General features: G+C 35.9%; 5 protein-coding genes across 5 annotated transcripts; 2 read left to right on the plus strand and 3 right to left on the minus strand.

Moving 5' to 3' along the window:
* The first annotated feature begins 15177 nt into the window (after window positions 1-15177).
* LOC137405976 (zinc finger protein 260-like) lies at window positions 15178-46831 on the plus strand. The gene is made up of 14 exons (XM_068092465.1): window positions 15178-15380; window positions 15985-16221; window positions 19453-19571; window positions 20575-20647; window positions 21187-21247; window positions 21449-21606; window positions 23484-23679; window positions 24833-25022; window positions 27625-27803; window positions 36008-36080; window positions 37477-37626; window positions 43305-43490; window positions 45305-45584; window positions 46301-46831. Exons 2-14 carry the CDS (start codon window positions 15996-15998, stop codon window positions 46441-46443), a joined length of 2034 nt encoding a protein of 677 aa, XP_067948566.1. The 5' UTR covers window positions 15178-15380; window positions 15985-15995; the 3' UTR covers window positions 46444-46831.
* An 8531-nt stretch (window positions 46832-55362) lies between these two features.
* LOC137406800 (clumping factor A-like) lies at window positions 55363-55998 on the minus strand. Its single transcript, XM_068093412.1, has one exon. The coding sequence runs from the start codon at window positions 55996-55998 to the stop codon at window positions 55363-55365; it is 636 nt and encodes a 211-aa protein (XP_067949513.1).
* A 180-nt stretch (window positions 55999-56178) lies between these two features.
* LOC137406801 (cyclic nucleotide-gated channel alpha-3-like) lies at window positions 56179-76874 on the plus strand. The gene is made up of 11 exons (XM_068093413.1): window positions 56179-56511; window positions 59898-60013; window positions 60542-60753; window positions 62565-62787; window positions 63884-64095; window positions 64760-64925; window positions 66231-66359; window positions 67831-68032; window positions 68640-68831; window positions 69511-69622; window positions 76378-76874. The coding sequence occupies exons 1-11, from the start codon at window positions 56179-56181 to the stop codon at window positions 76872-76874; spliced, it is 2394 nt and encodes a 797-aa protein (XP_067949514.1).
* A 33762-nt stretch (window positions 76875-110636) lies between these two features.
* On the minus strand, window positions 110637-121497 carry LOC137406596 (uncharacterized). Its single transcript, XM_068093190.1, has 4 exons — window positions 121428-121497; window positions 118078-118173; window positions 113596-113748; window positions 110637-111022 (listed from the first exon to the last, which is right to left on the minus strand). The coding sequence occupies exons 1-4, from the start codon at window positions 121492-121494 to the stop codon at window positions 110775-110777; spliced, it is 564 nt and encodes a 187-aa protein (XP_067949291.1). The 5' UTR covers window positions 121495-121497; the 3' UTR covers window positions 110637-110774.
* Window positions 121498-122266: 769 nt separating this feature from the next.
* LOC137406300 (probable RNA-binding protein EIF1AD) lies at window positions 122267-127927 on the minus strand. The gene is made up of 4 exons (XM_068092853.1): window positions 127798-127927; window positions 127363-127438; window positions 124132-124240; window positions 122267-122778 (listed from the first exon to the last, which is right to left on the minus strand). Exons 1-4 carry the CDS (start codon window positions 127918-127920, stop codon window positions 122595-122597), a joined length of 492 nt encoding a protein of 163 aa, XP_067948954.1. The 5' UTR covers window positions 127921-127927; the 3' UTR covers window positions 122267-122594.
* Window positions 127928-144179: the final 16252 nt, after the last annotated feature.

The raw sequence follows: 144179 nt of genomic DNA on the forward strand, positions 1-144179 counted from the left end.
TGAAAGGATAGTGTCATATACTAGTTCCAAGCAGTTGTGTAGTGTCGAAGTCGCAAAGACAGCCTAGGTTGACTTCACCAACGCATTTATACATACCGCTTATCCACTAAACTCCATGATATCGTGACTGCCCTGACTTGTGATAGATCTTTGTGAAAGCTATGACTTCATTGTTGATGTACATGTACTTCGAGCTCCAACAACTTTGAGCCCACATCAACTATTTTTTCTTATTGTGTACATGTGAAGCAACTCATATTGCATCTGATTATCAACTCGCAGCTCACAAAATGGACTGTTGTACATGTATTTCAAAGTCATGGTTACTATTAAAATTCAAGCTTATGATTGGAGTTTATAAAAATTGTTGTATAGAAGTATTAGCAAAATCAGATAGCATAATGGAGGAACGCCCAAACAATATTACAATGAACATGACACCTAATACATCAGAGGACCAGCAATAAAGACAGTCATCATATAGTCATCTACAAGCAGCTTAAAAACCTTCTGTGGAAGTAGCCCATGATGAAAGGGACACCAATTGACATGCTAGAAAACCATTAAAAGTTATCAGACCTGTACCAGACATGACCAAGACAATTGGATTTAGTCATCATTTCCAATCATTATACTCTCATGACGTACTTAAGACAAGTTCGCTCAATTCCTAACCCTCTACAACATAAAGAACAGAACCTGAGCACCTAAACACCTTCTCACAGGCTAACAGAGACATCTGTAAAAGAGAACGGCTCCATTGACTCAACGGATCGATTTATCTATGCCTCTTTTTCTCAAAGACCTGCTGAGGCTCGCTCTGCCTGCTGAGGCACGTTCCTCTGCCTCTGGAGCCTCCCTCTGTCTCTGTAGCCTCTATCCTTTCCCTACCTATGGAGCCTCTTACTCCATCATCAGATGATCCTCTTCTACTTCCCTATCTCAACTATCAAGCCTCTATATGCAAGGACTACCATTACTCTCGTTTGACTGTTGAAACCAGGCCTGCCAGCCCAAGAGTGGGACAATGCCTGAGATTTTGTTTTGGGGCAATTGATGTATCAATGATAGTATATATAAAATTGTGGAAATTGGGGCAAGAATCTCACGTATTTTCATTTTTTCTTTGAGGTGATTGCGTGAGTATCACGCCCAATGCGTGAGAGTTGGCAGGTATGGTTGAAACTCGCAGCTGCACGGACCGAGAAAGCAAACATGGATGAACATTCGAGTAAGGGTGTAACTTTATCGGCTATTTTAACCCTTTGTCATTAATATTATTGTTTAGAATTTCGTTGATTGTGTATTTTGATTGTTGGACTTATAGAATAAAGAAGTACCTTTTACTGGTAAATATCAGTATTGCTTACAATAGCTTAACACCTTCATTTGTACTTGAACCAGTAATAATCAAATTAGTTCCAACATGACAAAGCAAAAACACAAACTGAACATATTCAAAAAAATATAAAATGACAAAGCAACTTCAACACTTATGTTTTGTGTGGATTCGGATTAGTTATACATAACATAATTTCTCTATATCTACCCATAACCAAATTAAAACTCTTGTTTACGTATTAAAATATACAAGTTCGGCGAATTGTCTATTTTTTTTAAAGAGTTTGCGGACCGAGCTAGATGCGACAATCGGTGTGTTATTGGCGAAAAATGGTGGATTCTGGAAAATTTGTCAACTTTTCTGCAGACTTTCGGTGTACTATCCAAATCCGTTTCAATGTTCCATTACAGTACATGTGATTGGTCTAGTCGACGTTACCGAAACTAAACGCATGTAGGTTGTAAATTACCTCGCTACGGAATATTTTATACAGTACAGGTATCATTTTCTAGCGCTTTTGACTAAGTTGCAACAAACTTTTTACGCATATTGGTATGTACACGTCAGTTTTTGTTTAAGGCATGTTAACTGACAACGCTAATGCTCGTTAATATCAATAATTTCTAAAGGAATGACTCTTGCAGTTTTCCTGTTTCACTTTTGTGTTTGTCACATTTTTCTCAAACCACTGCTCAGCCATACCTGCCAACTCTCACGCATTGGGCGTGAGACTCACGCAATCACCCCAAAGAAAAAATGAAAATGCGTGAGATTTTTGCCCCAATTTCCACAACTTTATATATACTATCATTGATACATCAACTGCCCCAAAACCAAATCTCACGCATTGCTGTTGTATAAATCAATGTACTCACACTTACTGATGTGAAGATCAAGAAGAGCCTCGGTCTTGTGTTACACTTCCTTATATCCTCCCCTATACTGCCTTACACTAGCTTATCTACTAGCTTTACCCACTAGCTTTATCCAGCTTTATGCACTCACCGTAATTACCAAGACCACCTTTCCTGCTTTGAGCTCAGACACCAATATAGCTTGAGCCTAACAAATCCCATAATACAACATGCCCTTTCTTTTTTTCTTTTTGTTTTGGGCCACTCCATCACTACCAACAAGCAGACGTAGTAACTTACCTTACTTGTGTTGCTCGTTACCTGAATCCATTAGGGCAGTCTCCATAGGCTATGCCTCTGGCTTGTCTGACCCTGTGCCACCGTCTAAAGTACTCTTCTCGCTACTGCCAGCTCCATTGCCAGTCTGCACTGGCTTTTCCATCACCCTGACCTCCGCCGCTACCAATACTTTTACCGTGACCACTGTCACTACCAATACTCCTTCCACCAACATCTCCAACACTACCTCCACCAACCCTGACTAGCCCGGGGTCTTTCGGTTGGGTCAGTAATGACTCCTCAACCTCATCTCCGTCTCTTCCATCTTTACCTCGCTCTCCCCAGTAAGAGGCAGGCTCGACAGGCTTCCTGTGGGAGGTCTCCACCTGGGCCGTAACCGGCTGCACAGGGGATGGCACCACAGAGCTGGGAGTTGGCATAGGCCCAGACCTATCTAGCTCGACCTCACCTGCAACCAGTGCAGGTCTGCTACCAGCAATTCTCCTCTGAACCTCAGCTAACTCCTGCACCACTACCCTGAAAGCCTTGACATTTTCCAACTCCATGACTGCTGCCTCCCGTTTGGCTTTCAGCTTAGCCAATTTCTCCTTCGACTTCCTCCGCACCTCCCTTTCCTCTCTTTCAATCTCTGCTACCTTTTTCTCATGACCTTCTCTGTCTAACATTCCATTGCTGGATACCTCGGCCAAAAAAGAGCAAACCTTTTCCATTACAGACACTGGTTCAGCTACTTTCTCAGCACCTTCCCTTACCTCATCGTGACTCTGTTCTCTATCACACCCCATAGACATTTGCACATCTCTGGTGCCTTGGGCTGTCCCCTGTTGACTACCAATTTCCACGTATTCGCTACTCTTCACTCCCTTGGTTTTACAAGTCCGCCAATCTTGACCTGTGTGACCTTTCTTAACTTCGCTCTCTCTGTCAGTCTTATTTGTCAGGTTTTGCAACTTGACATCATCTGAAACATAACTTGACCCAGCAATAATGGTTCTCGACAAAAATGGCTTAACTGGCTTAATACTTCTACACTCCTTAACAGCCTCAAACTTACTTTCGCATAACGCATTTACAACAGCAAATAATTTAAGCTGCCTCAACTCAGTTATGCCCAAGAAGTTCGTTCTCAATCCTTTCACCACATGAACTTCAGCATCCATATGCCTGTCTTTACTTTCCAAATGAACTATTACACTTCCAACCACTTTTAACTCACTACCATCATCAGTTTCTAAAACTGTCGACGGTTTCTTTAACCATAGGTCCAACTTATTGGCTGTTGCCTCGGTTACCATAGACACCTCAGCCCCAGTATCAAACGTAAACTCTACATTTACTCCATTAACTTCTAAATACTGCACAATTCCCTGGCCTAGTCATTGATCTTCACCATATTTATCTCTATAACCATCGAATCTAACACTTCTGCCCTTACTATTATCCTGGTACCCTTCATCATACCGGCTCGTCTCGCGCCTCTCCTTATACTTCTCCCCCTCAAACCTATCCATACTTTTGTCCATGTACCTACTAGGCTTGTCTCTCATCTCGCGGGGGCTTTCTCGGCCCCTGTACCTCTCCCTACTAATATCCCTGCTGCCATATCGCTCATAGCTACTATCACGGCTACCTCCTGACCTCCTGCTGCTACCTCGTCTATCGTAACCTACATCTCCTCCCTTATCCCTGCAATAACGGGATACATGTCCTCGCCGTTCACAAGAAAAACATTTAATGTGGGGACAACTCCGCATCTCATGACCACTACCTCTGCAATTATAGCAAACTCTATCTCTACTTTCCCTACTGTTTTCTCCATGTCTAGAGATATACCTTTCCCTGCTATTGTCTCTATACTTCCTACTGCCACTGTCCTTGTTATACTCCCTGCCTCTTGTCCCATATCTACTAGTATCATGCGCCTCACTACCATAATACTCTCTACTACTCCTAGGGCTACCCCTAAGGGAAGATCTACCTGCTGAATCATAACTTCTATCTCTATCATTACTCCTGTACTGCGCTCGACTATCAAACTCTGATACCTTTGCTACTTCTCTCTTAACCTCACTTTTTAAATCACTACCTCTACTATCTGCTCTCACGAACCTGTCTGAATGATTCGCCATCTCACGAGCCCTCAATGCCTCATGTAACAACTCCCAAGTCAGATTGGCGTTCTTCATTAAATCTCTGCTTACTTCTCTATCTCTCAACCCGTTAACCGCCACTATAAGGGCAAACCTTACCCTATCATTATTGTTAATCACCTCCGCATATCTGCTCAAACTTTCTACCCGTTGTAAATATTCTCTATCACCTTCTCCAAGTGCCTGCCTAGCCGTCAGAAACTTATGCCCCTTTATGAACATACTCTCTTGTCTACCATAATAATCCTGCAAAATCTCCACTGCTTCTTCATAAGTAGAATTTACGCCATCTACGTTAAACCCTGCACTCCTCAATACCTCTCTACCACTGTGCCCAATAGCTCTTAATAGTGGCACTAACCTACCTCTACCTCTCACAATAGGGTGTCTATTGTCACCTTCACCTTCGTAACCTCTTCTCTCAACAGCACTCTCAATACATAAATTCATCTCCTCTATGAATCTCTCCCACGACCCATCACCGTGCTCTCCAAACACCAGCTTCGGAAACCCACTCTCCATCTCTACCCAACACAATATCTCCCTCTCCACGAATTCATTCTACCCCACTCGTATAAAATTAGTGTAATTGCCACCTCCAAGCACGTAATAAATATTTACACCTCAACAAAACCGCTACTTCACCGCTACAACACCTCACAACACCACCCTACCTCACGTCACCTCGCCTGCACGCCCGTGAAAGGGTCTAATCAACCGTTTAAACTTACCCCGTAACCAGAAAAATTATCGCTAACGTTAACACACAAAGAAAAAAAATCAGAATTTTGTCAACTGCGCCATGTTGTATAAATCAATGTACTCACATGTACTGATGTGAAGATCAAGAAGAGCCTCGGTCTTTCGTTACACTTCCTTATATCCTCCCCTATACTGCCTTACACTAGCTTATCTACTAGCTTTACCCACTAGCTTTATCCAGCTTTATGCACTCACCGTAATTACCAAGACCACCTTTACTGCTTTGAGCTCAGACACCAATATAGCTTGAGCCTAACAAATCCCATAATACAACAATTGCCCCACCCTTGGGTTGGCAGGTCTGTGCTCAGCTGATTTTAGCAAACACGCCTTTAAGCTAGTAATAGTGATAAGTGAAGGGTCAAAGATAAATATAGGCATATGGTGCATTCCAATATTAGTTGAAGAAAAAGGAAATTTTGACAATCAATGCCGATGCTAACAAAAGCTATTATTCAAAAACTTATAAAATATATAACAACATAATAGGCCTATAAATTCATTCAAATAGCTAATTCAGTGCTGTGCCATGAACAAAGATGAACATCAACGTCGCCTAACTATTGGTAAACATCCAATTTTAGAGAGCAAGATAAAAAAATGGTTCTATGCATAATTATTTAATTACTATTATAATATTCATATAGAACAATGCTATCTATAAATAGCAGCGATTGAGTTACAGGCTGTGTAATTATTGCTGAACGGTTGCATATCATTATTGAGAACAATAGCTAGTTCGATTAAGTGACACTTTGCTAAAACTTGACAAGACAGTTATATTAAACACATTGGAGAAGCTGTATTCATTTGTGTATTTTGAATTATGAAAAGACTCTGTTGTATTATTGTTAACAGATAAGGTATTGTCAAACCTATGGATTTTACCATTGTTTTATTATTCATTAGTCGCAATAGTATGGGACTCAGCAATCACTTTTGTAATCCATCATTGTTATATTTGCGTTATAATGTATAAACTACATAGCTAACTGTGTAGTAGGTTAATCATGTGGACTGGCACAAACAATAAACGAGACATACCCTCACACCTCTGTTTCAACCTTTCCTCTATTATTTGTAGCAATCAAATAGAGGCTGGCATTGTATTTTTCAACTATTTCATCATAATTTTAGGAAGATAAAGTTAACCTTTTTATGGGTGAAGCGAATGCTGCCTATATTTTGCACTTTCCTTTGAATGGAGCGACATTAACCCTTTTGGATGCAATAAATCTGCTAACTTACTTCTATTCTATCAAAGATCTCTAAATAAATATGTATTGGGAAGCTAAAATATATATCTACCAGCTGACATTTATTGCTTGCAATTAACTTGCGATGATATTATAGCCTGTGCCCTGCTTTGTAATTTGTTCGAGTTTTTAATTTTTTTATTTCTTTCTAAATTTGAAGTCTTGTTTTTATTTTATAACTGTATTTAACAATGTTGCATAAAACCTTTTGCACTCCCTGATATGTTTGCTACAGCTTGCAGTCAAAACTGGCTTTTTGTGTGCAATAGATGAAAAGTTACGACCGTCAATTCATTGTAAGGTCAGACTACCGCATTGATGCTATCAAATAATATGCTATAAACCTGCAAATTTATAAGTTACATAATAAAAATATGTCAATTGCTATATATATTTAGCATTATATTCAAGAACAAATGACATGAACGAACTATACTTATAATACATGCAGAAACAGAAATTAACATCTTTGAAACAAAAATATTTGCATCGTTTGCTTGGCCAGTTGCGTTCTAATTGTCGCTTTCGATAGAACGAATGTTTTCTGGTTGTTCAGTACTGTTTAATTAGAAGGTGACGTTCTATTTTTCAACCCTTTTCCTATAGTGGCGGTCAAATGGAGGTGGCATTTAAATAAAGGTGGCGTTCAATTAGAGGTTATAATGTTATATAGTATTAAACATTAATGTCAAAAACGTTCTGCATGTATTATAAGTGTAGTTAGTTTTTGTGACTTATATATGAATATATATTATTAGCACTCGATGGATTATTGTTATTTAACTTATAAATTTTCAGATTCATAGCATATTATTTGATAGCGCCGTTGTGGTAATTTGATCTTACAATTGGTTGACAGCGTAACTCCTCTTCTGTTAAAAATAAAAAGCTAGTTTTGGATGCAAACTGTAGCAAATATATCAATGAGTGCAATGAGCTTTTATGCAACATATATTGTTGAATATAGATATTAAATAAAAATATGTCTTCAAATTTAGATTGATGTAAAAATTGGAAGCTTCAACAAATTGCAAAGCAGAACACAGGCTATAACATCATCGCAGGTTAATTGCAAGCAATAGATATCAACTGGTAGATACATGTATGCGTTTCAGCTTCTCAATGCATATTTATTAAAGGCTGACTTGCAACAAAATTTAAATTACAGTTATTCGGTATCAAAAGATTCACCATGTCTTACTCTGTTGTGTTGTAGGTGCCAAATATGTGGAAATGTGATTACAAGCTCTTAAAAGCTCAAAAACGAAAAGCCGCCGTAGATTGGAATCTCTTTATTTTTCTGACGTAGTCATGACAGCTTGGTTATTGTCTTGTCACGTGATGTTCTCACGTGAATTGAAAGGCCAATAAAAAGCTCAATATAAAACTTATCGTAGCACTAGATTATGACAAACACTTCGGGTTGTATCGAAGACCCCGTATCAAATATTATAGATGCTCGCTACTTTACAGTTTTGATCGGCTTGGTCTAATCGTCAAGTCGTAATCTGATCATGTGACCCAATACTTCGCAAATAATTTCTGCAACACTTTTCGATTATCACAGGTGACCAACAGGCTTGTCTTGATTATCAGACAATGATATGTACTCCTTCGAGGTAAGGTTAAAAAATTAAATGAATTTTTATGGTAAGTTATAAGATATCACTGCTAAAAATGACAGCATTACAATGGCGATAAAACAGATGCGTAAGAACAATAGACATGGTTTTATTGAATGCGTGAACTATATTTGTGAAAATATTTCGACGAATAAGGTTGCATGAGAGTGTACACAGAAACCATCTCCCACAACTATGTCACATTTGAGCCGTTTTGGAAAAAGAATCCAAACTACGGCGGTCTTGTGTGGCTGCGATTAACTGTTCGTTTTTTTAGCTTTTAAGAGCTTGTTCACATTCCCACATATTTTGCACCTACAACACAGCAGAGTAAAACATGGTGAATCTTTTCATATCAAATAACTGTAATGTGAATTTTGTTGCAAGTCAACCTGTAAGAAATTTTTGACAAGTTGGAGGGGAGGAAAAAGAGTGCAAAATATAGGCAACATTCGGTTTACCAGTAAATGGGTTAAATTTATCATCCGAAAATTCTGACGAGCCATTTGAAAAATACAAAGCCAGCCTCTATTGGAACGCTGCCTCTATTTGGCCGCCATCATAAAGTAAGGGTTGAAAAAGAGACCCCCCTCTCCCTTTAGCATTCAATTAGAGGTTTTATTGTACACATGTTTCTATCAGTCGTACAGCCAGCAAGTGTGTTTCTGCCTAATCTGCCTATCTGGCGATCGTGTACTTCTGTTCATAATATACTTCACCGTTGCATTTACCAAATTAGATTTTATGTGCTCCCCTTTTTGTTACTATTTCACTTCTACATAGATTATTTATCATAAATTTCGGTGTAAAAGTCAAACCGGCGTATAAGTCAAGGTCTAAAGTTTGATTTAAAAATCCTGGTTTTGACATGTACCCGCTGTATAACTCAACTCCCCTATCTGGCTCAAATCCTTTTATCGCTAGTAGTTCAGTCGGCATCAGAGGCGGGTGATGCGTAGCTGAAGAAATGGCATTCATAAAAACAGCCATCAACAAAACGTCAATGTGTTTTTACGTCGAACAATTAATAAAAGAACGAGAGAAGACAGTTTTAATTAAAGACCACAACACACGAAAAACAATACTTCATCGCATTGGCCCGCCTCGCCAATATAATGAAACTGCCACCTTTGATAATAAGAACTTTTTAACAGAAAACTGTGCCACTAGTCAGATTTCTGTCAAAAATCGTGATTCAAGTACAAGAATAACAATGTGTAAACGGTAACGGATGCGTTAAATGGATTACCGGAGTAAGGGCTTGTAGGCAGATACTACGAAAAGAGCATTAAAGGTTGACTTGCAACAAAATTCACATTACAGTTATTTGGTATCAAAAGATTCGCCATGTTTTACTCTATTGTGTTGTAGGTGCCAAATATGTGGGAATGTGATTTAAAGCTCGTAAAAGCTAAAAAACGAACAAAAAATCGCAGCCACACGAGACCGCCCTAGTTTGGATTCGTTTTCCAAAACGGCTAAAATGTGACGTATGTGTGCTAAAACGGCTAAAATGTGTGCGAGATAGTTTATGTTTACACTTTCATGCATCCTTATTCGTCGAACTATTTTCACAAATATACTTCACGCTTGCGATAAAAACCATGTCTATTGTTCTTACGCGTCTATTTTATCGTCATCGTAATGCTGCAACTTTGAGCACTGATATCTCAAAACATAGCATAAAAATATGTTTAATTTTTTAAGCTTAGTTTGAACGATTGCATATCATCCTCTGATAAAAATGATGAGCTTTTTGGTCCGCTATGATGGTTGAAAAGTGCTGTAGAAATTTTTCGCGCCATATAGCGGGTATTGTAAGTCACGTGACCAGATAATGTTAGTTTCAGTTCAAGTTTGATCTATCGCAAATAGCAAACACGCTTTCTCGTATTCAACTTGTTTATTTCAATTCGTCATAATGTCTAACGCGCCACATAGTGTTTGTGCAGCTGCCAAGCTGAGAAGCACCTTTTTTTTTGGCCAAGAGCTGAGAAAAGACCAGACCTCCACCGGGCGTGGAGCAACTGGGTGAAGCTGGATGTGACAAACTTTATTTATTCGCCTGCTTACTCTTACCTTTGTTTTCGCCAGTTCAAAGACGACATGTTTTCTAACCTGTTTGCATACTCCACATGTCACCAAAGCACGTGAGTAATTTAATTTATGAACTACTTGTATTAGTAGTTGTAACTCGGGTTATTTTCTAGTATTCTCCTAATAGTACTGTATTAATCTATATTTAATATAACAATATTAATGTCATTTAATTGTAATATTATATTATTAGTATTTTATCTTTTTAATTACGTGTATTATTCTTATTAATATAACAAAACTAATTCATACTGCATATCTATCTGTAAAACGTAATATATTAATATATAATTGATAAAATAATGTTGTTTCACGATTAATTTCGCCAAATTTCTTAACCCCACTCACTTATAGATATGTTATATAAAATAGTTATTGTCATTTTCTGGTATCATCGTTAATAGCATATTAATATTATTAGTTGATTATTATTAGTATTAGATGAAGAATTTGTGCCAACCACTGAAGACTGGGAAGAGTTTGAGCGCTATGTTGGCCAGCGTCAAACGCTCTCCAATTACATGTAAGATAGAGCTGAACTAAACCAAACTTGACAAAATATAAAAAATATCCATAGAGTTATTACTCACATTTTATGTTTACAATATCATGGATTCTGATAGGGTTTTGTAAAATCTGTGTCATGATTGCATGGCTATATATTTATTCTTTTTCTGATCAAGCAAATATGATATAATAACAGGAAATGATGTTGTACAAATCTTATTGCAAGTCAACTATTGTGTTGTGATTTCAGACCCGAATCCTCCTTCAAAGAGGAGAAAATAATAGTAAGTGTGACAGCACTCCAGCGACTATTTCACTGTCACACCTGCGCCCTCCCCTGCTCATTCACGATGGTACGAGAAGGCGGATGGGTAGAGTTCAAGGTTACATGTGCCTCCTGTCACCGATCGTACACTTGGGAAACAACTGCCAGGGTGAACAGAGCTCACGTCATCAACCCCCTGCTGGCAGCTACATCACTCTTTTCTGGCGGATGCCTTACGCAGAACCTCCGTTTTCTGTCGCTCCTGAACATCGCAATACCAAGCCACAGCGTTTGCCTCTACCAACAAATAGAATACTTACATGGTGTGAGTGTTAATATTTACTCATAAACTTGGAAAATGTGAGTAAAAGCTTGGCACACTAATTGAATAACGACATTTAGAAACAATTTTTTTCTTGAAAGGAAAATATGTCATCCTTCAAGCAAAATATATTATAATTCAAAATTCTGATTCTTCATCATAATATAGCACAAAAAGGGGGAAGAGGATTCTACATTCTTAGACTAATGATAATGATACAAATTAATCTTGTATAATGAAGTTTTACAATATTTTACAGTGTATTGCTGAGCAGTACACCCTGCATAACGAGGGATTGATGGCAGCAATCGATTGGGAGCTTGATTTGGCAGGTGACGGTAGATGCGATAGTCCGGGGCATTGCGCACTATACAGAGCCTACACTATGATGGATCAGAGCTGCGGTTTAATAGTCAGCAGCCATCTTGTCAAGGTAAAACTTTGACAGTTTTTACTTCACAGCCTGACAAAAACCCAAATTTTTTAGTAGTTATCAATACATAAACATGAAGTTGCTCATCTAGCTAAATAGTTCATTCAAATAATGTGAAAGTAATTGTTGGTCGTAACTTTCTTTACTTTGCAGTCAACAGAGACCACCAGCTCTAACACCATGGAGCTGGAAGGCTTCAAGCGATGCCAGTCCGATCTAATTTCCCACGGCCTGAGAGTGAGGTCCATTACAACGGATGTTGTTACAAAGGTTGTGTGCATACTGCAAGCTTGTGTTTTGGCTTATGCCGCAAATTTGTCGCCGTGAGCGACGGCCTCTACCTGCCTGCTTGGTGTCTAAGATTCAGGCTCTTTTCCCACCAACGGATGATGAAGAAGAGTTTGCAGACTTGCAAACAAGATTTGCGGCATAAACCAAAACACAAGATTGCGGTATGCACACAACCTTTTCCGAGCGTTTGGCGATGGCTCTCCAAATGGGAATAGATTATCTACCAAAACAATTATTGAAAAACAATAATTGCTGATCATCAAAATAATCTCGATCTTTATATAATAAAATCATAAAACTAATACACTCTCTACTGTAGTAAGTGTACAAGCCAAATATACCAGTTCTCCTTGTGTTCCACGAGTTCAGAATATGTGTGTTCAACTGATGCATTAAATGTGTAACACAAGAATTTTAGATAATGCTTGACACATTAGCATAGCCTTGGTGTTGTTGGCATTAAATGAATACCCAACTCACTATGATATCGTAGGTAATTATTCCACCTCAACTCAAGGGGTGCAGACGCCACAAATTCGTTTACACCAGGATGTATACACAGGCATTCATGCTCCCCTTGGTCAAGGAGACAATGCGCAAACTCAGCATAATGGCAGCACAAACATTCAGGAAGAGATGGCATGTCTTGACAACGCTTGCAGGCACACCACTCTGTAGCCGTTGGTATTAGCTCCTAAAGAAATGAACAGATATGTCTATGCAACCATAGCTAATACATCAGGTCGATGTTATCCAACAGTATATCAGTGCAGCGCTAGATTTAAATATTAAAATTGTTAATGTTGTCATTCGAGAAAAATCTGTAATTATTTTTTTGCAATATTGAAGCGATAATTATCATCATTAAAATCATATATAATAATATTCGTTCTATCACTCTCAAGCTAAAACTATTACTACTAGCTAGCTTGGCACATAAGAGCTGGCTAGTGGCGATGCTTACTTGCTGGGAGGTTTGATTCTGTTGAGGATCTTCTTCAGATAGAGCGTCAGGCTCGAAACGCCAGGGTCTTAACTTTTCAGAATTTGACATTTTTTATGATCGCAACTCGGACATGAATAGTCGAACAGAATGGCCAAGCCGAAACTGTAAAGTAGCGAGCATCTATATTTGATACGGGGTCTTAGGTAAAACCCGAAGTGTTTATCATAAACTATTGCTACGATAAGTTTGATATTGAGTTTTTTATTGGCCTTTCAATTCACGCGAGAACATCTCGTGACAAGACAATAACCATACAGCGCGGATACGTCATCGAAATCAAGAGATTTCAATCTACGGCGGCTTTTTGTTTTTGAGCTTTTAAGAGCTTTTAATCACATTTCCACATATTTGCCACCTACCACACAACAGAGTAAGACATGGCGAATCTTTTGATACCAAATAACTGTAATGTGAATTTTGTTGCAAGTCAACCTTTAAGTTAGAAGAAAACACGTTATTCCTCAAGAGAATCTTAGCAATGACAATTTTAATGGCGAAGAATTGGAATTTGTGTTTTATTCATCTCACATTGATTTGGATTACTAGTATTTTACTATTTTATAAATAAATCCCTATATGTAATTTCATGTAATTTTGGTTTGCAATGGATTTTTGAAGTTGAATTTCACTACAATTTGTGTCATGAAATTTCCTTGAATCATGGTAACCCTACAGCAACAGCGAACGAATTAATTGTTGTTGTTGTAACCCAGTCATTATTAGTACCATTTTGTGTACCTTTTTCTACTGACCACTTTCAATTATGGGTTCATAAAGATGATTGTCAAAAGTCCATGTCAAAAGTGATGAGTCAACATCAAATGTACCAAATTTCAAAGTGGTGCTGTAATAGAGGTACATGAAATGTTGAATGAAATGGAGTGGAATGGAAAGTTCAATGAAATCGTGGCGCTGTATTTTTCAACTATTCTCTTCCAGTGTCGTTCTATTAGAGGTCGCATTCAAATAAAGGTGGCATTCAAATAAAATTGGAGTTCAAATAAAGGTTTTATGGTATAATCTATCTGTTGATACTACGGTTAGTAGAAGGTATATGTATCTATATTATGTTTAAATTATGGAAATTTGTGCATATCATCATGATTAGAAAGTGGCTTAGGAATGTCTTGCTCGCCATGCTATAGCGAGTGGCTTCAGCAGCATTTTAATTATTCTACAGTTTGATTCTACAAATAATTACAGTGGTGTGCATAAACTTGGAATCACATTGTTTTGTTCACTCTATATCGAATGGATCTTCCATTCGCTTTTTATTTTCCCGCCAATTATGATGCCATGCCAGATATTATATATCAATCTGATCAGCAGAAGATGTGCTTTCAAACAATGCATTGATTGATTTAACACAATCATTTCTTTTTCATTTTTTGGCATCACATCATCACTCCTGAAGAGCTCAGAAAGTTGGTAAACAGCATGCCTTGACGGTGTCAGATGGTGATCAAGAACAAGGGCTGGCCAATAAAATACTAATGCTCAGCTCAAGACACCTTACCAGTCCTTCTGAAGACCAACAATAACCCAACGGCCTTTTTCAGGGCCACCAATTTGTATAAAAGAGTTTGTTTGTATCCTATTTTATCAATTTTCACTAACAACATTCATAGCCTGCAATAAGTCTGCCTTTCGGTAGATCCACCCCCAGCGATAAAAATCTGAGAATATTTTCAAATATTTGGCATCATCTTGTTCTTCAGAATTTTCCCTTTCAACTGATATATATATATATTGATGGGGTTGAGGCACTTAACTCCAAAGAATTTCTTAGACAACAGCATATAAACATACATATTTGAAGATTTAACTGGTGATTCCAAGTTTATGCACACCACTGTATCTATCAATTTATTTAAACGTTATGCCATGTTTGTTGAATCCAATCTTAGAAACAGATGGTGCATCGTAAGTATGGACCTGTTTTCCTGCTCATCTCCTATGGAACAGTCTACGGACGTTGAGATATCAATATCAACTCCGCCACATACACAGTCATTAGAAGATAGGCTAGCAGATGCCCCAGCAGCTGAGCTCGAGCAACTTCTTGAAAATGTTTTGGAACGGCGTCCTGAACTAAGAGCAAAACTTGCAAAGCCGAAAATAAAGAAAGCATTTCACATTCCACAAACTGTCACCTGGGACCGCAAATTAGTAGGTGAGTTGTTTACCTATTTTTACTACTGGTATTGCAATTGTGCTTTTTCTTTCACCTGTTCATAACATGTTATGATTCAATGATCACTCAGCGACTGTATTTGTGTTGGTTACAAGGAATTTGGTTATCTTTTGCATTGATAGTGGTAAAAAGAAATTCTTCCAGGCTTTGATAATGAACTTTGAGCAGTGTGTTATTATTATTTGAAACAGCACATCTTGGTATTTAATGAATGGCTTATAGTTGTTTATAAAATTCTTCACATGATGGAAGTTTTTTAAAAAGAAGGCTTATGTACAAAGAGGACTAATATGTGAGTTTAGTTGGCATTTTTATTGTAATGTCAGTATTGAAGGGTGAAGTGTAGGAATAGCAATTCTCCAAAAGTTTTGTTTTGTCGTTCACCGTTTGTTCCATAATACATGACTAGGTTTGTTGTAACACAGATAGCGATCAGAATTTATAGCAGCAAGTTTAGATTGGTTTGTGTTCTCTAATTGCAATTTGGCTAAAGCAATGTTTTCAACTAGCCAATGTATCATGTATATCAATGATGTAAAAAATTTCCTTGACCATAGATACTGAAATTATTTATGGTTAATAGATAATCATGAGATGTGCCGAGATGACAGAGGTGGTTGGCTGCCATCTTCCTCAATCGACAAACATAAGATTGTCGGTAAAGATTTTAGAGGCCTTCCCATTGTACATATTGGCAAGGGTCGACCAAACATGAAAGTAGTCAAGCAGCTTGAGCAGAGTCCAGATGTTCACAATCTTGTTTCTTGTTGTCCTCCAGCTCTAGATACAGGAAATGATAATTCAACTTTTGCTACAGGAGGTACGGATGCTAACCTTCACATTATAGTTTTATGCATATCTCAAATAGGTAAAACTAGAAATTCCACTGTCATACAGCCCACGACCAAAGTGGTATTGGAAAAAAAGAAAGGGTACTGATGGTTGAGAAATGCAATATTAGCAGTCAAATGGCATTGCAGTGCAATAGGATAACTGCAATGGTGGCTGTAATGTACTGGGTGTGGGTGTTATTATATACAACAAATAGCAATAATGAAAGGAAAAGATTATATGTTTATATCTCTCCCCTGCAATAGGAGAAATGCAATATTGGCCAATATTAGAAGTAAAATGCACTGATATTATTAGAATAACCAATATTATTAATATAGTAATAATATAAAACCAATGCACAATTTTGTTTACATTTCAAAACGTCATAGCTAGCAATATCACGAAGTTGTGATATTTATATAGATTTTTAGAAATTCTGTACTACGTAGTCATTGTTCTGTAGTCATCCAAACTTATAATTAATTATTGTAATAATCTCATAAGAACCGTTAGAAAAAATATCATCGTCATTTTCTTTACTTACACTGCGTTGGACATCAGTTAGAATACCAAAGTACTCAAAATTGTCTAAAATGTCAGTTACTTTGAAATCGGCAAAAATGAAACGATTGCAGTACTCCTAACTTAATTACAGAAACCTTTGGCAATTCGACAATGCTATAGACTGGTGAAACGTGCATGTTATTTTTTTGTAAAATGCGCACGACTCAATCGTTCTATTCTCTGTCGCTCGGCGTTTTACTTTCCGGTCTTAACTTTGATAAAAGTGAGGCTTAGCAAGTTTTAATAACGATTTTCGGCCAAATAAATCTGTCTATTTATGTATAATCTGATCAGATAGGTTAGTTTTAGGAATTTGCGGTAACCTTTCAAAAGGTTTGGTAACATATTTAAATAGGTTTATATGCGTTTTGTATCATTATTATACTTAAACGACTTTACTGAAAAATAGTTAAATTTGTTGATAGGATTTCGTTACAAGGGTTTGGTGACAGCCGTTAACGAATAATTTTTCGGGAGTTGTGTGCACGTGTGCATTTTTCATAAATCTCCCAAACCAATCGCTTCGCTCGTGTTTGGTCGTGGGATAATATCTTTTGTATCTGTGTCTTCCGGTCTTGATGGGGCTTAAATGCATTGATGTACCAAAATCTATATCTACTAGTCACCTAGTTAGAGCTTACACATACATGTATATTATCAGGATTTTGGCCTATTAAAGATGTGGTTGCGTCAAGTTTGAGTTGATTTTAAAAGAAAGCTTTTTTTTGTCTATCAGTTAATATGTTGTTTGTTGTGTTAGGCGATCTCATTGTCAAGATATTTGAAGATTAAAATCGAAAAAAGTTGATCGCGGTAAAAATGCTCAGGCCAAAAAAACATGCCCAGACTTGCCCAAAATGATGTAACGAGTGATACAACTTGTCTCTATCTCTCGTATTCACATCGGCTATTGCGATAAAAGTCTAGTCCTACGCGGCTCTGTTGGCATAAATTTTATTTTGCATTTGCTCACATTGGCTAGAATAAAATTTTAAATCTAGCTACTGAAACATTATTATGAATTTCTCAAACGCCTCAAATAAGGGAAATTAGAAACTTGTCATATTAGCTTCTTTTGAATGCTGTGTAAACATCTGAGTACCGACTACCAATTCTATCGGTCTACGGTAATTACGTCGTCAAGTTAACTTATTTCATCGCGGCCTTTGTATCAGCTAAGTTCTCAGTTACTACTCACATCGGAAACTAGTTACTTAACAAAATAAGCATGCTGCCATCTTTGAAAATAATATGTTCGAATATATGGCGAAACCAACTGCATCCCAAAAAGTCATGTATAGTCAACGTTATCTAGTCATTATCATCGAGTATCATTATCAATTTGTGGAAAAAATTTGCTGGTCACATTCGATTAGTTAATTCAAAGACAAAACGAATGTCTCCTGCAGCAAACTCAAACAAAACATGGTTTGTGCAGCACACATTCGAGTCTCTCTCTCCCATTTATGGCAGTTTCCAGACCGACACGACAGCTCCCCTAGTGAACCACATGAACATCCTGTAACAACAAAACAAATGTTATTCATATATACGTCGTTCTAACGCGTATCTACTGAAAGCTTTCAATTTGAGAGTTAGATAGATTGCGAGTGTAATTTTCAAAATGAATAAATGTTTAACAAAAGCATAAATACGCAAAGCCAACAATTCGAAGCTTTGTTTCTGAGAGTTGAAGATGAGCGATGATCAATCGATGTTTCTCACTTTCTACACACTAAATGTAAATTCTAATCATAAATCTAATTTACTAGCTAAAGAAAATTTTAAGCAAATGTTATAGCTAGATGAAACGATAAAAAGTTGTGAAACGATGAATCGTAATAGCAAAAAGTTATAATTTTACTTATTAGTAGATGTATTCATGAGTTATAAAATTATTACCGTTAGTTTAGAATATATGCAAAGGATACTCATAGTTAAAGGTAAATTTACCTCCATTCTCCTATCTTTCTTTGCAGCAAAATGCTGTTGACGCCTGTCAGCTCTAACCATAACCGGTCTGCCCCAATCTTTAATCACCTGACGCTCAGAAAACTGAGTCACCTTCGCATTGTTACAATTTTGTTGTTCGTCGATAAAACGTGTCGGTGCAGTAATTTAGTAAATTAACAATGTCTTATATGTCCTATAGTCATGGTCACCTAAAAATTATGTCACCTAAAAATATCGATGTCGATGCACGTGGCTAGTAGAATCTACTACTAGTCAATGCGCGTGACTAACTAGTAATAGAGTAAGTTCCCTAATAACCAGAATCTTCAAAATCACAGACAACCCGTTTTACGAGCGATAATATTTAATATGACCTATATAAAAATTTCATGCTGATTATTGGCTAATGAAGAGATCTTATATTTATCACTCGTGGACTCTTTTCGGATGTATCACTCGTTACGTCACAAATGAAGCACCCGCTCGGATCTGAGCTTTTCAAAAGATGGCCTCATTCAAGCGCATATATCTCTGAACAGGAATAGTCTACAAAAACAAAAAAGACATCATATTTAGCTGATGTTTTAGCCTTTTATTGGTATTAATTTCATTAAATCGACCTTTTTGACGCAACCACATCTTTAACCAGGATGCTAGTTGATGTTGTCAAGTTGTTTACCAACACTAACTTTACTTAAAGTCGCGTGCGTGGAAGAGAGAGATGTTGATAGAGAGGAAGACAAAGATCCTGCTGATGAGCCTCTTCCCACTCATCCTCGAACCAGCATTCGACTACACCAGAAGAGGTCAAGGTTGAAAGTGAGGGGCATATGAAACAAAATTAAAGTATTAAGGTCCAAAGTTATGCGTGTCAGAATTACTAAAAAACGATAATTTTATTTTGACAGTATATTAGGTTCGATACCAATTATGTGGGTTGGCTACCGATTATATTAGGTTGGGTACCGATTATGTTAGGTTGGGTACCGATTATGTTAGGTTGGGTACACATTATGTTATGTTGGGCACACATTATGTTAGGTTGGGTACACATTATGTTAGGTTGGGCACTCATTATGTTAGGTTGGGCACACATTATGTTAGGTTGGGTACACATTATATTAGGTTGGGCACACTGGTAGGTTGGGCACACATGTTAGGTTTGGCATACATTATGTTACCTTGGGCAGACATTATGTTAGGCTGGGCACACATTATTTTAGGTTGAGGGCTGATTATATTAAAGAGATATATGGTAATATGCGCTCACCACTTATAAGTATTCAACAGCGATTTACATACCCTAGGACACTTATATTTCACTAGTATTTAGTTTTGTGAGTAGCATACAGAGTAAAATTTCGCTGCAACTTAATTTCGCAGCTCTGATGAGTGCGAAAATGTAGTGATGTGAAAATAAATGCAGTGGAACAAACATAATTAGATTCCTCAGGTTCGGTTCACCAGTAAGACAAAATGTTTTCAATTTGGAACTAGTTTGTAATTGTGAACCGCAGGTAGAATTGTGTTGCCGAGATCGATAATGCAATTTGATCCCTCGCTGCCATTTGTTTCTTGGACTATCAATGAACAAAGCCATTTAATTCCGCATTTTCGCTCGTTTGTTATGATAGTTTAGTTTCGCTCATGAAATTTTCGCGAGAGGTTGACTCCGCAAAAACGCGAAAGTTAGATGAGGCGTGTGCTAGGGTAAGTGTCCTAGGGTAACTAAGCTATGAGAATGTTGAGCGGGCTTGTCATAAGAACAGGCAAAGTTGATATTTACTCTGATTTATCCTTCGCAAATCGTTCTTTGTTGTAGAAAGGAACTGTTGCATCTCTAGACTCGGAAGTCTGTGATAATGGAGATGTTCAAGTAAATAAGGATGATTCACGTAAGAGCAATTACAAAAAATAGCAAAATTCTCTTCTCAGACTCTTTGCTCTTGCTTTAAGACAACGTCTCATACATCTGGCTGCTTAACTCACGCGGAACACTGACAGCCAGACTATTAATCTAACATCAGCTGTTGCTTCTCAATTTTATACGCAAATTTTCAAGTTAATTTTTGCTGTTACAAACTCAGTGTTGGCTCTTTTCTATCACTGTCATTTCTCCTTGAGCTCACCCGCTGTAAAGTTCTAATCCAGTTTTAGTTATATTTTTTACCCGCAAAGGCAACGACTCACAGCAATCACTTGCTTGTGTTTATTGATTATTTTAGTTGAATATTTACCACAAAACTTGATAATAGTTGATATCTAGGCTGGATCAGTTCCCCCCCCCCCCCCGCATTGCACTATGAAGCCCTGGTATTATATTGTTGTAACTAATTTCACAGGATGCTTATAAAAATTGAGTCATGTTACCGCTCTACGAAGCTTGATTTAAGCAGTACTCACTTGCAGTCTAATTGTCAGTATCATTTGCTAGTGGCTGCCTCTTCCAAGAGGGAATCAAAACCTTACTGCACAGATTGCTGCCTTCAGTTTGGGTGAGTTTATTTTGGAGCATGATTGATTCTATGTCCGCTGTAGAGTTTAACAATTCATGTATGTTACAACTTACTGACATCTTCACAGGTAGTGCTTGTAAACCTCAGAAACTGTTTCAGCGTGTCTCACTAATACGCTTATACCAACTCCTGTCAACTATGCATGGAGTTGTCCTACATTGTCTGATATTGATTTCCTAGGTCTTCAGCACCTTATAGAAGACATTTGGTTTCACCGGACTGCAAGGGGTTTGCCCTGAGATGTAATTTTTGTCAGCGAGTTTTTTCTCAGTCAACTGAACTAGAAGCCCATGAGATGCATGGCTGCTATCAACAAATATGTGTTACTGGTGCTGGCTGTAAGTGCTTTGTATGGTTTGTAACTATCATCTATGATCTTGATATGGAAATAGTGCAATCAGGCCAGTTGGATTATGGTTATTGTCTGCTCACGATAGCTTAACGCAATGGCATGTGCTGTGCTGACAGTCATTACAACTAATATCATGTTCCTGAAATATAGCATCCTGTCATACTGCAAGCATATGTCCTATAGTCATACTGCAATCATATGTCCGATAGTCATACTACAAGCATATATCCTATAGTCATACTGCAAGCATATGTCCTCTAGTCATACTGCAAGCATATGTCCTCTAGTCATACTGCAAGCATATGTCCTCTAGTCATGCTGCAAGCATATGTCCTCTAATACTGCAAGCATATATCCTCTATTCATACTGCAAGCATATGTCCTCTAGTCATACTGCAAGCATATGTCCTAGAGTCATACTGCAAGCATATGTCCTCTGGTCATACTGCAAGCATAAATCCTCTAGTCATACTGCAAGCGTATGTCATATGGTCATACTGCAAGCATATGTTAAAAATTTGCAGTGTTCTATTTTAAAAAAGAAAAAAATTATGTTGTGGTATGCTTCAAAAGCTAAGCCAACATACAGCATATAATCAAGTTGGTTAGTGTTTTGGAATGCAGTAGACGCTCCTACCATGTAAATAATCTGTTCCGAAAGTGTTTATGTTATTTGGATTTTGTATTAAGTACGATTCATAAAATACATGTAAATTGTTTATTCCATTCTAAGATCTTCCTAAGTCCACCCTTTTTGATCGTCAAAAAGGAAAAACTGTTTTACTATTTAACGTTACAACTTTACAGTAACTGTGGTATTATTGGTAGTTGTGTCAACAAATTTCATCTTTTTCTTTCTCACTTTCACTCTATTTAGGGTCCATGATTATGTTAATTTTGCATCAAGTCAAGGAGTGCCCATCTTCAATGTCAATTTAAATCGCTTTTCTAACTTTTTTCTAGGTCTATGCTGCAAAGAAAAAATAATAAATAATATTGTATGTCTGAAATAAAGTGAAACTTTAAACTTATTTTTTGTCATAAAATCGGTGTCTGTTCATTTGTTTGTTTCCAAAGCCACACTTAGAGAATTGAATAAAAGATTGATTTTAACGGGATTCCTATTTATGACATCTAGATTGGTAGACCAACACTTTGACACCTGCACCAACCGACCACCTTTAGGTATTTCTGAATAATTGTGCACCTACTTATTCTCTGTGCTTTATCGGCACACATGATGATCTCTCATGGCACGCTTGACTGCCTTATTTATAGACTGCCTAGCATATCTATTACAGCGCATTGAGTTGTTTTAAGTCATGACAAATATTGCAGCATGCGCATTGTCAAAAAAGGGAGCAGCCATGATTCAGTTGTTAGAGCGTTGGCATGCAATCAGTAGGTCAGTGGTTCAAATCACAGGACTATCGGGTGTTAGGAAGGGCTTTCAGCCACAATTGCTTTTGCGCCAAGTCTCATGCACAAATGTTCACAATAGATTCTGCACCAGGATATACCATTAACGGTGGTGACTCCTAATGGGAAAAGTCAAAGAAAGAATTTTATATCGTCAAGAGAAATGACATACTGTAAAATGTTTATGAACATGTAACAAACAGTGTAACAAATCAATGATTAATAAAAGAGGCATGCGAGTAGTCAGCAGTGTGTCCACTCCGTTAACCGTGGTGCACACAGTGAATAGGGCAGTTCAGTGAATTTTATCTGTGGATATTTTAGTATCTTGAAGATCTTTTTGTTAAAACTTTCATCCAGTTTGGCAATAAACATTTGTCAACCTCATAGCCGACCTGTTCCTATTGTGTTTCTCTGTCTATTAGATTCTTCATACTGCTCTAGATGGTCAGGATTGGTCTAGCCTGAGGTTTCGGTGCAGTATATGTGGGAAGGGCTTTAGAAGGGAGGAAGAAATAACTCCACATGCACGAGAGAGTCATTCATCTGCACCAGCACTTCAGTGTCGGCTATGTCAGCGATCCTTCCATGAACTCAGGGCTCTCCGTAATCACTGCAATAGACATCACATCAAACTTAAGTGAGCCTTTTCCTCTTTTCTAGCTGAGCAAGCTGTCAAAATTGGGCAATGTAGTTTATCAATGAATGTGCGGCTTTTATGTCCATGTAAAAGTGGACACCGTCAAAACTGTCCAGTGGTATAACATCGACATGTTTAGCGATGTGAAACTACTCGTAGATAGAAAATAGAATTGCTCTCACATGTACGTAGGCAGGTAGTAAAAAGACAAACTCTTAAAGTGGATATCGTGCATCAAGTTTAAAAATAGCAGTTAATTGTTCTTTCAAGTTTATTTGCTTCATTATAATATGGGTACATTCTAATGTAAGTTTTAAGTCTTTGCTTAGGGATAAAAGGCAAGGCAGTTTCATGTAGTTCTTTTTTCAGTATGTAGCTTAAATGCCACAATTTACACTTCAAGAGCTTACTTTTTCATGCCTAATATTGGTCACGGTGTAAACAAAAGAGTTTAGTTGCCTGTTTACGGTAAATATGCATGTTTTCATAGAATCATAGAGCAGAAAATGTTTGGTTTGAGTTTAATTTATTTGATGTTTTGGTACACTGGTCGCCATAGATTCAATTATAAAGTAAATGGAGTCTAGTTTTACAATATTCAGTATTTTCACTGCCAAGTTCACAATGTATGCCTCTGGGCTCCTCTTTTTTGTGTCAGAGTTTCAAAGATCAGCCGCTAGTCAATCAATCTCCAACAGTCTCAACTTATGATTATAAATAACCTGTGAAATTTCAGTTTTCATATCAAAAACAAAACTCTGAAAATCAGACCTCTATTAGCATTTTATCTTATGTTGTATTTTTGTTTACTTCCAATTGTCAAAAAGTTTACTAATTTAGATCCAGAAAAACCACGAGCCGCAGTTGTTTGAATCATAGAGACCAGACAACCAGAAAAACCACAAGCCGTAGTTGTTTGAATCATAGAGACCAGGCAACCAGAAAAACCACAAGCCGTAGTTGTTTGAATCATAGAGACCAGGCAACCAGAAAAACCACAAGCCGTAGTTGTTTGAATCATAGAGACCAGGCAATCAGAAAGCTGTCTGCACAATTTGAGCCACCATATTTGATTAATGGTTGCAGCAGCAACATCGACCCTAATAAAACACCTACACAATATAAATTTGAGTCTTTCTATTATATGTTATAGATTTACCTGTCAAGTCTGCATGCGACAGTTGTCCTCTTCACAAACCCTTCTCAGCCATTCTAAGCTCTGTCACTCTCACGACAGACCCGTCCACAAATGTCCTTTGTGTGCTAAGTCACTCGTGACCAAGGGATCTCTCAAGCATCACATGAGCTCTATGCATGAAAACAACCGGCCACACAAGTGCGAGGTGAGGCAGACGGATCATCAGCTTTAATCGTAATCGGATGTAATCGCTGTCAATATTGCAATTGCGGTGGGTAGCAAATGTCATTGCTTTAGTCTCGTTGCTTTTCACAGTTTTTAAAGTTCAGCGTTTTTATGTATTCTTTTCGCTAATAAGTAAATTCTACCTCTGTTTGACACAATGTTACCAGACCTGAATTTTAAACTGTCTGATTAGAAAAATTAAAAGGTAATAAAACATCATTGCGCTCATCACATGCTACAACATGTATTGTATGTAACAAAACAATAGTTTTATTAAAATTACTCATATTTTTACCATTTTTATTGTGAAATTCTAACGTTGTTTTAGCAAGTAAAGGTTTTTGAAAATCATAATATTTGTAATACTACCTTTTCTGAGACACATGTCTACGTGTAAGTAATATAAAGTCTTTATCTGAATTTTATACCATTTGAAAGAGGAGACCTGGCTGATTATTTTGAAAGTTGAATGGGTAACTTATCTCAATTCAGTTTCTTGTAGTAGTAAGTTAAATTATAGAATTTTCTGAGAAATGACCGGTATTTATGGTCGATCGCATAAAAGTTAGTCGGTTGCGAATGAGAATGAAGTAGATCAGTCCGCTGATCTTTCACCTTAGTTCCCAACCAGAGAGGAGTTCCCCCCTAGGAGGTGTTTTGAATATACAAGGGGGGAGAAGAGAGGTGTGTGATTTGGTAATTTTTTAATTTATGTCCTGCAGTGCCGCGTGAGTTTGGGCTTCATCATTTAACATTTTGGTTTTATCTATAACACTAGTTGCTAATAATGAGCTACTAGTCAGAACCCAGATATGTGTGAACACATCTATCCAGATTTTGATTGGATAGTAAGTTAAGCTAGTCATAAACAATTTATTGCCATGCCGAAGATCGTGTATTGTTGTGTGATGTATGCATGCTGTATGAAAATTTATATTATGTTGTTATATGTTTAGATATGTACAATAAAATTGGATTCTAATTTGTATCGGTTGTTTCTAGTCATGTGAGTTAAAAGTGCAGAGAATCAAATTTATGAAAAGGCAAAAGAGGGGAATTGAATGGAAAAGGTTGGGAACCCCTGCCTTAGTTTATTCAGTTGGAGGTTCCTTGCAGTCGAAAAGTTCTTACATATTTTGACTCTTTAGTAAATGTCACTCAGCATTCAGTATAGTCTTTCCATGTGACAAGCAGTTCGAGTTGTTAAGGTGGTTTTAGCTATTTTCCAATAGACCTTATCAGGCTCTTAGTAGATACTGCTCAATCACTATGTTTCCATGATGCGCAGTGCTTCGATGCAGCCCCCTCCGAAGTCGAGGGGATTATACGTTTACATGCTGCGCAGTGGTTTTCAGCAAATTAGCCAGAGAAGAGAAATTGTATAAATCGAATCGCTGGATGGATACATGGAATCGATCATGGATGCCGAACGTCAGAAACGGTCTTTTTATGCTTTTGTCATCATTATACTTTTATTTACAATACACATTCACAATGTTTTACAAACCTTAACGCAATTTTTACAAACAATATATTTTTAATAAATATTTATTTAAGTAATATATTATTTAAATGCTACTTTAGGACTTGCCACCTACGGTATCTTTTGAAAAGTGGTAGTACCGATAACAAATTCCAGGAAAGTAATCACCTCATCATCCTCGTAGGAGCAGACCATAATTAAATTTAAGTGAAAAAAGATCGGAAGAATAGCAAAAACAAGATAAGCAGGATAACTTTTGTACTAGTTTATGGCGCTCGACGAATCTGTCTCCGCGGCATGAGAGCTATGCGCAGCCACTGCGCAATCGCTGTTTCCTTGCTGCGAATTTGCACAGGCTTCGCACTGATCAGTGCGCAGTGATTTCAGTGCGAAGACGCCATTTCCATGATTCGGAGAGAGCGCAACTCTGAAGTACTGCGCATCATGGAAACATAGTGAATAGCTCACAGAAAAAACGTTCGATTAGCGGCTTTTTTCATTAGCAAAGCTTATCAGATTGCTACGATGTGATACCATTCTATGGTAATTGATAATATTGTAATGGATTATGTAGTCCATGATAGGTAGCTGTAAAAATCCATTTAAGTAGAGACATTGAAGTTTTGCTGCTAATGCCAAGTTTAACTGCAGTTTCTAAGCGGAAACAGACTAAGTACATAATTGCCATCCATCGCCAGGCCCAAATAGCCGCCGTATTAAAACAAGTCTAAATTTTTGTCTGTAACACCGATCGGTTGATTTAGCTAATTCCACATGCCGTAAAAAGTTGTTGATGTGTTTTTACTCATCTTTTAAAAGGAAAAGTATCACTGCTTAACAGTGGTAGCCCCAGTAAGTGTGATTATAAAGGTTAGGGATACTCCGGTCTACATGTTAAACATAAGACCCGTTATATCCCATTGTCCTGCCTGTCCTGCCTCCTGTGGCAACCAGACTAAGTCAGCTCTTCTTGCAAAATGTCTTAGCCTTTGGACGTACATGATGCAACTAGCAACGGAACTGCTTGATGTTAGTATTATGTATCGTGTCTCCGTGTTCCTATCCATATGTTCTCACGTTTTTGTCATTGTATTTGCAGTACTGTGATAAAAGCTTTGTAACAAAGTATGCCTTAACGGTACATGAAAAAACCCACCAAGGCACTCGAGACTTCACCTGTGGCATATGTGGCGCCTCCTTCATCCAAAAGGTCCGTTTACAGGAGCATATTCGAGCACACAGTGGAACACGAAACTTTCACTGTTCTGTCTGCAACAAGTAAGCCTATCTAAGCTACATGTATATATATATATATAGACGATGTGTGTGTATATGTATGTAATATATATATACGTATATATATATATACAGTGCACCCTCGAGATACGATGTTGATCCGTTCCAAGGCTGGCATCGTATGGCAAAAAAATCGTATCTCCGGGTTTAGAAACCATTTTAATTATACAATGAAAAAATGGTAAAAATCGTCCAAAATTTTATAAAAATGCTGTACATATTGAAAATTAGTAACCAAATAGTATGTTAACTATAGTTGCCTACAGTAGCTGCATTGTATTAAGTGCACCTAGTGATTATAATCTGCAATACTTGTACTTTGTACTGTAAAATTGTAATCTGTGTACCAAATGCAGATCGTACGGTAAGAAGTTCTTACCTTCATAAGGTATGCATAACATAAACTTTGAATTCGCTTCAAATAAGTTTAGCTTGCCAAAATCACCCTTAAAACTAAGCTTTAGTATGTATTTTGAACTATTTTAATGAATTTCAACTTTTTATCACGAAATCTTATTCTTCATAAGTTTTTGTCTTCACTTTCATTATAAAATTTAGCGTGTCTGGTTGAAACCTTTTTCAACCAGAATTCAATAAGAAAGGTCGAGTGATGCAGTTATCGAAAGCGGCCTCTCACACACCTGGCCATTTAATAGCTACCGAAAGAAAATGAAATTTTATTTACTATTTTACAGGACGTACATACCTTTGGAGTAACGTGGCTTTAGCTGGTACATGTAGCGAATAAAGCAGCGAGGAGGCAAAAACGTATCAATGCTACTTATGTTGCTGTACACTTGAAGATTAATTTAATACGTAATGAAATGGAATCTTTAGCAGGCTAAAGCAAGTTGTCTAGTCCTGTCCAATTTTTCTTCTAGTTCAAAAGAAAAAAATTGCTAGTGCAATGCAGAAAACTGCTAGCTAGCTAACGCTTGTAGAAGGATCCAGAGAAGGTGCTACAGTAGTTTTTCTTGTATGAAATGTGCACAAGAATCAATGTAACCATACATACAAAGTTTGTATGTATTTATACCCTAGAGGACAAGGCTTTAACGAGTTTCAGAAAGTAATGTGAATGCGTCGACTATCTTGAGTAGCTAGTTATATGAGTTACATACATACGATGAATTGTATTCAGGTAGGAGATAACAAGACCACCTGCAAAGACATAGTTACACAAGAAAATAAAACAAAATCAAAAGGAAACAAATAAAATGAATAAAATATGAAAAACATGCCACACAAGAGATAAATAATATATATTATACATGCATTGTTTTAATGTACCAGTCCACATCAGTAAATTAAACACTTGAAATATTTCTGCCAATGTGGGGGTTTTCTGTATCTTCTACTTCCTCACCCTTATGCATTATGCCTTATGCATGCTGATCGCGTGCATGGCCTTCTAACTCCTTCAAATCTTCAGTCGTAAGCTCCTTCTTGTGCTTGCTTTAATGGAGTTTTAATAATACTTGCAAATGCTGATTGGTTGCGATCATATTCCCTGACAATGTTAATAATACGGGTGCCTTCTTCTTATTTACGGCATCCAACTTTGTTGAAGTAAAAATCATTTTTCCTTCGTTTTGTAACGATTGTATCGGTCTCAGATTCCATAGCTAACGAATTAAATGTATATACTTGTAGTTATATACGTATGCTGACTTGAAAGTTTATAGTAAAATATATTATAACGCTACAAATGAATATTTGCTCTCGCTTGTGTATTTTACACGAATTTTTCCATGTGGAATGCTGACATGAGAGAAGTCGATCATCGTGTCTCTTCTAAACGCCCTGAAAATGTTTTTGGCAAATTATATTTCGGTGTCTTTTTTCATTTCAAATTTTAAGTCGGGCGAAACTTTTCTCAAAATCGTATTTTGAAATAAAATTCGTATAGCGAGGTGAAAATCTCGCAATGTTCGACTTCGTAAGGTGAAAAAATCGTATATCAGAGAAATCGTATCTCGAGGGTGCACTGTATTACCAGCGGAATATCCGGCATTCCACGGTTAAAAAAGGTTTTGGCCCGGAAAATTCATTTTTGTTTTACATACCATATTTATCATTCTAAAAGTTAAATGAAGGCGTTTATCACCTGTTTTTGTTATTCCTGTGTTCAGTTATAGCAATAAAAACCTAGCAATGTAAAATCTACTTGGTACTGGGATGGAACTGTGAACTTCCTGTTCTGCAGGCACTCATTTATCCAATACACTACACTGTCCAACTGTCTATACTATGGAATAAATTGTGCGCATACTTATTATGCATTATAATCTTTCATGACTTCTCGCTACATATTTTAGCTAGCGTTATGCTAAACTTGTTGGCTAGAAGAAAAATGCTTAAACTGACATGGGCAGCAAGACTGTTGCAGTCGGTATTGAGCTGTAGTAGGCACTGCAACCGATACAATATATATTACAGAGGAATAAACACGGTACACAGAAATAAATACAGTACACAGAAATAAACACCGTACACAAAAATAAATACAGTACACAGAAATAAATACATTACACAGAATTAAACACAGTACATAGAAATAAACACAGTACATAGAAATAAACACAGTATGCAGAAATAAACTAACACCTTCATATAAAAGTTAAAATGGTAGTTGCTGTATATGCTGATTATAAGTAAATTTTATGCAAAAACATTTTGTATAACCCGTGCTACGTCATGTATTCATCTAGTTTATTTATATATTTGATTATTTTTATAGTTAGCGAATGTGTTTGAGCTGGCTGATATCTGCTTTTGTAATTTCCACACCACCAGGAGGTAGACAAAAGATGCATTACACATTTTTGTGGTGGTGGGCTCTCCAGTAGGTATATCAACCACCAAAACTTTATGCAATTTGGAATATCTAAAGAATTTGATTGCTGCACACGAAGTTTATTATACGAAAATAATAATAGAAATCCCCTAAAACTTCAGATCGCGATAAATTGGTTTTGTGCAGTTCAAAAAAGTTAACAGGAAAAATAAGACGACAATGAAGGTGTTTAAATGTGAAATAATTAGTACAGTTACGGGTTACAATGACTCTTTTATATGATTTTTTTGCCATACGATGTAGAACATGGGGATTTTTCACCCTCTCTATATACAATATTTTTCGCCATACGATATCAACAAAAATTTATCTCGAAATTCAAGTTAGGCAGTCGGTGTGCTGAATAACTAGTATGCCAATATGCTATTCGCCAAAATCCCTCTAAAACCTAATGAAAGAGAAACAATGCTCGATCTCGCTCAGTTCGGTGTTATTAGTTATTGTGAAAACGAAACCGGAACAGGTGATAAAGTTTTAGCGAGGAAAATTTTGAAGTTTAGTAAAATGGTTAAAATACATACTTAAACTTAGCTTTAAGTATGTGTTTATTGAGCTAAATTCATTTTCAAGTTACATTCAACGTTTATGTTATACATCTGTCTCGAAGGCAAGAACTCCCTACGGTACATACTGTACATACTACATTGTAATGTTATATTTTACTCTAGGTAACTATAGTTACTATGATTAACATATTATTTTGTTAATAATTTGTAATATGTACAGTACGTATATTTAATTTTGATGACTTTTACCCGAGGCTGTTTGCATTAGATATTTACTATAGGTTTCTATATCCTTCTATACGAAATTTGTGCCTTATGATGCCAACGCTGGAATGAATTAAAATCGTATGGCAAGGTATGGTGAGGGTCCACTGTATTCAAATATAAATGCAAGCCATAAAAAACTTGTTTATTTACTCATTATTTCATAGTACTTTGAGAATGTATGCATGGGAGCCCTCTTCTACTGTATACAAAATCACTATAATGGTCCACTGAATCATTGAAGGTCCGCTGCAATGTCTAAATAAGGTTTGTTCTACTATAATGTTGTTGATGAAAATCTTTGATACTGATACAGTTAATACAAACTGAGAAACAAATAAAAATCATGAATATTTCGAGTTAAGATTATCAGTGAGTGCATAGAAGTGTGGGTGTATAATAAAGATTAATATTCTGAATTAATATGAATAATAGCTATCCATCAAAATGTTGAATGCAACGCTGGTACAAATGTAAAAATGAGGTATCGCAATTAAATACGTCACTGAAGCACGTGAGGGTAAACATTGCTTTTTGTCTAGCTCTACCCTAGAAAGAATATGAATCACGCACTGGTGGAATTTGCAGGAAAAATGTGTAAGATAATACGTAAAACAAATACTGTAATGAGCTTTTGTAATGGACGCTCGTAATGAACGCAACACTTATCTGTTGATGAAAGGAAATTCTCCATGTTAATGTACTAAATCCATATAACGTGCATACAAATGACAATATGCATACAAATGACAATTTTTTAAATTAACTTAATAAAAGTTAGTTATAAAAAAACTTAGTTTTAGTTAAAATAAATGAAGAAATAAGGTAAAAACTGTAAACAAAGAAACTAAGCAATTTTTGTTGGTATTCAATGATTGTGGCACGCAAGCGGTTCGGCCCTTAAGCCAATTAAATTAAGCATACGGTTTAAAAGCAGCCTTTTCTTAAAACTGGATGCAGCTCGCAAAACCTCGCTTCGCTAAAAAACACGACCATTGCATCGCTAAAACATTGGGGAAAAGATTGCACATCCCAGCAATCGAACTGGGTGCATTCAGATACACGGATGTGAAGTCATGCGCACTTTAATTGGGAGCTGCAATGAGTATGAGCGCTATGAGCTAATGCCTAGCAAGGTAACTGCGTGGCATGGTGGGTTGAACGCATGTTACGTGCCTCAGATGAATCGGGTGTACAAGTTCAATTCCATTACCTGGTGGATTTTTATTGCTAGAATTTAATAGCTACAACTAGACCAAGGTTTGGCAATAAGATTTATATACACACTAGATGAATGTTCAGCATTGCTTGAGTAATAAAAAAGTTTTGGCCCAGAAAGTTTATTTTTATTTAACATATAGCAACAGTTACCATTCAATAATTATTTTCAAATTTCATGTCATGAAAAAAGTGTTTTGTTTAGTTGAAATAAATTAAGAGAAAAATTAAAACAACTGTAAAGGTGTCTAAATGTAAATGTAAAATAGATAGCAAGCAATAGCTAAATAAAGTCTGTTTTGCTACTACTACAATTAAAAATTATTTGGTATACAATGATATGGTTTTTAATTCGTTTCAGTGTGGTAGCAAAAATACTGTATCGAGTGTTATAGAAACCCATAGTAATTATCTAATGCAAACACCTGGTAAAAATCATTAAAATTTTATATACGTACTGCGCGTACTTAGAATTAGTAACAGAACAATATGTTAACCTCAGTACGTAACTGTAGTTGTATACAGTAGCTTTAGTGTATTTAATAGTTATGATCCGCAAGAAAATTTAATATTATAATGTACTACACGCTGTATGTACTGTAGTGAGTACTTACCCTCGAGACAGACGTATAATATAAATGTTGAATTCAACTTAAATAAGTTTAGCTTACCGAACACATACTTAGAGCTAAGTACTAGTATGTATTTGACTAAACTTCAACTTTCAACTAAAATTTAATCACTTATTTGTTTTCAAATTCGTGCAAGCATGCAATGCATATCACTTTCAGGCATTGGGAAGTATTTCGGCAAACACCGTGTCGACATTTTTGTTATTTCGTCCAACTGCCAAATTTCAATTTCTTGAGAACTTTTGTTGATATCATATGGCAGAAAAAGTCAAAAAAAGTTTATCCGCATATGAGGAGAACGGAAAAAAACATTGTGTTCTGTATAGTAAAGTAAATAATGTTATAACAGTGGCATCAGAACCCGAGGGCGCACTGTAATAATTATTAATTGAGCGTGTGCAATCACGAAAAGGCTATACAGTACATGGTGAGAGCGATGGGAATAATAGAAGTGGCCTAGCCTTGTGGTTAGCCTTAGCCCTAGCCTTGTGGTTAGCCTTAGCCCTAGCCTTGTGGTTAGCCTTAGCCCTAGCCTTGTGGTTAGCCTTAGCCCTAGCCTTGTGGTTAGGTGCGTGTGTGTCTACAAACTTGCGGTTGCAATCTTCAGGAGTTCAAATCTGTTTTTCATTCATCGGTTGTAATAGCTATTGCTGGGGAGGCACCAAATGATGACAGACGACAGACAAACTTGAAGATTTATATGTATACCTGCATATACATACCTCTATATGTCTTATCTCTTCCAAGTCCGGCAAAAGAGAAAACGGTATTTTAAGGGTAACTTGGCGGCTCGTTTTTCAAATTGAATTTGAGACTTGTGCTGACTTGACACTTTACGATATATCGAATTTCTTACGTAGTACGAATCAAAAGATCTTTTATAAATTCATTATGTTATTTTGAATTTACATTATAGGAGGTTTACGCTATAGCTGCATCTACTATAGCGTAAATGTGTAGTTTAATGCAAATTATGTGCATATTGCGAGAGTTTTGGAGCAAATGATTTTACTTAAATCAAGAGTGATTCTTTGTGAAACAGTTATAATCGTTCAGCAAGTTTGTACACTAGTAGTTACATAGGTCAGTGACAATGATTGATTGTTACAGTTATGTAGCCGTTATCTGTTTGACCAACTGAGAGAACTTCATGCTATGAGCGAGGACCTATTGCCGCATTGTTGGTACTGTCCAAGTGTTTTCTAGAACCTTGTCAAAGATGGTGTACTATTCATCACACAAATGAATTTTAATACAGAAAGCATCATAAATGGGTTTTTATGGCAACCGTTGTTTCTGGAATGTATGGGAAAAAATGAACACGTATTGAATTGCGTATTGTTGTCTACTGATAAAAGCAATATTATGCGTCTGTGTTAATTTGAAATAGTGGAAGCTTGAATATTTTATGAAATGCTTACTTGTTTTTTCATTAAACTAGTTCAAATAGTACAAACACTAGAATATGAACACAGTCCAACTTTTTGATTTGTGGTTTGGACACAAAAGTAGTCACAAATATAGCAGCCCATTACTCAAAAGACAGATCAAGGGACGCACAAATCCAAACTTAAAAAAATTATTACATTATAATATTGTTTTAAACTTTCATGTCAGACCCTTAACAGTTGTTTCATGCGCATGCGCATTGATTCAATATATTCTATGTTAGTATACAATCATTGAATATACATGTATGAAGACAAATGTTTTTTTCGGTTGTTAAAAGTTGTTAAGACCAAAAAATTGTCAGCTATTTTATATAACATTCTTGATATTGCGCGGCAGCTTGCAAATGTTAAAGAATATGGCTGGCCCGAAAAATGAGGTATATGAGTCACTGGGCTTTTGCTGTATACCACCCTAAAATGTTTTGTTAAGTATACTGGTTGCACGGACTAACTCAGGCAAGTTGACTGCTGAAGTACAGCTATAAAAGTAAAACCGCAATGTGTAAAAGATGTTGATGAGATAGAATTTAATGCAGAACATTCAAGTATTTACAAATGCTAGAAAATGAACATACATTGATTCTGCCATTTCCAATCACAACACGGTGAATGCTCTGAGATTTCAATACACTGAATGACGTTATCTGGTCAAAGCCCTGGCTCAAAGAGTGGATACTAGTGAAGCCTAAATTCTACCACTTTTGCATTTGGTGTTTAAAGCTCCTTAAAGTAACTCATCGCAGTTAGGGATCTAAGGCTAATGGTCATCATCTGTAACAATAGCAAACATGTTGGCAACTGTCGTGTGATCTACAATATTCAGTTTTGTTGTATTCACAGAACACAGGAAGATACAACTTCCTGACATGAGATTATTGATCTGAGAAGTTCGTGTCTAGTGATTAGAAAGCACTGATATTCAAGGCATCTCTACGATCAATTGTTTTTTGATCGAAAAGTTGTCACAGGATCAAAATAGCTTTCTGGCAAGTTTGAGTTGGATTTATTGTTAGTTTTCTTTTTATGGTAAACTCACGTCCATGTTCCTACCCAAAAGTGCCATAACAGTCTCAATCTTGGGATATTGTAGGGCCCGAGTTAGTTCGAAGGTTGGTGTTTGGCTTGTGAATACAGTTGGCCCCAAACCTGGGTAACGATATTTACCCTTGAGTTTTAGTCAAATTGGTTGACAATTTAGTAAATAATAATATATTTATTTCATTTACATTATCTCTTTGCGTGTTTGTTTCATTCATAGGTCATTCTCCTCCAAAAAGGATCTTACAAGCCATGCGAAGATTCATAGTAAAGTTAAATCTTACATTTGTGAGGTATTTCTTTGGATTTATCTATAAAACTTTATAGACCTTTGGCACAAAGTTTTGAGCTGATTCTTCTCCACACTAACATGAATTTTTTTATCAGACTAGTTAATTTTTTCTTCATTTGTGATATAACAACTCTTTACTTACATCTCTCGTATACATTGTAAGTGGTAGGTCACCCTTTACCTACATCTCTCGTATACATCGTAAGTGGTAGGTCATCCTTTACCTACATTTCTCGTACACATTGTAAGTGGTAGGTCACCCTTTACCTACATCTCTCGTATACATCGTAAGTGGTAGGTCACCCTTTACCTACATCTCTCGTATACATTGTAAGTGGTAGGTCACCCTTCACTTACATCTCTCGTATACATTGTAAGTGGTAGGTCACCCTTTATTTACATCTCTCACATACATTTGAAGTAGTAGGTCACCTTTTACTTACATCTCTCACATACATTTGAAGTGGTAGGTCACCCTTTACTTATATCTCTTACATACATTTGAAGTAGTACATCACCCTTTATTTACATCTCTCACATACATTTGAAGTAGTAGGTCACCTTTTACTTACATCTCTCACATACATTTGAAGTAGTAGGTCACCCTTTACTTATATCTCTCACATACATTTGAAGTAGTAGGTCACCCTTTACCTACATCTCTAACGCCTGTTAGTTCATACGACGATCACAAATTGCATTTTTGGAGAAGACTTTTTTGTTGGCTAGGTTGGCTTCATATAAAGTAGTATAGTCCTCCAAAGCATGTATTTTATGATTATGTTATATAATATCTTATTATATGAAATGTTATGTATATTGTAGTTCTTTCTGATTTCCTACTGGTAACTTGCAAGAGGTAATATATGCCATTGAGTGTAGCTCAAATGGTATCTATCAAAATATCATCTATTAAACTTTTTTTTTTCACAATGTACGTAAATATCAAACTTCATGAAAGCTTAAAAAGCTGTTGAAGGTGTGTTTACCTTAGCTACTTATATTTTCTTCAATGGTTATCACAGTTTGAGCATGCTTTTAAACATGCAGACTTATTGTAAGTACACTCACGGAAATAGTAGTAGTATTACATGTTAAATGTATTTGACATATGACCAAAACCATATTGATTATATTATCAGCAGCTATCTTTAAAGTTCCATCTGCGTGTGACATACAAGGATTATGAAAATATTAAATTCAACAACCATTTTACCAGAGACTGTGGTGTCTTTTCAAAAACCCTTCTGCATTTGAAGATTAAAAATACAGAAGGGTTTGTGAAACAGGTAAAACTGTGTAGGGCATGTAAAACTTCATACTGTCAAAGTTATGCAGTTCACCAGCCTTTGCACGGTCTGATCTCTAACAGTCCTGTTTTTATCCTAAAATTACAGCATTGCAGCAAAGCTTACTCTCAGGTACAGAGTCTCAAGAAACACTTGTCTACCCACAGTTCTCTTCCTCAGGTCTTCAAATGTCAGTTCTGTGTAAAGTCCTTCAACTCAACCGGAGCTGTGTATAAACACTGCAGGCTGCTTCACAAGGTCTGGTTTCCAGAAAATAATAATCTTGTATATTTACCAACTAACTTGAAGATAACTTGGTATTGTTTCTCTCTTCGTATGTGGTGCTGACCTCAACTTTCTGCTTGAAGATTGACCATTGCTTGATATAAATATATATATTTATATATATATATTTCATATACAGTCAAACATGGATAACTCAAACTTCACGGGACCGAGTGAAAGTGTTCAAGTTATCGGAGCGTTCAAGTTATCAGAGCACTGTTACAAGTGCATGTATTTATCAGTAGATACATGTACATATACAAACTATAATATAAATCAAAAGCATGAATGGCTTGTTTCAAATTAAATGCTTCTAACGTAAAGTTTGAAAAAAATTTTATCAGAAAGTATAGAGATTTTTCTATCACTTGAGATTTGTTTGTTGTTTTATGCGATGTTACTGCCAGGACGTTTTCAGAATAAAATTGGCAATACTTGATTGCTGTTGAAATGCTCAAAAGAAGAACATCTTTTTCTTTTGCGCCTTTTAACCAAGATCAATTTTGCCGATTTTTCATGAAGTTTGTGCGAAAGTTACCTCGCTTTTCCTTGCCTTCGAAGAGCCATCGCTAAGCGGATGTTTGGTAAAAATCAAATGTTTCTTAACCTTTAGATAAGTCGTTGACAAAAATATTTTGTCACTCATTGTAATAATGGCGCCTATGAAATACTAAAAGCTGAGGCTTATCTCTATTGCTTAGAATAAAGTGATATTCTAAAACGATAACAACCGACTCGGTAGCCGTTGGGCAAAAAGTTGTTCGAGTTAGCCAAGTTGAGGTCGAGTTATCTGAAGCAATTTATCATTGCGTGGGAACGGACCAAACAAAACTGTTCGAGTTAACCATGTGTTCAAGCTACCCGAGGGCGAGTTATCCATGTTTGACTGTATATATACTCATATAGATAATATATATGAGTGTGTGTATCTATATATTTTTTTTTCAAAGTATGTCCGTATGTTGGTACGCATTCCGGCTATATATCTTAAAATCTTGGAATAAAGATTCCGTACCAAAGAAGATTCAATCTCGGACTCTGCCATTCACCAGTCGGACATCTACCCACTAGAACACAGAAACTGAATTGCTAGCTTGCCAATATAAGTCATTGTATGAGAGCAAATACCTAACGGCTTTGCGTGCGATGCGGGTCATTGCATAACGTCATGAGAAGCTGTTCGCTCACATTTTTAAATGTACTGGCTAATAGCGTTTAAGCTAATAGCGAGCAACTCTCACCACTTCTCATTGTTTATAAAACAAAACACTTTTCTCATGATATGTATAGTAGTTTGGAATTTAGAATGACAAATGTTGTTATAAATTAAATACAAATCAATTTTCTGTCCAAAGACTTTTCTATTACCCGAGCAACGCAGGGTGGCACAGATAGTATAATTATATATTTCATATATATATTCATATGTATAATATATATGAGCGTATCTATATAATTATATATTTCATATATATGAGTATATAATTATGTATTTCATATATACATGAGTATATAATATATACTCATAAATATATATAAATATGTATTTCATGTGTATACGAGTATGAGTATATAATACATATGAGTGTATATACATGTATATAATATATATGTATAAACATATATATTATGTTTTGCAGAGGGGTAGTTTTGGGGATCGTGCTTCCTCTCAGGCGTTAAAATAATAACAAGTTTTCCACTAAATAACACCATGTGATTCATGTATATATTTGAAACTTTCGAGTAAATATTCAATCTACTGTGTCTACCTGCTTTAATTGATTATAATTTGGCTCATAAAGATTATATAAAGCTTGTAAAAACAAATTACTCGCGAGACTTCGTATAGAAATGCAATATCTCAAGGTATGCCAACTTAGCCTAACCCTAACAATGTCCTAACACTTCTAAGTTTATGAACATGGTGGCAACTCAGAATCGTTCTCTCAATCGAGTGATCAAATGTTTTTGTCTGTCTTTCAATTTAAGTTTGTTATCTCTGTTATCGCTGATGTGGTTGCCATGTTGATGATGCTACTGTGGGACTATTATCCATGTTGATGTGCCACTATTATCCATCATTAATGTTCTTCGGCGCCACAAAAAGGGATTTGTATGAAATTTTATTCAGGCCCTACGCTAGTTATTGATTAAGCGCTCCACTGAAGACCATGCTTCTTACTGGCTCAATAATAGCATGCCGTTTGCGCACATCCGTTTGTTTTCATCGTTCTTATATGGTTCTAAGTACATCTGTTGGTGTTACGAGGCCATTATTGTTTGAGGTTTAATAATGGGAAGCCATTTGTTTATGATTTCAGTGTTAGCTCTTAATTATCGGGCTGCTAATTTTAGAATCTTACACAGTTTTTGAACCATGAACACAAAGTTACAAACTCTGTTTGTTATGCCTTCTAATTTTTCACTATCACTAGTCATATTTTACAGTCATTATAGCAGGATGGAATAATAATAGAGCATTATAAATGCAATAAATTACATCAATTGTTGGAAAGACTATCATTTGAGTTATTTCATTTATTACTATTATTATTTTCATTATTATTATATTTACTATTTATTATTATTTTCATATATTACTCAACGAAAAATGATCAACAAGGTTTTTGAGAAAGCTGTTCGCTTTTTATGGAGACTTGAAGATTATCATTGGCAAAAAATAAACTATTTAAATACATTTTCTTTATTTAATCACATTCAATGTACTAGTTCTCCAAATTAAAAAATAATTTGTCAGGCCTGAGGTAGCGCGTGTTCCTGCGTTCATCTAACTTATAGTACAAAGGTCACTATCTAATTTATATATAGTACTTTATTGGCAATAATTTCATTTCACAAATAGAAATGTTTTTCAAATTAGGCCATACAACAATAGTAAAACAAAAAAAAGGGAAAAAGGCAACAGTTAGCCATTAAAATGAATAAATAGTCTGACAAATAGTGTTTAAAATGCCTTTCTCTGCTAAGAGAACGGATATTTGGTGGAAGATTGTTAAAGCAGCTGGCAATGACATTTTCAAAATGATTGTTAGTAATTGTATGCAATTTGTTCATATCACGTAAGTTGAAATGAGTTAAGAACCTGTAATTGTCATGAAAAAAACGAGGACACAAACCATGAAAAATCTTGAAACATTGAATTGAAGTAAAATAAATATTTAGCATAGGCAGAGTAAGAAGACGCAGAGATTTGGAAAGATCACTTTATGACTGAGAAGCCTCATTCAGCATTATTTGTTACCTCGACTTGTGTTTGTTGCAGCAAATTTGTATCGTTGCATCATACCATTAATATGTAGTATATAATTATGTCGTCTTATAGTGTTTTTGATATTCAAAAAATTGAAGCTGCTGTAATTAGTCATTCAACTAACTTGGAACGTATGCAAAGCAAGACTATCTGTCAATTATTATTTTTACTTTAGGGTGTATGCAAATTTTGATTTTACCCCACATTTTAATAAATAATAATAACATCTCATGAAGAACAGGCATATTTTCAAACAAGTCAAAAGCTTTGGGTTGTCTGCATGTAGGATTGCTATTATCATATGACAACAGATGATATATTTAAGAGTGAAATGCATGGAATAAACTAAATGCAACAGTGGAAAATAGATACAGCAGTGGAAACTAGATACAACAGTGTAAACTAGATACAACAGTAGAAACTAGATACAATAGTGGAGACTAGATGCAACAGTGGAAACTACATACAACTGTGGAAACTAGATACAACAGTGGAAACTAGATACAACAGTATAAACTAGATACAACAGTGGAAACTAGATACAACAGTATAAACTAGATACAACAGTGGAAACTAGATTGATAATTCTTAACAATATCTTGAGTGGTATTTTATCAAATGTTGTCCCACGAACAAACGAATGGAGCGAATGTTTGAGAGTTTTTATGATAAATGCATGTGCACACAACTTACGAAAATTATTCATCAACAACGTCGAAATCTCATCAACAAACTTAACCATTTTTTGTAGATTCGTTTAAGTATAATAACGATACAAAACACATACAAACCTATTTAAATATGTTACCAAGTCTTTGAAAGGTTACCGCCAAATCTTAAAACTTACCCATCTGGACGGATTATACACAAATAGACAGATTTATTTGGCCGAAAATCGTTATTAAAACTTGCTAAGCCTTACTTTTATCAAAGTTAAGACCGAAAATTGAAACGCCAAGCGACAGAGAATAGAACCATAGAGAATAGAAAAATAACCTGCATATTTCACCAGTCTATAGCATTGTCGAATTGGCAACGGTTTCTGTAATTAATGTAGAAATACAGAAATCGTTTCTTTTTTGCCGATTTCAAAGTAACTGACATTTTGGAAACTTTTGAGTACTTTGGTATTTTAACTGATGTCCAAAGCAGTGAAAGTAAAGGAAACGACGATGATATTTTTTTCTAACGATTCCAATGAGGTTATTACAATATTTAATTATAAGTTTAGATATTCTTTTTGATACTTCTTGATATTGTTAGCTATGACGTTTTGAAATGTAAACAAAATTGTGCATTGGTTTTCTATTATTACTGTATTACTATATTAATAATATTGGTTATTTTAATAATATCAGTGCATTTTACTTCAAATATTGGCCAATATTGCATTTCTCCTATTGCAGGGGGACAGATATAAACATATAATATTTTCCTTTTATTATTGCTGTTTGTTGTATATAATAACACCCACACCCAGTACATTACAGCTACCATTGCAGTTATCCTCTTGCACTGCAGTGCCATTTGACTGCTAATATTGCATTTCTCAACCATCAGTACCCTTTCTTTTTTCCAATATCACTTCGGTCGTGGGCTGTATGATAGTGGAATTTCTAGTGGTATAAATATTTTCAATCGAACAAGTCTCGCTTTGCAAGAAAACTCCAGTTTTTTTCCAAATCTTTACGTTATCGTTCTTTTTACTGATTTTCATAATTGTTCTAATTTTTGGTGTGACAAACTTAGGATAAGTGATTCCGTGTGAAATGGCATTCAGGTCAAGCCATTTAACTCTCTGGCTTCTCCAAGCCAAACCTATGACTCCGGTTGAATGTACGCTCTAGGTGTCTGTAGAGAGCTTGACCAATAAATAATATCCTGCTCTTTATCAGTTCTTACTCTTTCAATCATCTTCCTGTCGGACAATCTCACACAATAGTTCACAATACATCTGACTAACAGGGTATTTAGGTTATTGTCTTAACGAGCAGCAACAAGGAATATGTATAAATCTATAGCACCACCTTTTATGAAAGCTTCTACATCTTCAGTGTTTAAACTTTGCTGTGTACATTCATATCAAGGCGTTTCAAACCTATAGGGATTGATTACATTTTGTCATGACTTAAAAGATATGATATTAGTTCAAGCCAGTCAGCTTTTATGTTCAGTCAAGTAGCAAAACTTCAATGTTTTCTAATCGCTTATCGCAGTTCACATACTGAAACGAGTTTTATCTTTTTCACAACAGTCTTTGTTGCAAATTTGGTTTCCTTATCTGTAGACCTAAGATATTTTTATGACAAGTTTTACAGAAACAGCAAACTCATTAGGAACTCATGTGGCCTGAAACTAATTTCCTATTGTTTCATTTCAGGATAGATTGACAGCCTATTGCTCTCTCTGCTGCCTTAGTTTTGTTTCTGAAGCTGACCTAAACCGACATAACCATTACAAGCATATAGCCATGTACAATGGCCGAGCTGAAGAGAAATCTTTTCTCTCGTCCACCACAGAGGTCACGGAAAATATTGTTTACCGTGAGACAGCTGATGAAAGCGAGGTAAGTCAAACTGTTCTCTTTGTCCAATATCAACTGTTGTCACCGTGTAGGACAGGTCAAAAGCATATACGGGTGAAACTCAGTACTTGAACGGTTCAGAACTCAAACAATTCAGAACTCAAATGAGACATTCATAAATATTGTGTCTTTTAATTTGTACAGATATTCAGAATTCAAACAGCAAAGCGTGCATCAATATGGCTGCATCAGTCTGAGTCCGTCTGTGAGTGAGGATAGAGTTACGCTTTGTGTGTTATACAAAAACTTTATGATACAGTTTTATTACGGATTTTTGTTCATCACGGTCCCAAGAAAGTCAATAGTGGTGAAAACACAATTAGGAAGTCTTAGTATCACGATTTACTTGGAAAAGATGATAGTAGCAAGGTTTAAAAATGCCATGCATCTCTTATGTTTATGACATGCTGTTATTAATTTTATGTTCTAAATATTGTATTAATTTATTTTTCTCTAAAAATATACACATTATATTATGTCAAGGTACGCATTAATAGTTATCGCTCTTTTCTTGTAAAGGAAATTAATTCGGTAGGTATTTGAACAATTTGATTTTCGAACAAGTCTTGAACAAATCATGTTCGAGAATCAAGGAATTAATATATTGAACTTGCTATATTACTATAATGTTATTTAATAACACTAGAGTAATATAGTCATTATCCTAAGGGATCACAAGTCACTCATGGGCCTCCTATTCGTTCCTAGTCACGCATGTGAGCTCATTAACATGTCATTCTCATTCCTTTAGGATGTAGCTCTTTGGTTTTTAGAGTGGAGATCAACACTCTCTTCGTTTGTCATTGCATTACCACATGGGTTATTATTAATAATTAAAGCCATGGCAGCATTGTTGGCAGCATCCTTGGCATCCTCCACGCTCTGATCGTGGTGCAGGAGAGTTTCATACAATAAGATATATGGTCAATTATTATGATTATTGTCTTATTTTGACCTGTAGAAAAATCATCTTGCATCAATACACTGTATTATAGAATAATATTAACATTCAGAAGACTTTTATTATGTTTGTAATCTTTTGTGTTTCTTTCCTGCTTAAATTGTTGTTTCAAAAACTGATTGAGTTTTTTTTACTTGTCATCATCATCAAACAGTTCCTTTTGGTCAAACTTTTGTCTTTCAATCAGGGCTTTAGCTGCGTATCAGCAATCTCTACTGTCCTCTATTCTGTGTGATGGTTTTAGCTGTGGCGATGTCTATATCTAGTTTCTTAATGTCTCGCTTGATGTTTTGCTCCCATGTGATCGTACTGGCTTCTCGTGACATTTTCATCGGTCGATCATACTCGCTCATCGCTTGTTATACTGGTGTTTCCTCAGGTGAGCATGTGGTGTGGCCATACAGAAATAGTGTTCTCCAACTGATTTCTTTGCTCCATTGTCTCTGTTTGGTCTTACTGTGAAGATTTGTCTTTTCATGATTTTTTAAAAGGCTGTTCTTTACTGTCAAAATTTTTATTTTTTTTTCTTTTATTCTAACCATATATATTTTCTCTATTCATCACTTCTACCGCTCTAAAGTTGCTAGCTATATGTTCTACCTTCTCCTAAACATTTCTAGATCAAGATGATAACCAAATTTTAAGATTTTAAGAGCTGAGTTGATTTGTAAGAGCTCTGTGGTCTTATCTAGCCAACTTACCGTTAGTTATTATTATTACAGGTAGTCCTATTTAGTCACCTTTCGTATTATCTTTTTTCACTTCGACCATCGCTAATCCAAATAAATTTAAACATCAACTGTTTGAGGAATTTACAGCTATTTTGTTCTTACAGTCCTCCGCGAGCTACCAGTGCCTGTGTGGTGAGACTTTTGCTGATGTGAACAAAATTACGCTGCACATGCAGAAGCACCCTGGGGGAAGGAGTCCTGATGAGCAAAAGCACCCTGGAGAGAGAAGCCCTGATGCGGAAACATTAAGTTGTAGCCCAATAGCTGTGGATGCCTCTCTCATTTCACCAGAAGGCAATTTGATTGAGCAGATAGTGGCAACCACGAGTGCTCATGCAGATCTACAGTGTATCAAGGAGGGGGCAGTTCGTCATGTCGAGGCAGGTGTGATGTTCTATTGTTGCCGATATTAGAAACAGATAGTATGATATTTTCTTAGTGTATTTCTGTGAGACGTCTTGGAACGAGAGTCTCCATGCTTTGTAATTTATTTCTTTAAAGATCTTAGAGACCTTTCAGGACTCTAAGACCTTTAAGGAACAAGTCTGCTAAAGGTAACATAATCGTAAAGGTCTTAGACGATTATGTTAATAATTATGTTTTGGTCACATTTTAGTCGTTTTGGAAAGGGAATCCAAACTAGGGCGGTCTCGTGTCGCTGCGATTTTCTGTTCGTTTTTGAACTTTTAAGAGCTTTTAATCACATTCTCACATATTTGGCACCTACTACACAACAGAGTAAGACATGGCGAATCTTTTGATACCAAATAACTGCAATGTGAATTTTGTTGCAAGTCAACCTTTAAGGAACAAGTCTTGTAAAGGTAACATAATCGTCAAGGTCTTAGACGATTATGTTAATAAAGCTACTGCGAAAAATCAATCTAGCTGTTTTTGTTCGGCAGCAAAAGACTGTCATGCGTGTATTTTTCACATTATTTTTTTCAGTCGTGAACTATATATACCCCATTTGCAGGTACTGAGCATGCCAGGATTTGTATTGCAAGTCATGGTTGTAATCTACTCTCTTCACAAACCATACTCTACACCTTTTAGGAACACCCTCTATAGAGTTCATAACTTTCTGTTTCTATTCACAGACTCCATTACCAGCACCGCTGTCGCAGTCCCTGGATTGCTTTATGATTCACGCACAACTAGCCAGTCAAGGACCCAAGTCTTTCAACTCTCTACCACCGCTACAGGCTTGACTGAAATACAGCAGCTGTTCCACGAAACATGAAAGCACTGCGCAGCAGCTGTCGTAGCCTTGCAACCTTACGTTCCCATTTGCACCTTTCAATCGTTGTGTTGGGCTGGAGGACATTTGATGATGTAAATTACTGTTTGTTCTGCGTATTTGAGCTGCTCAATCTCATTATAATAATTTACACTTGTCTGCACGTTGATGTAGTATGTATGCTCTGATAGCGGTTGAGTTGTCTAACATTCGTTCAATATTTCAGTATTTTATTTAATATTTCATTTTTATAAACAGTTATTAATGGTTATAACATAGATACAACTCGAAGTACTGCATTTGGCGAAACAGAAATAGTACATATTCTCAACTCTCATATCCTTAGTACATATCTTTGACAAAAGTTTGAACAGAAGGAACTGCTTTTCGACGATGAGTAAAAAAAACTCAATCAGTTTTTGAAATAGCAATTTAAGCGGGAATGAAACACAAAAGATTACAAATGTAATAAAAGTTTTTTGAATGTTAATGATATTCCATAATACTGTGTATTGATGCCACATAATTTTTCTACAGGTCAAAATAAGACAATGAACATAATAATTGACTATATGTCTTATTTCATGAAACTCTTCTGCACCACGATCAGGGCGCTGAGGATGCCGATTTCGTTCCCAACAATGCTGCCGTGACATTAACTATCCGTTTGACTAGAGCTGCTCATGTTATTCATTCTATAGTTTCTTTAAACCTAGAGATCGTATCAGCATTTATGTGTTCACACATGCAGCAACCATGCGACTCCAACGATAGCAACCATGCGACTCCAACGATAGCAATCTTGAAAAGAATAGGCTAGCATCTGGTCCAGGTTCGTCAAGGGTTAATGCACTATGCAGCTCTTCCATTGGTTACTGGTATAACCCAATCAATACTTGCCATTCTTTAATGGATGTTCTCCGATTTTCACACTTCGTTCATTGGACGATGTTTCTCTAAGTGTATGAAATCAATACGGCAGTGATTAGTTTTCTGAAAATAAGCCAGCTATGACATTATTCTAGCATCCACATTCCTTTGAGTAGAGCAGGTAGGCTGTTTGAAAGGTAGTTGGACTACATTGACAGGTGCTTGACAAATGCTGACAGGATATATTCCATGGTAGTTGCGTTCACTAACAAGTGCAGACACCTTATAGTGATACTTATTATGTTCACGATCTCGGGAAGACTTCGTCGATCAATATTGTCATAAACTAGACTATGTACACCAAGTTTGCCACTCTGTCTTCTGTCTATAGGGACAACAATGCCCAAAGGTAAGTTCGAAATTCAAATGTATTTTTAAATCAGGTTTGACAGACACGATTGTTCTCAGACTTCCTCCGTAATGCAATGTTTACCATTTGTGTAATGTGTCTCAATCAGTAGCTACATGTTGGCATTGCTTTGTGTCTGTCACAAGCCTTTTGCAGATTTATTATACAACAGGGATTTGGAAGACATTCTGCTACACACAAACCGCTAACTGAAATTTATTATTTTGTTGTACTCTGCACAAACATTGCAAATAAAGTCATCATTTGGAAGGTAGCATGTTCTTCATACAACCAAGACTTGGAGTCGTTGTGTTAATGTTGCTGCGGTAACTTCCAAGTTTTGTAATCTCAGGCATATCTGCCAGTAAAATATATATTTGAAAATTCAAGCTTTGCCTGTAATCTGTTACTACTTACTACAGTCTTTCAAAAGCTCTCGTTGCTACTGATATGTAGATTGATATGACTTTTAATTAACACTTGTGCATTTTAAATAATTTGTTAGCGCAACATAAACAGCTAAACCCTTCTTGAACCTAAATTGTTAAAACATTAAAACCATTTTGTATCACTTGTCTGCTAAAGACAAGCTGAAGGCGCGTACACTTGGCAGACGCTGTTGTTAAAGATATAGAATCGCTGTGTGATCGATCATTGCCAGGTTTCAGCTTTGTCAGTCTGTTGAAATAACTTTCTCACATCGCCAAATTTGAGTATTATTAAAGCTGTTTCAATGGATCTTCCAGTTATTTAGTTTATTATCAATGCTATTTCCATTTAAATAACTCTTTGTTTTGCAATATTCTGGTTTCATAGTTCATAATAAAACAAGTCAGAAGTGTGTAGCTGTTAGAATGTTTTACATATCGGAGTAAGACACTTAACTATGGTCCATTTTTTGCTCATGAATAGTCAGCGAGGGTGAGACAGCGTGCATTACGGCTTATTTTTGCCTCGGGGAAATTTTAAGAAGCCAGCACTGCTTAAAAGAGACAGACGGCATTAGGCAGTTAGTAGATGCGTACTTAATTGAATGTGTTGACTTTGTCTTTCATTCTTAATTAAATGAAAATGCGTTAAATGTAATGGTATCTATTATAAAGTGATGTTGTTAGTAGTGCCTTGGTGTGCCTTAGTGCTCAGTCAACAAAAGCAAGAAAGACTAGGAAAGGTCTTAGTAAATGTCTAGTAGCAAAATTATGTGGAGTGCTGTACATATATCAGCAGGAACAAAGTGATTTGGAGATCAAATGTTTATAACAGTATATTTTAGTAATGGCCATGTTGAAGGGTGAAATATGGCAGAAAATTTTGCATCTATGCTGATAATGAGACGAGTTTCACGCTATAAATTGTAACCGGTAAGGAGACGCACCTGTTTGTTTGGTAAATTGCATTTTATTTTTTATTTGCGGTTGGGATTTAGTTTTTTCTGTTAATATTGTTAGCAAACATATATTCCAACTTTTTTTATAAAATCCCATTTCTCAAAAAGAAAATGCTATAATTAGCCATTAGTAATGACATCAAAGTTACCTTTCATACATAAACAATACAGTTATAAATTTAGCTTTTAGCTATAGAGTTAATCGTAAGAAATGAAGTCTGGCCTGTAGAAATAAGCATCTGGTCTCTAACACTAAACTAGATCATCTCCTGTTGCCATGTATATATCAGCACATCACCAGAACACATCTTAGCACTATAGAAATGATATACAACCATGTCATATGTAATGCTCATAGGCAATGTAGCCATGTCATATGTAATGCTCACTGAACCCTATTTGTAGTTGGTTTAATCATTGAAGCAATTGTAAAATAAAAAAAATTATTTTTCAAGTTTTAAAAAATTGTTTTGCAGTTTTAAATAATTGTTTTAGAATACCAACAATAATAACCTCCTATAGTTCTTTATCTGTCTGCTGATTTTCTGCAAGAAAAAACTTTTACTTCTGAGAAAGAGTCTGACCCATAAGTTTGCACTGCAGTCAGTGTGTACATAGATAAAGGCTTGTGTGTGTGTAATGCAGCTCTAGATGTTATTGATCAACCTAATGCCTTGCTGTATAAGTGATGTGTTAGCCATCATAGATTAATATATTCTCTTAATAGTTGCCAAGGTTGTACAATGTGATCAGCACTAACACTGGCAATAGGCTTTAGTCTCACAGTCAAACCTTGACAAACAATTTGTCTAACACAAGAAGTGTGGCGTACAGTGCAGAAGATGAGTAGAGATGTTTTGTTTATTTACAAATTAATTCCCTCCACATATATTATTCAAATATATTATCTACAAATATAATATACAAATATAATATTCAAAGCTTTTTTAAGTATTGCGGTTTTGTAAATCAGTACATATGTTCATAGTTTCATCTCACATGTTTTGATTCTATGTTGTTCGAATAGCTTTTTATAGTTTTAAAACAAATATACCTTTTTATAACTTACATTTATATTCTTTTTTATAGTTATAAGTTATTGATTTCAAAAACACTAATGTTAGCTTGAGTGGCAATAGTGGTAAAATAAAGAAAAGTTCAATGTTTTTCTAAGGTTTAAAACTCAAAATTATTGGATCAATTTTTACAAACTAACAAAGCCATCGGGTAATTATCACGAGGAAGAAGGTGACAGCGATAAAAAAAAAGATTTGAGCTGAATGCAGGTAGAGAGACTAGCCATGACAATTGAAAATTTACTTGAAAATAAATCAAATACCAAAAAAGCATATTTAAATAAGTTGTAACTGAAAATTTATAGTGACCAAGTAAATTAGCTCCTTGATTCTTTTTAGCTCTATGTACTTTTCGGTGGTGTCAAAGCTAGACTTCAACACGCCTGTCGTCAATGTACAGCAATATGACAATAGAAACCATTCCTACTGTTCTAAATTTACTAATATTTTTGGACGATCTTTTTAGTTTTATTCCTTTTTAATCAAGTCATCCGTCTATCATCAATTCTGATCACAATCTAAGGATGTATTAATAAGAGTAGCGATTATAACAGTAATGTTTGTACAGAAGACCATGACTTGTGGATTGTAATGATACACATATTGATATCATCATCTTTGTACATATACTTGTATCTAATAGCATATTTAAAGCACACAATAAAATTTGGTTATCGTCTTGAACTAGAAATGTGTAGAAGGTAGAGCAGTATAGCTAGCAACTTATAAGCTGTAGAAGGGATGAATTGAGAAAATATACGGTTAGAATAAAAGATAAAAACTTTGTAGATGGTAGAGAACAGTCTTTTGAAATTGATTGGTTCACCAAACTGCTTCTTAAATTTTGACTAAAAGGTTGCATATTTTGCTATTAGGATATTGTTATTTATTTATTTGTTTCTATGTAGTTCTAGAACTGGTCAGAAAATCTTATAAAATGTCCACCAACATTCATATTTGGGCCAGTTAAGCCGACAAAAACTTACTTCCCCTAGATTTTATTTTTGCCTGTAACTATCAAACTTGTTATTGAAGTTATCAGCATGTAGCTGTTGTTGTAAAATAATGATGCACCATAGCATTCCATAGACATAGGAGTTGTAAGTAACACTGCTGGTAAGGATTAGCTTTTTGTCTATGGTTTGGCTGCTGATATTATTTAACAAAAGTTCGGTCCATTCGGTTTGAAATCTAATCCCGTTGCCTTCATTTTTATATTAGTATTGCATCTAACATAGAATATTTTATAGCCTTTTTATAGCTAACTATTTCCTCTATAAATATGTGTGTTCTGTAAAAAAAATCAATTTATAGTTTGTCAAGCATTAACAGCATTTTTATCAGGCTGATGTGTCCGTGTAGCAACTTGGTTTTATATAAGATAATTTTGAAGACTATCAGTTTAAACTTGCATACAGTGCTATCTTTTTAATAGAAAAATGAAGCATACAGCCAAGCATCGACGTGCAAAGTTAGTTCCTTCTGATATTTTCTTTGTATATCAAAAGCATCATATGTTTGAGCGGATATTCTTGTCAGTATACAGAGTATTTGGCTATATCATCCTACAACTATAAAATATTGAGAAATACTTTTCAAGAATTTCAAGTGATTACATAAAGCAACAAAACATATGCGCCATATTAAACTGAGCAAAAGACTGAATTTTATGTTCAAACTAAACTGATATAGTCTTAGTCAGTATAGAAATATATTTATTGTTACTTCACCATTGAGGTACATGGTAGAAAGTGTCGGCTCTACAATGTGTAGATTTGGAGGCAAAGCGCATGATATTCACACTATATATACCTTAAATTAACTTGAATTTTTGTATTTCATTTTTAATGTTTACCAGTTTTCTTACTATTATTTAAGAATTTGCAAAGTTTCAAAAAATGTGATGTTATATGTCAAAATTTACTTGGTGTGTGTTGATGCACGTATTTACTTTAATTTTGCATCAAAGACTAGAAAATTTGTGTGCAGAGGCCAGTGTAAGCCTGTAAATTGACTGTAAATCTATTACTTACAACTTTTTTTGGTAAACTTTCTAAAGTACTATGCAGGAATCTGTTAAAATTATGTTCTTGTTGAGCAAAGGTGTCAGGTAAAATCTAAAAAGATATTGCTGAAGTCAAAGAATCATAAAAATCCTATCTTTTGGTTACATACAATAATTCTTAAAAATACTTCCCCAGAAACCCTACTAGACCTTGTATCAAACACCAGTCCCTTGCTAATCCACATCGTAGAGCAGCATTGTGAAAAAAGTCTTTTTTCCAATATGCTTAATTCTACTTTACTATTCAAAGGAATTTGATCAGTGATAATAACGTTCATATCTATCTATCAGTGCCAGGCAGGTTTACAAACCTGTTAAACATTGTGCACAACTTTCCTTGTTGTTATTCTTGTTGGCGAATGTATTCATTAGTATCACAGTTTTAGGCCCAAGCCTGTCCAGCAAGATTCCAGCCATAATGAACCACTACCTCATCGTCACTCATCTCTCGGCCATCATAGGTAAAACTTAACAACTTTAAATATTCACTCGCTTCTTTGGCTGTAACGGTTATATTCTGAGATCTATGTTTAAAATGACTCTATGGCCATCTTGTGAAGTTTCCTGTTTCATTGTGCCGATGCCTTCATTCGCTAGAGTTCTTGCAATAATCCATTACTAATGTAGCTCAAAATTCTGCAGCACTCCATTACTGGTTGCCATCATTTTAGTTGTTTTTTTAAAAGATGAGATTTTCAGATTGAATTTCTTGAAAATGTGTTCAAAACAGCAGAAACTATACATAGATGCACGCTGATTTTTTTCGGTTTAAAAAATTTGCAACTTCTACAGCTCTTGAACAGAAACCTAGATATGCTGACCGGTTGGCTGTCAACAAATTCAGGTATTATATATACGTCAAACTTCTAAGACCAATACGCTACGACTGTAGCAGAAAAATGAATGGTCAATGAAAAACTTAACTGTCTTGTCCTGATTAAATCAAATCACACGTAGTCGTGCGTAAAATCATGCAGTGACAAACATTTGCACGTTTTTCTGCACTGCAGGTCTCAAGTGTGCAACTCGAGTTATTATTAGTGTTATAACCTCGTGTTGTTATTACGAACTTTACCCGTGAGATTTCATAAATAATTCATGGCATTAATCTACTATATTGTCTGTATTACGTGTTTATTAAACAACTTGTTACTCGTAAAGGACTGCTAGGCGTGATATGATGTTAGAAAAGGTTACCGGTATGCAAATATCTGTAAGTTTTGTGATTAAAACTTCCTGTTCTAGTATTTAGCATACCGCGTGATGTTGTGTGTTTTAAGCTTATAGTAAAGGTTTTGACAGAAAATCTAAATTCACTGAATGTGCTAGTCTTTAGCCTGTATCACCATTTTATAGAAACATTTTAGTGAAAATGCAATTGGAAGCTGTCAAAATTTTTAAGCAGCATTTTGCAAAATATTATGTATTTCAAAGAAGGGTGATTTATTCAAAGTTACACATTGTTGTTGACCTGGCTATGTCAGGTCAGATATGTCACTGCGAGCTAGACATGTATTTGACAATCATTACCTTGCTATAACAACATTGTTGCAAAATGTTTGGGAGGGTCATTAATCTACAAAAGTCACACAATGTTTCCTGTTTTATTTATTCTGACAGTCATGGCTGACGTTCACTGCTACTGTCTATGTCTAAAAGTTAACAATCTCTTTTGGTATCTGCCTTCAAGGTTTATTTTTGTTACATTCTACCCAACGTAATGATACTTTTGCCTGTGAACTTTGATCAGGCCTTAAAATGTGTCTAATATTGCAAAGGGTGCATAAAACATAAAATTTATATATACGTACATTTTATATTTGTTGTATGTCATGCACAGCATTAGCATAAGTATGTTATGGCTAATATTGCGCATTACATATATCAAGCTATTTTTGGCAGTTATGGAGAATGAATTTTCTACATGTAATTGCTGTATGCAGTCTATACTATTTGAATGCATTATTTTGCTAAAAATTTATGGTGAAAGTTTGGTTTATACAAAGCTTTATGCCAAATTCATCAGTGTGAAGCCGTAACTCCTTCACAGTGTATGCTAAAACTATGTTTGGATTTTCCTTTCATAAGGTTTATACTCAATCCACGGGCGGTCTGGTAATTAATCTAAGCATATTGTACTGAGATACACATATTTGGTCATTCTCATGTCACTCTATAAACTAAAGATTCTAAAGCCTACATAAAAAAAAATTTAATTTTAAACATGGTTTTCTCCTATTGCTGTTTTTTAACTGAAAAAATCCATTTTCGTACCACTTTTATTGTCTTTCATTTTTATGCCGATTACTTAAGCAAAATAAATTTGTATATAATATTATTAGGAGTTTACACTCAATAGTGGGTAAGCTCATGGAAACAAACTTTATTTTTTGTTGATGTTACCATGGCTCAGAGCTGTCTAATTGTTACAAATTGGTCCATCTCGTCTGCGCTTTGTGTGAATGACTAAAAGGTCGTTTTATGAAACACAAAGATTTTTGTTGCTAAATACTACAACAGCGTCTGAACTGCTGCAGCAGTTTGATGTAAAGTTGTAGAGAAAGTATTCAGCTCTCTAGCAAGAAACCAGCAGTTATAATTCTGATGGCGCTTTACGATGCTAAACAAGCATTTTTTAGGGATTTCATTGGAGCAGGTTCTCTAGGACTGTCAAATCTTCTTATTGCACTTACAGTAGATACTTGACTTCGGTCTCAGGTTTGAAGCCTAGAAGAGATAATGGGATTAGCAATCTTTACTGTAATAAGTCTCCTGTCTGTTTGTTCATTCGTTTGTTGATACGTTTGTTGATCGTCTGTTCAATCGTCTGTTCATCCGTCTGTTCATCCGTCTGTTCATCCGTCTGTTCATCCGTATGATCATCCGTCTGTTCATCGGTCTGTTTATCCATCTGTTCGTCCGTCTGTTCATCCGTCTGCTCATCCGTCTGTTCATTCATCTGTCTATCCGTCTGTTCATCCGTCTGTTCATCCATCTGTTCATTCATCTGTCCATCTGTCTGTTCATCCGTCTGTCCATCCGTCTGTTCATCCGTCTGTTCATCCGTATGATCATCCGTCTGTTCATCGGTCTGTTTATCCATCTGTTTGTCCGTCTATTCGTCTGTCTGTTCATTCATCTGTCCATCTGTCTGTTCATCCTTCTGTTCATCTGTCTGTTCATTCATCTGTTCATCCGTCTGTTCATCCATCTGTTCATCTGTCTGTTTATTCATCTGCCCATTCGTCTGTTCATCCTTCTGTTCATTCATCTGTTCGTCCATCTGTTCATCCGTCTGTTCATCCGTCTGTTCGTCCGTATGTTCGTCCATCTGTTTATTCATCTGTCCATCCGTCTGTTCATCCGTCTGTTCATCCATCTGTTCATTCATCTGTTCATGCGTCTGTTCATCTATCTGTTCCTCTGTCTGTTCATCTGTCTGTTCATCCATCTGTTCATTCATCTGTTCATCCATCTGTCCCTCTGCCTGTTCATCTGTCTGTTCATCCATCTGTTCATTCATTTGTTCATCTGTCTGTCCTTCCGCCTGTTCATCCGTCTGTTCATTCGTCTGTCCATTCGTCTGTTCATCCGTCTGTTCACCCGTCTGTTCATTCATCTGTTCATCCGTCTGTCCATCCGTCTGTCCATCCGTCTGTTCATCCATCTGTCCATCCGTCTGTTCATTCGTTTGTTCATCCGTCGGTTCATCCGACTGTTCATCCGTATGTTCATCTGTCTGTTCATTCATCTGTTCATTTATACATCTATAGCCATAGTTTGAGGTTTAGAAAAAAGACCTTATGTTCCACAGTCTGGCACTCCAAAAAATGCACAACCGACCACCAACTAGATTTCCAATAAAATTGTGCATATATTTATTGCACCTAACAATTTATTATGACATGTTAGACTTCCAGGGTACTAAAAAATGATTTTCTCAGTATTCAACATTCGCTGCACAAACTTTCTCTTTTACAGGAAATCTGTAGCCGCTAATGGTAAGCACCCTCTGCAAAGACAGTGCACTGATTTAAACAGCTTTCGTTTCTCATCAAGATCACCCAGTGTTGAGACTGTTCAAGATGATGTGAATAAGCCTAGAATACAAGAGATACGTTCAGCTACACACCAGCCTGCCATAACTATGACTGAGGTTAAATCAACTATTATGAAAGTCCAACCCGCTACGGACCAAAGTTTATCTATTGTTGATGAGTGTGAGGAGGTGGCTACCCGAGATGGTTCATGTTCTATATTTAAGGTATGACACGTGTGTGCCCGTAAATGATAATGACATCTTAGAAATTTCTGAGGTTAAAAGAAGCACATTTCTTTTCTTTACCTTCACCTTTTGTTAGGTGTTCATATGCAAGTAGTATGTTGTTATGAGGTTTATTTCGTTTCCCAACTTAATTTCCTAAGATTTTTATTTAGTACACTCAATTTCTTCTATGGCCTGTTGTATGGTGCTTAGTATGTACTCAGTTTCACCTCGATCTATATACACGTGTATATATAAATCTCAAAGTCTGTAGGTCAGTTTGTATAGCTATTAAAATATTGGAATGAATAATCTGTATCGCAGAAGATTTGATCTCAGAACCTCCCATTCACCAGGCAAATATCTTACCAATTAAGCTACGTGATATTGATGGCTTCTTTGAGCGATATATGTCGCTATGTTGGTAAAAATATGCTACCGCTCTCCGTTATGGCGCAACATGTTCTATGTACGGTATTAGTAAGAGCTGTAGATAACTAGCTTACTTAAATTAGTCATTGGCAGTGTGCTAGTCTAATGGCAAGTGGAAGGCAACTACATTATAAGCTGGTTTTTAATACCCGTGCAACGCCGGCATTTTGCTAGTATATTTATAAGTATGAGCAGTTTTTTGTTTTTGTTCATCTGAGTAACTATTGCAATGTTCATCAGCAAGTCCTTAAGCTAGCTTTTTAATGTCTTTCAAATTGGCCATCAGAGTGTCCCTCAATATTACCTGCAGCATCTTTTTTGTCAGCATGGCCCTCCTCTCACCCCTCAACATTGCTCTATTAACGACCTTGAGCATCTTCTTTTTAATTAACATCAACGTGTCCTTTCTTATAACCAGCAGTATGCCCCTTTCTATGAACATATGTATCTATGGGCATCAACATGTTTCTCTTTATGAGCGTCAAATGTTGCTCTCTTGATGAGGATCAACATGTCTTTCTCAATAGCCATTTCCATGTTTCTTTCTCACGCTCTGTTTCTCTCTTTCTCTTCCTATATCTCTATCTGTCTGTCTATTTTTCTCTACTTTTCTCTTTCTTTCTATTTCTCACACTATTTCTCTATATCTCGCTATCTTTCTATTTCTTTCTGTTTCTCTATATATCTCTCCATCTCTATCTTGTTTTCTATCTCTCCCTATCTTTCTTTCTCTCTATCTCTATTTATCTCTGTATATTTCTATTTCTCTCTTTATCTTTCTTTCTATCTCTCTCTCTTTCTCTCTCTTTATCACTCTCTCTCTCTCTTTCTCTCTCTCTCTCTCTCTCTCTTTATTACTCTCTTTATTTCTATCTCTCTCTCTCGTTCTATCAATTTTTCTCTCTCTCTGTCTCTATCGCTTTTTGTTTTTACACTATCTCTCTCTATCTTTCTCTTTATCTCTATTTATTTTGCTCTATTTCTATTTCCCTCTTTATCTCTGTCTCCTTCTCTCTCTCTCCTCTCTCTCTTCTCTCTCTCTCCTCTCTATCTCTCTCTCTCCCTATCTCTCTCTTTTCCTCTCTCTCCCACTCTCTCTCCCTCTCTCTCCCTATCACCCTCTTTCTCTCCTTCTCTCTCCCTCTCTCGCCTTCTCTCTCCCTCTCTCTCTCCCTCTCTCTCTCCTCTCTCTCTCCTCTCTCTCTCCCACTCTCTCTCTCCCTTTCTCTCTCCCTCTCTCTCTCACCCTCTTTCTCTCCCTCTCTCTCCCCCTCTCTCTTCCTTTCTCTCTCCCTCTCTTTCTCCCTCTCTCTCCTTCTCTCCCTCTCTTGAGGACTTTAACAAATGCTTTTCTATGACCATTCATATCTCCCTTCCTATAGCCACCAGCATTTTGCTCTTTGTGACACTGTCTATTAACCTTCTCCATTTTTTGATGCTTTCATTATGAACTTCATCCTCACCTATCAGCATTGAGTTGTCTCACACAAAAATATCCTGAAGCTAGTATTTGGTAGAAATAGTCAGCATTCTTATTAACAACTCGTAACATCGACCTAGCCTCTTTATACTCATAACCATGCCAGACGATCGGTCATCAACATTGTAGATTTCTCAGCACGCCCGGTGTATTTCTTGTCATACAAGCTGAGCTTGATTAGCTTTGTTTTCAACCTGGTTTTCTGCACCAAGTAGCAGTTCCAGCCTAGCACTAATATTGTGTACAGCATCTCTCCATTGAGACGTAAAACGTGTTTCAACTCATTTGATTTATAAAAGGGTAACTGAGGAGAAGGTACTACAGGCCACAGTTTAGTTATTGTGTACAAAGAAAATGATTTGTCGGCTATACAAGATTATATAACTGGTCGCACTAAATATCACAAAGGATTACCTATAAATAAATTTACAACCGGATTTCAAAACAACATCAATGAAAAGAGACCAGCAAATGATAGTACCATCGTACATACGCACAAGTGCCTAGCCAAGTCAGAGTTTAAAAGAGTTATAGCCTGGTTTTTACGCAGAGCCTCTATTAGCTTAGTTTCTCCTCTCATCAATTATTAGTTATAAAGCCTTTCCTCAGTGTATGGCCAAGATCATGGTCCCCATTTTTCACTGTTCATGGTTCTGTCGTGAGAATAACGGAGCAGCACCGTGCTGATGAGACAGCTACTAACCAACTTACGGATACTAGGCAATCTACAGAGGCATCTCATAATATTATTTTATTCGAAGATGCTGGTGATGCTAGTAAATAATTTTTTTAAACCGTTTTACCAAAAATCTGTTCTTTTGATATTTTTATTGCGAGGTTTAAACCAAAATGAGTATAATGTCTGAGCTGGTTATCTGTAAACTAATAAAGTTGGGCAGGGGAGAAAATTTTTGGCTTCTTCGTCTTCTTAGCCAAAAGATTATTGTGGTTTTAAACTTATTGGTTCCGACAATTTTTTATTACACAACAGGCACATGTTACTAATTTTATTATCCCAGAGCATTCATCAGAATATTTACTAATGAAAAGCACTGTCTTGTGACTTTATAAAAACAGAATCTGTTCTTTCATTGAAAATGATAAGCAAACTGTTAACATTTTGGTTTTGTTTCACATTTGTTTGTAATTATTTATTTGTTTGTATTATTTTTATCACGCTTTGTTTGAAATTTCGTTTTCAGGCTAACACACCCCCAGTAATGTTGGGTGTAATACAGAGCCGCTTTGCATATTTTGACCAAAAAAATGACTATCTGCATAGTGAATCTGTTGTATCGTGAGTAGCTCAGTTTTTCACCTTGCAAGCGGGAGGTTCCGGGATCAAATCTTCTGCGATACAGATTTTTCATTGCTAGATTGTAATCGCTATAACTGGTCATAGGGTCAAAATGTCAAAAAGACGAATATTAAGATTCATATATATATACATATAGAGATTATGGCGTCCTTATAGAAATGGGTGAGGCATCGAATGCAGAGGATAGCTGAGCCCTGGCTGCAATGTGTTTCTTCCAAAACTTCAATTTCAGAGCTCGACGGAGAAGTCAAGCGTAAAACATTATCTCAAAGGTAATAATGAACCTGTTTACAAAAACAATATTAACTGTATTGTCCAAATATACAAAAATCGGCTGGATTATGATGTACAATTTACTCCTATGCAACTTTTACTGTCTGATCTAGAGTGAGTATTTACAATCAAACAACCTATACAACATTTACACCAAAAACAACACTCTAGTTACTTTTCTATACTGAGTGACATGCTAAAACGCAGTCATAAGCACTTTCATGTGCTGCCGACGTTTTTTGCGTTCAAACACAAAACTTACAAATTTTTTAATTTGCTTAAATATTCGTACCAACTTACAACTGTTGAACCAATGGCTACGCTTTCTAGTAAGCAAACTAAATTGATTACATGAATGATGATTAAATTTTCTTGCACATTTCAAAATAAGTAAAAACAACACACTCTTCACCATTGAGTCTGCATAAAATGTTACCATTAACCGGTAATCCATTACACTATCGGTGTTAATTTGTGTGTTTTGCTTTCTGCTGCCAATAGACAGCGCTGTAATGTTTCTGTTGTAGATTTGCTCAATGGTCGGTTGTGTTGCCCGTCTCTCGGCAGTACTATGCCTGGCTCGTCGTTGTCTCTATCGCTATACTTTACAATTTGGTCATTCTCATCGCTCGCATCTTCTTCGACCAACTCCAGGCGCATTACCAAGATGTCTGGTTGGCAATTGATTACATCTGTGATACTATCTTCCTACTCGATACTCTCATTCGCTTCAGAACAGGTATTAGATTGTATCTCAATCACCGTGTTGCCATGACGAGTATGGGGCGGATTTGGAGTTGTGCACACAATGAGTTATGAGATTTGGAGTTGTGCACACAATGAGTTACTACATGACAAGCATTTCAATGGGCATGCGCATGTTGCGGATTAGCACTGGAGCTTTATAAAAAATAAGAGTTTTTACACTTGATGTCGTAGCGGGGCTTTTGAAATCGCTTCAATTGAAATAAGAACAATTGAAGTATAAAAATTGTTTAAAGTGGAATAGCTTGCGCAGCATTTTCTTCGCATCGTTGGCAAGTGCGGTTTCCATTTTTCCAAGCATGGAACATTCAGTAAAAGTTTGAAAGAAACAGAACTCACTTCACTTCTGGGTCTTTGCCATTTCAAACTTGCGGATGATGCCAGTTTGCAGATTAACTGCGTCATAGAAACAGTGAATCTCTATCAAATGAGTCATAGAAACGGTGAATATCTGTCAAACGAGTCATCGAAACGGTGAACATCTGTCAAACGAGTCATAGAATCGGTGAATATCTGTCAAATGACTCATAAAAAAGGTGAATATCTGTCAAACGAGTCATAGAAATGGTGAACATCTGTCAAACGAGTCATAGAAACGGTGAATATCTGTCAAATGACTCATAAAAAAGGTGAATATCTGTCAAACGAGTCATAGAAACGGTGAACATCTGTCAAATGAGTCATAGAAACAATGAATATCTGACATACAAGTCATTTTAACAAGGGAGAGAGCTAAGCACTAACTGCACTCGATCAAAGAGCTATCAAGCTGCATTGAATAAAATGTTTTTACCTATATTTTAAAATAATCTATTGCGAGGTCCTAGTCAATCAATCAAGCAGCTTCCTACCTTCTCATATTCTATGACTTTCAAGTGTATGTAAACATTTATGTAGTATAGGATTGTCCATTTTACTAGTTCTAGGCTTGGGCGATCGTTTTTCTCGGGAAATATTACTTAAAAAACACTCTGTCCAAATAACTGCTACTTTTGATGCTTCCTGAAAACTGAATCTGCTTTCTGCATCTGCTAAACAAATAAACATAAAGGTGTTGTGTAAAGTTCCTTCATTATTGCTGCAACACAACAGGGGGTATTATTTCAATGACATGTCATGTTTTCGTCGAGTATTCACAGATAGCTAAGCATCACACAAAAATGTGATATACTTCTCAATGTATGTACTGCATTTAATATACTGTAGGTAGTTGTTTACTAATTTTGCATTATTCATCACAAGCAGACATGCCAGATGTTGTCCCAGCAGGTTTATTTGTATTAGAAAAATACCAAAAAAAGGTGAAAGATTTGCAAAAAATATAATAATTGTATTTCTAATTTTGATTATTTTACTCCAGCTATTTTTGAAGAAACTCAACCAAAAAATAAACAAACCAAAAAAACAAATAACCAATTTTTATTCTCAGACCTCAGAAGGAGCCCAATAAGCTCAGTCGGTTAGATCATCAGTCTAAAAAACTGCGGGTCATGGGTTCAAACCCATGGTTGGTCATCACTTTGATCATCATGTTACGAAGTCATAATTAGCGTCAGTTTAAATCACAATGTTATTTGTTGGCCCCAAAGCACCTTATGGATGTTGAGCCCAAAATCTATTGCGTCTACACTTAAAAAAGTATAAAAAAACTCATGCAAATTTTTAGACAGCTTGTTTAATTTTAAGGATGTGTCTATGGACAGACTAAGCCAAGTGTATATGTACAGTAAATACTTGTCTGCCATGTTGCTATAGGTTTTGCTTTGATGTTCTGTTATGTTTCAGCTTTCTTAGAAAACGGTTTGCCGGTCAGAAATAGCAAGAAGCTAGCAAGAAAATATATTAAATCAGTGGATTTCAAGCTGGATGTACTCAGTCTTTTGCCTACAGACTTTTTCTACCTCATCAAATTAGTGAGTGTGAAATACAACCCTGCCTTTCGGCTCAACAGGCTTCTCAGGTTCAGAAGGCTACCTGAGTTTTTTGACAAGACCATTCGGAACTCGAGGTATGTATCATACAGCAAGTTGCATCAGCTGTTGTAAAATTTAGCATATCCTCAGATAACAGTTTACATCATCTCGCAGAATAGTATTGGAAGTGTTATACGTATCATGGAACAAATTGTGGTGTACAACAAAACAAGTGCAATGTCTATCATATGAGGCTATTTATCACATTCATCAATTACATAAAGAAATATTAGATTAATGAAATTACGTTTATTTAAAAACTTTCTTTTGTTTTCTGGATATTTTAAGATCGTGGTATCCTTGATTTTATGAATAGTGGTAAAATCAGTTTCCAATAGACATGATGAGAGGTTACGGCTCTCTTATTTAGTTTGTTTATTAAAGGAAATCTTTATAGCTAGTCTGTATAGCTTTATTAAGGAACATTTATAACTGGTCAATGCATAGAATGAACGCTTATTAAATTCGCCTTAGTTCTAACAATATGAAAAAAGTATTAGGCTGGAATATCAGCAAAAAAAATTTAAAAACTAGCTACAAAACAAAAAAATGTGTTACACAGGTTTGCGTTATGGATAGTTAAGCTCCTTAAATGTGCCAACTTTTCCTAAACATCTTACCTCATTATTTTACTTTCATTCTCAGATTTGATCTTATCTCAGTTTGATGTACACTCTTATCTCATCTCATGTTTACTAATATCTCAGTCTCATCTCAACTTCACACTCATCGGCTCTCATTTCAATCTAATGTCTACTCCCTCTCTATCTAATGTTTACTCCCTCTCTATCTAATGTTTACTCCCTCTCAATCTCATGTTTACTCCCTTTCAATCTAATGTCTACTCCCTCTCAATCTCATGTCCACTCCCTCTCAATCTCATGTTTACTCCCTCAGAATCTCATGTTTACTCCCTCTCAATCTCATGTCTACTCCCTCTCAATCTCATGTTTACTCCCTCAGAATCTAATTTCTACTCCCTCTCAATCTAATGTCTACTCCCTCTCAATCACATGTTTACTCCCTCTCAATCATATGTTTATTCCCATTCTATCTCATGTTTACTTCCTTGGTTTTACCTATTTTTCTACATTTTCCAGCTACCCTGATATGAGTTTTTACATTTTGTAGTTACCCTAATGTGTTCCGGATAGTCAACCTCTTGTTTTACATCCTCGTCATAGTCCACTGGAATGCTTGCTTCTACTTTGCACTCAGTGATATCATAGGCTTTGGGGAAGATGGCTGGGTCTACCCCAATACCACTCTCCCTGGCATGGACACTCTCAGCAGAAAGTATATCTACTCCTTCTATTGGTCAACTCTAACGCTGCTCACCATAGGTATGCGTATAGCTGTACGCTCAAGCCTATTAACCATAGGTATTTGAATAATTATGTGCAATATTGTTAACCATCATGGCGTGTATAACTCTTTTTAACACGGTTAACTAAAAGTGTGTGTTTAACTCTGTCTAAAACTGGTAATCATAGCGGTGTGTACTTCTTTCCAACATCATTAACCTTAAGGTTTGTTCAACTCTGGCTAAAACTGTTAACTACAAGAGTGTTGTATCACGCTCGCTTACACTGTTAACTATAAGTCTGTGTATAACTGTGTATTTCCTTTGCTCTCGAGCTTTGGTTAATAAAAATAAAAAAGCTAACCATTAGATTACTGCTCACCACCATTTATTAGGTAAAAGTTAAAATTAGATTATTTCATTGATCAACCTTTCAGATAAACGACTACTTCTATTGATGGCACCTTCTTCTAACAGCACCTTCTATAGATGGATAGTGATAAACCAGTTTGGCTATTGCTTCATGATAAAACCATACAAACAGTAAACTATTATTAATTACAAAAACTACTCGCGGAATCTATTGCATTTTCAATTTAGTTTCATTCGCATCCAGCTACTAATGCCGCAAAATGAATATAGATTCCAAACTGTAGACCTGTTTTTTGAATTTTTGAAACATACACCGGTTCATATTTCAACAGGTGAGACGCCACACCCAGAGATAGACATAGAGTATGTGTTTGTTGTCATTGACTTTCTTGTCGGAGTGCTGATATTCGCTACTATTGTTGGAAACGTTGGCTCCATGATAACCAATATGAACCGTCACAGCAGCCTTTTTACACAGAGACTCGACGGTATTAAACGGTAAGTTTATGATTTTACAACAACCAATAGGAACACTGCATGAAAACAACCAATAGGAACACTGCATGAAAACAACCAATAGGAACACTGCATGAAAACAACCAATAGGAACACTGCATGAAAACAACCAGCAGAAACGCTGCATGGCACCAGTTCTTGTCTTTCTGCTGTTGTCAAGCAGTATACTGATTAGGTATGACAGAGAAAATGTTTTTCTGTTGCCCTTAGCTCATCAAGTTTGTAGAATACTTTGAAGCATGCCAAAACAGACACCAAATCTTATTGTTAGTTAGATTATGTAAGAATGACTTCTAGCAGCAAGGTCTTTTTGGGTCTTCTTTTCTATTTATCCAGCTAAAAAATATTGCATAGCCATTTGAAAAACATTAATGGTCATGCTCTTGTACTCACCGGCACTGGTTTTATTTAACAAGTATAATCACATAAAACCTTTCACAGTTATTGATGATATTTTTTGTTGTTTTCTTATAACAAAAATATCGAGAAATATGTTTAATGTCATTTTAATTAGGTTTTTTAAATCAAAATCTACTTTAATCTCTAAAAACTTCCTTTGTTAAAAGGTCAATCCGCATATCTCTTACAAATGAGTGATGATTTTGTTTGTCACTTCAGTAAACAATCATTAAGTTTTCATATAACAACTGCATAGCAACACACCCCCATATGGCGCTGCAGTGCCATCAAGGAAACAGACGTGTAGCTCAGATTCTTTGTAATTCAGTGTCACTCTCTGAAAGGGAAACACCCAAGTGATAGGCTATCTTAGTGCTATGGAAATTACTTTAGCGACTGACGGCTTATCACTTGTAAATGTGCTTAGCCTTTCTGTCATGAAGTAAACGCATGAACAGCAGGGTATTTTGCTGTATCATAGCTTGATGCAGCAGTAACAAAGGCTGTTTGTGTGAAGTTCACACTGAATAACATGACAGGAAATAGCAGTTTTTTCTGATCATCCATGGTCTGTTTTGTTCATTCCCGATTGCAGGTATAACCTTGACATAAGTCGTCTCACAACCATCGGTCTACCATAGCACCCTATGGAAGCACAATCTGCTTGTAAGCCAAGCGCAGTGCTTTAGCACTGGTGTACTTAGGTGTCGCAGTATTATCGCTGTACTATAGCTGTATAATTGTTCATCTATTACACTTGTTTATGCATCTTTTTTGTGCCGTGCCTTACTAACCCATTTTCAGAGCCACTCAAATCAAACTAAGTCTAATTATAAAGTAATGAGCTTTTAAAATGTTGATAGGGTGTTTAATTATTTTTCTGTCAAGGTATATGAAGATTCAAAAGGTCTCTCAGAGCTTGGAAAAGAAAGTAATCAACTGGTTTGATTATCTTTGGACTAACAGAGAGACGTTTGATGATGATGACTGTTTGTTGGCGCTTCCTGAGCAGCTGAGGTAGGTGGTATTTTATAAGCAAGTGAGGTAGGTGGTATTTATGGGCAACTGAGGTAGGTGGTATTTTATAAGCAGCTGAGGTAGGTGGTATTTTATAAGCAAGTGAGGTAGGTGGTATTTATGGGCCGCTGAAATGGGTGGTGTTTTATGAGCAGCTGAGGTAGGTGGTATTTTACAAGCAAGTGAGGTAGGTGGCATTTACGGGCAGCTGAAATGGGTGGTGTTTTATGAGCAATTGAGGTAGGTGGTATTTCATGAGCAAGTGAGATAGGTAGCATTTTATGAGCAGGTGAGTTAGGTGGTATTTTCTGGGCAGCCGGGGTTGGTGGTATTTTCTGAACAGCTGAATTATTTGGTATTTTCTGAACAGCTAAAGTAGGTGATAATTTCGGAAAAGGTGAGGTAGGTGGTATTTTCTGAACAGCTGGGATTAGGTGGTAATATCATAGCAGCTGAGGTAAGTGTTATTTTATGAACAGCTGGGGTAGGTGGTATTATCATAGCAGCTGAGGTAGGCTGTGTTTTTATTGCTACTGAGGTGGTTGCATTGATCAGAGCGCAGAAACAACTGCTATACTAGTAAAACAGTTCATATGTGTGTTGCTGTTTTAGGGGTTTGATTTATTATCATTTGTTGATTTATTATCATTTGTTGATTTATTATCATTTGTTGATTTATTATCATTTGTTGATTTATTACAAACAGGGGAGATGATTTATGCAAGTTGACAGGAATCATTATTTTCGTTCCATTTGGGCAAACGTATTACATTTGTCTAATAGTTTCTGGACCTGTTCCTTTAGTAGGTTTTGAGAAGGATTATGTGATACAGTTCTGAATTCCAAAGCTAATTTTTTTAATTTGTGTAATGTGTTGCACATTGCACATTGAGCAATGAATAATAGTAGTTGTGTGTAAAGCAGCTATTTTTGAGCCATTGATATAGAATGTCATTCAAGAAAATCTGATGTAAATATTTACTATAGTACATAAGCGTCGGGTGTGTTTGTCTGCTCAAGGCTTATGTTGGGAGATTGAAGGAAAAGTTTGTTTTTTACTGAATTCAAATCCGCAACATTTGGTTTGGTAGACCAACATGCTAACACCTGCGCTAATCAGCCATTTTAGGTCTATTTGAATAAATGTGGAGCTACAGAATCTTCGTGCTTTTATGTCACACCTGACAATCTTTTACGGCACACTGGACAACCTTGGTAATAGTTATTATAAATGATACACTTTAGGAAAACTACTAACTGAATCTTTTGTTTAGCTGTGTGATTAGTACTTTCAGCAAATCAAGATTATAACTCATCACTTCTTACAATAGAGAGATGTCAGGAAATGCCAATTTTTTTCTTGAAGTAACATAATTGGCCATAATTGAATGCTTCAATGACATTCACCTAAGGACATACATGCAAGTTTTGGTGCACATTTCCCCAAACATTGTTGCGTGTAAAATTTCAGAAGTGAAATAGCATTAGATGTCCACATGGAGGCACTGAGGCAAGCAAAGGTATTTCAAGACTGCGCTGCAGAAGGAGAGGAAGGGCTTTTAAGAGAGTTGGTACTCAAGCTAAAATCGCAAGTGTTTAATCCTGGTGACTACATATGCCTTCGAGGAGATGTTGGCAGGGAAATGTATATAGTGAAAGAAGGAAAGCTAAAGGTCAGTTCAGCTGAATCAAGCCTTATATAAGTTCACTGCTAATCTTAAAGGTAGTCTAGCTTGCTAGCAATTAGAACTACATGTACAAGGGATCACGGCGGTATATCCTGATATACTGTCTTAAAATGCGTGCTTTGCAGTTATTAAAATATAGATTTATTGTGAAGGATCTCTTGCAACCTTTTATTTCTCCACACTTCATTTGAACCAGCCACTGTTAAGCTTAATATATCAATATACTTTATCAGTAATATTAATTTATAATAGAGAGTATATGTATAACAAACATACACATGTCTCGTCTGTTGTGTGTAAGGGAAACTCCTGTAAATCTTTTTATAGTTCAAGCTTTGGCCCGAGAGCCTCTTTCATTTTGGCTGGTTCCTGGCTGCCTGCTTTTTTGAGCCTCGGGTGGGCTGAGTTGAAGGCCCAGTTGAGAGCCAATTAAAGCGCCGGCCGAAGTCTATCATAATATATATTCACCTGTTAGAGTTATGAAAAAAGTACATTTGGCGTGCTTTGGTGAGGCATGCACTTTTATAAAAAATGAAGTTGTGCATCAAACACAAACAAAGTGTCTGAAGGGTTGCACTTTGCTAAAATTCAGGTGTTAGGACCGGCTAAGGAGGTGTACGCAACTTTAGAGAAAGGTTCAGTTTTTGGAGAGATCAGCATTCTTGAGATTCCAGGCAGCAAAATTGGCAACAGACGTATGGCTGATGTAATGAGTGTAGGGTATTCTAGCTGTCTCATACTTAGCAAATCTGACCTTTGGGGACTGCTCAAAGATTATCCCAAGGTAACCTTTAATATTCACAACTTCTTATCTGGTGTCTGCTAGCTTTACATTATTTAATGTTGCTCTGTATTTTGCGTAATTATGTTCTTGCTTTATTATTTACCGGTCTAACACTAGTCTTTATGTGAACACTAGTGAAAAGGTCTAACACTAGTTTTATGTGAACACTAGTGAAAAGGTCTAACACTAGTCTTTATGTGAACACTAGTGAAAAGGTCTAACACTAGTTTTATGTGAACACTAGTGAAAAGGTCTAACACTAGTTTTATGGGAACACTAGTGAAAAGGTCTAACACTAGTTAGACCTTTTTTTTCTTATGCTATTGCTACTATGCATTGCTCATTACTAGCTATCTTACAGAATTAACCAAAATTATTACAGAAAGTTAACTTTATATTGATGTTATTGCTTATAGCTTTGTTCTCATTGCTTTCTTTGTTGTTTAGGCTGGAATGGAGCTTGATTATGAAGTGTGAAATACGAATAAACTTGGTATAATATTATAGGCAGCATTAATACAAATATGCTAGTTACTGTGCTTGCATACTATGATTTGGGTTTCTAATTGATGCTATGAATAAAAACTTAAGCATGAATGTGTGAAGCCAGAATGCTGCTGTTTTATGGTTTATAGCTTTTCAACTGTTCGACTATTTACAATTATTAGTTTTCTTCTAGGCTCGTGAGAAGCTCTACGAGAAAGGTCGTGACCTTCTGGCTTTAGATGATATGCTATCTAACACCGAACCTTCAACAACTGAATACCGAGAGACATCAATGTATGAAGCAGGTAACTCAAACTTTGCATTACTTCGGTAAATTTGAGTAGTGTCGTCACAGCCCAGTAAATGAGTGCAGTAGGCAAAAATTTGTTGCTAGTCAACATAGTCACTTGAGTGTCAAATGTTAGTCACCATAATCAATCATTAGTCAGTCGTTAGTCACTATAGTCAGTCATCAGCTTTTACCCACTGTAGTCAGTCATTAGTCAGTCGTTAGTCACCCTAGTCAGTTGTTAGTTGCTATCGTCAGTTGTCAGTTATTAGTCACTATAGTCAGTCGACTGTCAGATGTTAGTAACTATAGTCAGTCAACTGTCAGATGTTAGTTACTATAATCTATCATTAGTCAGTTGTTAGTCATTCAAGTCCCTAGCTCATCAATAGTTCACTGCTATAGTTAGTTGTTGGTCACACTGGCTGCGTTAATTCAATTGTTAGCTATTCCAGTAACTTGCTAACTAAGTTTCATTTAGTTACTAACAAGAATGTTCTATATTTGAGAGCGTTGGCTCACGGTTGCGTCTCCCGTTCAGCTGAATTAATATATACATTGAACGAACTAACTTTGACAATGTTATTTTATGAAGCATTTTGATTCTGCAGAATATATTGCTTTGACACCAGTAAAATAAAAAATTATAACTTATCGTTCTTACAAACTAAATGCTTTGCACTGATTGGATTGTTTTTTATGGTTGCACATTTGTACTTGTTACTCTGGATTAGGTAAACTTTAAAAAACCTACTTAAGGTAATCAATGCTCCACTGTCTTGTGAGAAACGCTAGGACACAGGTAAAGAAGAAAAAAATCAATAATCTAGCTAACGACCGCTTCTGTCAATGCTCTTTCAAGAGTTGTATCTGTTGCTGCTGACACTTTACAACTAGTTCAATTATAAAAGGTTTTCTTCTGGTGCCTGTTTAGCTAGCAAATCACGTAAAGATTTCTACCAGTTAGTAGCGCTCTACTGATTCAGTGTTAGCAATCCACCCAACTTTTTAGAACTTCTGTACAAGTGCAATTGCAATTAGTTCAGGTTTTAACACTTTAATTCCAAGCCTGGCATATCTAAGCGGGTTCCTTGAACTTAGACTTTATTAAACACTTTCCATCAATTGTGAAAGCCCTTAGAATAGTCAAATTCTTTTTTAAATGAATAATATTTTGGTCCTTTAACCTAGTAAAAAATGGTGAAAAAATAGAGTTGTTCTTATTTCACACTCTCAAAAAATTGATGTTTCAGAAGTAACTGAAGAAACATAATCATTGCAGTACACTGAGTCTGATAGAGTGTGTATATTTAATACATAATCATTGCAGTATACTGAGTCTGATGGAGTGTGTATATTTAATACATAATCATTGCAGTATACTGAGTCTGATAGAGTGTGTATATTTAATACATAATCATTGCAGTACACTGAGTCTGATAGAGTGTGTATATTTAATACATAATCATTGCAGTATACTGAGTCTGATAGAGTGTGTATATTTAATACATAATCCTTGCAATACACTGAGTCTGATAGAGTGTGTATATTTAATACATAATCCTTGCAGTACACTGAGTCTGATAGAGTGTGTATATTTAATACATAATCATTGCAGTATACTGAGTCTGATAGAGTGTGTATATTTAATACATAATCATTGCAGTACACTGAGTCTGATAGAGTGTGTATATTTAATACATAATCATTGCAGTATACTGAGTCTGATAGAGTGTGTATATTTAATACATAATCCTTGCAATACACTGAGTCTGATAGAGTGTGTATATTTAATACATAATCCTTGCAGTACACTGAGTCTGATAGAGTGTGTATATTTAATACATAATCATTGCAGTATACTGAGTCTGATAGAGTGTGTATATTTAATACATAATCCCTGCAGTACACTGAGTCTGATAGAGTGTGTATATTTAATACATAATCATTGCAGTATACTGAGTCTGATAGAGTGTGTATATTTAATACATAATCATTGCAGTACACTGAGTCTGATAGAGTGTGTATATTTAATACATAATCCTTGCAGTACACTGAGTCTGATAGAGTGTGTATATTTGATACATAATCATTGCAGTACACGGAGTCTGATAGAGTGTGTATATTTAATACATAATCCTTGCAATACACTGAGTCTGATAGAGTGTGTATATTTAATACATAATCCTTGCAGTACACTGAGTCTGATAGAGTGTGTATATTTAATACATAATCATTGCAGTACACTGAGTCTGATAGAGTGTGTATATTTAATACATAATCCTTGCAGTACACTGAGTCTGATAGAGTGTGTATATTTAATACATAATCTTTGCAATACACTGAGTCTGATAGAGTGTGTATATTTAATACATAATCCTTGCAGTACACTGAGTCTGATAGAGTGTGTATATTTAATACATAATCCTTGCTATAGATCTAATCTGATAGAGTGTGTATATTTAATACATAATCCTTGCAGTACACTGAGTCTGATAGAGTGTGTATATTTAATACATAATCCTTGCAATACACTGAGTCTGATAGAGTGTGTATATTTAATACATAATCCTTGCAGTACACTGAGTCTGATAGAGTGTGTATATTTAATACATAATCCTTGCAATACACTGAGTCTGATAGAGTGTGTATATTTAATACATAATCCTTGCAGTACACTGAGTCTGATAGAGTGTGTATATTTAATACATAATTCTTGCAATACACTGAGTCTGATAGAGTGTGTATATTTAATACATAATCCTTGCAGTACACTGAGTCTGATAGAGTGTGTATATTTAATACATAATCCTTGCAATACACTGAGTCTGATAGAGTGTGTATATTTAATACATAATCCTTGCAATACACTGAGTCTGATAGAGTGTGTATATTTAATACATAATCCTTGCAGTACACTGAGTCTGATAGAGTGTGTATATTTAATACATAATCCTTGCAGTACACTGAGTCTGATAGAGTGTGTATATTTAATACATAATCCTTGCAATACACTGAGTCTGATAGAGTGTGTATATTTAATACATAATCCTTGCAGTACACTGAGTCTGATAGAGTGTGTATAATTAATACATAATCCTTGCAGTACACTGAGTCTGATAGAGTGTGTATATTTAATACATAATCCTTGCAGTACACTGAGTCTGATAGAGTGTGTATATTTAATACATAATCCTTGCAATACACTGAGTCTGATAGAGTGTGTATATTTAATACATAATCCTTGCGGTACACTGAGTCTGATAGAGTCTGTATATTTAATACATAATCCTTGCTATACACTGAGTCTGATAGAGTGTGTATATTTAATACATAATCCTTGCAATACACTGAGTCTGATAGAGTGTGTATATTTAATACATAATCCTTGCAGTACACTGAGTCTGATAGAGTGTGTATATTTAATACATAATCCTTGCAATACACTGAGTCTGATAGAGTGTGTATATTTAATACATAATCCTTGCAGTACACTGAGTCTGATAGAGTGTGTATATTTAATACATAATCCTTGCAGTACACTGAGTCTGATAGAGTGTGTATATTTAATACATAATCCTTGCTATACACTGAGTCTGATAGAGTCTGTATATTTAATACATAATCCTTGCAATACACTGAGTCTGATAGAGTGTGTATATTTAATACATAATCCTTGCAGTACACTGAGTCTGATAGAGTGTGTATATTTAATACATAATCCTTGCAGTACACTGAGTCTGATAGAGTCTGTATATTTAATACATAATCCTTGCTATACACTGAGTCTGATAGAGTGTGTATATTTAATACATAATCCTTGCAATACACTGAGTCTGATAGAGTGTGTATATTTAATACATAATCCTTGCAGTACACTGAGTCTGATAGAGTGTGTATATTTAATACATAATCCTTGCAATACACTGAGTCTGATAGAGTGTGTATATTTAATACATAATCCTTGCAGTACACTGAGTCTGATAGAGTGTGTATATTTAATACATAATCCTTGCAGTACACTGAGTCTGATAGAGTGTGTATATTTAATACATAATCCTTGCTATACACTGAGTCTGATAGAGTCTGTATATTTAATACATAATCCTTGCAATACACTGAGTCTGATAGAGTGTGTATATTTAATACATAATCCTTGCAGTACACTGAGTCTGATAGAGTGTGTATATTTAATACATAATCCTTGCAGTACACTGAGTCTGATAGAGTGTGTATATTTAATACATAATCCTTGCAATACACTGAGTCTGATAGAGTGTGTATATTTAATACATAATCCTTGCAGTACACTGAGTCTGATAGAGTCTGTATATTTAATACATAATCCTTGCTATACACTGAGTCTGATAGAGTGTGTATATTTAATACATAATCCTTGCTATACACTGAGTCTGATAGAGTGTGTATATTTAATACATAATCCTTGCTATACACTGAGTCTGATAGAGTGTGTATATTTAATACATAATCCTTGCAGTACACTGAGTCTGATAGAGTGTGTATATTTAATACATAATCCTTGCAGTACACTGAGTCTGATAGAGTGTGTATATTTAATACATAATCCTTGCTATACACTGAGTCTGATAGAGTGTGTATATTTAATACATAATCCTTGCTATACACTGAGTCTGATAGAGTCTGTATATTTAATACATAATCCTTGCTATACACTGAGTCTGATAGAGTGTGTATATTTAATACATAATCCTTGCAGTACACTGAGTCTGATAGAGTGTGTATATTTAATACATAATCCTTGCAGTACACTGAGTCTGATAGAGTCTGTATATTTAATACATAATCCTTGCTATACACTGAGTCTGATAGAGTGTGTATATTTAATACATAATCCTTGCTATACACTGAGTCTGATAGAGTGTGTATATTTAATACATAATCCTTGCAGTACACTGAGTCTGATAGAGTGTGTATATTTAATACATAATCCTTGCTATACACTGAGTCTGATAGAGTCTGTATATTTAATACATAATCCTTGCTATACACTGAGTCTGATAGAGTGTGTATATTTAATACATAATCCTTGCAGTACACTGAGTCTGATAGAGTGTGTATATTTAATACATAATCCTTGCTATACACTGAGTCTGATAGAGTGTGTATATTTAATACATAATCCTTGCAGTACACTGAGTCTGATAGAGTGTGTATATTTAATACATAATCCTTGCAGTACACTGAGTCTGATAGAGTGTGTATATTTAATACATAATCCTTGCAGTACACTGAGTCTGATAGAGTGTGTATATTTAATACATAATCCTTGCTATACACCGAGTCTGATAGAGTGTGTATATTTAATACATAATCCTTGCAATACACTGAGTCTGATAGAGTGTGTATATTTAATACATAATCCTTGCTATACACTGAGTCTGATAGAGTCTGTATATTTAATACATAATCCTTGCTATAGATCTAATCTGATAGTTGTGAGTTTTTTATAAATAGAAAACAGCTAGTTTTAGTTTGAAGCTATTGTTGCTGACGAGAAGAAAACTTTTAGCTTTGTCTGTTTCTGAGCCTTGATTATTAACAGCTTCAATCAGTGTGTCATAAGAAACCAATGTTCTGTCACCAGATATTTTGCATTTCCTCGCTAGTTAGAAATGCCATAAATATTTTGGCGATTTTCTTTAATCAACTTGAAACTTTGAAATTATACTTAAAACATATCTTATACAAAGCTGCCAATTTTTGTAATTTTAGCTGAAATTGAGAAAAAAAAACAAAGTGAAACTTTGTAGTTGAGTTTTTTTCGGTCTGATGAAAAAAAAACACCCTGAATTGTCTCGGTCCCCCGGTTCAAAAAATTAAAATAGATGAGCTACATAGTTTTGAGCTCAACCATCAGTTTTTGAAAGAATACACAACAAATTTTCAACTCTGCATACTGCACCAGTACTTAGAGCGTAATTTATCTGTTCACTTAATGCATAAACCACTATGATCTGTTGGTCACCTCTCATTTATTTATGGTGCTGCCTAAGAGGTTGGTCAGCAACAAGAATGTTGAGTTTAGTTTTTGGCCATATTTATACCATAAATAAACTCAAGTTATTGTGTTAAGTACAATGGCTGCAAACTATGCTATGCTACTATTGTAATAATATTACTTATTATATGTACTTAAATATTATTAAATGTTGAAATTTAAAACAGTTGAAGAGCCAGGTCAGAAATGGATGAATTTACAATAAAACTTTGTAACGGAGATTGTTTGAGCCAAAACAAATAGATTTATTAAAGTTTTGTGGTGGGCAAGCAATGTTGGGTTCCATAAAATCGCCAGTGAATAGAATCAATATGGTTGAGTAGTTATAGTACTCGTCATCTTCCTATTGGATGAAGACTGATCTGTGCTACTGCTGCTTACTCATCAATTGTTGACGGGGAAAGTATTAATGATTGTATATAGATTAATATACATGTATATGATATCAATGAAATTATATAGATTGCCTTACCGCTGGCTGAATGGGTGAGTGGGATAAAACAGACGTAAAACTTTTGGTGTGATATGAGAGTCCAGACGAAACTGATGATTCACTTCATTCTAGGTTTTATGAACGATCTGTGCTTGTGTAAACTGACCCTAGCATAAACGTAAAAAAATTTAAATACTTTGATCGAACTTTTTAATATATAAAATTCATTGCTTAAATATATGTTATTACAATGAATAAACTTTGAGGTTTGAAGAGTAAGCTCAAACCATTTTTGCAGCGGAGATGCTGCGAGGTATGGAGGAGCAAATAGAGACCCTTGAATTAAAGGTTGACCAGTTTTTAAGCAGTTACAACAAGGAAAGAGAGGAGCTTAAAGCTAAAGTAGACAGACTAGAACGGCTGTTTGACTCGAGAGCACCACCCTGTTGGCACGTAGAAGGCAACCGATCACCCGCCGCTAGTCAGTCTCAGATACATACGTCAATATCCGTTACACATCTTAAATCTCCTAACAGCTGCCATCACTGTTCGTCAGCGACATCCAGTGCATGCAAGACGACCCAGCTCAGCCTCAACGTAGAGAACTTGGAGTATGAACATCACGAGGACACGCCGCATGGTCTCCATCCCGTTCACTCAAACAGTTCATTTATTAATCAGCAGACGGCAACTCCAGTACGCTCACAGACATTACGGTCTACTGTCTTACCTGAAGGCTCTGACAAAACATCGGTTGCCTTATCATCGTCTTCTCGAAGTAATCACCCGCAGTAGCTACCGTATTTTATAATCAGCGCCTGATATTGGATCAGCTTGCCCTTAGGATACTAGTATGTACGTTTCACGCAGCATTCCTTATGCAACTATGTAATGAAGGCTTTCTCTTTTATAAGTATTTATTTATGCTTGTAAGTTGGTGGTAAACCAATAATAGTGGTGCCAATGTAACAATATGATACATTTTCAATAAATCATTGGCCTATATGTGGGTACTTTTTGTCTTATAAGCTGGTGCTACATTTCAGTAAACTGTATACTGTCTGTGATACATATACGCCGAATGGTTGAAGTGGAAACAAGCGCAGAGCGCTGGCTTAACTAAATTGAACGAAGACAAAACTTGAGTTCAACAAATTCATCGAATACACAAATAAAGTTCTGTGGAGTCTAAGATTTTTAGTTTTGATGTCACTAATAGGTATAACGATGAAATTAATCGCTTATCAACTTGAGAGTTTTGTTTGATTTCTTTGATAACGACAAATCATTAACAAGTTCCTCTAAAGAAAATGTTTTCTAAGCTAATAACCCGTTTATTGATTTTGTCTAGAATAACTCTTCTCTGTTGAGATACTTTCATTGTTTCACGTTTATCATAAAGATAGTGTAAATACAGTATGTTGAGCTAAGAAAACAATAGATTAGTTCGCAAAATCTGTCTATATTTCAAATTTCTTTAGCAATGATAATTTGAAAAAAAAACGAAAATTCTCAATTTCAACTTTTTTGCATACTGAATACACCCCAAAATTGATGACATCTGTTACTAGCTTTTTTAAATTAGGTCACAAAAATATTTTTTCTAAAATCTGTGAAGCCATTCCTAGTGTACAGGTTGCTATTTGCATAAGAGCCTTTATGTGAGAAGACCAAAAACTTTGGAATGTGGCATGTATCTCAAATTAGCCTGTTTGACTTGACCACAATGCTCAGCTTTTTCCCATTTCTTGAGTACCTCGTTACAAAGTTCCTTTTGTACAATAGTCATGTATCAACTCCTCTTCCTGTCACCATTATGTTTCCTGTCGGGTTTGCTGCCGCTAGACTAATAGGTTTTATAGACAACCCTTACTACGCACGCAAACTAAAAAGGTACCTCTATGAGATACTCAGCACAAAGCACATGTTTGCTAATTTGGTTTACTTGGGCGCTTGCATCATATCTCTGCAGTTGCTCATGGCCCTTTGGTCTAGGAGATTCCAGATAGGTGAGTAAGACCTCATTCCATTCACGGGCTTTTCAGTCCCAATAATTAAAATAAGAATACTCACACAATTTTTTAGTTCTATGTGATATTTGGTACAATTAGTTCACTTTTTTGTGTTGTTTCAAAAGTAGGCGAGTAAGATTTGAGATTTTAATGCATGACTTCTGGCCAGTTTTGTCCTGAAAGCATTTTAAGCAAGATCTTGTACTGTTTTCCACTGTTTTGCAGCTCAGTACCTTGGCCTGGGGTGGTTGCTGAAGTGGATGAGAATTGATAGCAGCACAGTCGGTGATGTACTTTTCAAAGAAAGGTGCATTTTGTATGTTTATCACCATAATGGAATGTGGAAGGTAATTTACAGTTGAAAATTATAGTTATTTATGTGATCACAATCTTACAAGGTTAATTCATTTTTAGATTTGTTTTGGAGCTAAATTTCTATCACTATTTTATTAAATTTGTTCTGCAGTCACAAAACTTGAAAATATTTACATCGAATAACTACACATAATATAAAAAATTCAGTATGTAAAATGTTGTATAGAACTTATGTAAAACTAATTTATATAAAAAACTAAATTAGTCAAGTCGTAATCAGTATAAAGAGGTTCTTATTTTAACAGTCCCTTGAAGACAAGAAACCAAGAGTGTAGGTTTAGAAGTAATCATCTGATACTCATTGCCTAATTTGAAATTAGGAAAGGTAAATCTCAAATTAACTTGATGTTGATATTTTGGTCTTATTATTGCTCTTTTCTGTTTTACCACTAATTTTTATTGGTTTACTAGCTACTAGTTATAAAACTACACCTTGTCTGTAATGCCTTGTAAGCTTGCACAAGCAATAATAGCAGCTGACACTAGCATTAAACCTGGATTGCCCAGGATTTCTTTGGTTTTAGATTAGATGGCTTGAAGCACACGTTTAGATTTTTGATACCAATCGCTATATTGCTTTCACTGCAACAATCTATGAGCACAGTCATTTAGGGCAATTGTCCTCAATTCATGCAAAGATGCACTTTTGAACTTCTCATCACATGGATAGGATAGATGTTTAAAATGCTGGTTCTCAAGAGCCTAACAGAGTTTTAAAACCAGCTATTTTTGGTGGCCTGAGTGAAGGCATGGAACACATGCGGGTGAAGTTAGGATGATATTTGGCAAGAAGTGTTGAAAAGAATAGCATTTACAACCACTGGCACACGCAATGATGATGTGGAATTTATCAATAGAGATTACGAGTAGATTGTTTACTTTCAGACGATTGGACCTGGCTGCCTGCTAGTTACATTCAATTCGATTTTGATGGACTACAAGCTGCATATGAAAGACGACAAGAAAAATATCATGTTAAACCAGAATATCTCTCGTAAAATGGAAATTCAAAGGTTAGAATATTTCAAAGATTTTAATAAAGCTACAAGCACTTGTTAACAATTGACTAATCAATAGTATAGATGCCGCATGACTACAATTAAATTTGTTTACTGGTTATGGATATGTCTCGCGCAAGCTTCTTGCGACGTTAGAATTGGCTATAGAGCGTTAGTGTTTGCTTTCTGCATTTCTGAGCATCTCATTGGCCGATTATGTTGGTAACTGGTACAGTGTTGTTCCTTTCTATGAAGTTAGCTAATACTGGTAGTAAGTCCAGTAATGCCCGGGATTCCTGTTATTCTCAATCAGATACCCTGCAGGAGGCTGGTTCACAGGGAACAGATAGATTTTTGATACCAAATATCCTTAGAGATCTATTGGAAAGTACCGAGCATATGTGGTGTTAAAATGTGGTGCTCCTCAAGGATCTGTATTGGGTTCAACTTTGTTCCTAATATATCCTAATGACTTAGCATGTCAATTAAAAGTACTTTCACCAATATTGTATGCAGATGATACTAATCTTTTTTTTTAATCCAAAGACCTTCACAAGCAAATGCATTCGATAAATGAAGACCTAAAAATCCTTCAGAGTTGGTGCAACCAAAATAAACTAACAATTAATTTCAACAAGACTTGCTACATTTTATTAAAAAGCCCACCGAACTCGTACCACTTTAATGAACAATCCCTACTAATTAATGGTCATGCAATAAATAAATCTGACAATATAAAATTTTTGGGAGTACTTATTGACCCTCAGCTGAATTGGAGCAATCATATATCCAAACTGTTAAAAGACTTTAGACCTTATGCTGGGTTGTTTTTTCGATTGTCTCAGTACCTCTCTAAGGATGTTTTGCTAATTCTGTACAATTCCTTCATCAATTCCAAATTCTCGTATTGTGTTGAGGCATGGGGAAATGCTCCAGACTGCTACTTAAACAAAATTAAAGTTTTTCAAAACCGTTTACTCAGAATAATTAACAAGAAAGCTTATGACTTTTCAGCTAATCCGCTATTCAACCTAAATAGAATTTTAACTATTAAAAAGTTATACAAATACAAAGTACTGATAAAAGCACACAACACGTTTTACGAAACAAACAATAACAGGACGATAACACATTTAACTACTCGTCAAACATGCATAAACCTAAAAATACCATTGTTTAAATCAAAAGCTGGTCAATGTTGTTTGGAGTATCAGGAGTCATTGCTATGGAATCTACTACCGGTTACACTGCATACATTCTTTCAAAAATGAACTGAAGCGCTACCTCAGACAACCAGACGACTAAACCAACTAGACATACTTCTGCTGACTCTACTTTCAGGTTCCGCGCCTTGATTAGCCTTGCTATTGCCCACAGGGACCTCATCATCACCTTCCCTGGAGTGACTTTTTTTCTATTTCTCTTGTCTTTGTATACTGTTAGAAACACTCTTCATATCATTTTTTGTGGTTATATTATAGATGAAAATAAACAAACAAACAAACAAATATAGGTGTGAAGTTTAGATAACATCGCCCTAAAACAATTAGGTGTTTTTTAAACACCGAGTAGATGTTTAAGAGGCTGGTTCTCACAAACCAGACAGAGTTTTGATACCAAATATTTTGATCTATTCGGCGGAAGGCCTGGAGCATATGTGTGTAAAGTTTGGATTAAATCAACCAAAAAAAGGAGAAATGCATAACATTTATACAGATGAACAAACAGACAGACAATGACAGTGTGATTTGTTAATTTAGATTACAACAAACCAGCAATAATATTAGTCCTCACACCTTCTATTCTTTTGTACATACATCTTGATTGGTCAATCAAAATTCAGTATGGGAACTAATAAAACCATCAGTGGCCATGCTTAATGTGTCATGGTCATTAGCCTCACGACTAGCCTGTTCAGTTATAGATACAGTCAAGCCTTCATTTACGAATTTTCAAACATATCATGTTAAGTTCTAGCGACCAAATGAATTGGCAACATACACGTACAATTTTTTCCAAGTATTAAAGTTTTGTAAGCAAAAGTTAAATGGGTGTTAAAATTAAAATCATAAAATAATATATAAGCAAAGTTAGTTTAAATTTCATCAAGGCCAAGGTTATAGTAAGTTAGCAGAACACCATTATCTTTACCTCTTAATCTAGTCTTCAATTTTTCATCTAATCTTCTAAAATCTGCACTTAGATGCTTTTGATTTGAAGTAGCAATAAAAATCATTTTTATTAGTATTTTATTTATTTTAATTCAGTTTTTTACTTTAGGCTTTTAACAAAACTTGATATGACGCATCTTTTTTCAAAGTCATTTGTAACTATAGACAATATTTATTATAGAACTATCATAGATTGGTAAGTTTTGGAACCAATTGAATGAATTACAGAAGATTCATATATGAATATTTGCTTGAACATACAATAGTTTTAAATTTCAATGCAGATCTCAAAATGATTCAAATTTAAATATCGATTTTTATTTGTACATCTTATATGCCATTAAACAACTCGTAACATTGTTTATGAATTGAAAAAAATTTTAAGGGAGCCCAGCAGAAACTTGTGTAGATGGACAAGCATAGACGAAAGCACCCAACAACCCAAAATGGTGTCTGTATGCGTGCTTTGGCCCGACCGTCAAAAGGCTGACTCGTTTGAACAGGTCATCAGTCAGGCTATCAACCACTTAAACAAAGTAGAGATAAAACACAGAGGAGAGAGACCTACATATGGAGTAGGCGATGCTCTGACTCCAAAACCTGCAGTAAGATATGCTCCATTCCTTAGGCAGTTGCTGATGCCAGTGTCAGGATAATCTTGTCACTGATAACTAAACCCGTTTAAATCTTAATGTCATGTTGCATGGTCATTGTATTTGTAGGACTATACAAGCATTTTACGATGCATATACATAGGCTTTTTTAAACTGCATTAAGGAAAATTCAAGTTGAGTTCACAGGGTTTCGATTTTAAAAAAACATAGATAGATGGTGTTGTACCAAAAGGTGTCCTGCTTCATTCCTAGTGCCAGGAGTACAGTGACTTATTTGAGACTTTCGTTACTGTTTTAAAATCTTAAATTTTGCTGTCTGGTGAAAGATTTACAAACTTTTGGTACCAAAATATTCTTACATACAATGTATATGCTTTTTCAGGAGAAAATTATTTAGTGCTTTCAATAATGTATCTGTAAGTAAAAATGATCATGTTATACTACCCATTCTTATAATCAGGCTCTAAGTTCTCTGACACAAACTAAATTTATTGGCTTTCCAGTTGCAAAAAAGACGAGGCTTTAATTTAAACTACGTGACTTTCCATTTGAAAGAATAAATTTCGATTAATGCATCTTTTACAAAAATGTATAAGTTGCTTGTTTTATTATTTTTGACCTTCAATATTATATTTGTGAATTTACACATTGGATTCTAAGTTTTTATTTTAGGTCATTGGTTTTTGACTTAACTCAAGCATGAAAATAAGAAGGCATATCCTCTATCTAGCTTTTATCATAGACATGGATACAAACATGCCTAATATGCAGTAAATATGTGCCTGGCTTACTATTGATGTCTTTCTGCAGAGCGTCCTATCATTCAAGGATATCCCTTCAGCCAACCCACCCTCAGCAAAAGCTCCGCCCACCATGTTGGAGAATATCCGTCTAAGCCATTGCCCCTCTGGGGACTCACGGTATGCTTTATAAAGTGCATCCACTTCATCTTTCCTTTGCTTTGACTAAAAAGCTCCGATATTGTCAGGGCTTCATTCTAAACCAGTTAAACCAATTTGTATGAAGCCTGTGCTTTTGTGTGAAAAGCGTTGACTAACATTTTGCTAAGCAAAAGCTTTTTAGGAAAGCAGATCTCAGGCTACATAGATTAATCATTTTAGGCTACATTTATAAGATCACATGCTAAATCCATCGGTTCACTGGCTAAATCTACGCGCCCACCAGCTTATTCACTAGTTCACAAGCTATACCCATCAGTTCGTAAATTACTTTCATTAGCCCGCAAAATAAACCTTATGCCCACAAGCTATACTTTTCAGTTCACAAACTAAATCCATAATCCCATAAACTAAACTTATTAGCCTATAAACTAAATTCATTAGCCTGTAAATTGCACAACTTATAGGACTTTTGAAATACTGTGAGCTTATCCATTTGTTCACGCAGTTCAAAGCTGTTGCCTGAAGGAGCTGTCTATACAGACATAGTACTAGACTGCGATGGGCTCCCCTACAACAATGCGATTACCAACAAAGAGGGGGTCAAGTACAAATGGGATTTGTTTGGACGACGCCACGTTATCAGACCGAAGGGAGATAAACTCTGCGATCCTATGTATACCAAGTATGGCCAACTGTTGTTTGTAGACGACAATGGCAGCAGACGGATAGCATCGTGTTCAAAAGGTGGTGAGTAGATTGGAACATTCTCATTAGCTGGTTGTAAATATCAACCGTATATGAAATTAGTGTTTGCATAGTAATAATCTAGTAAGCCTACAAGAATTGGCTAGTAACTCTAGAGAACAAAACATACTGGTTAATTAGAAGTTTTAAAAGGGAAACTCAAGTAAGTACACTAATCTTTGACAGTTTTGCGCGTTTAATGAAACGTTGCTTTATCATCCAGCTTATGCGATCATTGAGCGTGTCACGCCATCCGGAATCAAAGACCTCCAACAACAAGACACATCTACAACACTGCTCAATTTGTTTAACAACTTAAGAACTCACTGTGCCCAAGTCATAAAATTTTATTTGGACAGAGTTGATCCTACGACATAGCCGTGTCCAAAATTTTCAATTTTCACAATGAAACGTATAACAGAGATTCCTGCATATGTCACCAAAGATTGCTCACAACTTTATTGGATTGAAATATTTTTACATTTTTGCAATTTCTGTTACATTTTGATAAAACATCCTGAAATATCTGTTAGTTTTAATTATTCTAGTGATTTAATCACATATAGTGCTCAGACCTGCGTATCTACAAAGTACCTACTAAATCTTGTTTTTTATGATTTATCAAATAATGGTCAAAGTTGCGTTATCACTAAAATCACTTTAATTATCTCGTCTCATTTTATGGAATCAAAAGGAAATTTCAAGCTAGGAGCAGCAGAACAACAAGGCACACAATTGAGGAAAGTTAGTTCATCAGCGGGAAATGACTCTGTACGTGAATCTGCTAAGCGTAAACGTGAGTCAAATTCTATCTTACTTCCTGTTAGACATGACTCCTTCGTTTCTTACTTCCTGTTAGACATGACTCTTTCGTTTCTTACTTCATGTTAGACATGACTCTTTCATTTGTTATTTCCTGTTAGACATGACTCTTTCGTTTCTTATTTCCTGTTAGACATGACTCTTTCGTTCCGATATACAATTAGGTACAAAATAGTTTAACAGAGGGTCATCATGTTGATGCAGACAGACATAGGCTAGACAGTGGTGCAGCTGTACTGGACACCATGGTTAAACAGTCTTTAAAAGAATGTATTATTCAGTGTCTTAAAAGCAAGCTCAAAGTTTTGTTTTCAATGCTTTTCTGTTTAATTACAGTAACCTTAACTTTTTACAATAAAATCTCTATTATTAAACAGCTATAGTAAACAGCTTTCCTATAGTTTACAAGATGTTATTGTTGACATGGCAACCAGAGCAACTCATTAATATTAATGTTGTAGTGGTTACTCATCTCACCCCTTATGTACTAAAATTAAACATACACAGATTTTTTGTAGACTTCATCAAAAATTATCCGTATGTTTCAATTATTTCCGATTATTTTTTAATATTTGAGGGATCTGCTTGCCAGGATGCTTCAAAATTAAAATCAATAAATCTTGATCTCAATTTAAATGCTCAGATCAAGTATTATGATGTCTATAGTTTGAGAGAGACTGACGGAATAAAGATGCGTAACATTTCACCTTTAACGCAATAGCCGATATCAACTATTCCAATGATACCAACTTGTGATGTTATAAGCACGTATTTTTGTATGAAAGTTTTAATCGGAAACAAATTCTATCGATTTTAATCTTGAAGCATCCAGGCAATGAGATCACCTCGAACATGAAAAACAATCGCAAATGATGGAAAAAATACCGATACTTTCAGATAAAACCTACAAAAGATTGTGTGAGTTTATCTTTAACTGTAAGAATCTGCTAGTAGTTTAAAAAAGCTTTTCAGTATAAAAAGTATAATAATAAATAATTGTTTATTCACATAATAATTAAATGTAGGTCAACGCTAAAGTTGAACACAGATCTTTCAGCACATGTTGTATACTACTGTGTATGACTAGGAGATTTGAATGACTACTTATAATTATTTCAACTATTTAAAGTTTCTATATAATTTTAAAATATTATAAAGACCTTCATTTTTCATAACTACATAGTATCGTTGAGTTTAAGAACTTTTAGGTATCATGTCTAGATTGTTGAAGGCTTTTCTTTTACAAGAAAAAGTGCACTAGTAATATTGTTTGATCTTCAAGTGGGTATAGAAGCTTTTGAAAATTAGTTAAATTTATAGTCGACATACCAGAGCACTTGTGATAAAGGATAAAAGTGTAGCCGATATAAACTTAGGTATTTAGAGGATAACTCCCATACTGAGGAAGCATAAGAAATACTTTGGTAACAATGTTTAAGGAGTTCTGCAGAGACTCGCTGATTTTATCAAGGGATTTTAGACCCTGATTGTACCTGATTATTTTGAGCTTACAGTGTGCAAATAACTGTTATCACCAAATAGTTTTACAGAATAGTGAAGGGAAATAAATTTCACACACTCGATAGTCATGTGAGACCTCTAATAATACAAGATATATGCGGTTAAAGCTCTATCTATAATGACATCAGTGGATCAACTTTCATAAAATATGATTCAAAATTTGAAGGAATAGCGGCTTTTAATTCCAAAGTAATTTTAGTTATACGACGATCAAACTGTTTTAAAACAATTTAGTTTTGTAAGAACAAGTGAAGACATTAGTGAACACTAAAAATAAAACACAATAGCAATAATTGTCCCACGAGCAAACGAGCGGAGCGATGTGTGGGAGTTTTTATGATAAATGCATGTGCACACAACTTACGAAAATTATTCATCAACAATGAGACGAACCCTTGGCTAGAAATTTCATCAACAAATTTAAGCATCGGAATGTGAAGTCGTTAAAGTATAATAACGATACAAAACACATTTAAACCTATTTAAATATGTTACCAAGTCTTTGTAAACCGTCGGTATTATCTTTAAACTTACCCATCTGATCGTATTATACACAAATAGACAGATTTATTTGAACGAAAATTGCCACAAAAAGCTTGAAAAGCTCGGTTTAATAAAAGTTAAGACCGAAAATTGAAACGCCAATAAAGCCGTGCGACCGATTGTAGAACTATTTAGTAGTGCGTATTTCACGAGAAAACCGTGTTCATTTCACAAGTCTATGGTGCTGTTTACTTGTAATCGAATTTATTCGAAGGTTTTTTTGCAATAAACGTAGACCGTTTGAGGCGTAGACCGATTTACAGGTACGAAATTGTGGTACACCGTTTATCAGCCTATGTTTTTTGTCCAATCACCGAAGGTTTCATTATTTAAAACGTTAGCCGAAATTCTTTACAACTTACGTACCAGCTAGGGCCGAACTACAACGCCTCTTCATGACGAAAACATTTTTTATTTTGCTACATTTTTATGCGCGTGAATGCTCCTACCCGCTTTCTGTTAAAGATCGCTTATCAAAACCATTCTACATTCAACGCAACCAACTTTCAAACTGTGTATAGTACACAGTAGCTTGCCATTTTATTTCTAATTTTGCATTTCAGAGTTATAATAAACATATTTCTTTATTGTTGTTGAATTACATACATTACAGTAAATTAGGCCTACAGCTTTATAACACTTTTATAACAGCTTTTATTTTGCTGCAGTTTGCAGAAATCTTCGAGACGCATGAACGCTCATAGGTTTTCTATTATTGCTGTATTACTATATTAACAATATGGTTATTTTAATAATATCAGTGCATCTTACTTATAATATTGGCCAACATTGCATTTCTCCTATTGCAAGGGAGAGATATAAACGTGTAATATTTTCCTTTCATTGTTGTTGTTTGTCATGACCATACCTGCCAACTCTCACGCATTGGGCGTGAGACTCACGCAATCGCTCCAAAGAAAAAATGAAAAAGCGTGAGAAATGCGTGAGATTTTTGCCCCAATTTCCACAGTTTTATATATACTATCATTGATACATCAATTGCCCCAAAACCAAATCTCACGCATTGCCCCACTCTTGGGTTGGCAGGTCTGGTCATGACCAAACACTTTTTAAATAAATTTTCTAAAAACCTATATAAATACCACAACTTCTCTATATTGCTACCTATGACGTTTTGAAATGTAAACAAAATTGTGTATTGGTTTTCTATTATTACTATATTAATAAAATTGATTATTCTAAGAATATCAGTGCATTTTACTTCTAATATTGGCCAATATTGCATTTCTCCTGTTGCAGGGGGGAAATATAAACATCTTTTCCATTCATTATTGCTTATTGTTGTATATAATAACACCCACACCCAGTACATTACAGCTACCATTGCAGTTATCCTATTGCACTGCAGAACCATTTGATTGCTAATATTGCATTTCTCAACCATCAGTACCCTTTATTTTTTTGCCAATCTCTCTGGCCATCTCTTTGGTCGTGGGCTGTATGACAGTCGAATTTCTAGTAATATTGTAAGTTTCTAAGCTAGTTTAGTCCATCATTACCATTATTATCATTTATTATTACCTAATGTGAGTCACCTCTACCTCTGAAGGCATGCATTGCTAAACCCTCATTTCTATTTGTGTTTTTTAACGTTAAGTAATAAAAACTATTTATGTTCATTATGGATTTACTAGTTTAAGTTTTTACTTATAATTTAGTTTTTTACATTTAGTTTGTTGCATAGTTTTATACAATGTATTTATTTCAATGTTATTATTACTTGCAGTGTTTATTAAGAAAGCACTGCCGGTATTTAAGGCTGTAAAACAAATTATATGAAGTACAGCGTAATCTTATATGAATATTTGCTTTAACTCACAATGGTTTTAACATACAAAGTATATCTCAGAAAAATTAGTCTTCAACAGCCTTTTTAACAAAATGATTCTTTCAATAGCAGCAATAAGCTTCAATACTAGCTTTAGATAAAATCCTCAATTTATTTGACAAAAAATTAAACCCTGACTCAGCTGAAATTGGTCTATTTTCTATAGTGAGAAGTTCCAGATCTAAAATAGCTGCAAGCAGGTCGCTGTTAGGCGCTAGTCAGTCTCAACACCAATCCGCCTCTGTTGATCCTCTTGCCCAGAACACTAACCAAATTAACTGTGTTGATGGAGTATGTGACAAAGGGCAGCCTGCTCCTCCGAAAGTAAATCAACAAGGTCAAAGGTCAGCACTTTAGCGGTATCTCACAAGGGGTCTTCCAAGAGCTTTTTCAGTTCTTGGTAGCGAGCAATTAACTGGTTGTAGCTATACTGCATTTGGCTTGACCGGATTACATGCAATATTCAGGCAATCCTTTCACAAATAGAGTATTCAGTTTCGAGTCACAATACAACAGAGACAATCGGGATACCTTAAAACAGCAAATATCTGAAACAAACCTAATTTTCTAAGTTCACTTCTAACATACAGGTATTGTTGAGTTTTACTGAGTTTGTCTGCTATGGGTGAGATATACACACTTCAAAAACTTTTATTTGGCTGCCATATTTAAGTTTAGTATTTGATCAGGTTAAAAGGTTAGAGTTATATATTTATTAAAAGTTAACTGATGGAGTTTTAAAACTAAATCTGTGTACTATATTATCATCATGATATTTTGTTTTTCAGCAATTGATTAAATGTTATAAAAAACAGTTTTACAGACAAAAACACCCACAATACAAGCTGTGACACAATGAGGTTAGTTTTTCCGCAAAACATAGATGTAGGATAAATACATGATGACATCTACTTACCACATCCTATACACAGTGTTAACTACAACATCCTATACACAGTGTTAACTACAGCATCCTATACACAGTGTTAACTACAGCATTCTATACACAGTGTTAACTACAGCATCCTATACACAGTGTTAACTACAACATCCTATACACAGTGTTAATTACAGCATTTTATACACAGTATTAACTACAGCATCCTATACACAGTGTTAACTACCTTTGAATATGAGACAAAAGCACTTCTGTCAGTCGCCATTCAAATGCATTTTCTTATCTAGTTACTGCACTACATGTTTTGGTTACCCAACATGGCGGAGAATTCTTATGCAAAGTTGAAGTAGGTTCCATAAATACCGAGAAATAGTCTGCCATATTTATACACCCCGCATTTGGCAGCAGTCATAGAATTGAACCAATCGTTTTGTGTATAGATCTTTTTGCAGTGCGCCAGCAAAAATGCTTCCTTCACGCAAATAGGGAATTTAGAAACTGTCCATAAAAATTAGCTAATCTTGAAAGTCATCTGTTTGAAACTTATTAAGGCTCAGCTTCCATGAATAAGAATATTCAACACCCAATTATTAGGTAATCTAGTGCAAAATGGAGAAATTTTAATATGATTATACAGTATCGCAACCATTTCAGGTCGCTGTTGTGCAAAGATAACCAACCTTCCTGTACACTTTCTTGACTTGAAAACTTTGGTTAAACATAGTTGTTGGTTGAAAGTGATCAAAAATCTTCTTCAAACTCCTATCTAAAATGTTATTAGTCATTGCCATTACAATAAAAATGTTTACAGTAAGTTTACTTTTAACATAATATTGTTTCAAAGTTGTAACTGCGTGTTATATTCCGCAAACATTCAACATTTCATATTGTTTCCTGGTTTTAAAAATCAAAGCAACTACAAATTCAACAAGTTTATACCCACTGGCTACGTTCATCATTCATTTTGTTGTTGTGAATATACTAGGTGACAGACCATCCTATGTTACGCGCAAGTTCAAACTATCAATTAGACCACCCAGCCTTCTGTCTGTGTGTGGTCAGAGGTATATAGCACGCCGGCTGTCTGATGCGTGGAACTCCTTCCATTGTACCTAGGAGAGATTAGCGATGTGGAAGAATTTGGAGCCTCTCTAAAAAAGTACTCGCTGGACTCACTGACGTAGCGTCTATGCTGCTTTGCGTTACCAGCTGCTTACAAAAGCTTGCACTTCCTTTAGCCATGTTTTTTGTGTAATGAGCTTTCTCTGCCGATATACTTTTTCCTTAGTTTTATCGGATGCTAAAAAATAATCAAGCAATAATCAGAACTTCTGCCTTTCAGTAACTGGCGTCGTAAATTTTTAGTACAGTGGAACCTCGGTTCTCGACCACAATCCGTTCCAGAAGGCTGGTCGAAAACCGAGTTGTTCAAGATCTGAAACAGGTTTTCTCAGTAGAATTAATATATGTAAGTTTTAATCCATTCCAATTTGATTCAACAACTTCGGTAAAGTATTTTTGAACATTTTAAACCATAGACTGTACTGTATACTGCATACTATAAATAGAAATGTGTAGATATAGATCGTGCTCAACTTTAATGAAAGATTTTCTATCTATGATGATGAAAAAAGAAAACAAAAAGTAAACATTTCATATGTTTCGCTCTTAAAATATCAACAACATTAAAGGTTACGATACAATACCAAAAATTGCAGAAATTGATACTGAAACAGCAAAAAAATGCAACAGATCAGTTACATCAAAAACTGTGTAAAAAAGAAAATAGAAAAAGCGATGGTATGTTTGCTTCACATCTTTGAAGAAGAACCCTACTCCAAAACAATTTAAGGTAACTCGACTGGAGGAGTTGTGTCCCTAATAAATCTTTTCGGTAAAGGTGGCGCCCTCCCAGATGGCTTTTTCTTGTAAAGAATTAGTGACGCGAAACTTCTCCCTTTTTTGAGAACCTTCCGAAAGTGGCTCATAACTACGTTGTTAAACGTATGAACATGCTGTTTTTGGAGCTGTTCAGAGTGTTTAATTCAAATGCATATGTTCCAGTTTGGTCGAGAACCGGATTTATGATCGAGATCCGAGACAAAAATATCTCAATTTTTTTGGTCGAAAACTGAGTTGGTCGAGAACCAAAGCGTTCGAGAACCGAAGTTCCACTGCATTAGGCCTATACTGTTGGTTTCAGGGCACCTGGTCAACAAAAATAAACAACATATTTTCATTAATCTCTCAGTTGTATTTCTTGTTAACCTTATAAATTTCGCTTCACAGTCCATATGTTGTAGGTACCAGTATGAAGATAGTGGGAAAAGATACATATATGATGATGAAAAGCATAAGCACGTTGATCCATACTATGAGGGTAGGCCATGGTTACGAGACGACCATGGTAGGCCCTGGGTCTATGACAACTTGGGCCAACGGTATTCTCTTGATGAAAAACGTAATCGCCTGTATGACATGGACTATCATGGTAAGGCAGTAGGAAATTATGCCCTAGTTTGTACGATCTGCAAAACAGCCAAACCTAGTTATATTTTGCTTGTATGTGTGCTGTGAAGGTTTTCATCAGTGTTGAAACTTTTCATTACAAGCTTGATTTTAAAACATTTTTGTGTGAATTACTTATTATTTCGTAAAGAAATAATTTTTTTATTCAAGGCTATGATGCATATCCAATATTCAGCTACTTGATGATGCCAGAGTTCCAAAGCTATAGAAAATTGGAATAATGTGAAGTGGCAAGCATTCAGATTTGTTTTATTGTATATACATGTAGGTGTCTCTTCAAGGTAGCTAGTGTTGCAGCTTCAGTTGAGTCAAGAAAGACAGGTAATTTGTTCATTACACATCGAGAAAGTGTGATTTTAGAATGTTAAACATTAGACATTTTCGTTGAAAGTAAAATGTAGGTCCATCATTGGAAGGTGTATGTAGTATCTTAAGAGTAGTGATATTACGATAAAAAGAAAAGAGAAAACCCCTTGCTTTTTGTCAAAGTCTTCAATTTATTACACTATTTCTCACTAGCTTACCCTTTAGACAATGGTACACATACATTGAGCTAACTCAGATTCACACAGTGTCTCCTTATATTTCAAAATATTCTATTTGCTAATCGATTTGCCCAACATTTTAAAAGAATACCTTTGTTAATATATGTCTTAAAAAGAATGTCAACAATCATAGGCCATGGGTTCAGACCATGGGCTATGAGCTCGGATCATAGGCTATGGGCGCAAATCATGGGTTACAAGCTTAGACCATGAGCTATGGGCTCAGACCATGGGTTATCATTCTAATACCCAACTATTAGTCACACCTATCAAGCTGGAAGCATTTCGTGATGTCATTGTTAGTGGGAAGCTTAAAGAGGAGCTAAAATGGAGATTTCTCAGATGAACTTAAAATACTTTGTTTTTTATCTAACAACAATTTTTTAATCAACGAAACATTTTTGTGTATAAAATGTGTTTCAGTAAAACTGTTGTTATACTATCAGGGACCGTTCAAAAAAGATGCAAACTCTCTTGATGACAGACTGTAGACCGGGGTTACTTTGGTCAGCTGGGGTAACTTTGGTCGCTTTAATTTTTTTTTAACAAAATACAAATGTAATTAATTCAATTGAATAATTTGTATTGTCAATCCTTTTTTCATTGCATAACTATTATTATAATGATCACCTGTAATTATCTTTGTAAAATATGTTGTTACTATAAGCTTTTTACTTTCTGACATTTTGAGTGGCAAAGTTGCCCTGTGAACTGTCAACTTTGGCCTAATACTAAAAACTCATGGATGGCCAAAGTTACCCCGATTGTGGGGTAACTTTGGCCGCCCCTTTATTTTTTTTGTATTTCTGAATTTGATTATTATCTGAAGTTTTGAATAGGCTATCAGAAATAATAGGTTCTTTATTTACGAAATAAAAAAATTACTCATTTACTAATTGTACTTCTCTAATATTGAAATTATCGTTCAAAAATGGCCAAAGTTACCCCGTTTTACGGTACTGTATTTTCATAGACAATTAACATCTTATTCTCATGAACCAGCAATTCTCTCAACTCAAAACTTAGAAGATGAATAATATAAATACTATTGATGAAACTGTAGAGAGTTAGCAAGTGTTTGAATACTGTTCATTTTACTTTTTTTTGGGATAGTAGAGGAGTTTTCACATACCTGCAACTATTCATAATATGTATCAATTAGGTTAGAAGTGAAGGAGTTTATTTTATCTGCTAACAGAATAATATATTAATATATATATAATAATATCTTAGCAGATAATATAAATTATTTTTGTGAAAGATTTTATCACTAAGAATAGCTGATGATCTTTATGAATACAACTGTGAGTATCCCCTGCCACATGCGAGTGCACTCTATTTCAAGTACCATGTACATTTAGAATATTAGCCTAGAGGCTGCAGGGGTTGATAATGAAGGGCAAGATGCCAAAGTATTTGCAGATGCACAAATTTATCAAGCATGCCATGTTTTTAATGATGCTCTACACAAAATTACTATATATTTATCATTGATATAATATGAGCGCTATCATAATTGTATTTTTTTTAAATTTCATGTCGAAAAGAATTATCTGTCTTCGCTGCCTTATCATGTTTTGCAGCTTTACAAAGCTTGAAAATGCACAAAAATTAGCGAGTTAGAAGTGATACAAAGGCATTTCAACATAACATCAAGACACTAAAATATTTAGCAAATTTGTTGGAAGCACGCAGATAATCATTATAATATGCTTGCAGAACATGAGCACATGTAGTCAACCCTAAGCATGCCTGTTCCAAATAGGCTCAGATTAGATGAGCAACAAGTTACCAAAGTACTTCAGACAACTTGTTGTACTCCGAGGGTGTTTATCTCCGTGACATTGCAAAGTTTATTGGAAAAGGCCAAGTGCATGTCATCTTTCACTCTAGGGTGTAACTGTAATTAAGCAATAGTAATAGGTACATAGTAGTACAATATTTGCACGCAGTTGCCTGCTTACTGGCTGGCCTTAATTCTCCTAACGTACTTGTCATAGAGGTATCCAAGGAAAGCTGCGCGACATCCTCTCAAGAGATTTATCGAGGAAGTACACGTACTCTCCCTTTCTGCTGAGTCTCATATGAGGCTCATCAACGCTGCTAATGGAAATCTATGGCGCTGTTCACTAGCGTCTGTCTATTGTCTGTGTCCAGTGAACGATTGACCGGTATTGCTAGTGGAATAGTGTACAGTCATGTTTTTTAAAAGTTGAAATTGTTCTGGAACAAAAATCAGAGTTAGTATAATTACTTCATGACGTAGTGGATGTCAATATTTCCTATAAGATGAAATTCTTTATACTTTCAGAAAAATAGTCCAAGATTCATCTGTAGCTAACAAAAGAATGGCTATTTCAATTGTACAGAGCTGTTTTTAAACTGCTCTATGCTATTTTTGGACTATCTGCCCATTTACTTATGTCACGATGGTCTGACTTGGTCATAGTTTTTGCAAGTATAATGCTAATTGTTAACTGTATCACTGAGGCAAAGCTAGAACTAGCAATTTAACACTGAAATCTATTATTGTATACACAAGAAGGATCCCTGATCATAGACCCTATTAACCCTATTAAAAAACTTGGAATAGCATAAGTCCTTTTGAAGTGAATATTATTTTAAAGCTCCAAGTTTGCAGAAAACAATAAAAAGAATGGGAAATAAATAGAGCAATGCTTTTAATTCACTTTTCTGAAAAATGTTGTTTTAGAGGTAATTAAAAGAAAAATGATTGCAGTTTGCTTAGCCTTATACAGAGTGTATATTTGTTATGAATGAAAAAGTGATAGTTTTGGTATAGAGTTATTGTTTCTGATAAGAAGAAGCTTTCTAGGTTGGTCTATTTTAGATATTAGATTACTAACAACTTCAATCAGTGTGTCTTAAGAGACTATTGCACTGTAGACAGCCAATTTTGACTTTTCAATTTTCAATTCGTTTAAAATGCCTTTATTATTTTCGCAATATTTTAAAAATTAGCTAAAATACCTTCGCTATTTTGGCTTTTCTTAAATATCACCAAAACACTGAAATCAACTTAAAACTTTAACATTATACACGAAACATATTATGTGTAAAGCACTCAAAATTTTATAACCCTAGTTAAGCCAGAAGTATAGATAAAAAAGGTGCAACTATATGGTCAAGTTTGTTCGGGGTGTAGGATCTTAAGAAAAACCACAAATTATCTTGGGTCCAAGATTCAGTGTTAGCAGACAAACAAATACATTGTAGGTCCAAGGGCACCTGTGCCAGCTCCCGCTCATTGTTACCAGTATAACCCGTGGAGCCAGACTACATCATGGAGATGTGACCCAGTAATACCACCAGCACCACAGGTATATGCTCCTCCAATGCAGGGCAGCTTTGGCATGTACCCTACTTGTCCACCTGTTGGACAGAGTAATACAGGCTATTGTCAAGGTCAGTTGGAAATGTAAATAATGTACCCAAACTTGTCTACTAGGAACTTTGTCAGAAGTATTTGTCGCAAGACAGTATAATTGTAAGGTAGTACAACTTAACTGTTGTTTATTTGCTCTTTCGCCACCGTTAGAACCGATGTATCAGTTTAGAAGTAATAAAAATAGTATTAGAAGTAATAGCGGTAATAGAAATACAGGCCATAGGCCGATGCATCAGCTAATCAATAGGGTTTCACTTTTCTTTTTATTTCGAAGCCTACGCATTAGCTAAACCAATCAAATCTTGTTGCCAGTGAAACAACCTTGTTGCCAACCCTGTGCAACCAATCGAAAAAATTTTGCTAAGCAACTCCATTTCAAATTATTTTTCGAAATGGGAAAACCAGATCGCTATCATCATGGCAATAAAAAACGCACCTCATTCATTCAATGCAAATGAAGCTTCAGAAGTTTTTGCGAGAGTGAGATTCACTAATCAGTTTTAAACTTATCCTGTAGCGAATTTTGTTTTGACTAAGATGCAATTTATGGTAAAAAGATATCTGCATTGATTCTTGAGATATTGCATAAATACTGGTGGTATATCTATTTTTCAAAAATCCGTTTAAGTTTATTTGGTCAGAATAGCGAATTTAGTGCAGTAGTGAAAGAGTTAATCAAAAATGAGAATGCACTATACTTATGTATAATATCATATGTCATTTAGTATTATCATATAATCATTGGAGTTCAATTTAGCGCATTTTAATAGTCAGAATAAAGTACATACATAAAGATTGTTATTATAAAACCTACAAAGAAATATAGTCATTATGGGATTATGCGGTACTGAGATATTTCAGGGTTGATAATGTAATTCGCTGCTATGAAGTGTTTTCTTGGATTGCGACATTATCCCAAGTGTCATCTTATGAGCAGTAAATTTAGAATGACAATAATAATAATTATAATAATAATATTATTATTATAAGCTACAAATATTTAGGAGTTATGGAGGCAGACGACATAAAACAATCTGAAATGAAAACTAAGATCAAGAAGGAATACATTCACAGGCTCATGAAAGGGCTGAAATCAAAGCTGACTGCTGGAAATCTCATTACTTCTATCAATACATGGGCTGTGTCCTTGTACAGATACGGAGCAGGGATTATTCAGTGGATGAAGGCTGAGTTACAGCAACTGGACAAAAGGACGCGGAAACTGATGACAACGCATAAAGGTCTTCATCCAAGATCTGATGTAGATAGAGTATATGTTGAAAGGGACCAAGGAGGAAGAGGATTAATGAGTGTTGAGGAAGCTGTGAAATACGAAAGTCACAGTCTGAAAAAGTACACAGAAGGCAGCCCAGTCGAATTTATGAGAACAGCGAGTTAGATCATAAATACCAACAGTGAAGATGGACGACAAGAGTATAGAAACCATCAGAAAACTGCACAAAAGCAAAACTGGCATGATAAGCCAATGAACGGACAACATCTAAGACAGGCAGAGGATCAAGCAGCAAAGGAGACATGGCAATGGATGAAGAGGGGATGTCTCAAACGAGAGACTGAAAGCCTGATCATTGCTGCCCAGGATCTAGTATTAAGAACCAACTATAGGAAGGCCAAGATAGAAAAGTCAACAAACGATTTGAAATGCAGATTGTGCAAGCAGAAAGATGAAACAGTGTCCCACATAGTCAGCGAATGCAGTAAGATCGCACAGGCAGAATATAAAGGGCGGCCTGACAAAGTGGCAAGTGTAGTGCACTGGAGCATATGCAAAAAACATGAGTTGCCCCACACAGAAAAAGGTACGACCACCGTGCTGAAGCTGTACTGGAAAATGAGAAAGTGAAGCTGCTATGGGACTTCAATGTGCAGACAGACAAGGTTATTGAAGCTAGAAGACCAGACCTAATACTAATAAACAAAGAAACCAAACAGTGTCAGGTCATAGACATAGCGATACCTGGAGACACAAGGGTAGTACAGAAGGAAGATGAGAAGCTTGGTAAATTCAGAGAGATTGGGTTCGAGATAAACAGACTGTGGAAGGTGAAAACCGAAGTGATACCAATAGTAATTGGTGCACTCGGAACAATATCAATGAGGCATATAGCATACCTGGCCGAGGGGGAGTGAACATGTCTTATGTGACTATACAGAAGACAGCCATCTTAGGAACAGCTCACATTTTGAGGAAGGTCCTCTCTTAGTGGAATTGAGGAAGATGTTAGATCCTTTGGCCATTTGTTAAGACCCGGACTTAACATGGACTAAAACCAGTCACCTACCACCACACGACTGTGAAGAAAAACTTTTACAATAATAATAATAACAATAATAATGATCATGATAATGATAATAACTGAAAAAGGTGTTGGATATCCCAGGTTAGGGGCCCTAGCCTGGTACCAAGGTATCACCAGCTGAAGAGCTGAGGAAATCAACAAGGATAATAATAATATTGTTGTAATAATAATAATAATAGTAATAATAATAAGAGTTATAAAAACTCTCATATATGTTCATATGCTTATAAATGTTAGTACCAAGCTATTGATATATGAGCAGAAATTTTTTTTTTTTAGTTGTCATCTCATGCGCTGATGTACTTTTACCGTGTGTTTATATAAGAACATCACTGTGTACTCTTACCATGTGTTTATATAAGAACATCACCGTGTATTCTTACTCTACACTATTTAGTAAGTAAGCCTACTAGAAAATAACTCTTTAGTTTGTAGACATAAATGTTTGAGAAGTATTTTCTGTTTCGATATTCTCTGTTCAGCGTATTAAATATTGTAGCCACCACTTGTTCTTTTCCTTCACACTGGTGCTCCCCTCCTCCTAGCCCTCTGCAACTTCCTGCAGCTCCTCCTCCTACCCAAACAGACCAAAATAAAGCTCAAACATCAGCACCAAGTAAGTTCTGCAGTCTCTCTTATGTAAATAGTCACCACACAAAAAATAAACAAGGTTTGCATACCTTTCAGTTTTGGCCTTAGAGTGTTCTACATTTAAAGGTAGCACCAAATAACAATGTTCAGTCGCTCATTTGGCAAGTCAATAAGTTTACCATTCTTTTTTTTGTTGAGCCAATGCCTGCCACTCGCAATTGTGTATTTAATGAAAAGACGTTGCAGAGCTAGTACATGCAGAAACACCAAACTTCTATGTTGGAGCAATTTGGTTAACTGGCGCCAGACTTTTAGTTGAGGGTAGCATTTACGGAATAGCCTGTGCGCCGCTCATTTAACAAGGGCATTTATTCTTAGGCCGGGTAAACCCTTCTTTTCTTTATTCTTAGATATTTGCAGGTACTTTGCTCAATTGCATAAACACATCTGTTACAATCATTTTTGTTTATAGTTTTAAGAAAAGCTTATTAATAATACTAAACATATATTTTATTTATATTGACTAATATTGTACTAGAATTATTTAAAAGAGTTTTAATATTTTAAAGTTAAAACTCCAAAATTATTTACATCTCAGTATTGAGCAAGCGCCAACTCAATTTTTAGTTCTACATCTTCCATGTAATTTTAGTTGTGATCGTAACAAGTCTGAAAGTTCATTATTTCTTCCGGCTTTAAAATTGAAAAAAATTTGTTTAGATTCAAAATTGACTGACTAGATCATTGCTGTAACCATCAAGCTTAGCCTGAGTCTCCTAAAAAATGTTCATACTGCTTTTAACAGGAAGTGCGGCTCAGTCTGCATCCAGACTCACTTCAGAAACATCTCAGTCTCGAGCTTCAGTTCGTGGCAGCAGAAGTCAAAGCAAAGCAAGCAAGCTTGGCCGTCCAAGTCGGCAGGGCAGGCCTAGTAGAACTAACAAGGTGGGAGTTGAAACTGTCCGAGATATTATACCCGGGTCGTCTGCTGCAAGTAAACAAACTCTTCAACAGCGCCCTTCTACTATTCAACAACGTCCTTCTTCTGTTCGACAGCGTCCTTCATCAGTTCAACAGCGTCCATCATCAGTTCGTCAGCGTCCTTCCTCAGTTCAACAACGTCCATCATCGGTTCGGCAGCGTCCTTCCTCAGCTCAGCGAACAAAGTCTTCTTATTCAGCATCATCTTCTCGTGTCACCAACAGACCTTCCAAGGGAGCAAGTGTTTACAAGCAACCATCTACTGCCAAACGCTCAGCTTTGAAGTCAAGGTAAGTAGTTCTCAAAAGAAGTGTCCAGTTGGTTGGAGACAAGCGCTCGTTTTGATAAAGTTGATTTCAACCTGTGTTCTTTCAGCAACTGTCGTTAGCAGCTTATTAGTGTTATAGTCTTTGCCTGTATTTCAAGTTCTAAATTTTGACAGCTTCCTCTGTAAAAGAATAATACTAAAAAGCCAAAAGAAAACCCTAACAATAAAACCTACAGTAGCGAAAGAACACTAGCAAGTCTTTTAAAACTTTTCTCTAAAGCCACCAAATTTTTATATTCATGTTAGGAAATTCATTCAATATACAGTGAAACATGGATAACTCAAACTTCACGGGACCGAGCGAAAGTGTTTGAGTTATCAGAGCGTTCAAGTTATCAGAGCACAGTCACAAGTGAATGTATTTATCAGTAGATACATATACAAACTACATGTATATATAAAACTAAAGTATAGGTTGTTTGTTGTAAGTTAAAGGGCATCTGATGTAGAGTTTTAAAGTATTTATCAGAAAGTATAGATATTTTTATACACTTGAGATTTGTGTGTTGTTTTAGGTGATGTGACTGCCAGAACTTTTTCAGATTAAAATTGGCTAAACCTAATCGCGGTTAAACGCTCAGAAGACATTTTTTCTTCTGAGTGTTTTACTCGAGATCAATTTCGCCAATTTTAATCTTAAAACATCTTGTCAGTTACATCACCTAAAACTGCAAACAAATCTCAGCCCAATAGAAAAATATCTATTCTTTCTGATAATTTTTAAAACTGGACATAAGTAAACATTTATGACCAATGCAAAAAAGCATGCTTTACATCTGATCAGTTGTTTCATTTAAAAAACTTGTCGAGTGTAGTCTGTGACAAGGTATTTTTTTGACAAAGATCAACAGTGTGACTTATTGTAGAAATAGATTTTAAGCAGTTATTATAGTCCTTAAAAACTTGTTAGCCTTTCCTAACAAAATTGGCCCATCGATAGGTACGCCTTCACTACGCACTTGTTTAAACTTGATCTCTTAGCTTTGATGAATTTTGGTCACATAACGGTTTTATTCTTTCTTTTTGTTTAATCCATGTTGACACTGCATTTTTTGGAAGATTTTCTCTTTTTGTTAATGCTGATAGGTTTTGTCCTGCTTCGATTCGGGGGGAAATTATATGTACACTATACGCATATAAAAAGCGCTTTCATTAAGAAAGCAGAGTAGTCTCAGCTTCGCGACTAGTGGAAACTCCTTCGAAATAAATTGAACGGAAAACACGTTTGTGAATTCGGCAAAAAACTGTTCGAGTTAACGGTGCCGAGGTCGAGTTATATAAAGCCATTTATCATTGCGTGGGAATGGACCAAGCAAATCCACTGGAGTTAACCATGTGTTCGATATATCCGAGGGCGAGTTATCCATGTTTCACTGTATATTATCATTGGCCAGTGTCCATCCATCTGTTTGCCTATTCTGTCACAAACCACAAAAAAGAAAGATTGGCACAATTATTTTGAGGCACCAGAAAGCTAATGGAGGCTAATTCAGCCAATCAACGCAGTTTGTTGGCAGCATCAGCCTAAAAATATTAATGCCCTAGGTTTGAGCCCTGTGTTGGCCAACATTTTAGTGTCTCATGTACAGAATTGTGTGATTACGGAAAAGTGGGTACTTTTAAAACACCTGCTAATGCAACACAAAATTAAGGGGCATCCATACTGGGCATTATCATTTTTGACATCTCATTCATCGTAAGAGATCATCATGTGTAATAACTGTGTCAATTATTCTTAGATTTGGAATGATGGCTGAGTGGGGCAGACGGTAGCATTCTTAGCTTTGAATTTCTGAATATGATTTTCGTGCAAAGCAATCAAATTTTTTTAATGCGTATAACTTGGCTTCAGACCAGCACGGTTCTTATTATAGTAAAAGATTTTGCAAATGGTGGAAAAATAGACTGACCATGTTTGTAAGATTGCTGAGAACCAAATGTTTTGTTCAATGCTACCAATAGCCTTTTAAGAGGCTCAAATATTCAGACTGTTGACAGCGATTCGATAGCCTTCACTGCTATGTCATGGCTAGCATATTACCTTATTGCTGACATTCAGCGTCTGAAGTGGAGAGAGATTCTTGGGGGTACTCTCTGTCATGCCAGGAGGGTAGTGTCCAGGGCCAACGGCCCTGCTCGCCGCTCACAGGGTGAGTCTGAGAAGGGCGCTGCACCCTCTCTGTAGAGGGGGGTCCGGGAGTACTCCCCCGAAAATTCTTTTAGCATGAATGCCCCTAAATTATGCTGTTTTCCATAACTTAAAACCCTGTGTTGTGTTCAGTAAGAGATTAGAAGTGGGCTTAGCTGCACAACTTGTGTGCTCTATGACTATGGAGACTCCAGGTTGTAATGTGAGTGAGTCAAAAAACCCTATGGACAGTCCACACAGACCCCAGACACAAGACAGTCCCATCTCCAAGCCACCATGAATATTATTATATGATATGCTCAGTCACTCACTATTTTTTAAAATACAGACTCTAAATTCATGACAGTCACTAATTCTTACTCACCTTTTAAGAAGTTATCTATGGGCCCATGCTGTTTCATTATGAATTGAAAGAAACGAAGGAACTAGTATAGTAAACAAGAATTTATTCAAAACTACCATCCAAAACACAAGAGAAGAATCCAAGCAATGATTAATCTTAAGCTATTCGAGGGTTCCACAGGGCGGCCGACACAGGGTCTCGTCTATTGTGTCAGTTGATAGAAAACTGATCGGTTCTCAGGTTTTAAACAAAACAATCTAGTTGATCTGCTATAATAGCAAAAAACTGACTAAAGAAATTAAAGATCAGTAGCGTAATTCTTTCATCCCAAAAATGCGCACTGTTTTCGGTGTAATGAACTCGAGCTAATATAAGTTCGGAAAGAAAAGGAAAAAAACGTTGTGTGAATATTTCACTTCATTCCGGTTTTACCATATTTAATAAGATATGAGCAATCTTATATAAGGGAGTACACGTCCTAGGGAGTACCCCCACTAATTCTTCTTAGGGGTACGCCGTACCCCTGCGTACCCCTCCATTTCGAACACTGCTGACATTTACTTAGCGTATGTCAACGAGTCTTACAGCAACACACCTACAGAGCAAGTCCAACAGCTGCAGATTTTATGGGCACTCATCTAGTATTGGCCCTGTCTTTTTCAATACCAAGCGGTTTGTGTGTAGGCAAACAAACTTATCGTTGCTTTGCATGCCTACTTATGTGATCGATGTCAATGAGGAATACATAACACTGACCCTATAGCTCCTGCTAGCATTTGTTATTAGTTCAAGAAGTGAAGCTCGCTTCCAAAGCTGTCAGTCTTGAGACTAAACGCTGGTGCGCACTGTGCCGCCGCATATCCAGGTTGTCTTTTTAATGCTTAATCATCGACTCGGTTTGCCGTAAGCCGATGACATCACCAAGGCAATATGTCGGGTGACAATTCAGCTGTCAAACTTTTGCGATATTTCAATCAGCATTCATGACAGTCTATGCGATGCGCACTACTTTAAGGATGGTGGTTGTCTGTCGCCAAATGCTTTATCTATATTTGATCCTACATGATTGTTGCTGCGTTACTAGAATTTCATCATTTCAGCAATCACATTTTGTATTGAGAACCTATGCCATGGACTATTAGCTGATGTAAACGCGGATTGGTTTGTGATAATGAGAATAATGTTATCACAAATGAACACTCACGTATTGCGGGATTAGCACCGCAGTACTACAATATAGTGTGAGCCACCCTTAAAATGCTAAGAAAGCCTAATCACCTAACATCACACTGTAAAAACTCGCAAAACAGTTGTAATGATTTATGAGGTCAGATAGTTATTTGTATTTAGTAAGCAGAATATCAAAGGGTTATTTTAATGCTAAGGGTCGCATTACTGAAATAGCAATCATTGATATCTGTTAGACAGAAGGTTGTGTTCGCAAAAAGAAAAGCACCAAAAACATAACTGCTCCAGCATTAATCCAGCCAGATCACACTTTCTTAAATATTGGAAAAGTTTAGTTTGTTTCCATGTGTTTTACTAGTTCTGTAGTATATCAATAGCTGGGACTTGTATTTGGGGGCATGCCTCATAACTAGTCTCTGTTTATTACAGGCCACAATCTCGGTTCCGAAGTCGCGTACAAGAACAAAGCCAACGTAAAGTTGTGCCTTCTAGAGGTAAGCTCGCCCAATCGGCGTCTCGTGTTGCTGGCACACCGTCGGCCTATCAGTCAGCCAGCAGAAGAAGCTTTTCCCGAACGGCTTCAAAAAGGCGTAACGCCAATCCTTCAACTATCGCCGCTAAAAGATCCTCTAGAATGAGACCAAAACAGTCCCAGGCTTCTCGGATGAGAACAGCGTCTACGGCCTCAACAAGAAGTGCATATAGTAGATCTCGAGCACCTTCTAGCGCCGCTAACCGCAAGTCACGCAGGAAGCCTGGTGGGAACAGCGCTGTTCCCAGTCAAGTGTCAGATTCAACTATAGGAGAAACGGCTAAAGATTCCTTGACCTCAACAGCAAACAATGTACGCAGCAGCAAACGCTCAGTTAACCAAGGTGAATAATTGATTTATTTACCTCTTTACCTTCGTCAGCAAGATATAGTTAGATGTTTTAAGCTTTCACTCGTTATAGCTTTAGTTCATCAGTATAAATCCTCAGGCTTTACAATTTTTATTCACCAAAATTGTGACTTGAGTTGGAAGCAGAACAAAAAAGTATTTTTAAGCATGACACGATGAAAACTTATGACAGTATAACCATTTGGCAGAAACAAAATTGATAAATAAAATTACATTTAATGGATTTTAAATTTTTTTTATTAAAATCATATGCAGAAAAACTAGCAAACCGTATTTTTGAGCTTCTAATGATACAAAAGTTATAAAATCAAAAAAGGCAGCAATGAGAGAAGATTCTGTTGTATAATGAAGAGTTGTCTACCTATGATTATATTGCTGTTAACCACACCCACTGTTCTGGAAGTTTCTAGTGACTCATGTTCATTGGTGTGTGACTTATGAAAGACACTTATTAAATGTGGAGCATTCATAAAAGCTGTATTATTTATCTATCATTTAACTGTAATAATCTAACAGATTCATGCTCGGCCTGGTATATTTATGCTGCAGAACTATTACTCAAATTAAACAGATACATGCTAAACACGGAAACATTTCCTCTGTGTTTGTTCAAGTTGGTTTAGTATCGCCAATAGCAAGTGTAACTTGCTTAGTAGCTTAGTGTAACTAAATTATTGTAAAATTCACCAATATCATTCATCAAAGAAGAAAAAGTTAAAAAGGTTTTGTGTGAGACATCTCATTTAAATCCAAAAGTTTTTATTCTAGATTAAAGATGAGATTACACATAGATTTTGAAGACTTTGTTAAAAAGTATCGATAGTTTTTTATCATTTGCAATTGTTTTTGATGTTTGAGAAAATCTGATTACCAGGATGTTTCAAGGTTAAGGTAGATAAAACGATAACAATTAAAACGCTAAGACCAATCAAAAATGTGGCTGCAAAGAGACAGATGAAATAGAGATGCATAACACTGCAACTTGAACGCAATAGTCGATAACAACTATCTCAATGACAGCAATCTGTTCTTGCAGGGAGGAACAATGAAAGTACCTTATCCGTGACTTCAAATACTGGAGGCAAGAAAAGAAACATCATGTTTGGAAAGACCTTTGAAAAAACGTATGAGCCATCTCATCATTCTATCCACAGACGAGGAAGCAGGTACTAAATTTTTACCTAGATTCAATTTTTATCATTCAAGTAAGTGACTATAAGTGCTTATCATTGCCTAACGTTTACTTTTTACCTGAAAAATAAATTAAAAATGTATGCCTTGTAAGCAGATCACTTTTATTTTTCTTTCTTGACTATATCAAAAAATCATTTTAATTAATTTGGTAAAGGAAGAATAGTCTATTAGCAGTAGCTTGAAAAAGCTAAGATTTAGTTTAAAGTACTTCTTGTGTCGGCCAGACCACAGTTCTTACTGCTATGTGAGAGAGAAAGCACATAGGGAAATGTTCTTTAAGTCAACTTATCCTGCTTTGACTGCGCACACTCCAGTTTAAAAGTTGCATACTCTTGACTAGGGCAAGACAACTTCGGCTTTTGTCCTTTGTTAGCAAAGTATTTCATTTATGAGAAATAAAGAGCTATTATTTGGTTTTCTTTAATTTTTCACGTTGTTTGATTGCTGATTATTTGTATTATTATATTCAGACAATTATTTACAAAATAAGTAAAGCGAACTAAAACAAATGTACAAAATGTACTCTGTTACATTTTAGTGATGACTCGGATTCTGATTCTGACTGAACATGGAAGTGGCTACACGCATCACTGTCAATCAACAAAACATTTAGAATTGGAACCAGCCTGTTGCATCACATTAATTATTGTAGCTGACCCCAATGTGATGACATCATAAGGTTTGAAAGTCCTTCAAAGCCTACCTAGTGGCAGTCGAAAACAGTTGGCAACCATCCAGTCACATAGACATAAAATAAATGTATTCAGAAACTCTTTATTTGGAGGATAATACCAGAAGCCATAGATTGTACAAAATTATAAAATTTTGCCATTCTGACTTGGCTGCAAATAAATATATTTCAGCACTCCGGTTTCAATTATTGTAGAAAAAGTATATTTTCTTGTCTGTAGTTGTTGTAGGATTTGGACCTGGTTTTTTCATGTTAAAGACATCAGATACACAAAAACTAATTTTTAAAAAATTATTATTCTGATTAAAAAAAAGTTTGTTCTTTTAGTTAATGTTTTAAAATAATTGAAATTGTTAGTTGCACTAATGGCTTGCTTTTGACTTGGCTTGGTGAGCTTATCCTCGCATGAGCGCTATCGCTGGTTACACCTGTGGGAGTGTTCCTTGTCGGGTTTTGTTTGTGAACTCTGCTTTCTCTTTGGTCTCATTGCTTGACTCATGACAGCTGGTAGCAATGCTCAAAGGGTAGTTATGTCATTATTATAGATCTCAACCCCTTAGCTTCACGCAGTGAGTTTGCGTAAAGTAAATATGATGTACCGGTATGTATAAATCATTATAAATATTGTTCAAAGGGACAAAGGCCAGTATCATATACATTTTTGTTAATTAAACTTATCCAGATTAACACTGTGTTGCACTTTAACCTTGACTTAACCTTGACTAATACTTTTAATCTACATATTTTAAGCTCTTAATTCAAGTCTTAGTTCGGCTGACTAATTTTTGAGCTTTTAGGTTTCTCTCTGTTAGTGTCATTGGTGAATAAATGAATCGGAGTCCAAAAACACTCACAACTTAATGTTACACCCGTTCCCGTTCATCCCACAACAATCTATCATGGAATTTTTTGAAAGTTTTGTTTAATAACTGGGCAAATGTAGTACGCCTCTACATAAGGAAGCATATATAGATGTGTATGTACATGTATGTACGTACGTATACACATATGCATGTACATGTATGTACATACATGTACATACATGTATGTACCTGTATGTACATACATGTATGTACATGTATGTACATATATTATGTATGTTGTTTTTGGGCTTTTTAAGATGATCTGAGTGCCAGGATGTTTCAAAATTAAAAGTAACAAAACTTCATCATGGTTAAAAAGCTTCTAAAACAAAATACTTGCTGAAATGATTTCCCTAGTTGCCCGGCTGCTTGTTACCCTTGATATTGGTATCGGCTATGCGTTCAAGTTGCAGCATTTCGCGTCGCGATTCTGTCCAGTCTCTTTGCAACTATTCACATCGTAATCGCACTCGCTTGAGTCTGAGCATTTTAACCACGATCAAGTTTTGTCTATAACATAACCAATGCTGAGTGATAAATCACTGCTGTTCATATCCTGTAGGGTGCAACATCTCTTCTGCTGGCAGACATTTTGCAGCCTGATCATGCTTGTAATTTTATGCACTTTTTGGCATGTGGCATTATTTTATTGGCTTGTTATTCCTTTGCCTCTAATTTACATCTGCCTTTTACATTTATCCTTTTATTACTAAAATTGTTGAGAATGCGTACCTTCTGAAGGTCAGGTCATTCATGGTTCAAACTACAGTGGATGTAAGCATGCTTCCTCTATTTGCCACCACAATGTGCTTGTACTGAATAATAAATATTTTACCATACAAGCAAAAAAGTGTCAAAATGAATTTAAATTATAGAACACCTTTATGAAAAAAGAGCTTTTTCTTCCAATATGCATAATTTTAATTTACTATCTTTTATTTTATTTTGTTTTTTTTTGTCTCATGGTATAATTTGCTTAGCCAATCACTGTTTATGTGCGTCAACTCTTAACCAATCACTGTCGAGCTGTCTCATAGATCAACTCTTAATTAATCACTGTCGAGCTGTCTCATAGATCAACTCTTAATTAATCACTGTCGAGCTGTCTCATAGATTAACAATTAACCAATCACTGTCGAGCTGTCTCATAGATTAACAATTAACCAATCACTGTCAAGCTGTCTCATAGATTAACAATTAACCAATCACTGTCAAGCTGTCTCATAGATTAACAATTAACCAATCACTATCAAGTTGTGTCATAGATCAACTCTTCATTAATCACTGCCGAGCTGTCTCATGGATTAACAATTAACCAATCATTGTCAAGTTGTGTCATAGATTAACAATTAACCAATCACTGTCAAGTTGTGTCATAGATTAACAATTAACCAATCACTGTCAAGCTGTCTCATAGATTAACAATCAACCAATCACTGTCAAGTTGTGTCATAGATTAACAATTAATCAATCACTGTCGAGCTGTCTCATAGATCAACTCTTAATTAATCACTGTCGAGCTGTCTCATAGATCAACTCTTAATTAATCACTGTCGAGCTGTCTCATAGATTAACAATTAACCAATCACTGTCAAGCTGTCTCATAGATTAACAATTAACCAATCACTGTCAAGTTGTGTCATAGATTAACAATTAATCAATCACTGTCGAGCTGTCTCATAGATCAACTCTTAATTAATCACTGTCGAGCTGTCTCATAGATTAACAATTAACCAATCACTGTCAAGCTGTCTCATAGATTAACAATTAACCAATCACTGTCAAGCTGTCTCATAGATTAACAATTAACCAATCACTATCAAGTTGTGTCATAGATCAACTCTTAATTAATCACTGTCGAGCTGTCTCATAGATCAACTCTTAATTAATCACTGTCGAGCTGTCTCATAGATCAACTCTTAATTAATCACTGTCGAGCTGTCTCATAGATTAACAATTAACCAATCACTGTCAAGCTGTCTCATAGATTAACAATTAACCAATCACTGTCAAGCTGTCTCATAGATTAACAATTAACCAATCACTATCAAGTTGTGTCATAGATCAACTCTTCATTAATCACTGCCGAGCTGTCTCATGGATTAACAATTAACCAATCATTGTCAAGTTGTGTCATAGATTAACAATTAACCAATCACTGTCAAGTTGTGCCATAGATTAACAATTAACCAATCACTGTCAAGTTGTGTCATAGATTAACAATTAACCAATCACTGTCAAGTTGTACCATAGATTAACAATTAACCAATCACTGTCAAGTTGTGCCATAGATTAACAATTAACCAATCACTGTCAAGTTGTGTCATAGATTAACAATTAACCAATCACTGTCAAGTTGTGCCATAGATTAACAATTAACCAATCACTGTCAAGTTGTGTCATAAATTAACAATTAACCAATCACTGTCGAGCTGTGCCATAGATTAACAATTAACCAATCACTGTTGAGCTGTGCCATAGATTAACAATTAACCAATCACTGTCGAGCTGTGCCATAGATCAACAATTAACCAATCACTGTTGAGCTGTGCCATAGATTAACAATTAACCAATCACTGTCGAGCTGTGCCATAGATCAACAATTAACCAATCACCGTTGAGCTGTGCCATAGATTAACAATTAACCAATCACTGTTGAGCTGTGCCATAGATTAACAATTAACCAATCACTGTTGAGCTGTGCCATAGATTAACAATTAACCAATCACTGTCGAGCTGTGCCATAGATCAACAATTAACCAATCAATGTTGAGCTGTACCATAGATTAACAATTAACCAATCACTGTCGAGCTGTTCCATAAATAAACCATTGCTATTCACAAAAAGTTTGTATCCGGTGCTGACTATTAGATAATTAGCATTAAGAGTTTGCTACCATACAATTATTTTATACGTTATTGCTAAAACCCTTTCAACTGTTATACTTAGCCAGATGTACAAGAACTAAACAACCTGGGTTTCAGAGAGTGCTGTACAATGTTTACTACTAGAACATAAAAATGTTGCTATATAACGAAACTGGTGAGTATAAATATTACAAGTTTAGTAGTAAATACGTACAATGATTGGTGAACCTTTTAAAACAAAACCATACAAATATAAAATTTAGCAGCATATAAGAAATCCATTGCTAAAGCAGCTTAGCACGATATTGAGCTTGTGAGTGCAGTATATGAGGAGTTGTCTGCCCTTCAACAGTCAGCGAGACTACCTGATTGTTTTGGCTGATCTCCATCCGCAGTATATATAGACCATTCACTAGGGGCCATTGATGTTGACATGCCATCGCAGGTGCTATATCTATTATGCTCAGGCTCTGGAGAGAGTAAGGTACTGGTAGTATGGTAGCTGCTGTTTTTCTTCGCCCTTGTGACAACCACGATAGGTGCTAGGCCGTATGTATTCTGTTGACGGTGTCTCCTCATTGATATATAAAAACCTGTAAAATCAGTTCATGCATCAACCAATGGCAGTGAATTAATTACCTTGCAAAATGATATATTATTGTAATAATTTATTTGAGCTTATACCATAAGAATAGCAAAAATATTTTGACTTGAAGAATATGAGTATATTTGCATCCGTTTAAAAATTGCCCTGAGCTTCTCAGCTGCTTATTTTATCAAGTTGTTGCACAATTCTTGCCATACAATTTTTCATTTGTTCTTGCTGCCACAGGGCCTATTTGTCTGACCAATAGCAGCCCTGCATGGGCCTACTGAGAAGGAAAGTATTGACACGACACTTATCTCTGAATTTCAAATATTATAAAACAGTTTGAGTTTGATACGACTCTACCTCGACGTACAGTGTTGTTATCAAGGAATATTGATTAGATTACAATAATAATAATAACAACAATAATAGAGGCACTGGTCAGTATTTTATGTTGTTTTCTTAAGATCTTGTTATTCTTTTTTAAGCTATGATATTACAAGAATTGTTTGATTTATTTACTGTTTATTATTTTGTGGTTTACTGAACTGACTACCAATTTTGCCATAAGTTTTATGGTATGTTAGAACCAATAAAGGATAAACAAGAAATTCTATTTGTACCCGTTTTTATTCGTACTTGCTCTGATCCTTAAAAGAGTTTTGCAGTTTATTTAAAACAACTATTGCTATTATTGTTATTACTATTCAAAGCAGATTGATTGCAGATGTCAGCTATTGCTTTAAAAATATTTTAATGTTTGCTTTATTTTGTCTGTTATTTTAATTAGTTTATTTAATATTTTAGATCTTTGACTACTGATACGCCCTATTTTATTTCCTCAAACTTAATGCATTCTGTTGAGCAATTTTGGATTGAACCCATCAACAGCATGTTTACCACCATGATAGATTTCGTGTCTATATCAATCTATACTAATAAATACCACTTTGTCATTGTATGTGTCGGTCTGTTAGTCAACGTAAACACGATGCATTTCTACAATTGTAGAGCCAATTTCATTTAAACTTTACAAGCATAATTATGCTACGTTCCTTTTATCAGGTCATTCAAAACTTTTGGTTTCAAAAATGTTTCTGGTTTCTCATAAATAGCATGTTAAAAACTCACCTGCAGACTATCTCATCGGAAATGAAAGAAATTGTGAGCATCAATGGGCATACTGTTAGTATTACATATAAACTAGTTGAATGCTTGGCATTGCGCGGGTTATAAAAAGGTTTTGTGCGAAAAATTTATTTTCAGTCAACATACACAACATTTAGCATGTTATCTTTCAAACTCCATATCATGAGAAAAGTGTTTCATGCAGTTCAAATAACTTTAGAGGCAAACTTAATCAACTGTAAATGTGCTTAAATGTGAAATAATTAGCGAGTAATGGCTAGATAAAGTTTATTTTGCCACAACGATTACATTGACAAGTGATTTGATACTGATACAATTCAAATGAACCGATCAGTATCTAGGTCAGTACTGTTGTAACTGATATTTACACTTTGAGTAACATGAGTAGGTCAGTAACAGTTGTAACTGATATATATATACCTTTAGTAGCAGATGTAGGTCAGTAACAGTTGTAACTGATATATATATACCTTGATTAGCAGATGTGGGTCAGTAACAGTTGTAACTGATATATATATATATATATATATATATATATATATATATATATATATATATATATATATATATATATATATATATATATATATATATATATATATATATATATATATATATATATATATATATATACCTTGAGTAGCAGATGTGGGTCAGTAACAGTTTTAACTGATATATATACCTTCAGTAGCAGATGTAGGTCACTAACAGTTTTAACTGGTATATATACCTTGAGTAGCAGATGTAGGTCAGTAACAGTTGTAACTGATATATATATACCTTGATTAGCAGATGTGGGTCAGTAACAGTTGTAACTGATATATATACCTTGAGTAGCAGATGTAGGTCAGTAACAGTTGTAACTGATATATATATATATATATATACCTTGAGTAGCAGATGTGGGTCAGTAACAGTTGTAACTGGTATATATACCTTGAGTAGAAAATGTAGGTCAGTAACAGTTGTAACTGGTATATATATACTTTGAGTAGGAAATGTGGGTCAGTAACAGTTGTAACTGGTATATATATACCTTGAGTAGCAGATGCAGGTCAGTAACAGTTGTAACTGGTATATATATACTTTGAGTAGGAAATGTGGGTCAGTAACAGTTGTAACTGGTATATATATACCTTGAGTAGCAGATGCAGGTCAGTAACAGTTGTAACTGATATATATCTTGAGTAGCAGATGTAGGTCAGTAACAGTTGTAACTGATATATATCTTGAGTAGCAGATGTGGGTCAGTAAAAGTTGTAACTGATATATATATATTATATGTATATTAATATATTATATATATTATATTCTTAGGAGAAATTAATATTTCATTACAATTGAAATTGTTTAATCTAACATACTAAATGAAAAAGTGATGCAGTGTACTTCATAATCATTATTCGAGAAAAGGTGACCAATACTTACCTAGAATAACGGAGATGAGAAACAAGAGAGGCATGATGGCTATGCTAGTTGTTATAACGAGGATAATCTGTGGGGTCGTGGCAGTCGAACTTGCAAAACTCGTCAGAGTTACCATGGAGGCTGCAGTGTAGTTCTCACTGACTAGAGAAGAGCCTGAAACAGTTCACATATCACATGAGGCTACAGTCTTCACGCTGACCAGAGATTGTCTGTATCTACGGCAATTAAATTTACTATAGCTATGGGTTTTTCGAAGCTAATGTTACAAATAGAACAAGTACAGCGGATGTTATGATTATTTTGCTCGATGTAGGTTTGTGTGAATTGTAGTGAATTGTAGTTTATTGAAAAAGGAAGGAAAACTTCAAAAAACATTCGCAATCTAACAGATAACATGTGTAACCATTGTGAATCGAAACACAGGTATATATTACAGTCTATCATCGGTTGGTCATGCATATTTTGGTGCATATAGCACAACTCCTCAGCCTAGCAGTCATTCGTGCTAAAATTAATTACATATATTTTAATAAAAGTTGTATTTTTTGGTCACAAGATTTTCTCGCTTCTTCAACTTTCCTCATAAAAAAACATTATTTAGTGTATGCTTAGCATTATAACAGATGAAATCTTGGTAAGAGTTGTAGGACGTTGCAAACATTTCTGCTAGATCTACACCTAACAGTGTAAGGAATGAGGCTGTTTTTGGAAAACCAGTAAAGCATGACAGATATAATCAAAGCAAGCAAAATCACTTTTTGTAAGATATTGCTATTATAACCTTTTCTATATATATACATGTAAACATATACTGTAACCACACTGTTGTTTGTTTTTAACTCTTGTCTCCGATTGCTGTAATTTGGACCTTCATAATGACTTTGCTTGGGCCACTGTTTCTACCTTGTTGCTGTCCGCATATTCATGGTTATTAGTTATTACTTATGCTTTGCTGTACTTTTATATTAGCTAGCTAGCATGTCATGTTAGCTAGTTAACATGACATGCTAGCTAGCTAACATGACATGCTAGCTAGCTAACATGTCATGTTAGCGAATTAGTTATATAAAACTTATTTTACTGCATACAAGCAACTGCAGTGCTTCTGAATTGACCAATAACAACAAAATTATGAGTATAATGTAAATATAATTGCATATTTTGGCCTTTTTTCATCTATCCGGTTGTACTAGATGCTTTCGACCAATACTTACCTAAAGGTTTATTCATCATTTTTTGATACAAAGCTATTTGATGACAACAGGATGAAAAATGGTGCTAAATAAAAGTGTTTTTAATTCCTCAAATAAATGATAAAAGGCTGTCAAACCTAGAATAGTATTTAATAACCAGAGGTTATCAAACTTAGAATAGTGTTTAGGGATCAGAGGTTATCAAACTTAGAATAGTGTTTAGGGATCAGAGGTTATCAAACTTAGAATAGTGTTTAGGGATCAGAGGTTATCAAAACTAAAATGGTGTTTAGGGACCAGAAGCTATCAAAACTAAAATGGTGTTTAGGGACCAGAGGCTATCAAAACTAGAATGATGTTTAGTGATCAGAAGCTATCAAAACTAGAACGATGTTTGGGAACCTGAGGCTATCAAAAAAAGAATGGTGTTTAGGGAACAGAATCTATCAAAACTAGAATGATGTTTAGTAATCAGAGGCTATCAAAACTAGAACGATGTTTAGGGACCAGAGGCTATCAAAACTACAATGATGTTTAGGGACCAGAGGCTATCAAAACTAGAATGATGTTTAATGATCAGAGAGTCTATCAGAACTAAAACAATGTTTAGGGACTAGAGGCTATCAATACAGAAGTTGCGCTTGATGTTTTTAACAGTCGTCATTGTTGAATTGTACCACTAAACGCAGAGAGAGAAGGCGAATGCTGTGTTTCTACTAGCTATTTTAGTTTACTGCAGATGCAGAGATGAAAGGAGAAAAAAGGTGTAGAGCTATTGCTGACTGATAAAGTCATAAATAGACAATGTTGGTATGCTTGTCAGAGGGCAGCGCGGATAAGAGGCTGGGCTGTAATATACAAGTGTGCGAGGTGATGATGCTCTCCTGCACATGGCAGATAATCAATGATAACTCTTCTAATTACTGCCAAAGATTTTTAACCATGATGGCAGCAGTCATAAACATGGCATCAGAGGCTTTTGTTACTGCAGATGCTTTGCTACAGTCTCGGAGAATCGAATCAAAGCAATTCTACAAAATTTGAAATAGGACAGTAGTATACGATTCATGTTGAACGCAAATACTCTCAAATGCACTAGTGGTGCTTGTGAAAATATTTTAATCAATGGTCTACATGCTGAACGAAAATGGCCCACTGCAAAAATTAGGAATGGACTTTTTATACACTAGTACACTAGCTGTGTAGTGGGCTGTGAGAGATCATCTGGTACGCTGATAAAGCACAGAGAATAACTATGTGTATAATTATTCTGAAATACTGTAACGCGGTTGATCGGTGCAGGTGTTAGCTGCATGGCATTAGTTGAAGACCAGCACAAAGTCATCTTCTATCTTTTACCTCTTACCTCTGGTTTCGAACAGGCAAACAGAAAAACATAGCTCTCATTGTAATAAGTTCTAGCTGATATTCTGGCATTGCACGGGTATTAAAAAGCAGCTTATAAACAGTGACAGGTAATATAGTTGCCATTGGCTATTTGAGTAAGATAGTATTTGTATTGCTAAACTTACCAATAAGAACTGTGAGAGCAAGCTTTAATGACATTGCGCGTAACGCAGACTCGCTATGCATATTTTAACTGAAATAATGACTTGTATCACTCAATAAATTCATTGCATCTCGTGTAGCTTAATGGATTAGCTTGTTATAAATGAGAAGTTCCAGGATCAAATCTTCTGCGATATGGATATTTCAGTGGCAGATTTTAATTGCTATAACTGGACAGACACCGAACGGCGACGACGACAACAGACAATGACAAACTTCGAGATTTATGTATATAAATTATAAATCATGCATCACAAGAAGAAATTTATATGGTGGAAGCATAGCACTATCATGAACATCATCCAATGCAAGAATCATACCCAAACCCTGCAGACTAATGAGCTCCTAATTATTTCCTATCTTATGGTCACACAACTCCATTTGTTGCAGTCTGAATTGTGATCGAATTGACCGAGTTTGAAAAAATAAAGTGAATATTGTATTCATTAGTATTAAACTGTCCAATCATATGTGAAATTCAGTTTAGCCTGCAATAAGCTCTGATTCGTAATCTCTTAGAAATAATTAAAAACTTTCAATGACAAGCTAGTAGGTATATAGGATTCAACATGAACCATACTGGAAAATTACTTGATGACATGCCACCATAGTAAAATTAAAACAACCCTCAGCCTACCTGATGAGTGTTATGTGTCTTTCTTAATTTATATGGCTTCTACGATCTATTACATGCTTAACTCATTCCATCTGCTTTAAAATTTACCAGACTAAACACTCCAGTTTATTTACTAGAACATTCCTCAAAAAATGAATGCAAAATTAAAAAGCAGCTCCTAGTTGACTTCAATTACTATGAAGGTCTGGCAGAAGTTGGGGAAAAAATACATGAATCACCAAAAACCAGACCTGCCTGTTTCTAGTCTTAGATGTCTGCAAGAAATCTCGAGTTATTTCTTTGGTAATCAGGTGCTTTAAAATTAGCTCAAACTCCTTGTATGTATCCGGTGTAGATTTTGAGCTATTTTGTCATTGTATAATTGCGCTTAGAGAATCAAGGAATGTCTCAACGTATTACGAGTATCAAAGATACCGCAGTGATAGTCTCTCGAGGTTAGAACAGAAAGGAAAAGGTATTCACCACGCTATTGTCAAGAAAGAATAGAACAAAATAGACAGAGACATGAGAGATCTGACACAGGAAGAAGGTGTTGGAAGTAGAACGCACTTCTGCAACTGCCTAATAGACTGCAGCAAGCTAACCCAGTCTCGACAACAAAACAATCTGAGGCTATACGTCGGTACAAAACGTTCACTTTATTACAGGCATAACTTCTGCACTGGGGTGTTACACGTCATGCTAAATACACTTCAGTTTGAATAAGAAACTTTTGGGTGCAAAAATAGGGGAAGATGTGCTACTGTCTACTGTATGTGTCTGTCTACAGTCTATGGGTCTGTATATACAAAAAGTAAAAGCTTTATGATTTAATGAAACTCTATGACAAACAATAAATGCCTTTGTTTAATTAAACACTGAAGTTGCAAAGACCACGTCAAAAGCTGTTTAGAGTTACCTCCCTTGTAAAGTCTAGCTTCCCTTTTCTATTTTCTTCTCATATTTCGTAGCTTTTAGGAAACTTTAAAACTAATGATAAAATGTAAAAATTGAGAATTATCCACCTCCAGAACTTTTGGGTCACTCAGATACTGTTAATTCTGCACTAGTTGTTAAATCTTGCAGTTAATTCACTTATCTTACCTGAGTAAGAGATGCTGATGTTGGTTGGTGGCATGATTGCTAAAATATGCTGGATCCCAGGTCTTGCTGCTGTGAATCCCACTTTTTCAGCTTTTTCTGCAAGCAAGAGCATTTCCTACTTTCTCATTCCTTTTTGCATTGCCAGACAAATCCAAAAAAGTGCAATGTTGCTATTTATAGGCAAATGCAAGGTCACTAGTATTTTCTTGTACACTCATAATGCTTCTATAATTGTAGCCCTGGTTTAATTAGCCTGAAGAATTATCCAGAAAGTTCAATTGTCGCTACTCAAAATGTTTATGGCTCTTGCAAATCAGAACTGTAAGTGACACCTGCCAGCAAATATCGATTTTAAATGACATCTCGTGCTAGGAAACTCCTTAACAAGTTTAGCATTTTTAGTCTTACACCATATTTGGATAAAAATTAATTTAAAATTTTTGATACGTTAGCTGAAGACCATCATTTTCTGCATCAGCTTTCTGCCATATTTAACATTCTTGAATAAAATGCAAGGAAATAAAACACATTAAAGGCTATATATAAATATAAATAAATATATATATATATAAATATACATATACACTGACAGTAAATCTCCGTGTTTAACATTTCGATTAACACATTGAAACCTAACATAGTATACACAAACAGGTTCCCTGATTTTAGACCGTGTCGACAACTTTCAATTGACTATGAAAGTAGGCCTACTTAAGATAGCGTAATTCTTTCTGAACTGAATAGCATTTTGAAGCTCTATGCTTGTAGAACTCAATAAAAAATCAGAAATTAAATAGTAAATAGTTTATTTTTCAAATTTTTTTAAAGATGCGGAGTTTTAAGGGTGACTGAAGAAATATTGGTTGATGTAACTCGAGCCTGATAGAACGTGTACATTTTTATAAACAAAAAACCAACAGTTTTAGTGTAAAGTTCTTGTTGCTAAAGAGGAGAAGCTTTCTTGTTTTGTTTATTTTTGTTACTTCATTACTAAAAATTTCAGGCGGTATGTCATTAGAAACCCATGTTCTGACAGCAGCCATATTTCATTTTTTGGTTGGTTAGATGTGCATTTGCTATTTTGGCACTATCGGAAGAACGAATTTCTCAGTCAACTTCAAACTAAAGGAATGTACTCAAAACGTATACTGCACAAAGCGATTAAAATTTCATAATCCTACCCTAATTGGAAGTATAAAAAAAACGGAGCGAAACTACGAGACCGAGTTTATTCTGGCGTAAGATCAGGTGGAAAAACATTTCCCGAATTATCTCGGGCCCAGTCTCCAAAGTGTTAACTCTAGAACTCTGGACTAACATAACTTCATACAGAGAGGTCAATTGATAGACTGAACAGAAACCTTGTAAACTGCAGTAAACTGTAACCACACTATCTGCCTAGCAAAGTCAACATATCGCACTAGAAATAAGGTGATCAAATGCTATGTTCAGATTTTCTAGGATCCGGTGCACTGTTGATTTTGTTGGTTCACGCCTAAAATAAAACCACTTGAACTCAGCGAGTCATGAGATCTTGAAGCACTAAACACTGCAACACTTGTCCATAGTTCCTTACCTTTTAATCTATGTAGATGGAAATATTAAATCTACTCCTGACACAGCATAAAAAACATTGAAATTACTTTTGAGCTAGACCACAGTAGTCTACTACACTGAGGGTCAATGAAAGTAAATTTGAGCATACTTCACCAGCTCAATATTACATTTAACTTGCAATGTAAATTAAGATAATTGTGATTTACTCTTATTTTCAATATTAGACGAATCCCATTTAAAGATATAATACTTTTCTCATTCCTTTTACAGATTTTTGCTGAAAGTGCTGCTTATCGCATATCAAAAGTACTTTAGCATGATAAGGCAGGCAATTCTATGGATAATCGCGATATACACTCCAACTGGTGATGAAGTAACAGCAACAGGCAAGCTTAACATAAGTCTAGGGTTCATAGAGTAATTATCAAACCAATGCTTTTTCATCCACGGCATGTAGTTACAACACTCCGTATGCCGAATAAGTTACAAGGAGATATGTATAATACACAACCTGTTCAACCAAACAGAGGCAGGAGTCAATCTGTGAAAGGCGCTGACAGCGGAGTAAACATAAGTTAAAGACAGTACCAGAGAGCTGATCGAGCCTGTGTAGCCGTAGTACAAACTGAGCACCTTCGACTATGGCATCACAATTGTGTAGAAAGAAAACAGCAAAAGATGTGGATGAATTAGCCGCTCTGCAGTCTATGAATAAGAGGTGGAACTGATTATTGATTAGAGGTAATTACCGCTCCCTCATTCTTTCACAAATATTATACATCCCCCACCTATAGACACGACAACAATTCAAGTAACTGCTTCGGTTTATTAATAAACACCTTGCAAAAAAACAATGTTTTTTCACAAGATGTTTGCAATCTCATCTGTTAACGCGAGCTTTGCGCCTCGAATGGCCATGCTACTGCGCATATAGGCCCTCATTGCTCCTGACTTTTTCTATCATCTTGTTATGATTTAATGTAAATAAAACAAACAAACGAAAAATTGACTATTAACAAATGCTTTTATTATTAGTTTGTGCAAAGAATCGTGTGAGTATTTTGGGAGATTATCACAAATATCTCCAATTCCACGATGAGCTTTGAAATGGTAATGAAAGTGGTATACCAGTTAGCATAAAACTCTGCTATATAAGCATGACCCATTTAACCAGTTTCCATGCTTCGAATGGGTTTGGAGTTGCTTCCACTCCGAATGACGGAAATGGTAATATTCAACACCATTTCGCTCCGCTACATTCAGGCGAAGGCATTCACTGTTAGAAAACCAGTCTACCTTAACAAGTTTTGCTATAAGGGGTACATCGCAAATCTTGGAAAATCAACATAGCGCAACTTGGAGTTGTTGATGTGGTAGGGTGTGAATATGTCGACAGCTAGGAACTCTGCGTCCATTCGAAGCGTGGAAACACTGAGAATACAATGTATTCCTAATAAGAGTGAAACCCTTGGTCATTGAATGTCAGTCTACAGTAATCGCAGCAGTTTAGTGTTTTCATACAGACAATGCTGCCAACCACAAGTCCACTAAAAAATAACTATGCTTGAATTTAACCATAAAAAATGAGAAACTAGTGTGAAAGTGTAGACAATTTGTGTAGCATTTTGTATGCAGTAATTTATAAAAGTCGATCGGTAAACGATGCCTTCACCTATAGAAACAAAGTTTATGTAACTGGTTTGGTTATTTTCAAAAACTCATGGCTAGTCACGATTCTCAATGTCACGATAGTCTCAAAACAATTCATGCGCAATCTAATAATCCATACATACCGATATGATCTTGCCAGCCTGTGTACCCACCGACCAGTCTATATACGAGTACGATGAAGCAATCCATACAGGCAGCCATAAACAAGTCATAAATTCTCACTAGAGTGCGTAGCACTCATTGCTAATTGAGCTGGTAAGCGCAACTAGGATTACACACTCAAATTACAAGGACGTTGTTATATTTCTTTGTAATAGATGGCACCGGGTTGGTCGCTTGTGAAACATTAGCCGTGACCAGCTAGCGATACTTGTTTTTCATACAATCTGAGTGAATGTGCTCCTGCTTGAATCCATGAATGTGCAATAACGTTAGCAGCCCGATAGTTCCTGTGTTATCGACATTACAGGCTTTTCTGGGAGCTTTTAAGGCAAAGAAACTGTCATTAGGGTTAAATGAGGTTATTTTATTTTTGGCTAAAAGAGAACTTTTTATAAAGAATTTTATTTCAACAAATAATAAAATAATCTTTGTTTGGTTTTACCAAAACAAATTTAAACAAGTTTCCGAATTTATAATATACTAGACTTAGTAAAACAAACCTGAACTGTTTTTAAAATCAATGTAATGAAATATTCTGTTTTTTAGCCTGCAAAAATGTGTGGGGATATTTAGAACTCCATCAATATATATTTAACATCTGAAGCCTTTTCAGTGAGAATTGATCCTAAGTAAAGGAACTAATGGGTTTCCAAGGTTCATGAGCAGGCTGAGCGGTATCAGCGCTGATAGACCTTCAAGCTACCATGAAGCATCCTCGCTCGTACTAGTTAATTACCAAACAGAACCTATGTAACTTTTCTCAAGCACATCTTGTTTTATGTAGGCTAATAAACACTCCTCTCTTAAGACAGCTATTTATTGATTATCATATAAAATATTTGTTCTGTAAAACAAGAAGCTCCATCATATAAAGCAAAGAGGATAAAACAACTAGTCTGTAAGGTACAATACAATAAACACTGGTGGAGGGCATGAGAAACCATGTTACTGGACACTATCAAAATGCTGACCTAATCACTGGGAGCCAATGACACACTCAACAACACCCTCCTCACATCAACTGGTGTCAGTCCATATGCCATCTTCAGCGTCTCCAGAGGGGCAGGTCTCTGATCAGTCTGTCAATCCATCATTAGTGACTTTCACCAGATAGAAATGCCACTATATCAACTTTCACTATCAGAGTCTGAGCTCGTCTCCTTCGCTACCAAGTTTGGCCTGTTGGGATTGCCTGATCCAAATAGCATTTCTTCCTCAGAGTCCGAATCGCTGTAGGTAGGGGGAAGTAAATCTTCGTCTATGGCAGCAGATGTTTTTTCCTTTGTCTTATCGTTAGAGAAACTCTCTGGCCTGCAATGAAGTGAGAGATTCATAGAACTTGCAAAGGAGAAACAACCGCAAGAGCCAAACCATGCGCGTTATCTGTTGGCTCCTCCAGTTTCAGATTTGAATGACAGACTTTGTGAAACAAGAATTTTTTAGGACAAAACACCGTCCATAGCTTTGACATAAAAACTCCGCAGTTATTGAAAAGCCGGCATGAAAAGTAGAGCTAAGCACTGTTTGTCATTTATTTAATTCACAAATGAAATGGAATGGAATTATGCATTTAAATGGGAAAAGTACAAAGAGACACACCGAACTTAGATTTTATTCAAAGTGTTGCCGAAGTGTTGGCCACAAGCCGTAGGGAGTGGCTTGAGAGTCTATCCCTTCTGACATAAGGATCAGGTAGGTGCAAGCAACTCTGAATCTAGCTACCTATGACTTGTTTACCACATAGATCAACATAACAGGTAGATATTTGTTCCCACAACCTACTAGGCCAAGGAGCTGCATCCAAAAAACATCTAACCCACTTCTGTTACCGTTGGTTGGTCCGATGGTCAGCAGTGAATGCACTATAAAGGACTACTGATTGGAAAGTCAAGATTTAAGTCTAGTACTGAAAACTCAATATAACAAAAGCAACAACAAAACAAAGATGATTCCCTGGAGTTCTATGAAATACTGAGAAGCAAGAATATTAAACATGGTGATAGAATCCCTTATTGCATGTAGTTATATAACAAGACTTATTCAATGATGAGATACTGAATAGATTGTCGCCTGGTTGATGGTGGTTAATAACCTACTTTAGCAGGTTAGTAATTACTAACATAAAAATGCCTGTAATAGTTGTGACAACCATCTGTCTCCATCTCATACTGGACTCTAACGCACTATATAACACTAACGCACTATATAACAGCAAACCCGCACCCAATGCCGCTAAATGTACATGCGACACGCGATGCTAGCAAAACTCAAGAAAATAACTTTCTACATTTTGAGTTTAACTGAAACTACATTTGGTCTTGTTTTTACACCTGGCTACGCAATAGTTCATATAAACAAAAGTTGTGAAATTTTTAGTTTAATTGAAAACATGGATTTCCCTGAAACAATAATTCTAGAATATGCTGTTACAAAATTAATAAAAATATGACCAGTAATGAGCTTTCTTGAATTTCAATATGCTTTACATCCGCCTTTAAAACAAATTTCTCCAACAAGTTTTCATCCCCTTGTATGGGGTTTTCCAAAACTTGAAGAAATTTAAAGCTCGTGAGAGCCGCTGTATCGCAATAGAAGGCATCACTTTCTGCAACTGTTAGAGCTAAAGCCATATTATATGTCATTTAGAGCAGACATGACTCATACCATTGGCCACAATCTTTGATGTATTTTATCTGCTCTTTGTAGAGAATGGTAGTAATCTCAGCTTTCACTTTGTCTCCCTCCTCAATGGGTGTCACAATTACATAATTTCCTGCAACAAGAATTCAGCGTAACATAATTCAGTTAATTGAAATTGAGAACCTTTATAACTACAGTCAAACCTTTACATAATAATTCTTTGACATACAACCCTAAATTCGAGTAAATATTAGTCATGACATAAGTAGTTTCCAAAATAGAAGGCCTAAAACTGTTTTTTAAACTATCTCTAGTACAAATTACGCTTCGTATTTCTATAAATTAATTTAATACCTATGCATAGCCACGCCTACACTTCTGCTCACATCTTTATGACAGTAAAGTAACAATGCAAACCTTTTTCACCGATTATTCCGTTATTACTATTATTTTACATGTAATTAAGGGTATTTCATTTAGTTTTTGACATATTTTTATATAATTTAGTTGCTTTAATGCTCAATGCAACCACTGTTTTTTGCTCTGAAACAAATTAAACAAAACACCATCCATTCTTAGCAAAATTCTAGCTTCAACATGCGATGGTTTTAACATATGAAACAAATATCAAAATAGATTACATTTGTATGTAGAGGTTTGACTGTACTGGTATAAACATATTACCAAGTACTGATAAAAGCATTTACCGTAAAACCTGTATTTGAACGCCACCTCTATTTGAGCGCCACTATGGGAGAAGGGTTGACAAATAAAACGCCACCCTATAATTGAACACCACTTCTATTTGACCGATACTATTTGACGTTCTTAATCTTCACGAGCCCGTAATAAAAAGTGATCAGTAGAAGTGTCCACAAAACAGTACTGACAATCACTCGATTATATCAATAACAATTAACTCATTCGTTGTTTCTGTTCGTATCGAAGTCCAATTTTCAACTCCAAGTCTTCAAGTTTTGTCGTTAGAAATTTGAAAACAACACCAAAGAAAGAATTAGTATAAGGCTAGTAGTAGTTCCTTTTTTTACACGGTCTTGATACTTTGATGTAAATGGGAAAAAAGTTTCACATTTACGATGGAAAATGTCCTACTATATATTTTGAGGCTAAAATTTTGAAGGTAACATTTTGAGGGTATTTTGATTACACGCGTCTTCTCTTTATTTTTGCTAAAAGTTTCTATTATAGTATTATTCAAAATGGCATCGCGTAAAGTTTTGCTCTGCTAAAATTTTTGTGGACACCAATATTGACTAGCTTCGCTGCGCAGAAAGAGTTGAGGTCAAAAGACACTGTGGAAGGTATTGAACAGCCAGAACGCAATTGGAAAATACAGCACCATGGCATTCAAATAAAGGTTTAACGGTAATTTCCACTCCGTTGCAAGGTAACAAAGTCCCAAACCAATATTCAACAAGCTTACAGGATCGAGAAATGGCAAGCTAACACTGTATTAATGGACTCTCTAACCCGACAGGTGGTCCCATCATCTCAGAGTCAAATTAATACAAAGTGGCATCCGTAGCCTTACTATCAAAACCATTGCACAAATCGTGAATAAAACTTAATCCTCACATGTAAAATTGCAATCAACACTAACCAAACCTGACTCAACGCTGTCAGAACTCTTCGCGCCTGACTGAATGTTGATAGCGTGAAAATGAGGCTATGGTGATCCTTGTAGACCAACGAGAAAACGAAATGTATTCTAGCTACTCTTGCTGAACTCTAGAAGCTGTGAGTACCAGCGTTTATTTTAAAATTTTCCTCTTTTAAATCTTAAAAAATTTTTTCATAACACCAGCAATATATTTATATCATTATATAATAATATACCAGGCAATATATTTATATTATTATATAATAATATATCAGACAATATATTTATATCATTATATAATAATATATCAGACAATATATTTATATCATTACATAATAATATACCAGGCAATATATTTATATTAATATATAATAATATATCAGACAATATATTTATATCATTATATAATAATATAACAGGCAACATATTTATATCATTATATAAAATACCAGGCACTATATTTATATCATTATATAATAATATATCAGGCGATCTATTTATATTATTATATAATAATACATCAGGCATAATAATACATCAGGCAATATATTTCCAAAGTGTTTTACAACCAGAAAACTTTGTGAATGGAGGCTTTTGTAAGCAAAGGTACCAATGTATATACTGGACATAGTGAGCTAAACGCATGCACAAGAAAATAATATATACATTACAACACGTTCTCCTGTATCATGAAGAATATGAGACTGGCTATGTTCCATCTAATTTTTTAAAAGTGTGAGAAGGCTAATGTAAATTGTGGCTTTTTAATCTCATGGAGCGTACCTCAAAATAAAAAACTCTATTGACAGGTGTGCATGGCACATTTACCTCTCTGATCATTATTGACAGACAATTATATTAAGTTAAACAGCCAGCCTTGTAGTTTAAATTCATCTATTAGCATATTGTGGTCAAGCTTTAATCAATGCACCTTACATCTGACAGCTATGCAACGATTACAAAGTTACTGATTGAAATTTATGGTAGACACCACAGAGCTTACATTAATATTTTTTACTCATTTAAAAAAGAGTTATACTACAAATTACCAAATTTTTATAACAAAAGGCAAAACTAATTGAATTTATCATTTCACCAGATCTTATTACTGACCACTAGTAGGCTATTGAACAATAGCATAAAAATATGGCAAAATAATAATTCCAGTTGTGTCTTCTTTAATCCTATAGTAAATGGTGATTTACTCTAACCGACATGCAAACTGAGCCACATAATATAATGATAAAGAAGCAGGTGTCCATGAAATGCTCCAAAGCTAGATTTAAAAGATTTGAATCTCAAATTATTGATATTATTAACCTGCAATGTACTTAGTGATGCAGAACAGTTGCTCCTAGGTAGTTGTTTTACTTTGTTGGTTTTGAGACAACAATAATCACAAGAGAAGGCAACTCTTAAAGATCATTCACAGGTGTATGTCAGTTTTAAATGTGTGATAGCATGATGAAATGAAAGTGGTTATTATAGCGCCATTTGTAGACTGCATGAAAACTCAACCGGCACCGACTATAAATTCAAGACACAGACCTGACATTAAGCCGTACTTGAAATCAGTGAACATGACCATTCAACCTATTGAAGGAATATATTAAGTACACGAAGTAAATCATTACCTCTTTTTATCCAGACGTTCCGTCTGAACTTCGTAGGCATACTGACGAGATAATTCTGGCCATTATCATTCATTACCTTGACAACAAAATAAAACAGATATTAACAATAACTATAGTTTACACTGTGAACAGAATATTTATATTGGTTACTTGAAATGAACAACATGTGTGTATAAGTAGTAAGGGTTTGTACAGAGCATATTCATATCCAGCTCAGGGTGACATGGCAGTTCTTGAAGTAGGCCGTAACTAAACAACCAATGCATAACACAACCCACAGACTATTGGAACGCATAGTTTTCAAATTATTTAATTTTAAAAATAAAAGTGATAACGAAATGTAAAAGTTACTAGTGGAACTAGTGATTTGTTATTAGACTCAACAATGTCAAAGACGCTGTGAAGTACAGTGACCATATTCAATCAACTTCTAACCTGGTGCAGGTTGTTCCCACAGCTCGATAGAACCTGCACCACTTCCTGGTCTCCTTCAGGCAGGACAAAGTCATCAAGGACTTCCTTAATTACGTGCTTGCGTTTGGTCGCCTTCGATGTCATACCCAAGAGGTTCTGAGAAAAGACAGAGCAAATCTTTACTCTGATAATATGCTAGTAAGTCTTGATTCCGTTGCTGAGATTGGTCACAAGCATATCTATGAACACTAGCATGGTAACAGTCCCATGCGCCATGAGAGATTGTCATGTGTAATCACTATATCCATAATTATTTCACTGCAGACCAAGGTGACAAAAGTGGTGTAGTGGTAGTGCACTTGCTTTGGAATCTGAAACCCTGGGTGTGATACCAGTGCGAGGCAATATTTTCCTAATGCTCCTAGCATATTTTTGGACAGACATACACAGCTCTTATCATAGTAAATATAGCAAATAAATAATGGAAGGTGTAGAATGCAAACTCAGGTCTTGCTATAACATTAGCAGTAGTTTTACTAACGACCTGCAGATAACCATGATATATGATAGCTGATTCAGCATACCTCAACAATAGAAAACATTTTAATACTGGCTTGGGCTTGGTGTGAGATTGTTTAAAAGGCATAACTAAAGTGACCTTGACCTGTTGCTCCATTGTGTGAAAAGGTTTAGGTTTGATTCCATAAACTCCATTACTTTATGGATAAGATAGCTGCTAGGTAGCTAACTTTAAAATAGAGCTGGTACTCATTACTTAATTGAATTTGGCTGCAAATGAAACAATAAGTTGAGAGAGCAGAGAGAGTAGCGGTAGAGTAGAGAGAGTAGCAGTAGAGTAGAGAGAGTAGCAGTAGAGTAGAGAGAGTAGCAGTAGAGTAGAGAGAGTAGCAGTAGAGTAGAGAGAGTAGCAGTAGAGTAGAGAGAGTAGCAGTAGAGTAGAGAGAGTAGCAGTAGAGTAGAGAGAGCAGCAGTAGAGTAGAGAGAGTAACAGTAGAGAGAGTAACAGTAGAGAGAGAGAGAGTAGCAGTAGAGTAGAGAGAGTAGCAGTAGAGTGGAGAGAGTAGCAGTAGAGTAGAGAGAGTAGCAGTAGAGAGAGTAGCAGTAGAGTAGAGAGTGTAGCAGTGGAGAGAGTAGCAGTAGAGTAGAGAGAGTAGCAGTAGAGTAGAGTAGAGAGAGTAGCAGTAGAGGGAGTAGCAGTAGAGTAGAGAGAGTAGCAGTAGAGTAGAGAGAGTAGCAGTAGAGTAGAGAGAGTAGCAGTAGAGTAGAGAGAGTAGCAGTAGAGTAGAGAGAGTAGCAGTGGAGAGAGTAGCAGTGGAGAGAGTAGCAGTAGAGTAGAGAGAGTAGCAGTAGAGTAGAGAGAGTAGCAGCAGAGTAGAGAGAGCAGTAGAGTAGAGAGACCAGCAGATATAAACAGGCCATCACACACATATAATACAAAGCAATTAATCGGTAGCCACTAATGTGGCACCCTACCAAAACCAATTGACAATTGATGACAATAATTGACAAAATCATGGCCAAACATTGAAGGTTAGAGCTAAAAAAATTTCATTAAAAAAGCTATAAACTTTTTGATACGAATGTAAATAAATTTTGTCTCAATATTGAACAAAAAATGCCATACTGCCCAAAATAAAACTTGAAAAAATTAAAATAAAACACATTTCAAATTAACCATGTCAATGACATGCTTTTCTTAAATGAAAAGTATATGGCCTTTTTATTGACAACTCTCTAATTGGAACTTCAACTGCAATATCATTCTGCAAGCTTATCATACATTTTGAGATATACGGTATAAGCAATGCCATCAACAATCTTATAAAATGTTTATGGTATTGCCACAAGGTTAAATATGATTCTCACATGGGCCAAATTTGACACCTGAAAGAATGAGTGTCACTCAATTATATTCAGACTAATGAAGCAATGTCAAGCGTAAATGTTAAAGCACATTAATTATATCAGTACTGTTTCAGCTTATTCAGGTTTTTCAATATCTTGGCTTTCAAATGAGCCATTGTTTGGCATGGTGAGACAGACATTGGTTGGTGTTTATAGGATTTCCTCAGAACTCTACCACAGAAATGTTCAATGGTATAGGCTTGCAAATTATGATGTCACAATTTTCATATTCGGTGTTGTGGGCTCTTACTGCTTATTTATCAACTACGATAATGACTCTAGTGGCAGGCGGGGGTAGGACAACTCTAGAGAGAACCAATGAAGATGACAAAGGACTCGGTGTCAGTAGCTTTCTATGTACAGATTATTTCTATAATAAATAGATTGGATTCCAAGCACCATACTATGTTTTCCCGATATTATGCACTAGCCCTCTCTTTTTATTGTGATGTTGAGGGGCACAACTGAGGCTAATTAATTTCAAGCATTGCGTGATCTCACGAGAGTGCAATTTACATACAGTCCTAGGGCTGCGCCACTGCAGGTCACAATATAATCGATGTGATTTCAGTACCTTTATCAACGACAGTATATTTATTGAAGCATAATCCTATTTAGAAAGCAACTTGGAAAGCAATACGAATTCTTCAGATAATAATACTACTACAACAGCAACTACTTCCACAACTTATGGTTTTAAAGGCAGCAAGCGGAAGCAGCGATGCTGTGCTGCAAACTGTGAAGCTTTAGATCATCTGTTTTCATTTCCTATAGACACAGTGAAATTTTATAAATGGGTTACCTTTGTCACGCATCGAATAATTACTATACATGTAAATGTTTAAAATGAACGAAAGGATGAAAAAAGCAAACTCTAACAATCACCCGAAATCTATTAACCCAGAACATGCGTTTGTATTGGTCAGGCGTTACCATGATCCCCGAGCATTGTTGATTATCTAGAATCCCTAGTTTATTATTAGCGCTCTCTGGGTTAAGAGCACCGATTGTCACAGAAAAGCGCAGTCTCAATGGCAGCGAAAGGGATCAAACCTAAGGCTAAATGCTAATTATGACATCACACTGTGGGAACCACAACCAAGTGTTTTTTTATTGCAGGACATACTGTTGACACCCTGTTTTTCATAGTTCTATTATTCTTGGTGTATTGAATATAGGCTCATTCGAAAGCCAAGACTCTGAAGTACTAAAATGTATGACTAGAAATTCCCGTCATACAGCCCACGACCAAAGTGATAATGGAAAAAGAAAGGGTACTGCCGGTTGAGAAATGCAATATTAGCAGTCAAATGGCACTGCAGTGCAATAGGGTCGCTGCAATGGTAGCTGTAATGCACTGGGTGTTATTATGTACAACAAACAGCAATGATGGAAGGAAAATATTATATGTTTATATCTCTCCCCTGCAACAGGAGAAATACAATATTAGAAGTAAAATGGCAAGCTGCTGTGTAATATACACAGGCTGGGGGCTGTATATCATTGGTCATAGCAACCAATATCAAGAAGTTGCGATATTTATCTAGATTTCTATATTTATATCTAAAAAATTATGATGAATTTAAAAATCTAAACAGATTTTAGCTGGCATTTAGATTTTAACATATTGCACACCATCGGTCACTATATACATTGCACTTTGATCTTGTGAATTCGAATGATTATTCTCATAGCTAAATCTTATAAAATCGAATAATTATTCTTACAATTAAATATTGTAATAATCTTATAAGAATCCTTAGAAAAATATCATCGTCATTTCCTTTACTTTTACTGCTTTGGACATCAGTTGAAATACCAAAGTACTCATTATAAGTGTACAAAATATCAGTTACCTACTTTAAAATCGGCAAAGAAGAAACGATTACTTTTCAGTACTTCTATGTTAGTTACAGAAACCTTCGGCAATTGTACAATGCCATAGACTGGCGAAATGTGCACATTTTTCTAGTGAAATACACACGACTTAATGGTTCTACTCTGGTCACACGGCTTTATCGGCGTTTCATTGGCCGGTTTTAATTTTGATTAAAAAAGGTTTGTCAAGTTTTTATTGCGATTTTAGGCCAAATCAATCTGTCTGTTTATGTATAATCCGATCAGATGGGTAAGGTTTAGGATATTGTCTACAAATGATAAAGACTTGGTAACATATTTAAATAGGTTTATATGTGTTTTGTATCATTATTATACTTAAATGACTCCATTGAAAAATGGTTAAATTTGTTGATGAGACTTCGGTACAAGGGTTTGTGATGGTGCTGATGAATAATTTTCGTGAGTTGTGTGCGCATATGCATTTATCATAAAGCTCCCAAAAAAGCACTGATATAATTGACGTGCTTTAAATGTCAACTTAGGACAGCCTCAGTCAATTGGCTTGAAGATTATCAGGTTTTGCTTAAAATCTATGAATTTTCAAATCCCAACTGAATAACTAAAACTAATACTCCTTACAGTGTTACCTCAGTGCAATTACTTTATCACCGGTTTTGTGTTTACTAGTTGCCCATCAAAATCTGAAGAATAAAAAAACTGACAAAATGTCTTGTGGTAAACCCATGTTATGGGATTTCATGATTGTTGCATTAATTTCAAATTGGTGACAGTGGCATAAAGGTTTTGTGTCAACATACGAGTGTCTTATCTCAAGATATGAGCGTTTTGTCACAACATACAATTGCTTTGTATCAACATTTTCGAGTCCCTTGTCTCAACATACAAGCGTTTTTTCTCAACATACGAAGCAATTTTTAAGATACAATGCCTGAAATTTTTCGAAACTACAATTTTGTAAATAAAAAATGACATCTTAGAAATAAAATGAACAAATAAGAAAATATTTATAAATTAAGTTGGTTTAAATTATATAGGGTGTTAGTTGAAACAGGCTAAAAAGAAACCTATGCAGTGCTAACTGTTGTATATGCGTGTGTCTGCCTCGTGCCCATTCGTATTGCAGGACCTTAGGTTACATATGCCAGCCCGGCATTGAGAGGTCACGCCACAAGTTCGTGGACCTATAGGAGTCGGCCATGTAGACGACTACGGCGATATATATATATGGGAAAAACAGCAGACGAGGCTTTTCCCTTGTGGATTTCTTGGTGAGTGCACGTATTTAACACTAACCTATGTTTATATTCATGTTTCTTTGAAGTAAAGTAAATCAAAACCCTTTTGCTATTGCTTAATCAACTTTGTTCTTACATATAGTTTGAATTTTACATTTTTTTAGTTTTATATAAAACTTTTTTATTGATTCTGTAATTGAAACATTGTTTATTTGAACAAATAGCTGACTTTTATTTAACTAGCTACTGTAACTATGTGAAAGAAGCGGTGAGAAAATCACTACATTTTTTGATTAGAACTATTAAGACAAATCTATAAATATGCAAATCCTATCTATGTAAATGTTGTTGAGTGATTGTCAATAATTATGTTTGGCAACAGCTAAATAAATAGTGAGTAGGTCTGTTGAAGTTGCCTGTACTGCAACATCCAACATTCTCAACTTGGACAACATTGCAATTTATTTATAAGATTAAAGCATTATTAGCTAAATACAAATAGTTTTTTTTTCAAACATATTTATTTATCTACTCCATATACATGTAAAAGAACAGCAGTTTTATGATATGTATTATAGCACTGAAAGCAGGGCTATGTGTGAACTCATGGTTAAGCTAGCCTGCAACTTTTATCAATCTTGTCACACTCGTGGATGAGATTTCACTTTTACAATTTTATTGTACAGTGAAGATTTTATTGTGACGGCACGATTCCATCTGCGTTTTGCAAGCTCCGAATACTGGTATCTATAGCACTTGAATGGTAAGATAAGATTGGCTTAATGTCAACATCTTGAGGTGTAATCACAAGTATGTTTCGGCTGCAACTGAATTGCCTAGTTATACTTATTTGGAACAGAATATTTACAGCTGGTCACCAATGGGTGAGCTGGACCAAAATGAGGCCTAGTGCAGGCCTGCCAACTCCCACGCATTGGGCGTGAGAAACACGCAATTGCCCCATGCCTCACGCCTGTGTCACGCAATTGCCCCTTTTACCCAAGCAAACCTGTTTTTTTTGCCGCCAATCTTCAAGTAGCCATATGGACATACCTACCAACTTTCCCGCATTGGACGTGAGACTCACGCAATTGCCCCATGCCTCACGCATCTCACACCCGTGTCACGCAATTGCCCCTTTTACCCAAGCAAATCTGTTTTTGCCCCAATCTTCAAGCAGTAATCATATACTTATTGTTGTATAATCGTAATACTCTTTTGGAGATCAATACTTATGTAGTATTGTTACCTTATTCCCGTAATGCTATTATATAAACGTATCGAGATTCAGTCAGTTTCCGGCTAAATAAATGTTCACCGAAATATTCATTTCCAAGTTACATCCTTCGCATCAGTATGCTAAAACACAACATGGTGCCCAGTACGTGCTAATTCTAGATGCACAAACATTTATTGCATATACAGTGAAACTCGGATAACTCAAACTTCAAGGGACCGAGCGAAAGTGTTCGAATTATCAGAGTGTTCAAGTTATCAGAGCACTGTCACAAGTCCATGTATTTACTTATTTATTAGTAGATACATGAACATATACAAACTATAATATAAATCAAAAGCACAAATGGCTTGTTTCAAATTAAATGCTTCTAATGTAAAGTTTAAAACGTTTTTATCAAAAATTATAGAGATTTTTCTATCACTTGAGATTGGTTTGTTGTTTGAGGTGATGTTATTGCCAGGACGTTTTTTAGATTGAAATTGGCAAAACTTGATCGTTGCTGAAATGCTCAAAGAAAAGACATATTTTTCTTTTGAGCGTTTTACCCACGATCAATTTTGTCGATCTTTCTTGAAGTTTATGCAAAGATTACCTTACTTTATCTGGGATTCGTTAAGAGCAACACTCCAAGGCAGTTCAATTAAAAGTTTTACTGTACATTGTATATCACTCACGCTTTTTGAATGGATACTTATTGAATGTACACACGTGTTTTGTGTTTAGGTCAAACGATGAAGTTTTTTTAGCTAAGACAACGTATACGTTTAATTACAATTTTTAAGACATTTTAAACATTCAACATTTCGACGTTAATTCAACACGGAATCAACGTCGGAAAAATATTCATCACGGGCTAGCCGGGTCACGCACTCAAGGAATTTCGCCACGCAAATACAAAACAAAAACAACATGCTGTTTTTGTTTTGTATGTGCGTGGCGAAAATCCTTGCGCCCGTGACCCGGCTAGCCCGTGCTATTCATCGTAAAGCAGTATAAATCAAATTTCACCAAACCTTTAGAACAGTCGTTGACAAAAATATTTTGCCGATGGAGGTAATAACGACGCTTATGAATTACGAAAAGTTGAGGTTTACCTCTATGGCTTGGAATAAAGTGATTTTCTAAAGCGATAGCAACCGTTTCGGTAGCCGTTGGGCAAAAAACAGTTCGTTATAACAGTGTTGAGTTCGAGTTATATAGAGCCATTTATCATTGCGTGGGAACGGACCAAGCAAATCCAGTCGAGTTAACCATGTGTTCGCTATATCCGAGGGCGAGTTATCCATGTTTCACTGTATTTAGATACGTTCTCTAACATATAATGCCAAAATTTAATCCTCCGAAGGAGTTTGACTTTGACCCGGCAAACTGGACGGAATGGTTTGCTCGTTGGAATCGCTATCATGCAGTAGCGAAGCTCAGTGAAGATGAAGAGCAGTTACAGATAGACAGTTTCTTATACTGCCTAGGAGGTAAAAGTGAAGGCATATTTAATGGCCTAAGTCTGTCCGCTGATGATGCAAAGAGCTACAAAAAAGTTACTGAAGCTTTTCAGAAATATTTTACCCCACGTAAATACATTATTTATGAAAGGCTAGGTTCTTCAGACGCGATCAACAGCCAGGAGAGACAGTTGAGCAATATATCCGAGCCCTTAATGACATTGCAGACAGGTGTGAGTTTTCAAACAGGTCTGAGCAAATGCGAGACCGTATAGTAGTTGGGATCCTCAACACTGACTGCAGCCGTGAAATGCAAAAGATGAATGTGGACCAGCTAACAGAAGGAGTTGCCATTAACATGGCCCCACAATCAGAAGAGGTGGACAAACACATGAAAGACTTTGCTGGGCATGGTGGAGCTGCGGCAAACAAATCTGACACTGTCGACGCCGTCTCAAGAGTTCAAAGCAGCAGCAGACCCAAATCTAGGAGCAACCACCTAGCGAGTAGTAACGTCAGTAAGCAGAGTAATAACACTCCATGCGGCAGATGTGGATATTTGACGCATACAAGAGGAACATGCCCTGCCAAAGATGTTAGCTATAAATCTTGTGGAAAGGTCGGTCACTATGCTAAAGTGTGTAGATCTAAATCTGAACCCAACATCAGCCAAGTAGAAGAAGAAGGGATATTCCTTGGTGAAATAACTGACACCAGTGTGGGCGTGTGGACAAAAACCATCTCTGTCGACAAGCTCGATGCGCCCATTCAGTTCAAGTTGGACACCGACGCAGACGTTTCCATACTACTTAGTACACTCTGTGTACATGTAGCCCTTAAAAAAAACAAAGAAACAGTTTGTAGGCCCGGGTAACATTAAAATACCAGTACTAGGTTCATTTAGGGCTGTACTTACTGTCAATAACGTTAATCATAGTGAAACAATGTATGTTGTAAATCAAACCAAAGCGTTACTTAGTCGCAGTGCATGCGTTACACTAGGTTTGATATTTTGTAAATGTGATGTAGACTCTGTTTACGATACTACTGAACCTTATGTATTTCGTAGTGAGTTTCCTAAACTTTTTCATGGCTTGGGTAAGATGAAACAGGAAGTAGGCATTGAATTACGCCCTGACTGCAGACCCTTCGCTATCAACACCCCATGATCCGTGCCCTATCCGTTGTTGCCTAATGTTAAACAAGAGCTAGCTGATATGGTTACCAAAGGTGTCGTGTCCCCCGTCAGTGAGCCTACCGATTGGTGCGCCCCTATGATTGTTGTTCCCAAAGCCAACAAAAAAGTCCGAATTTGTGTTGACTACACAGAATTAAACAAAGTTGTCCGTCGAGAGGTTCACCCAATGGCTTATGTTGAGTCAAGTCTTGCCAAACTCAGAAATGGTACCGTTTTTACTGTCCTTGATTCCAATTCCGGTTTTTACCAAAATTCCTCTCTCCCCTAAAGCAAAAATGTTAACCACGTTCTTGTCTCCATTTGGTAGGTTTGCTTTTAATCGGTTGCCTTTCGGTCTGTCATCTAGCCCAGAGTTGTATTCCAAAATTGTGTCTCAAGTTCTGGATGGCCTCGAAGGTGTAATAGTCCATATGGATGACGTGTGCATATGGGGAAAATTCATTTCTGAGCATGATGCCAGAGTTCGTGCTGTGTTGAGAAGGATGATTGAGGCAGGTATGGCTGTAAATGTTGATAAGTGCAAGTTCTCCTGCAGCATAAAATTTCTCGGTCATGTCATATCTGCTTCTGGTATTCGCGCTAACCCTGAGGCTATTCAAGGCATTGAAAGTTTTGCCACGCCAACCTGTGTTAAGGATGTCCGTAGTTTCTTAGGTATGGCAAACCAGCTCAGCAAGTTCACCACCAAGCTTGGTGAACTCAGTGCTCCGTTGCGAGAGTTACTTCACAAAAATTCTGTGTGGATTTGGGATAAAGCTCAGGAGCAAGCGTTCAATGGTGTCAAGGAAGAGTTGAAGCGTTCAGTGGAACTTGCACCATATAGCCCGCAACGTGAAACAGTTATACACACAGAGGCCTCTCGAGGTGGCATCGGTGCTGCCTTGTTTCAAGTGCAAGATGACGGGGAGTTGCGATTAGTCAGTGCAGTTTCTCGAGCGCTGAGTGAAACCGAGAAACAGTATGCCACTATTGAGCAGGAAGCTTTAGGTGTTGTCTGGGCATGCGAAAAGTTTCGAGATTATATCATAGGCCTGAAAGTAGTGATAAAAACCGATCACAAGCCCTTGGTCCCACTACTGAACGACATAGAATTAGACAAAAAACCCAGCCCGTATCCAGAGGTTTCGAATGTGTCTCATGAAATTTCACTATCGTGTTGAACACATCTCAGGAAAGAATAACGTTATTGCTGACGCGTTGTCACGTTCTCTTGGTCCTATCAGTGAAGATGATGTTATGTTAATGGAGGATGTTGAGTTGTTTGCTGTGTCAGCACTTTATTGCACTGCCTCATCACCTCGTTTAGAGGAGTTGAAAGTTCAACAAGAGCATGATGAGGTCACCTCCCGCGTTCTCAGTTATGTGAGGTCTGGCTGGCCTACGTACCTCCCTTCTCATGAGATTTTACTACGTCCCTACTTTGAGTGCCGCTCTAGGCTTTCTATAGTTGATGGTGTCCTGGTTTTTGATGACCGTATCGTAATCCCCCAAATTGAGCGTCTCTCGGTCCTTGAAAAAATTCACAGTGGCCATTTTGGTATTGTAAAGTGCCGAGCTAGAGCTGCCCAATCAGTATGGTGGCCTAGCATGTCCCAACAGATAGCTGAAATGGTGCGTAGGTGTGAATCGTGCAGGAAGGAGTCTAATGTTCAGCAAGCTCCTCTTCTCCGTTCGGAATTCCCCAATCGTCCTTGGGAAAAACTAGGCAGTGATTTGTTTTTTTGACAGCAAATGGTATTTGCTAATAATAGATTATCATTCTCGATTTATTGAAGTTGCATTGTTAAAAGAGACCACTAGTTCCAAAGTGATCTTACAAGAGTATTTTTGCCCGCCATGGAGTCCCTGAGGTTTTAATTTCGGACAATGGCCCTCAGTACGCCTCAGACGAGTTCAGGTCTTTTGCTAAGGCGTACGGGTTCACACATATCACCAGTTCTCCCAAACACCCACAAGGAAAGAGTGCCGCTGAACGGGCAGTCCAGACCATGAAGAAAATCCTCAAGAAAGAGCCAGATCCTTATTTAGGTCTGATGGCATACAGGTCTTCTCCACTAGAAAATGGTCTCTCCCCGTCTGAACTGCTGAGTCGCAAAATTCGCACAACACTACCCTCTCTACCTTCAGTTCTAACTCTCAAACAACCAGATCTGGAAGCTGTCCGTTCCAAAGAGTCCCTCAGTCGAATTCAGTGTAAAGCTAGCTTTGATAAAAGACGTCGTGTTGTAGTTCCGCCTTGCCTTAGTCCAGGTAGTAATGTTCATGTTCGGGACTTGAAACGAGACGCTGAAGTTGTTGGTTGTTCCCCACAACGCCCCGTTCAGTGGTGGTGCAGGATAGCAGGGGGAGCGTAGTCAGGCGGAATATCACTAACATAGTTCCGTTAGAACCAACCGATTCTCCCAAAGTAAATGATAGTGCAAAACAGTCTAGTTTTGGCCGAACTATTAGGCCACATAAAATTTTAGATCTGTAGTAAATTGCATATAGTACGCCATGCTTTCGACAATCCTGTCAATATTACTATATTGAATAATGGTTTTATTCATATATTGCTTTACGTAGTTTGTAGTAGTAGTTTTATTCATTCATGTTTTGTGGCCTGCTATTTGGCTGTTTTATTTTATCAACCCGGGAAAGGGAGATGTTGTATAATCGTAAAACTCTTTTGGAGATCAATACTTATGTAGTATTGTTTCCTTATTCTCGTAATGCTATTATATAAATGTATCGAGATTCAGTCAGTTTCCAGTTAAATAAATGTTCACCGAAATATTCATTTCCAAGTTACATCCTTCGCATCAGTATGCTAAAACACAACACTTATTACTAATAAACGACTATGTATAAACATTTTTGTGGCATTCTCATCTATCAATAACCTCCACCTCCACGACATGTGGTTTCCATATGGAGTTACATGATCTTTCGCTGTGGTGTTTTTATACGCTATGAAAATTTACCTCACTTATCAATTCCTCGCGTTTTCATTTCCCCCAAAATAGACTTTCACTCCTTTATCCACTCAGGGTTGGCAGGCCTGGCCTAGTGAAATTTTGAATTAATATCAGGCATATTTAATGTGAATCAAGCCAAGTCTATTAAAATCTGGACCACACAGGTAGCTTCTAATAAGTCTTTCAAGCTCGTAAACAAAAACAAAATTGCCTCGTTCTAGTGGATTATTTTTTATCACCGTAATGGAGATGTCTCAATGTATTAACGTGCATATAGAGTAACGGCGTGCAAGCTATTACATTCCGTTATTTTTTGGGTTTTCGAGGTAGCAATTGCCTTTTAGCAGCAAAAGCCATAGGTCATTCCTTAACTACCTAAACAATGCAAAGTAGGTAGCCGTAAAACTGCGTCCAAAGATGTCCTCTCGAATAAATTACTATTGTGTTGCTCAAAGCACAACATTAAAATCGCCATTCTCTTTTGGTTGATGAATACACTACGTTAAGAGACAATACATTCCTAAATAAACAAATTCATATCTTAAATGCAGAAAAAATCATAAGAGAGGCTGTATAAACAATTCAATAAATAACAATAAAAGGTAACAGTCTAAAACGCTGACTCGGATGATTTTCCAATCGCTCACGTTTTATTCATGCTTTGGAAGAAAAGATACGGTAATAAACTGCGTATGAACCCTGCCAATGAAATAACTTTGTATAGCAAATAGACCAATGATGATTATTGTATTCTAGATCGTTAGCAATAATTGCTTTCGTGTGGCGCAACGACACCATTTCTAGGGGCCAAGGTCGATTACGTTTATCCGTTCGACGAAATGAGTTTTTTTTCGGATTTTGCCATACCTTCGCTCATCATGTGTTCTTCCAAATACATGTATTAGCTAAAAATAAAATTTGGTGATTTTAACTCGCTGTAGTAACAAGCTGCAATTAGTCATGATTGCAAATTATCTACAGTGGTGATACAAATTATGGAACCGCCTCTATTTTTCGTTACATAGCAATGAATTCTGAGTTGTTTTTATTTTTTCTACAATCAAAATTTTACATAACTATAAAAAATTATATATCATTTGAATCGTCACAATGTTGGCTTTTTGATAAACTTAAATTAAAACCACATTGTATATTCTATAAAAATATTATTGGAGGTTTACTGAAAGCTGTCAGAGAGTTACTGGACAGTTGTCATTTCTATTAAATAGTGTCCGACCAAAAGCCATAAAATAACATATTTTTTTCTTTTTGAAATGGCTTTTATTGTGAATTAATTTAAAGACAGGGTTTTGTAGCCTTAAAAAGAGCTGTTTTGGTCCTTAAGAGGATCAATACTTGGTTTACCAGCCTCTGTTCTCAATCACTGCTCGGCAGCGCCTGGGCATACTATCTGTCAGCGTCTGAAGCTCTTCAGGTGTCAGTATTCGATGCCAGGATTGCACAATAAGCTCCATCAATCTTCTTTTATTAGATGGTTTGTCTTTAGTTACGAGATTGCCTATTCTGCTCCACAAATATTTAATTGGGTTAAGGTCTAGTGACTGAGCAGGCCAAGTCGGAGTGTTAACGTTATTGTCAGCAAACCACTTCTTTACTCATCTGGCTGTGTGGCATGGAGCATTATCTTGCTGGAACAGCCACTCTTTATCAAACAGACTTCTAGCAGATGATATCCTCACACTTTGTAGTACTCCACAATATTTTTCTGCATTCATCATACCATCAACAAAATCTAATCTACCAGGACCAGCAGCCTAGAAACAACCCCAGACCACTACTGAGGTGGGATGCTTTATCGTAGGTAAAATACATTCTGGTTTAAACTCTTCACCAGGTCTCCTTCTTACATAAATGTTGCCAGAGTGATTTTGCACAGTCAGTGTGCTCTCATCGCTGAATACCGTAATACTGCTCTCCAGTTTTCTGGTGACCAATTCACATGATCTTTTGCCCATTGTAGACGAGCCTTTCTTTGTTGAGATGATAACAACGGTTTTCTACGAGCTTTACAGCCTCGTAAGCCATTATCTCTCAATGATTTGTGAACAGTTGATGGTGCTAACTTTGTACCTGTTGATTCTTTTAACTCTTTGGCTAGCAGAGGACTGGTTAAATGTCTATCAACCAAAGAAAGTCTCACTAGGCGTCTGGTCACTCGATCTGTTGCTAGCTTTTTCCTTCCCCTACTAGCCAATTCTTCAACTTGCCCAGTTTTCTTCCATTGCAGATTGTTGTAAATACACCTTTCTTAGAGCAATCTACTTCCCTTGCAATTTCCCTTGTTGATGAAGGTGAATTATTACAGCATGCTTTTCTTTCGTAAGATGTTGAGGCATGATGATGAAGTTATTAGAATGACTTACTGAGAGCAGAATGACTTTTCAAAACTATTTGGGTTATGTTGCGTAATGCACAACGTCTCACTCAATGCAGTTGTTGTCTTAGATGATTGTTAAACTGGGTAGATCAAAGAATTTGGAAATTCTAGACATCATTCACCAGACTACTGTTTTTGAAAAAAATGACTTGTTGTGAGACACCCTGACTAGTTGCACTTTTAACTGCACTAGCGATTGGAATTATGTTTGGATGCAAAAAAAAATTAAACAATGCAACAGCTGACAAAATTTCCTTTTTAATGATATATAACTTTTCATATCTGGACTGAATATAACTAATATGAGAGCCATTATAGCGCATTATGTACTAAAACTCAAAGGCGGTTCCATAATTTGTATCACCACTGTATGTTCGTACTGCAAAACACTACTGCCATGTATATTTTGATTGTGTACTTGCATTTCAGATTTTGTGCTCGACAATCATACCTGCCAACTCTCACGCATTGGGCGTGATACTCACGCAATCACCCCAAAGAAAAAATGAAAATGCATGAGAAATGCGTGAGTTTTTTGCCCCAATTTCCACAATTTTATATACACTATCATTGATACATCAAGTGCCCCAAAACCAAATCTCACGCATTTCCCCACTCTTGGGTTGGCAGGTCTGTCGACAATGCTCTTTTTAACGGCACTTAATTATAACCATAGATAGGCTAAAATTGAATGGCCTTCAGGCAGAAGATAGAGCATATTTTAACACTTTAATACGAGTTTGGTAGTCCTCAAAAGGCTGTATAAAACAGAAACGATTCGTCAAAGAAATTTACATGCGCTCGTCAGGCTCGTTTGCTTCTCTACACTGTCAACTAGCTGAGTAGAAATGGTCTTCAGGTAGCCGAATTTTTTTGTCCGTGTTGCTTTATATGCTGAGGTTTTTTTGATCTCTGCTCTGTGATCCATGACCTGCTGGCTTAGTTTGTGCATTTTGAAACGTATGGCGTTATTTGAAGGCATGCTTTCCACCGTAATGCATTTATAATGAGCCCTATTTCGTACCTAGGAACTTGTGTTTAGTAAATGGGTGTGCCATTTTATTTATTTTGCTATGCACTTTTAATATTGCGAACGATTAAACAGCTGATACTGCCCAAGCACTGCAAGGAAGTACAAAAGTCACTATTGTGAAATGTAGCATATCTGTATATATGTGATATTCATGAGTATTGATGAAACTTGCTTAGCAACAATTGAATTACCAAGTAAGCATAAATAGCTAATAAATCTATTAAAAGTATAGACAAATTATGACAAACATATGCATGTGTATAATACATTAGATTGAAATAAACTCAGTTTCTCAAAGGTTGAAAGAAGATTTGTCAAAGTTTTTAAAAAAATAATGATATATATGTTGATTATTATTGAGCCATCCAGCTGTGTGATGTTGTAGTGAGAAGATCCTGCGTGATTAACAAAGCATCAAAATATGGAGCTAATAGTCTTGATTATTGTGTACCAGTATTATGAGCATTTTTTTCAGCAAATTGTAGTCTACTTTGTTCTATTCCAATATCTAAAATTTGCAAAAAAATCATTTGCCGATCCGAATAAACAGTAAAACCTTTCTTCACAACTTGTCATTAGAAACTATAAGGATTACATGTCTTTGAGACAATAGCATTTAAATTTGTAAATTCTCATTTGAATTTTGATTTTGTCTAGAAATTCCAAATATGTTCACAATAAAAACTAAAATAGATACTAAAAAAATGGCAATTCGTAAGCATTTATTCTACGAAGTAAACAAACCGCAATGTTATTGATGAACAATTTATGGCACATTACTGAGATAGTAACTCTGAGTAGTTATAGCCTGTCCAAAGCCACAAATAACAAATATGGTAAAACCTTCACTTGAAAGCCACCTCTATTTGAATGCCGCTTCTATTTGAATGCCGCCTCTATTTGAACGCCGCCTCTATTTGACTGCCACTATGACAGAAGGGTTGAAAAATAGAGCATCACCTTTTATTTGAACGTCACCTTCATTTGACTCCCACTTTGACTATCTTTGATTTTTATGAACCCATAATATCAAGGGATCAGTAGAAAAGTGTCCACAAAATCGTATTAATAATGAATCACTTACATTAATAGCAATCAATTCTCTCATTGTCCC

The sequence above is a fragment of the Watersipora subatra genome, chromosome 10 (genome assembly GCF_963576615.1).
Source record: "Watersipora subatra chromosome 10, tzWatSuba1.1, whole genome shotgun sequence".
Classification (NCBI taxonomy): domain Eukaryota; kingdom Metazoa; phylum Bryozoa; class Gymnolaemata; order Cheilostomatida; family Watersiporidae; genus Watersipora; species Watersipora subatra.

What these genes read in the sequence shown, in the direction of transcription:
- LOC137405976 (XM_068092465.1), top strand. Translation starts at nt 15,996, where the DNA reads ATGTGCCGAGATGACAGAGGTGGTTGGCTGCCATCTTCCTCAATCGAC. An exon ending in TTCAACTTTTGCTACAGGAG is followed by an intron (nt 16,222 to 19,452) that starts GTACGGATGCTA and finishes CTTTACTTAAAG; the next exon opens with TCGCGTGCGTGGAAGAGAGA. An exon ending in AGAAGAGGTCAAGGTTGAAA is followed by an intron (nt 19,572 to 20,574) that starts GTGAGGGGCATA and finishes TCTTTGTTGTAG; the next exon opens with AAAGGAACTGTTGCATCTCT.
- LOC137406300 (XM_068092853.1), bottom strand. Translation starts at nt 127,920, where the DNA reads ATGACATCGAAGGCGACCAAACGCAAGCACGTAATTAAGGAAGTCCTT. An exon ending in GTGGGAACAACCTGCACCAG is followed by an intron (nt 127,439 to 127,797) that starts GTTAGAAGTTGA and finishes TTTGTTGTCAAG; the next exon opens with GTAATGAATGATAATGGCCA. An exon ending in ATCAAAGATTGTGGCCAATG is followed by an intron (nt 122,779 to 124,131) that starts GTATGAGTCATG and finishes ACTTCATTGCAG; the next exon opens with GCCAGAGAGTTTCTCTAACG.
- LOC137406800 (XM_068093412.1), bottom strand. Translation starts at nt 55,998, where the DNA reads ATGAATGAACAGACAGATGAACATACGGATGAACAGTCGGATGAACCG.
- LOC137406801 (XM_068093413.1), top strand. Translation starts at nt 56,179, where the DNA reads ATGATTTTCTCAGTATTCAACATTCGCTGCACAAACTTTCTCTTTTAC. An exon ending in TGCTCAAAGATTATCCCAAG is followed by an intron (nt 68,832 to 69,510) that starts GTAACCTTTAAT and finishes GTTTTCTTCTAG; the next exon opens with GCTCGTGAGAAGCTCTACGA. An exon ending in GACATCAATGTATGAAGCAG is followed by an intron (nt 69,623 to 76,377) that starts GTAACTCAAACT and finishes CCATTTTTGCAG; the next exon opens with CGGAGATGCTGCGAGGTATG.
- LOC137406596 (XM_068093190.1), bottom strand. Translation starts at nt 121,494, where the DNA reads ATGGATTGCTTCATCGTACTCGTATATAGACTGGTCGGTGGGTACACA. An exon ending in AGGCTGGCAAGATCATATCG is followed by an intron (nt 118,174 to 121,427) that starts GTATGTATGGAT and finishes TCTTGCTTGCAG; the next exon opens with AAAAAGCTGAAAAAGTGGGA. An exon ending in CATCAGCATCTCTTACTCAG is followed by an intron (nt 113,749 to 118,077) that starts GTAAGATAAGTG and finishes GAACTGTTTCAG; the next exon opens with GCTCTTCTCTAGTCAGTGAG.